Raw genomic sequence first — 127,111 nt, forward strand, 5'->3', positions numbered from 1 at the left:
CTGTTTCTTCTGGCTTATTTTGTTTTTCTAAGTGAAAATAAGATATCTTTTATAACTATTGATAATATAACCATTTTGTTTCTCTATATATAACCACTGCAAACTTTAACACGTGGAGCATGTGACAAAGTACTCCTATATCCATTATTACTTTATTTTGAATACACCTGAGACCCTTGACAATATATATTAACCTACTTAAAGTATTATTATTTTATTTATAAGTCATTTTAAAAATTATTATTACATCAAATTATGAAATGGAATGATCCAAGTATAAGAGTAAGAGGGAGGGGAAAAAAGCCATGTGTGGGAAAAAAATGTTTTTTTATCTAAATTACAGTCAAACCTGTTTTTATGCGGTCTTTTTTTTTTGTGCGATTTTTATGCGATTTTTTTTGTGCGGTATAGTTGGCGACTAGTCTCGTGCGATTTATCATGTCTCACGTTGACTTATTATAGCTAAATAAACTTATTACAGCATAAATGAACTTATTATAGTAATATTATTGCATGAATATGCAGAAAAATGAAATAATTTATTTTTTAAGTCAACAAAACACCACCTGGACAAAAATATGTAAAACAGACGATAGACGAGACGATGCAGTCAAGTGCTGACATCTGCTGTCAATAAATTTTATTTCGTACGGTTTTGAGTTATTTTCTATGCGAGACTTTTTTATGTGGTCCCTGTTGACCGCATAAAAAAAATATTTTTTTAATTGTGTTGCAAAAACTATTTTTTATAGCCACTCGTGAAGTTTCGTGCAATTTTTTATGCGTTTTTTTTATGCGGTCCCTATCCACCGCATAAAAACATGTTTGACTGTATAATAAAATTTTCTTATATTTACGTAAAATATCGACAATTTTCTTCTGGAGAAATTTTTCTTGATAAAATTAATTATCTACATGATTAAAACTTTCAATAATACATTAGTTACAATGACTGACTATCCTTTATTATCCTTTCTGCAGTATGTCTTATGTATTAAACGTAGTTTCCTAGATTATAGCATAATAATGTGTATAAAAACTAAAAATTCTGTTAATTTGTAAATGCAGATACTCTCGCATAAAACACATACTCTTCCCTCTGTATATTTAACTTCAGTTATTTGCGATTGAATTTTTCTAAATAAACCCGTTTAATTCATAATTTATTTGACAGAAAGAAATTGTTTATGGTCTGCATTTCATATGTCTAATGTTTTTCTCGTGTTATTATTTCAAATATCGAAAAAAATATACATTTCTAATATAGACATACATGAATATTTTTGATTCTGAATATTATATTTTGATACTTTTATCTTTCTTAATTAAGAACAATGTACTTTTATTTTAAAACATTAACTTTTTACCAAGATAAAACAGTCGAAGTAGGAACCAGGCTGAAAATGGTAATGAGTATATGAGTTATGTTTGAGGGATGTCAGCTTATTCGTCCCATCTTTGATATAATTCGTTTTTTCTGTATTTATTCTCAATTTACGCAAAAGTTATTGTATTGTGCTGTTTATATTTAATAGCTTATCTCTGTTTCTGTTTACTAAATTGAAGGGTGTACTACAGATTACCACCTATGGAATTTCTGGACTTTGAGTATATATTTGAACTAAAAGGACCGAGACAATTTCAACTGTACTCTACTTTTGGGCCAGAGGCAAAAAATAAGAAAGTTATCATACTTTTTTCGGCGATTGCATGATGATCGGGAGTCGCGTCGCTCTCTCCGCTAAGCCTATCGCGTGTTTAACAGGCTGTCTGGCAAGTCAGCCATATGTACAGTACCTTCAACAAAGGCAGATGTTGATCCACAAGCACACAGATCGTCTACAGTTCGAGTTAAGTCCTTTTTGCATACCTTCGCGGTCGTCGACCTCGGGGTCTACGACTCCTCAATTTCGCTATCGCTCACGGTCGGCTAGTACTACGAGCCGACCGCGCTATCGCAATCAGAAGTCGCGATGCTTGAACAAACGGGCAAAAAGAAACTGGCATTCGGCTGTTTGTGCTCCTGACAGACTCCCCCCAAGAGGGGAACCGCCAGCAGGCCGCCGAGTGTTTAATGTCACTAGTTATGGATTCACAGTAGTTCTTGTACAAAAGAAGAAAAAGGAAGTGGCATTCTTTTGTGCAATTTCTTGCCATTCAGAGTGCTATTTTTTAATTTGTTTGCAGACTTTACCGCGAGATGACAGCACTATCAATTACGGTGCCGTCTGCATGAAAGCATTAAAAAGTATGATAACTTATAAACTATAATAACTTTCTTATTTTTTGTCTCCAGTCCAAAAGTAGAGTATCATTGAACTCATCTCAGTCCCCTCAGTTCAGATACATACTGAAAGTGCCGAAATTCCATAGGTGGTAATCTATAGTATCCCTAAATTGAATTTTACAGTAAAATGCTCGGAAACTCTAAGTAATAAAAACCAAATACAGATTATATAGCTTAATTTTTACAATATCAACTTAAAATGGATAAAAGCATTATTAAATATTTATTGTTTAATAATTATTAGTAATTTGTACAGAAAAATTACATTCTAAACATATTTCTTCTATCTATTTGTGTCAGCTTTCTATCAAGTGATCTATACAGTCAAACCTGTTTTTATGCGCTCTTTTTATCTGCGATTTTTATTTGTGCGATTTTTTTAATGCGAATTTTTAATTTGTGCGGTATAGTTGGCGACTAGTCTCGTGCGATTCGTCATGTCTTACGTTGACTTATTATAGCTAAATAAACTTATTATAGCATAAATGCACTTATTATAGTAATATTATTGCATGAATATGCGAAAAATGAAATAATTTACTTTTTAAGTCAGCAAAACACCACCTGGACAAAAATATGTAAAACAGACGATAGACCAGACGATGCAGTCAAGTGCTGACATCTGTTGTCAATAAATTCTATTTCGTACGGTTTTGAGTTATTTTCTATGTGAGACTTTTTTTATGCGGTCCCTGTTGACCGCATAAAAAAAATATTTTTTAATTGTGTCGCGAAAACTATTATTTACAGCCATTCGTGAAGTTTCGTGAGATTTTTTTTAATGCGTTTTTTTTAATGCGGTCCCTATCCCCCGCATAAAAACAGGTTTGACTGTATTTATCAACTGTGATCTTTCTGTGACCTATTTATCAACTGTGATCTTTCTGTGACCTATTTATCAACTGTGAACTGTGTACCGCGATATTTCTCATATCTAATTTGCATATTTTCAATAATACATTACTAATCTTTATTAAACAGATCTAGACATTTTATATTATTTAAATTTGGCTGGAATAATTAAATAATTATATAAAATTTTTAGTGTTTAGCAGGAAAGCTTCAATGACAGGTGACGTTGTAAGTTTTCCCATGATGCATAGTTGGCGGGAAAATTTGCACAGTGATCATTTTTATATCTAATTTGCATAATCATAATAGTAAATTACTAATCCAAAAAAGCCAACATCAGCCAGAGTGCCTGCCAGAAGCCTTCTTTCTGCTTTATATTTTGGACACAAGAAAATTACGTGCTTTGCATCTTGGTTCTCATCCGTGGTGCAGAGGCATTTTGCATCCTTTTTATTTAGAAACCGTTTCAGATATGCACAAAAGTTTCTATGGCCCATTATGAATTGTGAGGTGGCAAAGTTTGGCTGGTAGAAGTTATTAGTTTGTCTGTCCTTAACACTCGGTAGAAACTCGAAGGCGTGTCAGCCCGTATTCCCTAATTCCCACTGGCGTTGCCACAATTGTATTATGATGTTATTTAACTTGGATTTAATAAGGCTTGTTGGAAGAGTGCTTAGTGAGATGGGCATGTCCAACCTCGCGGCCCTTTTTGCCAACAGGTCTGCTCGCTCATTTCCACTAACTCCTGAATGGCCTTTAACCCAGTTAAAGTAAATTGTCCCTTCTTTTCTTTGGAGTGTTTCCAGAAGGTTGATGATTTCTTGAACAATAGACAGTCTTGTTCGTAACCGTGAATTGAGCAAGTGCTGTTTTCCTGTCACTGAATATATTGATTGTCTTATTGTGAAGTTTTGGGTTGTCTTTTATGTAATAGAGAGCCCTGAGAATGGCCAGACTCTTTGCCTGGTTAATTGAACAGTGTTCTTTAGCTTGTAATTAATTGTAATTAGCTTGGAAGATAGACCTGTCATACTTGTTATACACCACCATAGCACAACCTACACCTACTGTTGACTTTGAGCCATCGGTGAAGATTTTGTATCCACTGTATCCACTGTTGCTATGTACCCAACTCTCCTTAATTTCTGGACATGGGTTTGCTGCATGTACGATGTTGCTCCTCTGTGCTGTGTCTTGGCCATATTGTTGAATGTCTCTGATAAGGTCTCTCATTAACGGATGGCAGATGGAAGTGTGCAAACCATCAGCTGGTTGTCCAAGAAGTTGATGTTTCCAGTAAATTTTTAAGACGTGTAAGTCAAGAGGCAGTATGTTTGTAATTATCTGTAAAGCATTTGTAGGGTTTGTCCGGTAAGCCTTCGCAATGGGGCTAACCCTCATGTGTTGTATTGATAAAAGTTTCCTTTTGATATTCTGCTTAGTAGCCACTTTTCCCCAGACCACTGCCCCGTAAGTGACTGCTGGCTCGATGGCACACCGGTAAATAGTCCTGCTAGTGTTAAAGTTGATCCCCCATTTATTCAAAGAAATGCACCTGAGGGAATGTGCAAAAGGTGATGGCCTTTCTGTGGACATGTTCGACATGTGGCTTTCAGGTTATCGTTTCATCAATGTTTATTCCCAGGTATTTAATGACTGGGCTGTATTTTAATACATTGGCCAGAAAGTTCGATGGCAAGCCTATTAACCAGAGGGTGAAGTCATGGAAATGTGATACAGGCACATTTTGCAGGATTTATAAGTAGTTTTTTTCTTTTCAGCCCATTGGTTTATCTTACTGAGAAGTTTATTCATTTGCAAAACTTCTTGATTTTTTATGTGCCATAAGAATTAGTGTGTCATCTGCAAATCCAAGGATATTTATCGTGGTATCTCTCAGAGGGATGTCTTGCAGTTTGAAAATATCGTTGTATAATGCCAGCCACAAAATGAGCACTGACCTTGACCTTTGTTAGCACCCTCTGTTTAAGTTTTTGGTGATGCTGCTGGTTTCAGTCGTAATGCTGGCTTTTCATTCTGATAGGAAACTTCTATAAAGCCCGTATATATTCCTGGGGCATTTCATTTCTTCCAGAGCTGTGAGGATAGCCGGCCCCCACACGTGGTCAAAGGCCCCCTGAAAGTCAATTGCCACGGACAGTGTGTTTGTTATTGGTGTTCACACTATCAATGATCCCCATTATCTGTTGTAGAGCAGTTATGGTGCTCCTGTCTTTGCGGAAACCATATTGGTTGTTATGTAGGAAACCTGATTTCGCCATTACAAATTCCAGCCTTTTCGAAATTAGAACACCTAGGATTTTGCCAAGTATTGGCAACAGGGAGATAGGATGGTAATCTTTTGATGCTGAAGAGTGCCCTCACTGTGTTTTAGGTATAAGTTTTATCTCTGCATGTTTCCATGTTTTGGGGGAATAATGCAATTCTAGACATTTATTGTAGATAACCATAGATGAAGGTATAGCCTTGATGAAGGTGCTTAGCCATGTTTCCTGTAATGCTGTCCGGGCCTGCAACCTTCCGCCAATTAATTTCCTGGAAAAGCTTAGCTATCTCGCTAGGACTAAAGTTAGTGTCCAATTCTGTCTTTAGAGCTAGCGGGCACTTCTCCCTCACAGTCTCGTGAAAGTGATTATCTGTTTCTGTTTGGTCTGTTGAAAAGAGCTCACACAGTACATAATCATTAGATTTAATCAATTACCAAAACTTTCTTATAAAAATATTAACAATGAATAAATTTAAGTATTTTCGTTCAAACGAGAGAAGTTTTTGAAAATCTCGTCACAGCTTTTATGGTTTTTCGATACATTTCTTAATTTCAACAATCCCGAAAACACAGAATGTAGAGTTGATGCCATCTATAATTGAATATATAAAAACTATTTTTATTAATTTAATCATTTTATAGATACTTTAAAATTATGTGATAATTGCAATCAAAGATTTTATCGAAAATTTTACGATTTAATTTAATGATGTATACTATAGTAGTGTTCTGTTTAAGTGACTTTAAAGTAACAATCGCACAACAGACAGTATAAAAAAGCGCTTTCCTAGTAACTATTTTCAACACACGATATTTTACAAGATGTTTGTATATTAATTCAGATTGTTCGTGACAAGAATCACTTAAACTAGTTTGGAAACTTAGTAATTATAAATGTATTGTCTCTGAATAGGAACCATGATAAGAATGTCGTCAGAATTTGTTATATAACAAAGATACTAATATCAAATTTTCCTGCAATTGTCGAAACTTTATTCCATTTTTGTTTTTAATAATGTAAAACAAAATTCGTGGTTTTTCTCTCTGTATATATCTATGTTAGTATTTGTGGGAAATTGTTCTATTTTTTTAACCTATTATAGAAGCTTGACAACGCCTGTGGCTTTTTTCGAAAATTCTTGTTTTTTGCAGGCGGATTTGTGTATTATAAGGTCAATACTATTAAGTAAACTTTGGTGGTTGAATATCGGGGGAGATAGACGAAGTCTAGATATCGATAGATGGGTGGAGTAAAGTCATATTTAAAAGCAGTGGCGTGCGATAACATTTGATGATAGGAAAGCTGTGCTCGCCCTGGATATGGAAGCGTTATACGATATTTGGATGTGTAGCATCAACGAGCTAAGCCGCGTGAGGTTTGTGCTGTGTAAAGCAAATGCGCGATTTCGAATAATCTGGCTCCTTTGCATGAATCAAGTATCTTCGCCACGGAAGCTATCACATATACGACTATACTAATTTCAGCCTTATATAGTGACTGTACAGCGCTTCCGTTGAAAATATGCATACACAAATTTATATCCGAATGTACAGTATAATGATTTTCTTCACATGTAGTATAGATATTTGTAATGAGATACACAATGCTGTTATAATAAATTTTTAATTTTAATTAATTGAAAGTACGTTAAAATATGAAAATAATCACACAATATGTATTTATATTTTTGAAAATTGCACGGAAGCGGCGCTTCCACAGCTTCCATGGATGACACACAACTGTTTAAAAGAGATTTTTTAAAACTCATGCTTTAGTTGCAACAAAATTTTCTATTATTTAACAAACTTATATTTAAAAACATATATTCACGCGTTATTCTTCATTCCAGAAAATTGGAAATTTCTTGTATCTCTAATGGCGTTGAACTTAAACATTGAGATTTTACTCGTAGTAGAATTTACAATTATTTTTCACAAACTAATCTGTACCCTCAAAATTAAGTTTCTGCCATTTTATAATAATCACGATATTTTATTTAAAAAGTATGTGATTGACAGATAGCGCGATACACAAGGTTAAAGTTTGGCCAGGAAAGCTATACAACTTGTTGCTGAATTTTTCTTCATAAGATAATTACTTAGTTTTGTTAAAATTTTATCATAGGTCTAGTTATGATCATTACCCATGTTAATTATCGAGTTATAATAAGAATAAATAATGGATATCTACATAAACCGGAGTATATAAGAATATAGGAGCATTCTGATATATATGCTGGTTTTAAAATATACTAGTATTAATGGAGGCGTGGCTACTTCTTACATTTATAGGTTTAAAATTTAAAAAAAAAAAAAAAAAAAAAAAAACACAGAATTTAAAATCCAAATGCAGCAACGCATATTAATTTAAATCTAAAATTCACAGTGAGCGTGAAATTCCTCCGAAAGTTCGTACGTACTGTACAAAAATAGCAAAAACTATTCGGTATGTGAAAGTAAAAGGAAAAGAAAATAAACAGGATGTAAGATTAAAACAATACTCATATAATAGTAAAAATGAAAATAATTTTGATATTTTAAAAATATCTATGATGTATAAACTCTTCTTGTTGCATTGGAAGGATTTTCACGCATGAGTTAATTTCTTATAACCTCAACGTTAAACAACGTAATTCGTGCGTATTAACGAGATATTTGCTTAGAGCAGCAGCTCATTTGCATATTTATACGTGTCGTCATATTTATCCATGACCACACGTATGTGTCATCATGAAAAAGCTTTCCAGTGAAAAGAAACTCTGTATTGTGAACCTGCTGAAGAAAAGTTTTTCTGTTGAAAAAACAGTATTAGAAGTTGGTGTTAAGCGATGGAATGTAGCTAAAATACAAAATAGTAAATGTTTTTTCTCTGATGGTGCGCACTTTTTCGATTTATTATCATAGTGACATTGTTCCATCAAAAACTTCAGGTACTTGTGGTCTGTGTTATGTGCTATGTGTGGGTTTCTGATTTTCCGGCATTTTGCTTGCCCCGGGATTCCGGGATAAAAGTGTACTGTTTCCCGGGATAGAATTAATTATTTTTAAGATATAAAATATATCTTTGAAAACTAATTATATCATTTGATTCTTTTCTTAAAGTAATTTAATACGTTCTGCAACCTCCAGAATCATATTAATAATGCTGTGTAAGATATTTATTAAAAATTACATTTGAATTACGTAGAAATTTTCACAAATAGAAAAGATTTATTAATGTTTGCTGGAAATTGCAAACAACAACAGAAAAAAAAACAAAAAAAAAATTGCTTTGAATTAAGTTAAACATTAAAAAAAATTAACTTAGATCAATCTTCTAAGTTAGAAGGTAATTTTCGTTTTTAAATAAAACATAATACAAATTATTATTATAAATTTTTATAATAGGATTTAAAAAGGAAAGATGGTCAATACTCTAATCACTCAATCCGGATCTTATTTTAATAGTGAAACGTCCCGCTACCGAGAATGCCCTTTCCGATTCAATTTATGTGGATGGAATCGTCTTTAATGCATTTAAGAGAAAACAGATGTTATGTGTTTTTTTACCTGTATCCTGGAGGATTTCTAGTTCGTTTTCGAGATTGTAGTACTTCTTTTGCCCTCTAGTATTCTTGATTTGTCTACCTCGACTGCTTTAATAGAAACATCATAGCTCAATAATTCGGCAGTTCGTTTGTCTTTAATAATCAGGTTTATGAAGAAAAACTTCGTACTCGCAGCAGTGGCGTAGCGTAGTGTAGGCGGCAGGGGCGGCCCGCCCCGGGCAGCACTTTTTAGGGGGCGGCAAATTTTTACAATAAATAATAATATCTTGTAAAAATACTTAAATAAGGGGGCGGCTGACACCCACGCTACGCCACTTACTCGCAGACGTCGTACTCGAATGTATCCTTGCCAGTTTGCATAACCTGGCGTTACATAGCGGCCGGATGGCCGAGCGGTAAAGGTGGCAGACTACCGCTCTGGGGACCCGGGATCGAGTCCGAACGGGTCGAGAAATCCCCAGGAATTTTTCGGGGGGTGGTCCGTTCGGATATGTCGGGCCCCGTCCCTCACCACCCGGTCGCCCCATTGTGGGCCTGGCCGAACCCATAATGGGCCTACTAAAAGAGGCCCTCTTAGTGCCCACAGGGCGGAAAGAGTTAAAAATAAAAAAAAAAAAAAAAAAAAAAACCTTGCGTTACGTAGTTATTGAAGCTACTGGGCACGGTTAAAAATTAAGACAGCGTAAGCACAATTATTCCAGGTATTACAGGTTCTGATAAGTAAAGAATTTTCACAGTCCTGTCACAAATAAGCTATGTATTGATTATTCCCCATTTGTGACATGCCATAACGAGCAAAAATTTAAAAAAACTAATAAGTAGGTTTAAAATGAATAAGTACAAACGTATTCTGACAGTTTATGAGTTAATTATACTTTATATTTGCAAGATTTCCTCAAACTTAATACAAAATAAGAAAAAAGTGAATTTTTAAGAAATTTGCAGGATTTCCCGGAATAAAAAAAATTTCCCGGGATATTTCCCAGAATAAAAAAAATTTCCCGGGATATTTCCCAGAATAAAAAAAATTTTCCAGGATATTTCCCGGGTTAAAAAAACAACCGGGATTCCGGAATCCCGTTTGAGAAAAACCTACTCTATAGCAAACACAGTAGAATATTAAAAAAAATACAGATCTATTAATTATATTTTTACAATGTGTTAGAACAATAATTTTGATTAACACATTTGTACAGATAAAATGCATACCATGACAAATGTATACTGCCTCGCTGTTTGTAGTGTGATGAACGTAAGCGATTCTAAAATACTGGGTGTTTCGCTTGGAAGTATCTAATTTTAATTCATCATTAAAATTAGAGGCTTAAAATATATGAAAGCAATAAATGGTATCTGATGGTACATCTCATCAGTTTTACATAGATATTTTATATTGCATGATGGCGCAGGAGTCGAATTGTGAGCATTATTGTGCTGTCATCGCTTTGCACAATAGAAAGCACACATTATAGTCTGGTATGCCCGACACGTTGCAGCCCAAGATCTACCGATCTGACACTCATAAATTTTTTCTGTGGAGTTACATTTAAAAAATATATAGTTTCTGCAGATTCAGATGGTACACTGAACTTCAGTATCATTCGGAGAAGTATCATCGTAGCCGTCACCACCGTGAGACAGCACATGGGCAGTACAGTACATAGTATTGATACCTCATTAATGTTGCCACTATGAATGCCGGAGCTAACCAAGCGAAGTGATTATTTTTATCCCGTAACATAGTGAAATATTCTTTCATACAGAATTTTTCCGGAATTTATAACTTTAGCTGTTAATATTTTTAAACCAGATCGAATTGGATACTTTCGAGCGGAACAATGAGTGTATTGTTATATACTAATGAAACAATTTAAGTTTTAACTTGCTTTTTCTGATCATACTTTTGGATTATTGTAATTTATCATAAGTAAGGAAAATGCATTTAATATAATCGGTTTTCATCATATGTCAGTGCAATAGATAAAGTTGAGTTAATAAATTGTTTCTGTTATTGATTAACTGAAATATTTTTAAAATGTTTATTTCTATAGTCACACAATTGGCTTTATGTATAATTAAATATATAGCTAAATTTTATATAACACTATAATAAGGAAATATAACGCGTTTTTAATGACTGTGGAATTTAATAAAAATATGTATTGCACTTTAAAATAGAAAATGAAATAAATACCCTTTATTCAATTTAATGTCGATAAATTGAACAATAAATTCTTTTGTTTACAGACTTTAAAAAATATGTATTGTTTTTACTATGTTCCATTATACCTTCATAATATGAAAGTAAAATGTTATAATTAAACAGTTCCTTACAAAAGTATCTTTCTTTCAATTTCGATTTTAGTTCCTCTGAGTGCCTGTAGATGACGGTGACCAAGAGCAAATCAATATTAATAGCTGTTTTGTTGCGCCCAAAATACACTTTGGAATTGTTTGTTTTTACTTTAATGTTTGTTTGGAATAGACAATGCTTGCCGTTTCATCAGAAATTATTTATTTAATTAATATACAGAAACGTTCTCAATCTAATTTACAGGCAATTACAATTATGTTTATCGTTACAAAATACAACATTCGAATGGAGGAATGTCGAAATTTTACATTTAAACTTATATTAAAAATACAAATTTGCAACGTAATATTATTTCATAATTAAATAAGAGTAACGTAGTAACACAACGAATAAGTAAATCAGTAAGAAACATAAAATAAGATCTAATTATTTAACTTTTAAAAAAATGCAAAATCGACTGTAAGGTTATTAGAAGTTTTCATATTTTAATTTCGTATTACGATGTACTGTACATCAGCGGGGAAAACTGAAGGAAATCCTTTTCTATATCTTGCATGAAGGAACCTTTCTAATACGTTGCTTTTAATACATACAAAAGTACAAGGATCATACTAATAATAAAACTGTGTAACCCTCGAAAAACAAACAAAAAACATAATTAGTAGGAGATAAGTAAAATAGAGAGAGACAGGACAAATGTGTTATAATTGTAGTTATAATCGTAGTAATATCAACTTATTGAATAAATGTATTTGTTCTTTACTCAACGTGATATCTTCCTTCATTCTCCTGCACCTTTTTACAGCAACATAAGACTAGAATGAAGTTCGTTTGACATGAATACAAAATATCAGTTTATATTAGACTTAGTGAAAGATACATGAATTATTAATGTTAAATTATTAATAACATTTTAATACATAACTACCTTTAATGTATATTATACATTGCTTGATAATTATTAGGAAGCAGCGATAGAAATACCACCTGCAACACAATTGTTAGAATTGATCCGAAGACGACACCATAAAGGATTTCATCAGAAATCGTTCTGAGTGAGTAAAATTCTCGTCTGTAGGTGGTCTAAAAAGGAAACTTCAAGTTCCAGTGCAATATTTCGGTTGATATTAAACACGTTGTTGTATCAGATATATTAGCGGCATTACTTGAGTGATCAGGAGCACTTGTACGACTGGAAGTATGACGCTTTATTCGTTCGTTTCGTGTTCTGTTGCCAGGCTTTTTTATAGCTGAAATTCCTGCCATGTTATTTCGACAAAAATATTATAGTGCCTTTACTTCTATATCGCATGAAATTATTTTTTTGTTCATCAATATCCACTAATAATTATGCAAAATATGTCGCTGTACCCTAATAATTATCTAGTCGTATGATCGCGCCTCGTCGACGGGATGGCCAAGTAAAGTTTTCCGGGTTTCCTTCACATTTGTAACAAACTAAATAGGGACCAGTTCACATGCGTGTCATAACCAGATACACCAACTCTAGCAATTGTCAAGCATTTTATTTTAATTAATTTAATAATTATAAAGTAAGCGAACACAGTTAAAATATTATTTATTTTTATTTATTTCACGAAAGATGATAACATTACAATTTGACAGATTTGTGGTCTAAGCACATCCATACAACTTTTTAATTCTGTAAACATCGCTAGTAGTTAAACCACTCTTCTCATATGGTTCTCGCAGCCTCGCTCCTGATTTAGCTACCATAGTTTTCGACACACCGTCCTTGGAAAATGCATAATTTCCATAAATCATGATAGATTCGGTATTAAATTTGTCGTAAATCGTATTTTGACTCGGCTGAAGCAGTGCAAATTGATCTTCCATTCCTAATAGTATCGAAATTTGTATAATCTTTAACAAACAGAATAAAAGTATTAAATCATGTTTACCTTTTTTAATGTTCTGCCAATGAATGATAAGGTGATCGTCTCTATCAGATCGATTCTGTTCGTGATAGAATCCGAGTGCGTGCAAAATTTCATGCACAATAGTACCTACGTATTCGCACCCTTTTCCCAGAGATAGAGGTTGTGATCCTCCAACTCGACCAATATTAGAATAACAACTAAATTAAATATATTATTATTATAAAATAAGTAAAATGTATTCTATTAATCACAAGGAAAATATTTACCCTTCTCCTTTGAAGAATCTAACGTAATCTGTTTCTTGTTGTCTTGAACTGAAAGAGATACATCCTCCTGTTTCTTGATTTATGTGGTTCATTGCTTGGCTAATTAAATTTTTTATACTTCCTATTATAAAAATTATTTAATTCAGTTAATTAAATCATTTTATTGATATTAAATTTGAAAAAAATCTTAAAGCTAACCCATAGTTGAATCGAGGATATAGGGCACTTTTCCATTAACCCAGCGACGGGAAGCAATCGGTATGGCATTTCTGACCTAAATTTCAATTTACATTAATTTAATTACATCCGAAACAGTTAAAATAAACAAACTTACATCATTGTCTTCAATTCCAATAATGTCTCCTTGGAAGAGATCGGGATTATGTAAAGCAATGTACGGAAGATCGACTAGAAATTGGTAAAGTATCACAATTGTTAGAGTGTAAAATATTTAATATAAATTTGATATTCATAAAAAACGAGAAAATTGTTACCGTGTCTGGCAAAAGTCACCGTGAACAATGCAAATAAGAACAACATTTTTAATGGAGTTATCAATAAAGCTTCACAGTTGACTCTTTTCTAAGTGAACGTCGCTATTTATACAATTTCCTATTGTATAATCTAATCGATGGTGATTAAACATAACTGTTTTTAAAACAATTATTATACTTTTCTTAATCTCTTATCTGTATAAAATATTTTATTATCATCAACGTAGTAAAATTATTTTATTGTGGGATTGCCACAATGCCGGGCTGCAATTTTTAACCATATTTTCTTTGTAGTGGTATTCGTTAAACCGAAAATTTCGTTTAAACTGACGTTCGTTATACCGACATTTCATTTGTCTCCGTATAAAGTCCCTGGATTACATTTTAAAAGGGGCTATTTGGTCGAATCTTGTTCCTAGATTATTTTATAATCAAACAAACAACCCATTATTTAAATTAACTTAATATCAGCTTTATATCTTGCAATTTCGTAATGATTATTGAGTATTAAATTTTTATTAGGTTAGAAATAAAAGATATGTAAAAATTCAATGTAAAATGGATCGGGTTAATGGGCTAAAACGTGTTTATTGATAAATTTTTTATTTAATAAATAAAACAACACGTTGAAATTAAGTATACAAGTGCATGTTTTAAGTCTTCGAATATATTAATTAAATATTCAACATTTATTTATCTCTATTAAGCTTATTTGTATATTATGTGAGCAGAAGTTTAGTTTCTCAAGTGATTTATATCTTTCGTTTTCAGACTTAGATAAAAACTGTATGCATAGACAAAATTGAATTGAGATAAGCAAATGCTTCAGAAATAAAATAAATAAAAAGTTAACAAGTTATGAATTGTCATTTAAAATAAGAACGTAAAACAGTTATTTCAAATATTTAATTTCTCAGGTTTTTCGGTGATTAATCTATTTTTATGGAAGATCTGGGTTCGAATTATTTGTAGCTAGGCTGCAATTTTCGAGTTACAGGTCTATAAATTTCCATTTTCTCTTAAAAGGAAGTTGGTTACGTGAAACTCCAGACCGTATACGGAGAGCTTAGGGACAGGAGGTCCCAAATAACTACATACGAACTTCCGGTCTGGACCGAAAATGTTATAATTTCGATTAAATAGAACAGAGTTAAATAGATGACCGTCATGAATCTCTTCTTAACAGGAAAAGTATGATGTACTTGGGAAAGACACTACTAAAATTAGCAGCATTGTGACAAAAATTTTATCACAATTCTATCGATTTTGATAGGTATTGTGACACATAGTACATTTCTTCGTTTATTATAGGTTTATTATAAGGGCTGTTGTTCTGTTTCATATTCATATGAAAACCCTAACGAAGCTGTCTTTGACGTTCTTATTGTAGGTTAATTTGTATGTTATAAACTTTCCCCAGTGCTTATAGTCTAAGAATTAATGTTATACTATTAAAACAAGTGGATCGCTGAGATCCTATAAGAAAAAGATGTTTTAATAGAAGGTACTGCTATTTAACAATAGAATTAAGTGGCGTGACAGAAATAATACGTATACTTGTCTACGCTACAGTTTAACACTGAAAAGTTGAAAGTAAGGAATAATTACAAAATTGTCATAATTTTAAACCAGAGAAAGATAATTTACCGAAATTCTGTCCGTTAAATCGAGGATAAACTGTAACAGCAGTTAATATAATTCGAGCGAATTTTATATCAATGCATTTTCAATGATTTATTTCAGACGGCCGGATGGCCGAGCGGTAAAGGTGGCAGCCTACCGCTCTGGGGGACCCGGGATCGAATCCGAACGGGTCGAATAATTCCCAGGAATTTTTCGGGAGGTGGTCCGTTCGGATATGTCGGGCCTCGTCCTTCACCACCCGGTCGCCCCATTGTGGGCCTGGCCGAACCCATGATGGGCCTACTAAAAGGGGCCCTCTTAGTGCCCACAGGGCGGAAAGAGTTTAAAAAAAAATGATTTATTTCATTGAACATCAAAAGATAAATATTCACAATTTAATCGAAATTAGTTTGATAACGTTTTTTACGGTTTAACCCTGAGCTAGTAAGGAAATTCTTGATACGCTCTTTAAACACAAACTTTCCACAGTGAAATAACAGCTGTTGCAATGAAGATATATGTGTTTATACGTATAATTTAAAAAAAAACTAATGATAGTTATTACTCTATCTAATACTAGTTACATAATGTTTTAATTAATTTTATAAAAATGGAAAGCATACTTATCAATCAGTATTCGTACGCAACATTAAATTTTTGGATACAAAGTAGAATATAATTGAGTAAAAAACTTTAATTAGAAAAATTCATAATATTCACGATTTAGCCACATTAAGAAAGGACAGAGATATTAAAGATAAATTTCCACTACATAGCGAAATTGATATATGTTCAAATTGCCTCTGAACATCATATTATTCCTTTAACAATAGAGTCGTGCCGTTCATCTATCTAACACCTTTCTGGAGAAAATATTTTATTGCAAGAACGTTGCTTCCGGTCGAGATCGGACGTTCGTGTATAGTTAATCGAGTATTCCTGTCTTTATTCCTTCCATATCTGGTCTTTCCTTTCATCTATCTAACTTTTTCTTTTTTGAGATTAAGGAAATACAACGGACAGACGACGATAGTGGGAATTTGTAAGTCTACAATTTTTTCAAATTGGATTCCAATGACACGTAGAAACAGCATTTTTCTCTGCTTTGTATCGATACTTGCTTAAAAAGGCAATGTTTTTAATTATGGCACAAGCGTTAATATAAAATTTGCAAACAACATACAATAAAATTAATATAAAGAAGACTTAAATAACGCTATCCTCATTTATTAATTGTTTTATTGACAGAGCGAATCGATGACTAACACTTGACTTCATCATTCCTTCTCAACATTATAACTCTAGAATGAATTGTCCGATCTAAATGAAATTTTCTAGAACGACTCAACATCACCCAATAATGAACTGGTTAAAATTTCAACTCTAACAAGTGATCCATTTCTGTAGAACTGGAGATAGAGGGTCAAAAGGAAGGTCGCGTTTTTCTTCAGTATGATTCAGTTTTGAGAGTTGAAATTTTAAGAATTCCATCCTTTAGTGATGATAACACGTCATAGAAAATTTAATCAAGATTGGACAAAGCATTCTAGAGTCATAATGTTGATAAGGAATGCATGAAGTCAAGTGTTAGTCGCTTCCTGCACGCACGTGTAAAAGCCACAAATCCATCCATCGAGAAGACTTTTCAGTGATGTTGCTGAGGATGATAGGCTTCTGAATCTTAGCCATCTGATCAACACATTTCAATTGCACACAGTATGTGGTAGACTGTGTCTCAGAGAGAAAGGTAGGAATAGACAATTCAAATGTAGGTATGATTTCCCCAAGCCTTTCCATGAAACGTGTGACATAGCTTCTCCCAATGGTTATCCTCAATTTATTCCGAAGCGGAACAATGCTTGGTGTGCCAGATATGATCCTCTTCTCACTCAGGTATGGCGAGCCAACATTGACTCCATCCCAATTATTAGTCGGCAAGCCGTTTTGAATTATGTTGTCAAATATGCATCCAAAGGTGAAACGCTTCCACATTCTATAAGAATGTAATGAATGCCATAGTGACTAACCAAACTGGTGATACCCCAGCAAAGTCTATAGTTCAGAAAATGATGATATCAACATAGGTGAGCGGAACTATTCAGCTCAAAAAGTCATGCATGCTACAATGGGCTGGCCTTTTTATCGTGCATCGACAGATTTTATAACCCTCAGTGAGGGATGATGATTGGAGTAATGTTTCGATCCAACATGCTGATGGAGAAGCTGCACAGAGATTCCAGAATGAGATGAAGTCGCTCAAATTCATCATCATCGATGAAATGTCAATGATTGGTGCAAGAATGCTTTACATGATCGAGAAAAGATTGAGGGAGATAAACCCCGAGAAAGATGAGCCTTTTGGTGGATTCTTTATCTATTTATTTGGTGATTTGGTGTTTGGTGTTCGTCAACTTTCTCCTGTTAAAGATACTCCTCTCTACTCGAGTGTTTTATACGGTGTAATGTCCCAACATAGTAGATTCGCATTTGATTCTTTTGAGAAGTTCATTGAACTTAGTAATTCTCATAGGCAAAATAACGCAGATAGTTTTTTCAAGGATGTCTTACAGCATCTAGCTTCGGGAGATTTCTCTGATACAGACTTAAACATTCTGACGAGAACAAATCGAGCCTATTTATCCACAAATGAACTTGATCAGTTTCAAACGGCAGTAGAGCTATATCCAACAAACGAGCAAGTTAAACAAAGCAACGAAGACTACTTGTAGTCAACTGGGTGCCCTGTTGCTTATATAGCATCTGAAAACACTCCAGATATTGCCCTGCCTCTGTCCAAAGATGACTCAGCTCTCGGTCTCTCCAAGTATTTGAATCTCTCAGTTAATGCCAGAATCATGCTGAGAGTCAACTTATGGGTGCAAGGAAGTCTCGTCAATGATTCAATAGGAACTACACGCTACATTATATATGCTTCTGATGCTCGCCTTCCAGTTCTTCCTCTGTTTATTTTAGTGGAATTCGATAGCTACCAGGGACCTTACATCTATGGTAATCTGTTTCCAATCATCCCCATAACACGCTCTTCGAACGATGGCAGTATGTTGCGATCTCGTAGACAGTTTCCCCTTACCTTAGCATACTCGATGACTATACATAAATCACAGGGATTACCTCTTCCAAAACTCAAAATAGATATAGGAAAAAGAGACAGCTATCGGTCTTACCTATGTTGCATTGAATCGAGTGAAAAAATAACTGACATGGTATTTTTAAATAGTTGCAATAAAGATCGCTACGAGTCAATCTGTAAGTCCAAAGCCCATAGGGATAGACAGAATGTCGTGAGACGTTGGCATAGCAATTAATTATAGACTTATACTGACCTTATATTTGTACCTTTAATGATCCAATAGAAATCAAATATATTGTTGAGAACGAATGATTTTTTGTCTCTTTTTTCCCTCATAATCTAGAAAATGAAGGTGCGAGCAGCCTCTCTCCGACTACACGCTGATACAGCGTTACTTAACTAGTTATTTACAAAAATATTTACATTAAAAATAATATTTTCAAGAAATTATGACAACTTTTTGTCAATTCTTTCCAAACGGATCCCGAAGAAGCCAATATTTTATATTTGATTGGATTCAAAAGGTATTTTTGTAGTTTATAATTTTGGAAAAATTACGTATACAGAAAACACACTTAGATTACACAAAACAAAAGTTTAAAATAAAATAAAAAGTAGAGTTTTCTATAAATGATTCAATAATAGTCAAGAGATAACAATAGAGTTTTATTGTTAAAATGTATTATTTTCGAAGAAAGATTTCGTCTTCAATGTTTTTCGTTTATATTTTAATATTTATTTTATCCTTTCTACAAGTTTTGTCAAGGGCTTCGCCCATTTCGTCTAGACATTTGGATCGAGTAGAACACAAAGCAGAAGACAAGAATTATGTCGGCATGTTTCGTGTGAAACGAGATCCACAAGATTTTCGAAAGTTTGCCAAAGATCGCAACTATTTAATGTATTTATATCGACTGTTGTCACGTTCTACAACCAAATTTGATATCAACATGTCTCCCGAAAAAGAATTTTCCGTGACAGAAATAACAACAACAGCGGGGACATTAGAGACACACACAGATTGGTTGAGACTCGTAATGCAAACGATGAGAGATAAAAAATTCCAAGAATTACAAGATCTGATCGAGTATCAAACCACGGACGAGTTCGTATCAAATAAACTCAACGTTGGAATAAATACCGATAAAACTGCATCATCAAACCTAACTAATATGATTCTATATTACGTTTTAATTACCTCTACTTTAATTGTTTGTGTAATATTCATCCAACTATGTAGAATGAATTCTCGCCAGAAACCTGATTCGTTTGCACGTCCAATCAGAAAATCGATTGCATAGAAAGATAAACCGATTGGACAATTTCATCAGAGTCAGAGAAAAGGAGTTTACTAGTATCGAAGTTTGGTTCATTTCAATCACAGAACGACACACGTTAGTCATTCATAAAAGTTCAAAGAATAATAGAAGATTTAGACGAAGAAGAAACCAAACTGTTGACATTCTTCCTTATTACAAAGCATAAAAAGAAACCACAAATGATTTTTCATAACCAATAAGAATTCATTTACGATTTGAATACTTATAAAAAGTCTCGAGAAAATGAGAACATTCTTTTCCTCAACTCGAAGTTAATGAAAACTAAACAATCTGCAATTGGTCGTGTGCCCTGTATTCTTTTCTACAATGGTGCCGTTAACGGATTGCTTCCTCATTTCAATGTTTTGAACTATGCGTTAGTTTTATATTGAATATTCTCTTCCTGAGAAGACATATTTTTGTGTCTAATATTTCATGTGACGTTACGCCGAATCCAAGTGATCGTTTCTTTCATTTTGTTCGCTAAACAAATTATTTTATTGTATTGAATGAATAAACATGATTTCAAACAATTATTTTATTTTGAGTATGTTATTTTGCATTTGCATTTCTTGCCACTATTTCATTTACAAATTATAGAAAGTCATACAGACTTTGGAAGAAGTAGTCCACACTTTAAAAAATGTTGAAAAACATTTTCTAAATAGCAGACCAATTGTGAATACATTAAGCTCCCATTTTGAAAAGTGTTTTACACAAAACAAAACATACATTTTTAAAAACAAGACACATATTTCGTCATTAAACAGAACAGTTCAGTTAACATCTATTGTTGAGAGTTAATGGTGCGTGCAGCAAACAGACGTTGGTTGTGGAAATAATTCAACAGACTTCAAAAGTTTTCAAACGTTATAGTTTTCTGTTACTCTTTGAAGTTGTTTCAAATAATAAAAGCACTTCTAAACTTAGCGTAGTACGAAGTGGCACGTAAGCGTATGGAGAAAGTAATCGTTTGTTTTTCTGTGTGGAACAGTCGCTTGCAAAATAGAAAACGAATTTAATTGTTATGTATGACATATTACACGCTTTCTTCAATGATGGAAACATTGCTTTGTACTGCGACATTCAGAAAACAATTTCGGGAATCAGATAGTGTATCTGCTTTAATTATAGCAAAATGTAAAAGAAACTCGTTATGGTTTGATGTAAGAAAATGGTATTAACGCATTCGAAATTGCATCGAATTTAAATACTGTATCAGCAAAAGTGATACAGTAAGTAGATATGTAAGAAAACATGAAGAAAGTATTCCTCTTCAAAAAATTTAAAAAAGGCAATGGGATCGCTTGAATTTCTTAATCCTTTAAAAACTCTAAATTAGAATCCAAGTAAAATAAACTACTCTTTAAATCCGATTTCGAGTGAGTTATTTAGACAAAAAGGAACGAAAAGATGCTATACTTTGATCAACTTCCTTATTTTATTTCCCAAATACATTTCGCAACGCCTCATCAGTGGGTAGTTGAGTCTTGGTAGCCTCCGTTCCTTTTATGCTGGGTGATGTTTTCCCAGCATGCATCTATCTGCATACCGTCATTCAGATTAATTAAATTTGCATATTCTTTTATACAAAAATGTTCTATTATTCTACGTTTTAAACAATTTTCTTCTTTATAAAGTATTTTCACATTATTTCTATCTATTTTTATAATGTAGGTACCACGGTGATTCTTCTCTTTTTAATCTTATTGCTGCCTCGTGCTCTTTTAAACGTATTTCCAACTTCCTTCCGGTTTCTCCAATGTAAGACTTCGTTTGTGGACAAGTACAAGACAATTTATAAATTACACCTGCAACATCAAGTTTGTTTAACATATTTGTATCATCTTTGTTTATGACATTAACTATATTTAACAATCTGTTTTTTTTGTTTTGCCACAATACATATAGAATACTGTTTAAAAATTAATTTATATCTCTCATAAAGTTTATGTACAGGTACATGAACTTTATGAGAGATATTGCAGGTGTAATTTATAAATTATCTTGTACTTGTCCACAAACGAAGTCTTACATTGGAGAAACCGGAAGGAAGTTGGAAATACGTTTAAAAGAGCACGAGGCAGCAATAAGATTAAAAAGAGAAGAATCACCGTGGTACCTACATTATAAAAATAGATAGAAATAATGTGAAAATACTTTATAAAGAAGAAAATTGTTTAAAACGTAGAATAATAGAACATTTTTGTATAAAAGAATATGCAAATTTAATTAATCTGAATGACGGTATGCAGATAGATGCATGCTGGGAAAACATCACCCAGCATAAAAGGAACGGAGGCTACCAAGACTCAACTACCCACTGATGAGGCGTTGCGAAATGCATTTGGGAAATAAAATAAGGAAGTTGATCAAAGTATAGCATCTTTTCGTTCCTTTTTGTCTAAATAACTCACTCGAAATCGGATTTAAAGAGTAGTTTATTTTACTTGGATTCTAATTTAGAGTTTTTAAAGGATTAAAAAAGTATTCCCCATTGACGTCTGGAAAGAGGAATATACAGAAACGAGGGATAAAAGGCACAGATTTGGAACATATATATGTATACAGCACTAAACGAAATCGGACACGGCACTAATTTACGATTTAAATGTACTGCTGTAGTGAGACAGTCAATCTTACTACATAGACGAAAACTGTACATATTATATTCTATGCATACAGTCTGTTGTATAAACGAATTAATTAACAATTGTAACTAATGTATTAAATCAATTAATTTTAATTTATCTGGAGGAGGAACTAAATAGAATTTTATGAAAAAAAAGTTGTATTGATGCAAACTTTCATATTTGTATAGTCTTTAACACAATTTAAATGAGGGTGGAAGTCAAAAGTTTTAGGTTCACAATCTTCTAATGTTGTATCAAGTCCACAAGAAATAGCCAGAACTTATTAAATACTATATTATTTCATTAATATTAAAAGAATAGCGTTTTCTGTATGAAATTAAGTTCTGAAGTGTAAGAATGTTTCGAACGAAAGTAAAGTAAAATTTATTCCAAACAATTAAAATATAATGAAATAACACACCATGTGGTTAAGAGTTTAAATTTTATTATTATACATAGAAAAGATACAAAAAACAAACTTATAAGAGATTAAATAGCGTATTACGTAGTTCATGCAAATATTTCACAGTATGTACTAGACAAATTATATCAGACGGAATAGGAGCCACATCACAGAGACGTTCTAGTCGAACATACGCCTTTACTCTGAGATACAAACGGTTTATAGTCGAGGCAGTTTAGGTGTCAGCCTAGCACAGTACGAAATTTATTTTTCAGCCTACATAGCCTATCTGGCGCCATCTTTCGGTGCATTTTATTAGTAATTCGAAATGGTAACAAAGAGCTTCAATTATTTAATAATATATATTGAAACTTTAATAACAGCAATCAAAATTTTAACCGTAGTAGAACTTTCAATAACCTCTAAATTTTAAAAGGAAATAAAATGAAATAATTCGGATCACTTCTGATCCAAATTAGTTCCAAAGGTTCCATTTAAATTTCGAACAAGTGTTATTTATTTGTGTGGGTTTTGTGCGATTTTTTGACAAACCAAGACAAACATATGATAAATTTATTAAACAAATTTATCGATGTTGCAACTTTAATTAAGTGGGACTCGCCTTATGGGTATCACTGTTACGTTGGCACCCCTAAAACTGTCCTGCAAAACTACTGTGAGAGTCCGAATCAATCGACAAAACAAAAAAAATAATTTTAAATTGTTACTATGGTATATTATTTTATTATTTTTCTTTGCTCTCTATACAAATTTCGGAATTTTTCCACCGGAGGATGAATATATTTCCTTTCCCACCGTTTGTTTCCTCTCCCCGCGGAACTCGAATCTGAGTCAGAGGGAACTAAAGATAAAAGACGCCAATTGGAGAGAAAAGTAACGTGACAAGATGAAATAAAAAGAGGCAGCGCGAGAACAGAGGGGTCGTTCGGTGTTCCAGCCTCCCGCAAAACTCGAAAGCCTCCGAGTCCTCACGAAGTCTCATTGCCGCCGGCTATCCTATCATCGACTCAAGTCCTCAACCCTTTCAGGGACCCATGGATCCCCTCCACGAGGTATGGCGACCCCTTATTCTGTAAACTCTCTCTCGGGTTAGGAAACCGCGTGTTAGCACATAGTGGTATCTATGTGAAAGGTTGTAAATGTTCCATCTGTTTGTTAAATTAATAACCTCCGATTGTTATTTACATAGTGTCCTTTTATTCGAATACCGTCTTGGTCTTATCGACGAACCCATTCTCCTCCTCCACTCGACCCAACAAACAATTAAGCCCGACATCTCGGGACAATTAAATTCCAGACCGGAAACTGCCATCCTTGACTGTGGGCAGGTCTCACCGACCTGTTAGTCGAGAAAAGGAGGTACGACTCCATCGACCTCCCAGTACCCACACTACATATTTAATATAAATCAAACTATATCTTAGTAACTTCCTCATTTAATTGGAGAAAGAAAAGAGTGCTCTGAAGTGATATTCATCCCGTTCGCTTGGTCATTAGAACAGTAAGACTTCGCATTCTTAAGTTCAATGTATTGTTCAATGCACTTTAAACAAAATTGAGCTTCGTTGTTATAGTTTTAAAACAGTTTACTAATAATCCCAACAGCAAATAATATCCAAGTAAAACAACTCCTGATATATATTTGACAAATTATATTCTTTCTAGAATTTAGTAAGAAGAAAGACAATTATATACTTGTTTAATAATATTACATAAAATTTGAATTTTATAAAGACAAAACCATGTAAATCAGCGATAATCGGTCTACGTTAGTGATACATAACTTACATAAATAATTGTATATGCTAATAACCCGTAACGTCTTTGTTAAGTATAACTCAACTTGAGGTAAGATATATGATCTTCTCTATCTCTCCATCTATTCGATATTTTACCACTAAAATTGAAAGGCATGAAGCCCCACACAAAAGACTTCTTCGTGCAAAATTCCAAAAATTTTCTACAAAAGACACAGGAGTTATTCAGTTCATAGTGAGCGAAAAAAATCGTGCCCCCACACACAAGCATCCATACATACAAAAAAAAAACACCGACTTGTTTTGCATTTCTTGACGTTTTAAGGGCTTCCAAGTACAAAATGTACAAATCTTGTGGATCATTTTTTGATCGATTGCCATACTTCCCTTCTGTTATATATAACAGCCAGGAAAAGAAAAATAAATATATATCAATAGGTTAATATTTACTGTTCTATATATTATGCTTATTTATTGAACTATTAAAATATTTTAGACAGTTTTAAGATAAACGTAAATATCTTAAATGATAATAAAACTTAATATTAACTATAATAATTTTCGATTAGATTAAAGAAGACAACCATATATATAGAGACATTCAATCCACTTAGATAAGAATCAAGTGTGCAGCATTACTGATAACTCCAGAAATGTTGCTCATATTTACTTTATTTACACTGACTTTTGCTAAACATGGTAACATATTTCTCTTTTTCCTTTGTAAATGTAAATTAAATATTTTACAGTTGCGAAATTTTACAATTTCTAGTCCACCTTCCATCTAAAGCATTACAAAATCCTGATCTCTTCCAAGGAGACATTATCGGAATTGAAGACAATGATGTAAGTTAATTTGTTTTAAATGCTTAATTAAAATTAATTTAATTCAATTAATTTTGCTGTAAATAAAAATTTAGGTGAGAAATGCCGTAACGAATCTTTCACTTCGCTGGAAGGGTTGGATAGTGCCTTATACTATAGACCGATCATTAGGTTATTTAACTTAAACTTAATATCAATAAAATTATCTTGTTAATTTAATTAAATATTTTTATAACAGGTAATATACGGCATTTAATTACAATAGCAATGAAACACATAAATAATGCAATAGGAGGATGCATCACTTTCAAACAAAGACAATATGAACCAGATTATATCTTATTCATTAAAGGAATCGGGTAAAATTTTGTCTTGTGATTAATACAACACTTCATCTATTTTATAATATTGTTAAACTTAATTTAAATGTTCCTCTTATGTTGGTCGAGTTAAATATGAATAACATATATTTCTGGGAAAAAATTGTGAATACGTACGGACTATTTTGCATGAAATTGTTCACGCGCTTGGTTTCTATCACGAACACAATCAACCTGATAGAGACGATCATCTCATTATCCATTGGGATAACATAGAAAAAGGTAACTTACAATTAAGTGATATTGTCGTTTAGTTTGTAAAAATAATATAAATTTCTGTATTGTTAGGATATGATCGTCAATTTCTACTTCTTAATCCGAGTGCAACTACGATTTATAACGATTTTGATCCCTATTCTATCATGATTTATGGAAATTATCTTGGGTCTAAGGATGGTAAGTCGATGAACATAGAAGCTAAATCTGGAGTAAAATTGATTGAACCACAGATGAAGATTGGTTTATCTCCTAGCGATGTCTACAGAATTAAAAAGTTGTACGAATGTGAATAAACCACAAATATAAGGAACTATAGAGTAATCATTTGTTAAAAAATAAATATAATTCTTCAAAATGTTTGTTAAATTTTCATAGTTATCGCATATGCAATGGTATGATGGCAACGTCTACTCGACACTCTTGCGTATACTGTAACTAAATGTTGAAACAAATAAATTATTGTAATGATCTTTATGTGAAAGCTTGATTATTTTGGTTTGAGTAGAATAAGTTTTACACTAATTGATAAAACAACACACATTCTGTTGACTTCATTGTAATTACAGAAAACAGGACAAACAAAATTAGACCTAAAATTTTCTGACTGATTACCAAGTGAAAAGACTAAAAAATCTTCTTTCACGACATAATTGACTCATGCTATATATTTCTAGACACAAAATGTAGACTTAAAATGTACTCTTAACTATAATCTTAACTATGTCTAGTTAATATTAACTAAATCTAGCTGTATTTATCGTCTTATTTGTTTTTTCTTACTGTTCTAATTTTCAATAACATACGTCTCTCGTAATATTAACTTATGTAAGTAAGCAATGTATGTATAAATCAAAATTAAAGCACTAAACTACGGTAGTTTTTGAATCAACACACAGCAATGAGAAATAAATTATAAATTTTACTTTTTTAACTATTTTTTTCTTTTTGAAATGTATTTAATTACGCAAACACACGCTTTTTAAACATAATTTAACAGATCATTAGGTATAGAACCCTGAATTTGAACGTTTTTCAGAAAAATAGAACATCTTAACAATGGAACCTTCGAAAACATGTAGGCATAATTAGAAACGTAATCTCTGTTCTCAAATAAAGATAAAGGGTAAAATAAAATAATTAAATGCTAAATAAATGAAAACGTTACGGTAATTTTTTAAATTTCTGGAACGCTTAGTGCCTTATTTTATAGGCTAACCTTCTCTATTTTCAATTCACAAGTAAACTTATTAGAAAATAATCGAAAAAATGTACACCTGGATCGCGTGTTACAAAGTGCTGGTAATGTCGAATCTGTTATTTTTCGAATTACAAGAAATTCAAACTTACGTAATGCTTTTTTTATTTATTTAAAACTCAGTTCAACAATTCGCGCTACGCTCTTTACGTCACCGTGTGCAGGCTCTGCAATTCTATGACTTCCCGAGATAAACGACATTCCTTTATTGGTCTTGTAATAAAACATCGACATTCTAAGTTTTCACCATATTATTTTCTTCTTTGAGAAGTAAAATTTACAAGGAAAAAGTTTTTCAACAGCCACAACAACTTGCACGTATGGGCTGTGCATGATTTGTGAGCAACGACAGTGCATAACTACCAAGAATGCTTCTCCATAAATGACTGAGTCAATATTGTCGACGATACAATGTTTGGTTCCATTTTCCTGCCAGCCCGTTATGGCAAAATCCACCCTCAAATTTCTCCAGCAAACAGCACGTAGTAGGAAAGTAAGCTTATGGTGGAGTGGCATTTCTTCACAATATAATCTCATATATAACTAAAAAACTGGAATTAAAATTCGACATGTGAGCAGCGATGAGTCAGGTGCTACAAAACCTATGGATGAAAGAAACAATAGTTCGTCAACTTTGTTTACATAAGATGATATTCTTACACAATCTTTACTGAACAGGAGGAAGTCAAAGCCTACAAGAATAACACAAGTCTCAAGATAGACAGAAGATATACATTAATATGATCGCCTGAAGGCTGGCAAGTGAATAAAATAAACAATGGGAATTGTTGACGTCCATGTTTTCTGCTGTATAATCTAAGTATTTAGATTATATTTTCTTTTTTAGATTATTTATTTAGATAATATTTTGTTTGAACTGTTTTCAAAATACGTCAATATCCCAGACGTCAATATTTCGTCAGATAAATTTAGTATGGTTGGTTTGATAAGATATGGCAACACAACACATGGACAATTTGCAAGGGAAGAATACCCCCGAGAGGACTGTGCTAAAAACTGGCCACTATTTAGGTATTAGACACGTGAAAAAACATAAAAAAATTTAGATGACCTACAGGTTGAGGTTTACACAAAACCCAGGTAGCTGGCCACCTGGAAAGAACTCGCTTAGCAGAACCTACATGTTGCATTGCCCATCACAAATTTGCTATTTTGTGTGATGCAATGTACAAGTATGCAAATCGTTTGTAATTTTTAATGGACCCAAATAGAACCGTGTTCAATGTAACAGATACAAAATGAGAAATCTAAAGTTAGCAGCATGTGCTTCTATACGCACAAAATAAATATCAATTGTTTAATATTTATTGTTCTATAATATTGATATTTTATGTTTGTGTATTGAATTATGAAATATTTTACATCTCTATCAAGTAAAATTAGACATCTTAAACAATTATTAAACTTATTTCCAAAGTAATTATTTATAATGACTTACGATTAGATTATAGAAGGCAACTGTATAAATAGGCACATTCAATTCACTTAGTGAAGACTCAAGTGTGTTGCGTTCGTTATAACTCCAATACAAATGTTTCTCTCATTTGCCTTGTTTACGGTGACTTTTGCCAGACACGGTAACATTTTATTTCTTTTTACTGATTTAAAATTTGTATTAAAAATGTGATACTTTACTATTTCTAGTCTACCTTCCATCCAAAGCTTTAGAAAATCCTAATCTTTTCCAAGGAGACATTATAGGAATTGAAGACAATAACGTAACATTACTTCTTTAAATACTTAATAACTAAATTTAAATTAAACTTAGATTAAAATTTAGGAAAGAAATGCCGTAAGGGATTTTTCTCTTCGCTGGAAAGGAGGGATCGTGTATTATACTATCGATCCAGATTTAAGTTCTGTGACTTTTACGAAGTTAATATGAGTAAAATTATCTTATTTATTCAATTTAATATTTTTATAATAGAAAATATAACGCATTTAATCACAGAAGCAATAAATCACATAAATAATGCAACAGGAGGATGCATCACATTCAAACAAAGACAATATGAACCAGATTATATCTTATTTATTAAAGGAGACGGGTAAATCTTTTACTACTGATTAAAATATGTTTTATTTATTTTATAATATTGTTACACTTAATCTAGTTGTTACTCTGATATTGGTCGAGTTAGAGGTGAACAACATCTATCTCTCGGAGAAGGATGTGAATACGTCGGGACTGTTGTGCATGAAATTGTTCACGCGCTCGGCTTCTATCACGAACAGAGTCGATCTGATAGAGACAATTATCTCATTATTCATTGGGAGAACATAGAAGAAGGTATGTTATCATTAACTGATATTGTCGTTTAGTTTGTAAAAATAATATAAATCTCTATATTGTTAGGAGAGGATGTGCAATTTGAACGTCTTACACCAGACATAATTACTAGCTATGACGGTTTTGATCTCGAATCTATCATGCTTTATGGAAATGACGACTTTTCTAAGGATGGAAAATCGTTGACTATGGAAGCTAAATCAGGAATAAAGTTGTCATCTGATAAGGAGAGTTTATTTCCTAGTGATGTTTTTAGAATTAAAATGTTGTACGAATGTGCATGAACAATAAATATATCGACTTATTACATAACAATTTATCATTAAATAAATGTAAATGTTCAAACTATTTGTTTGATTTTCTGGATGATTTAGTGAATATTTTCAATTTAAAATAGACAACTATTAAATCTGTTTTGGAAAGAATGCGGTTGAAGTCAAATTCGGGAGGTCTATTTAAGGGTAACTGGCCCTATTCAAGCGTTACAGACGTGAAGAAAACCCGGAAAACTGCACGGTTCCACCACGTCCTGGTTAGGCGCGAACCCACGAACGAACTTCCAGTGTTCAGGAAACGAAACAGCTTGGCACACGCTTTTCAACATAATTTACGCAAACACACCCTTTTTCAATATAATTCAATAGATCATCAGGTATAGAACCCTGAATCCGAACGTTTTTCAGAAAAATGGAACATCTGTACAATGGAACCTTCGAAAACATGTGGACATAATTAGAAACGTAATCTCTGTTCTCAAAGAAAGATAAAGGGTAAAATAAAATAATTAAATGCTAAATAAATAAAAACGTTATGGTAATTTTTTAAATTTCTGGAACGCTTAGTGCCTTAGCATAATGTGAAAGGCAGATGGCAATTTCATGACAAAATACCATTTTTATTATTTTAAATTACTTTTTACAAATTTATTTCCAACTTACTTGTGCACTATTTAAACATGGGCACATATAAAAATACAAATGTTGGACAAATTACCAACTTAATTCAGACATTGTAACTTTGACCACAATTGGAAATCATTCTCTTTCCATATCAAAGAACAAATACTTTATATATAGACTAACGTATTTATTAAGATACATATTTAAACGTAAGCAATATATACGTACATCAGAGTAAATAATACAAAGCTAATTAAAACGTTAATACAACATTGGAACTATTGGCTGAATTGTGGGGTACTATATCTGACTGAGAGAGCTTACAATAATCGAGCATAAAATCTTAAAAAATTAATCAAAATAATACTTTATATTTGTTAAAAGTATTCATTTCTTTTAAATTGAAACGTTCCCTACTCCAGGATCTCACACTTTTACTAGAATAGGTAAGGCTTGCGCGAGCATTCTAGTTCACTCGATTTACTTAGTCTTTAAGGATGCACTAAAGTTTTCCAAACTCCTCCGAAGCTCTGTTGATGATCTGTTGGTTATGACAAAATGTAACTTCAAATTTGTTAACATTCGTTCCAAGGGCGTATTTTCCGTGGAGGTGTATTTAAAAAGTTCGAATTGAGTAAACGAATGGAAAAAACGAATTACACTTGCCTGAGTATTCGACTCTTCCACGAAGAGATACAGTGTACAGTTCCTCGTCTATTTGTGAAATTCTGCATTTTTTCTGTAAGACAATTGAAGAAATTCTAATGCTGCTGTTCATTTCTATCGATTCTACTGATTTTCACGAATATTTCATTACCTATTAAGTAGAGCATGCCACGTTAGTGATAATGCCTTTGGTAATATATCCATTTTTTTTTTTTTTTTTTTTTTAAATATTAGAAATGTACCTCGCCGATCATGACATATTAGTGAGAGTATAAGAAAAGGAATTCATGGAATATTTCTACATATTTATGCACTGTCACACAGGTGCTTTGAAAACAGTACATAGTTGGACTATGAACCCAAAGTTGAGTTTTAATTAAACACTTGGCTTTATTTCCATCTTTATTTAGTTGATACGTGCCATTTGCACGTTTCGGGCATAGAGCCCCTTATCAGTCAACTAAACAATACAACAATTAAAATATTATACAAAGTATTTTACTAAACAAAAATTAAAATAGCACAAGGTATGGTTCTTACCATTATCATATTTGATCTGCTATGCATACAAGGTTTAAACCCAGACGACACATGTATCTTATTTTTTATAACCGGAGTAATCTCTTTTACACAGAATATTTATAACTGGTATAAAAACAATGTATAAGAGTACGAGCGATATATGATAAGATATTTTAAAAAATGTAAAAGTTCTTTAAAAACACTGATAGGAAGTAAATTATTTTGTTTTTCATTAATGACTTATGGCTGTTTCGGCCTCGTTTTTTGCGCTGCAGCGTAGTACAAATTTGCATATTTACAGAGTTATTATAGGTGGTTAGCAGCGATGTAATTTCTTGCAATAATCACAACTTATATTAATACATACAGTGTGTTTTACAATACTTTTAACCAGTTTTCATTTATTTTTGCCCTTAGATTTTTATTAATGCAATTTTTGGCGGTTAGGATTGAAACACTTTCTTTAAATTTTCTGTTATACATATTTTTTTCTTTGTATAGGATTTGAACGTTATTTTTGTCTATGTTGCAGTCGTTAAGTAAACAGTGATCGTGGAAAACGGAGTTTAGTCTATAGTATTTGAGGTCTGCAATGTGTTCTTTTAATCTTATGCCTAATTTTCGTTTGGTCTCTCCTATGTAGAAATTAGTTGTGTTGCAGGTGCACGGTATCTTATACACTACATTTCTTGTTTCTTTTTTTTTCTCTGGTTCTCTGTTGGGTTTTGCGGGTCTTAATCTATTTTGTAATTTTTTGTATTTTGGAGCCAGCTTTATGTTCATTTTTTGTAGATCTTTGTTGATGTCTTCATATAGTCCCTTTATATATGGAAAGCTGATATATTTTATATACGTATTTAGCTTCTTTGCTTTATTGTTATTCATGTTACTGTTTATCTTATTTTCCCAGTGATTAATTAAACTGTTTGGGTAACCGTTGAGAACGAATTTCTTTTTTAATTCTTTTATATGGGTATATATGTCTGTCAGGTTGCTGGTTCTAGTGATGATTTTTATATACTCCATTTTGAAGATGTTTTGTTTTATATATGAAGGGATATTAGAGTCGTATCTGATTGTTACATCTATGGAGCATGGTTTTTCATAAGGTTTAAATTCTAGGCTGTAATCGTTCCTTTTAATTGTAACATCTAAGTAATTTATACTCTTATTGGTTTTGTTCTGTTCTTCAACAGTAAACTGTATTTCTTCGTTTATGTTGTTTATGATGGTTTCTATGTTATTAATCATAGTTTCTTGGTCATCATATATTATTAAAATGTCGTCTACGTAACGTTTGTAAAATTTAATTCTCTGTATCTTGTTGATTTATTCGTCTATATCGATCATTACTAATTCTGCTAATTTAGGTCCAACTACTGAGCCCATGCTAATCCCATCGTTTTGAGTGTAATATTCGTTTTCCATTTCAAAATAGTTGCTTCTGTACGAAAAGTTTAATAAGTCTATCATTTCTTGTTCTACGTTAAGTTGTTTTAATTTCGTTTCCACAATGTCCCATGTCATTGAGGGGTACATATTGATAATGTCTAAGCTGGCTATTTTAAAAGTATTTTGTATTGTTACATTTTTTATATCTGTTAAAAGTTAACTAAATAAAGATGGAAATAAAGCCAAGTGTTTAATTAGAACTCAACTTTGGGTTCATAGTCCAACAATCAACAAAACACGATTTCAAAGAAGAAAGAAATAATTCGAATATTTACATATCTTTATTATTATACAATGATTTATATAAGATGGGCATTCTTTCAAAATTATTGTCAGAATAAGGAATGTTTTTAACGTAATGTAATTACTGTCATAATTCGGGTATAACACTTTCCTGTATCTATAAAAATTATAGAATCCAAGTATCAATAATAATAAGTATGAATAAGCTGCAAGTGTCAATAAATAGCGAGTAATTATTTACTGTAACATAGTGATGGTTTCGGGCTGCAATTTTTAATTATATTTTTAATTTAAAATACGTGCTCGCCACCACAAATTAGCATTGTAGTGTGTTGCCTCTGTACATCACACTTTTCATTTAACAATAGAGTCGTGACGGTCTTCTATTAACTGCTTTAAATGGAAAGATTTGAACTGAAATAAAGTAACCGTTACGTTGCACTGAAAGTTCGTATACAGTTCGTAAACCGCAGGTGCTGACCGTGAGATCTCCAGATCTAGTCTCGACTTTCATCATTTTAAACCGATCTCTGGAAATTAAGGAAAGATAGGCAAACACATTAATAACAGTGTAAATCTTGTAAATCTACAGGTCTAATATTTTCATAAATTGCAGCCGAATAATGCTCGAAAAACAATATAAACATATTTGATTTTTAAACCAATAAAGCAGAGAAAATTATTCTATTATTGTTTGTATTTTTCCAATTATAGAATAACTAAGAAATGCCATAATTAAGAAAATAAATTCTCATATAATTAATGCGAAATGTACGGTTTATTCTGGTAGATGAATTTTTCATCGCCGTTATAACTGATTTTTACATAGTAAAGGGCGATCTTTTTTGTTTTTACAATGCTCTATTACATAGCAAAATACGAAGTTGCGAACAACACGGAAATTTTCCCATTTTCCCATTCCCAATTTTTAAACATTTGAAATATTTCCCAGCAATAAATGTTATCTACATATGTCTAAAAATAGTAAAACTAACCCTTTTATTATTTCACGGATTACAATTGCATGCAATTTAATATCCTTCATTAAACAACAGAAATTGCATTCTGTATAACTACGTGAATCAAATACCATTCATACAAGAATTCAATATACACGTATATATCCATTACAATTTTATATTTGCAATACAGTCGATTGAAAATATTCCTATGTATGCAATGAAAATGTTTCACTCGAATAATGACAGTTATTACATTGCATTAGGAAATTCTCTATTTTCAGAAAAATATATGTAACATCGATTGACATTCCATTAAGTTTAACAGACAATAAGTAATTTATTGTTTACAGTATGTAATTGAATATTCAAACTTTCCAGAAAATGAAGATTTCAAGGAATTTCAATTCGAGTTGGTATTTTACTGAGAACTTCGTGAATTTAATCGAATACGTACGGAGATTCCATTACTTGACTATGCTAATAGCAACTTCATATTTCTCTGTAAGTAGATTCTGTCAGATTTAAAACTCATCATTATATGTATGCCAGTCTCCTCATGCTCAAAGTGTTTAACCGTTTCGCTCGCCGCTATCATTGTTGCTTTCTTCACCATTTCAGTATACGTTTAACCGAACTTTGACAAACTGTGCTTTATTCGCACAGAAATTTTCCAAAAGTGGTGCAACGACGCAGAATTACATAAAATGGTGGCTTAAAATGTTTGCAATTTATCTGTTACTTAGAAAGTTGTTTTTCAACATTTAGTAAATTGTGGACGGCTTTATTGCAACGTTTTTACAATTTCGATTATCCATCGTTTAAATTGTGATTAAGAAATTAAAACAAAGTTTATAAGCATCCAACTAGCGCTTTATTATTGCAGAGGTTTTCAAATCCAGTGTGCGCAATGCGTCCAAGACTCTGTTTGCTTATGCAAAAATCATTCTAAATGAAAGAAAAATAAAACATTTGAAGACGTTGTTTATAAATAAAGAACTAATACCAAATAAAATAAAGAAGTATATAATATATATTAAATATTGTATTACATAACATTTTATATATAAAAGAAAGAAAATTCATTCAATAAATTAGAAAAACACAAGTAAGTGAAAAATACATAAAATTCTCGTTTTCTAATAGTTTTCAGTTGACATGTTCGATATTTCAATAATTATTTGAAAGTTTTCCAAATCTCTTTAATTAGATTTAAATTTCAGATTGATGTGTCATGTTACTTACTGCTCCAACATTAGATTTATATAACCCAGTTAATTGGCCATTGATTTCTTTTCAATTCTCGTTTTTTCGTACATATTCGTTCTTCACAATTTAATTTCAAAAGATATTCTTTTCCTGCAGATGTTTTGAAAACAGAAGTTTTTCGATAATGATTCGTAATCCAGTAAATCATTTTCCTGACTGTTACTGCTTCTTCTGTCGATTAACAGGAAATATAAATATTCTTTTGATTTTTGGAGTTTATCTACCTCTAAAAGACGAAAAGGCTGACTTCATATATAAAGTATATCAATGTTTAGTGAAAACGTTATTCATTTATTCTAATATCAACATTTTTTTGTTTGCCTTGTTACAAGGAAAAGAACGATATACATTCACGGGTGGCATTGACCGTCTCTTTGGTGCTGATTTTGTTCTTTATTGCATCTTAATCTTCTGTTTTACGTCGTTCGTTTATATAGTGTTTGAAATTATGCAGAGTGAAAATACCAGAATGTATTTAAATTTGTTTCTAAATAAGTGCAAAATTTACTTGGATAATTGCGAAGAACATTCCGCTTTCATTCATTACAAATTAAGTAAATATACCATTTTGTTTCTGATAATTTGCTATTTGATTGTATTTACTGTTACCACGACAATGTTTCGATGTATTGTAAATGAAGAGAATGTATATCACCTTCTGTTTCATTTAATTTTAACGCAGTTCGAAATATATTACGGTGTTGGATTTTTAATTATATGTATGCTCGGCTTCTTAGACATGGGTGTCACACTACACGAGAATATGTCCTCGTTGTGTGAGAACATGGAAGATGCCACAGAGAATGGCGAACCAATAGATGTTCGGTACGTGATTCAGAAACATGCGCAGTATTGTGACATTCTTCTCGACTTGGACGAAATGATCAACTCAGTATTAGCAGTTTATTATTTCGGTCAGTCGATAGCCTCTGTAACATCTTTGTATATTGGCATATACGGCGAAGGTTTGAACATCGTAAGATATGCATTGATATATGCAGCAATTTTTGCCAACATCGTTTTTATTTTTCCAACGATTCTAACAACAAAAATACCAAAAATCGTAAGTTGTATTTATTAATTTTTTCTTAAAAAAGTTTTTTGTTTATAATTTTCAATCTGTTATCAATTAGAGTAATGTAAGTCAATATAATTTACTTCATTTTCACTGGATAGCTAATGCGGTTAACACAAATTTCTGACTTTACTGATTTTGTAGCAAAGGGTGTAATCCGGGCAGAGTTTTCAAGGAATTTCCATTAATGAGTATCGTGAATATGACTTTTTCCCCCGTTATTCTTCCGATTCATTTTGGTCAAATCTACTACTATAGACTCGAAAAAAGACTTATTGATTAAACATTAGAATGACTTTCTAATATATTGTTCGTATACCGAAAATAATTTCGATGTATAAATATCAGTCAAAATCAAATAGAAGATGCAAAAGAAAAAGAAAAATCTTAGTAAAAAACATTACACTAAAACAGAAAAAACCTCTAATTGCAAACACAACAGTGGCGTGCCGTCATTGGAGCCGGTGGAAGCGCCGCTTCCACCTTCCAATGACGTCCCCCTTGTAGTTTCTAAAATATAAAGTCTCATATTTTAACGTATGTACTTTAAATTAATTAAAATTAATAGTTTGTTATAACTGCATTATGTATCTTATTTCAAATTTCTATACTACATGTGAAAAAAGCGATAAGAATGCTATATCAGTAGCGGAATGGAAGCGTTACTGATACAGCATTCTTACGAGACAGCTTCCACGGCAAGCATAACTGAAGGGTGTAAAGCAACCAGAAAGTTTGGCGCATGCGTTTTACAGAGCACTAACCTCACTCGGTTTCGCTGGTGGAAGATACACACGTGTAACGCTTCCGACGATTCTATTACTTAGCCACTGGGTAGGGAGCTATCTGACTAAGTGAATCGTTTAAGATTTAAAAAGTAGTAAAGAGTTCAATGTTATTTTTATGTACGTTTTATTGCAAAGTTATATCAAATTATAATTTTCCTTAATTATACTGTAATTATTTTGACAGATTTTTAGACATTCTTTAGAATTTTTATCACTTTTAGATGTTAATAATTTTAATATTACGAAAAACAATTTTTGCAAGCGTGTTTTAATTCTTTAAATTAAGTAAATTTTATAGTGAATTTTTTGATTTATCTAAATTACTTAGTGAATCGCAATATTTGTATTCGTGTTCGGACTATATTGACAAGTAACTCTTAGACATGAAACATATTATAATTAATGTCGATCCGAACAAAGACGTACTAAAAAATTATATAATTTAATATCATTAATATTTATGGTACCATCTACCAGTGCGTCTGTTGAGCGCAGTTTTTCGACCACAAAGCAAATTCATACATTGGCCAGGAACACTCACTCGGAGGAAAATTGTGTCGCTAGCGTTGCTTTCGATAGAAAAAGAGCTTTTAAATAAGTTGATGGAGTCGACGACCAGCGACTTTTATGACAAAGTAATTAACGACTTTGCGGAAAAAATCGCCGAATACAGTTAGTTTATAAAAAATAAAAAAACAAGTTTTTCTACATTGTTTGTATCATATCAATTTGTATTATGTATGTATTACAGTAGAGAACCGAAAATCAGAATCAATTGGGGACTGGGGTTGTTCAGATTAGTAATTTGTTCCGATTACCGATTATGTTCGAATAACCTGTCTGATCTTCAAATATTTTTCCGTTGCGTGTCGCTTCGTGTTAAATTTTCATCGATTTTAAACCTAACGAAAATTTTTATAATAATCGAGGCTATCGTATCGTTAAAAATTATTTTTGCATTTTGTACAAACAAAATAAATATATTGAAGAATATAAAAACATGAAAATTATACTTTAGAAGTAAATTTAGTATCAAAAACGTTCGATTCAGCACGACACAGTCCGACTGAAAATCATTTCGATTACCGGCGATTCCGATTACCGGGGTTCCGATTAACGAGTCTCTACTGTATTTGTATTTTACAACTAAAATACATAAATTGTTTATTTTTGTCATTTCCAGTATTTGTTTAAAACTTTTATGAGAATGTCATGTACCGGAAAAGGTTATGACCCGTGAAGAAAGATGAAAAAAAACGGTTATTTAGAGAAAAATATATTAGTTTAAAAAAACATAGGTAAAAGTCGTTTGTAGTCGTACACCCATTGTTTATATCAAACTTCCAGGCAACAACCACAAATTGCGGAAGGAAGTCGTCCTGTAATCGGTAAAAAAATCGAATTTGTCTTCCATTTTTACTTTTCTCTCGCTCCAGGTAAGAGTCTCGTTACATTAAGTAACTAGGGACCAAAGGCTCGGAAAATGTGATTCAAGGAGAATGACCAATCAAATGGACGAAAGAACGAACGGAGATTGATGTAATCCCCGACAATCGAGGACACCTGACACTCGGTAAACGTTTCGAATAACGAAAACGCCGTGTGTCAACGCGCAAAAAAAAAAAACAAAAATAGAATTTCTCGTCTGTTGTACCAACTCGTGCCACTTCGGACATAGACCGTGTCCCCGACGCCAACAGAAAAAGTCTTTCCGTGCCCTACAGCCTTGTCAACGCAACTGTCCCGGGGCCACTTTCGATCGACCTACAAAGAACTACATTGACGCCCAGAATGTCCGAACGGCTGATTGTCTTAAAGCAAAGTATTTTGTACATAGTATATGTTTATTTTATGTTTCTTTTTTGTCGGTTTTTGTCAGGTACGTCTCTTCCGCCACCACGCACGTATGAATGGACACTAGGCCATCACTGACGCGGAATTAACTGATTGCATCTGGAAGTCTGCTTCTTACAGAAACAAAGCTTCCCTATTATCAAATGTCACGACACGCCTCTGAAACAGAATAAAGTTATTTGAAACACCGAGAGACCGCAATTAAATACGATATGTATAAAGATATTTAATAGTTTAATTGTAACCAAATCTGCTATGATTATTTTTCAGGACACACGAAATACAATTCCGTAGAATAGAGCTCACCATATTGGCAGTTTTGGCGGTGTAAGTAATGAAAATGCAATTTCCATAAATACAATTGTTACACCTAATTTTCATTCTCATTCTTATCCACTATGGAGGCATTTGGGTGTTAGAAAATTACTATGTAACTAGAAACATATACAAGATCAAACCCATCAAGATATGTTTAGGGGTGTTGTATCTTAAATATATGAACCCAAGAATTAACGAATTTGTTTTTAATATCAATGGTTATGATTCTGTTGCAGTTAGTCAAATTAGAAATTTAATAACAAAACGCTTTACAAAAACTGTCTCCTGTACATTAAATAGCATTCTTTGTTGAAACAATAATCGAATTAGAAAAACAATCCTAAAATGAAAACTATACATTTTTGTAATATAAGTACTAATGGCTTGTGATAAATATACTCTTATCCTGCAATTTAAATAAAAATTTTTACTTAAGATACACGCTTAACGTTATTTTTTTCAGAAACCCTTTGCTCTAGTTTTGCTTATTTTTAAAAGTTTTCATTTCTATTTTTAAACTTTTGTATAACCCCCAAAATCCTTACCTATGTAATAGGTCATTTTTATTTTAATTGGAGCAAATCAAAGTTCTCTAAGACACAAAAATTCCAACTATACAATATTTTCGAATATTATTACGCATTTGTGTCATGTTAATTTTATTAAATATATGTAAGTATTGACTTTATATAATGCTTGAATCTTGAAAAGAAAACTGTTGAAACCGATTTAATTTACTTCACAGAAAAAATCGTTTTCGCTATAATTTTACCTTTTTTTGTTTTTTTTTTTTTTGTTATTTTTGATTATTTTAAAATCAACGAAGACATTATTTCTATTTCTAGATGCATCGATTTCGCTTTCAACTCGAACTTCTTTTTCTCCAACAGAAAAATCTCCTTGATCAATTAAAAGTAATCATCAATTACTTTCAGTTATAATCATAGGAACACATTTAAATGGAAGTGATTCCATTTTTTCGTGTCTGCTAGAAACAATAATTTCATAACTGATTTTGTTTGTCAATTACAGATTATTTCCTATAGGAAAAGGCTAGGAAAATGTCCTCCTGGGATCACTGTAGGTGGGATATTTACAATAACTCGTAAAAGTATACCCAAGGTAAGAGTGAATACGTTAATTTTAATCTAATTAAATTATTCTAATATCACTGCCTGTTCAATTATTTATATTTTGTAATTTATAATTTATAAAACGAAATTAATAATTTGTCGTGATACTTTCAGATCTTGCAGACGATGCAGTCTTATTTTTCCAGCTTAATTAGTATTAAAAAAGGGGTAGATGCTTGCGACAAAATGTTTAAACAATTTTCACTATGAAGTTAACTGTTTTGTTTCTATTATTTTTTCACAATATTTATTGCAAACAATAAGTTATTGTCAAGAAATTCTTATTTTATTAATAATTTATTTTCCTGTACTTCTATTAATAAGACATAAATTCATTTATCGTAATTAATTTCTATTGATAAGTATTTTAGTAATATTTATTACTAATAAGTTTAACTTTATTAATTTATTTTAATTTAAAATTTCGTTCGTTAAAACTAACTTCATTTTAATTTAGTGTGCTTTCAACACGAAGTACTTTGAATTTTAATAATTTCACTTTTTTTTAACATAGTATCTGGGTTTTACTAATGAGTGAAAATTATGTTGAAATTTCATATAGTTTGAGAAGAAACTGTAAAGGAATTGTTATATTTTTATTTGAACATTTTATTCTTTTTCGTATTTGCCTTGATACAATTTCAAAATTATAAGTTTATAAATATTCTTGACTCCGTCAATAGTTGTGAATTTCAACAGCTATAAAGCAGGTTTTGTAATGTCAGATGCATTCTTAAAGCTTATATTCATTGTTATGATTATTGTTACATGATTGTTGTACGATGATTTCAGATGCTACAAAACAGTATCTGTACCTGTACCGCCTAATGTACTATAGTTTTTATGGAAAATATGTCAAGTGACGTAGTAACTTGATTTACGTTAAGGCTTAATTTATTTTCTTTTCACAACTTGTATAATTCTGGATTTATCGATATTACCGGTTTTTTTAGTTAGCAACTTTCAAATTTTATCAACTTGTTTATTCAACTTGTTTCATACACAGTACTCATATCTAAAAACATACAAATCTGTTAATTATAATTTCTTTTGGTTATGTGAAAAATATTATTTTGTTTAACCCATTTTTGTCGATCAATACAACCTTTCACTAACGTGTACTGCCTGTATTTTTAAAGTGTGAAAAATGAAAACATTTCAAAATACTGTTCCACTTGAAAATTCCTAATTTTAATTCGTCATAAAAATTAGCGGTTTGACAGTGTAAATGCTGATTTTTATTACAAATCATGAGATTTTCTCTCATAAAATCTTTCTTGAACTTATAACTTAAGCCGTTAATACTTTATATCCAAATCAAATTGCGTACTTACCAGTGAAACAACGAGCATATATTAAACAAATAATTTCAGTTTTATCATTATTTTTTTGATTATACTTTTGGATTATTGTAATTTGACGTAAGTGAGGACAATGCATTTAATATAATCAGTTTTCATTATTTGCTAGTGCATTAGATAAAGTTTAGTTGTTAAATTGTTTTTAAATCTGTATTTGTGTAGTCACCTAATTAGCGTTATATATAATTAAATGTATTATTAAAATTGACGTAACACTATAATAATTAGATATAATGCGTTTTAGCTACTGTAGAATATTATGAAAATATGTGTTGCACTTTAAAATAGAAAATAAATTAAATAAAGTATATTTATTTCAATGTGGATTCGTTGAAAAATAAATTCTTTTGTTTGTTGACTTTAAAAAGTATATATTGCTTTTGCTATGTTTCATTATATGTTGACAATATGAAATTGAGACGTTATAATTAGAGTTCCTGACAAAGGTGTTTTTCTTTTAACTTCGATTTTAGTTTCTCTGGAAGTTTCTAGACTCTAGAGACACTCAGAGGAACTAAAACAAAGTCCCAGAGGAACACTGACATCTGAAGTCTAGATGACGGTGACCAAAAGCAAATTAATATTAATAACTGTTTTTTTCCGCCAAAGATAGACTTTGGAATTGTTTTTTTTTTACTTTAATGGTTGTTTGGTATAGACAATACTTTCTTATTCGCTAAAAAAAATATTTATTTAAAACAAAGAAACGATATTAACCTATTTACAGGCTTTCATCAAACGTGGAACACAAAACATTCATTATTACAAAATAGAACATTCGAATGAAATAATGTTCGAAATTTTACACTTAAACTTATATTAAAAATACAAATTTGTAACGTAATATCATTTCTTAATTAGATAATAGTAACAAAGTAACCCAACGAATAAGTAAATAAGTAAGAAACGTAATGTAATTTGTTATAATTTAAGTTAAAAAATACCAAGTTGACTGTAAAATTATCAGATGTTTCCATATGATAATTGACAAGACTATGTCTTGTTTATAAAATCGTACTGCCTGCTGTCTTACCAGCTTGGCGGTATGAAAGAGTACATGTCAGGAGTTGAAATTTGACACAGAATTGTGAGAACCGAGCGGGAGAAAGCTTCTTGCTTGACCCCTACTTACTTACCGGCACGGATTGGAGAGGTCCGTCACTTTGTCAGGGGATGGCGATAAATCGAGTGAAAAAGATAGTGAAATTGTGATGAGGTGTCGGTCTTACTCGAGGATGACAAAAAGGGTTAATAAATTATTATAGTAATTTAATGTGATTTTTTGTATTATTGAATCTAAAACTTTGTATGATTTATTTTGGTTTTAATGCCTGAAACAGTTTATTAATGTGAATATTATTAATAGTTTTTCTTTTTATAAACTATAGAAAGTAGCATTCATTTATTTAAAGTTTTACACCAAAGTATGTCTGCAGTGCTGGACGAAGAAAAAAAAAAGAAATTCCATAAACGAATAATTAAAGAAACGTAACGTTTATCTTAAAGAAAACAACTAGTTTTCAATTTGTAGGTTATATATACGGTGATTTTTGGTTCAGATATTGTTTTTTGTTTTATTACATGTCAGTTAGCTTAATATTTGTTTTGTTATTTAAAAGTTTACCATTTCGATATAAACATTTTATTATTTACCCTAAAGAAAACTTTTTTTGCAGTTCTGGATGAATTGTTTTCTTGTGTCTAGTCAAATTTGATTTACTACTGAAGGTTTTCCTGCAAAAATTACATAAAAATGTCTGTTTTCCAGTGAGAAATCTCATACGAAGTTTTAAAGATGATGGATTTACAAAAGTTTCGTTATAAATACAGTAGAGAGTCGTAAATCGGCACCCTGGTAATCGGAATGGCCGGTAATCGGCACGATTTTCAGTCAGACTGTATCGTGCTGAATCGAACGTTTTTGATACTAAATTTACTTCTAAAGTATAATTTTCATGTTTTTATATTCTTCAATATATTTATTTTGTTTGTACAAAATGCAGAAATAATTTTTAACGATACGATAGCCTCGATTATTATAAAAATTTTCGTTAGGTTTAAAATCAACGAAAATTCAACACGAAGCGACACGCAACGGAGAAATATTTGAAGATCGGACAGTTTAATATATTTTTTCGTACATAAACCGTAATCGGAACAAATCTCTAATCTGAACAACCCCAGTCCCCAATTGATTCCGATTTTCGGTTTACTACTGTATTGCATTGATGATTTTTCATTTTCAACTCTTTTGACAGAATCCAAAATAATCGGGTAAATTCTGTTATTTATTAATTTATTATACATTATATATGTTACAGTAAAAACCTGTTTTTAGTGAAAACGCGTTTTAACTAGTTAAAACTAGTTTTTACTGGATGTCATTGTTATAAGTCGTTTTGTTTAGTTAAAACTAGAATTTAGTGCTGTACATGTTTTGATTTTAGATAAAACTAGTTTTAACTTTTAAAACTAATTTTAGCTACATAAATATGTTTGGGGGAAATAAATACAGTGATGATTAGGATTAATACATTTGTATTATTTAATACGATATTTATTGAAAATATTGGACACACGTTTGTGTTGTTAACATTAATTAACCCTTTGTCTACGAAGGCACCGATCGATTGGTACCCTGGCTTTTTAAGCGAAACTTCGAGGGTACCGATTCATCTTTACTTTGGTATATATCGACTATTGTAAAATTTGTTAACAACAGATATAATCTCGTTCGATATAAAGCGAATAAAGTATAATAATTCATTATATTAGTTGATAGCAATATAAAATTTTGATTTCAAACAAATGTTTGATATAATGTGCGATAATTTCACAACAAATAAACATACATGCGTAAGTGTTATATCGAATTGTACAAAACAATATTCTACGTCTTTGTGGCTCAGTGCCAGCAAACAACTATGTAACTAGCCGATGTTAATTTTCACTAAATGTTACAAATTATCAAGTTTATGTGTCAGTTCTGATATATATATTTTTTAAATAAATTTATCTAATAAAATGCATTGAAAAATATCGTATTTAAAACGAAAGATATTAATAAATGTAAGTAATTTTTTTCTCATACAGATATAATAATAATTTGATTTTTCATGAACTTTTAAAATAATATCGCCTGACTAACCTATATTGCCTTAGGAGAAATCGCGAAATAAACGTAAACAAGATGTCGGGAGAAAAGAGTTAAAGCGATACGAAATTTCTCATATACTATAGGAACGTGTTAGCTAAATGACCTTGGTCGAAACAGTTTTTACTAAGCCATTTTGTTAAAACCCGTTTTGTCTAGTAAAAACTAGTTTTAACTCAAATTCATTTTTGACTAGCAGTAAATTCTAGTTTTAACAATGACATCCAGTAAAAACTAGTTTCAACTAGTTAAAACGCGTTTTTACTGAAACATATATAATAGGCTCGATTCTAATGTTAAAGGAAAGACGTGATGTACAGGGGCAAGCCGCTGCCAATATGAGATAAACAACATATATTTTAAATTAAATTAATTAAAAATATAATTAAATATTGCATAACGTTTGTGAGACGCTTTATCATTTACTTCTGTCCTAAAATCTAGTCTTGTTAGCGATCATAACACACAACTCCTTAATGGTATTTTGGTTGAAAATCTTTTTCAAATGTTTTTAAAATGTCATTTATTTCACGAACTTTTTGTGTGTAGTCTTTTTAGTTTTCTGTCAATATCGTGTCATTATTTACCACAATTTGGCTGAGATAAATCTTGTTGCATTTCTCAACTAACCGAATACAATCAACGCAGTTGACATTTTGAAAGTAAATAAGAAAATTTTATTTAAATTATGAGAAATGGCTACAACTTCATACATTAATATTCATAAGTTAATTAAATCTTCTCGTGACCAATCATGTAATCTCGTTGTATGTTTTCGTTTAATAATTTTTGTCGTCTTACCTATTTAAGAATAAAAATAATATTAAAAATTGCAAAACTTACGCCAGAAGAGATTGTTTGTTGATGTATTCTACTCATGTGTTTAATCCCGCAGACTTTCCATTTACTAGTGAAAGTGCAACCATTGTAATTGCACTTGAATTTCTTTTCTTGCGAGTGCACTCTTCTGTGACTTATTAGAGTTCCATTCTGAGAAAATCTTTTTCTACAGACTTCGCGCACAAACGTGTTTTCACCAGTATGACTCCAAACGTGATCATTCAAGTCGCGTTGTGTAAAAAACTTTTTTCACATTCGGTGTATTGATAATTTCTTTTTTTTTATTCTTTTAAATAATGTTTGACAAATAAATATTATTATAGACAGTTTAAGTTTTTCAATAATTATTATCTATTTATATATTTTGGTTATACAGATTTTCACATCATATTTTCATAGCTATTTGACTTCACATTACAGTTAAAATGAAACTCTTTCATCAAGAAGAAAATAACATTTTGCAAAAGAAATTAACGACTTTACTTACCATTTTTATAGTTTAAATAAACGATTGATTTAAAATATAATTTGTACAAATTAATTTTAAAAATTTGGAAATGTAGGAAACAACAATGCACTACAACAGTGTCAAGTATTAATTGTTCCGTGACATTAATTATTGGATACTAGCAGATGAATTGGGAATCAATCCGGAAGCAACGCCGTACTACAAAATAAATATACTTCTTCAAAATTTTTGTTACATTTTCATAGTTATTACATATGCCATTGCATATGTGATAACTATGAAAATGTAACGAAAACGTCTACTTGACACTTGCGTTTACTGTAACTAAATGTTCAAATAAATGAATTATTGTAATGATCTATAATTGTAAGCTTGATTATTTTGGTTTGAGTAGAATGAGTTTAACACTAATTGATAAAACAACACACACATTTTTTTCACTTCATTGTATTTACAATAACCCGGACAAACAAAATTAGGTCTAAAGTTTCCTCGTTTCTGACTGATTACCAAGTGACAAGACTAACAAATCTTCCTTCACGACATGGTTGACTCGTGCTATATATTTCTAGACACAAAATGTAGACATAAACTGTGCAGATAGTTAAATACTGAGCTGATAGCAATAAAATCATCTAAACATATGTTTACCATTACTCTCGTTTTTCTGTTTTGTCACTAGCTTTTGCAGGTCCCAATGTTTTCATTTTTGTCACTTTGAACTCATTGTTTTTGTTTTTTGTTTTCTAATATACATTCATTAAGAAATTAGCTGACTGTACTGTAGATGCATGTGCAGTGTTATCAGTTAAATTGTCGCGATAACAGAGTACCTGTATTATAAAGTAAAAGTTGTATATTTTTGCAACAACTGATGGTAATGTGTCAAATTTTCTATACTCTTAACTATATCTAGCTGTATTTATCGTCTTATTTGATTTTTCTTACTGTTGTAATTTTTAATACCTACGTCTCTCGTAATATTAATTTATGTAAGTAAACAATGTATGTATAAATCAATATTAAAGCACTAAACTACGATATTTATTATCTGTGAGCAACGACAGTGCATAACTACCAAGAATGCTGAGCCAACATTGTCGAGGATACAATGTTTGGTTGAATTTTCTTGCCAGCCCGTTATGGCAAAAACCACCCTCTGATTTATCCAGGAAATCCTCTGCGTTTACTGCAGGACGATTTCTTGGAAAATGAGACGACGTATTTGCTTATAAAATGATCAGTGCCCAGCACATTACACTCACAATGTTCATGAAATATATCTTTTCTGGAAAATATCTTTCCAACAAACAGGGTTGATGCTTTGTTACCGAGATCACTTGATCTCACTAGCTTGGACTACTTTCGGGGGCACGTGAGTACGTTAGTGTGTGTCACACCGATGAACGATGAGGAGAACACAAAAAAAAGGATTTTGGACGAAGTGTACTGTACTGTACATGATGCATAGTATTGATGAGCTGTTTTAGAAAGTCCGATAATAAGATCGCTTTAAACTCTGTTTACTGGTCAACTTTGGGGGCCATTTTAAGATTCTCTTATAATAGAACAATAGATAGATTCGATCACGAGGATGAAACAGATATAAAGCATCCGGATCCAAACCTGTACATACATCTGTCATCAGAAACGGAAAAAAAATTAAAATTAAAATGCAACATGTGAGCAGCTATGTGTCAGGTGTTACAGACACTATGGATAAAAGAAACAATGGTTCGTCAACTTTGTTTACGTAAGATGATATTCTAACACAATCTGGGCTAGATAGGAGGAAGTCAAAGCCTACAGGAGCAACACGGGTCTCAATAGAGACAGAACGTATACTTTGATATGATCGCCTGAATGCTGGCACGTGAAGGAAATATGAAATGGGAATTGATGTCCATGTTTTCTGCTGTATAATCTAAGTATTTAGATTATATTTTTTTCTTTAGATTATTTATTTAAATAATATTTTGTTTGAACTGTTTTCAAAATACATCAATATCCCAGACGTCAATATTTGGTCAGATAAATTTAGTTTGGTTTGGTTTGATAAGATATGGCAACACAACACATGGACAATTTGCCAGGAAAAAATACTCCCCGAGAATACTCTATGCTAAATACTGGCCTCTATTTAGGTATTAGACACGTGAAAAAACACAGAAAACTCTAGATGGCCTGCAGGTTGAGGTTGGCACGAAACCCAAGTAGCTGGCCATCTGCATAGAACTCTCTTGGCAGAACCTACATATTGCATTGCCTTAGCTCATCAACTTATTCTTCATGTCCTTAAGTTAGGAACAGTTTTTAGGTTTAAGTCGTTCAATCAATGACTTTTTTATAAAATCAATAAATGGAATTTAAGAATAGATAATAATCTTTTCGTACAGAATCATAAGCGGCAAAATATTAAATTGCGACTTTCAGAAAACTGAATTTGACAATTGGACCAAAATACGATTGCCCACCACAAATTTCCTATTTTGTGTACGGCCATGTACAAGTATACAAATCGTTTGAAATTTTACATACCTGTTAGTGGACCCAAATAGAACCGTGTTCAATGTAACAGATACAAACTGCAATATCTGAAGTTAGCGGCATATGCTTCTATCCACACGAAATAAATATCAATAGTTTAATATTTATTGTTCTATAATATTGATATTTTATGCTTGTGTATTTAATTATAAAACATTTTATATATCTATCAAGTAAAATTAGACATCTTAAACAATTATTAAACTTATTTCTAAAGTAATTATTTATAATGAAATACGATTAGATTATAAAGGCAACTGTATAAATAGGCACATTCAATTCACTTAGTGAAGACTCAAGTGTGTTGCATTCGTTATAACTTCAATAGAAATGTTTCTCTCATTTGCCTTGTTTACGGTTACTTTTGCCAGACACGGTAACATTTTGTTTCTTTTTACTGATTTAAAATTTACATTAAAAATGTGATATTTTACTATTTCTAGTCCACCTTCCATCTAAAGCTTTAGAAAATCCTAATCTTTTCTAAAGAGACATTATAAAAATTGAAGACAATAACGTAACATTACTCGTTTAAATACTTAACAATTATATTTAAATTAAACTTAGATTAAAATTTAGGAAAGAAATGCCGTAAGAGATCTTTCATTTCGCTGGAAAGGAGGGATCGTGTATTATACTATCGATCCAGATTTAAGTTCTGTGACTTTTACGAAGTTAATATGAGTAAAATTATCTTATTAATTTAATCTAATAATTTTATAATAGAAAATATAACGTATTTAATCACAAAAGCAATGAATCACAAAATAATGCAACAACAGGATGCATCACTTTCAAACAAAGACAATATGAATCAGATTATATCTTATTTATTAAAGGAGACGGGTAACTTTTTCACTACTGATTAAAATATGTTTTATTTATTTTATAATATTGTTACACTTAATCTAGTTGTTACTCTGATATTGGTCGAGTTAGAGGTGAACAACATCTATCTCTCGGAGAAGGATGTGAATACGTCGGGACTGTTGTGCATGAAATTGTTCACGCGCTCGGCTTCTATCACGAACAGAGTCGATCTGATAGAGACAATTATCTCATTATTCATTGGGAGAACATAGAAGAAGGTATGTTATCATTAACTGATATTGTCGTTTAGTTTGTAAAAATAATATAAATCTCTATATTGTTAGGAGAGGATGTGCAATTTGAACGTCTTACACCAGACATAATTACTAGCTATGACGGTTTTGATCTCGAATCTATCATGCTTTATGGAAATGACGACTTTTCTAAGGATAAAAAATCGTTGACTATGGAAGCTAAATCAGGAATAAAGTTGTCATCTGATAATGTTAGTTTATTTCCTAATGATGTTTTTAAAATTAAAATGTTGTACGAGTGTGCATGAACAATAAATATATCAACTTATAACATATTAATTTATTATTAAATAAATGTAAATACTCAAACTATTCGTTTGATTTTCTGAATAATTTAGTGAATATTTTCAAATTAAAATAGACAACTATTGAATCTGTTTTGGAAAGAATGGGGTTGAACTTGAATTCGATAGGTCTATTTAAGGGTAACTGGCTTTATTCAGGCGTTACAAACGTGAAGAAAACCCGGAAAACTCTATGTAACCGGCCTCTCCTGGTTAGGCGCAAACTCACGACCGAACTTAGTGTTCAGGGAACGAAACCGCTTACTTACTGGTGGGTTATAATGTGATACGCAGGTGGCAATTTCATGACAAAATACCATTTTCCTTATTTTTAAATTTAATTTTTACAAATTTATTTGCAACTTACTTGTGCACTATTTAAACATGGGCGCATATAGAAATACAAATATTGGCCAAATTACCAACTTAATTCAGACATTGTAACTCTGACCACAATTGGAAATCATTTTCTCTCCATATCAAAGAACAAATACTTTATATATAAACTAAGTTATTAATTCAGATATTTATTTAAACGTATGCAATATATACGTAATGTACTGTACAACAGAGTAAATAATACAAAGCTAATTAAAACGTTAATACAACATTGGAACTATTGGCTGAATTGTGGGGTACTATATCTGACTGAGAGAGCTTACAATAATCGAGCATAAAATCTTAAAAAATTAATCGAAATAATACTTTATATTTGTTAAAAGTATTCATTTCTTTTAAATTGAAACGTTCCCTACTCCAGGATCTCACACTTTTACTAGAATAGGTAAGGCTTGCGCGATCATTCTAGTTCACTCGATTTACTTAGTCTTTAAGGATGCTCTAAAGTTTTCCAAACTCCTTCGAAGCTCTGTTGATGGTCTGTTGTTTATGACCAAATGTAACTTCAAATTTGTTAACATTCGTTCCAAAGGCGTATTTTCTGTGGAGGTGTATTTAAAAAGTTTGTATTGAGTAAACGAATGGAAAAAAACGATTTACACTTGCCTGAGTATTTGACTCTTCCAGGAAGAGATACAATGTACAGTTCCTCGTCTATTTGTAAAATTCTGCATTTTTTCTGTAAGACAATTCTACGAATTCTAATGCTGCTGTTCATTTCTATCGATTCTGCCGATTTTCACGAATATTTCATTACTAATTAAGTAGAGCATGCCACGTTAGTGATAATTCCTTTGGTAATGTATCAATTTTTTTTTTAAATATTGGAAATGTACTTCGCCGATCGTGACATATTTGTGAAAGTATAAGAGAAGAAATTCATGGAATATTTCTACATATTTGTGCACTGTCACACAGGTGCTGTAAACACAGTACATAGTGTCAAAGAATTTTTTTTAAATAGTGCTTATTTTCTGTTAGGCACACTATTTAGTATGTAGACAAATAAATTCAATTCAAGAAATCCTTTTTAGTTCAAAACTTAATCCTTGTCATCTATAAACTGTAAGCTTTCATAAACAAACGTTTTGAATTGATGAATAAATCTTTTCCTGCAAATAAATTTGCGTTAGTTAAAATTTGGAAACGATGCATGACTTTCCTGGTAAAAAAATTTAAAATTGCTTGTGGCGATATCTGTTTTTAATATTTTATTTAAAAACTTTATATTATTGCTAATTATATAATAGCAAAATGCTAATTTTGAAGGCAAAGAACAAATTACTATGCTCTCGATGTTAGCTCGAAATATTAAAGCCATCTTTTCATTCTTTAGCAAACGAATACACAATTATACACACATTTGAATTAAACGATGTCTTTGTTGTCAGAGTATGCACTGTACACACTTTACATGAATATACAGAAAATGTTTTTTTTTTAAATACAAGTCGGTAGGTAACATCTTAAATTGCATTTCACGTTGATATGTTATTAAACACCTGTCGATTTTATTGCTTTGTTACTCTGTTTATTGTACATTTATATTTTTAAAATATTTTTACAAGATATATTTTTAATAAACGAGGGATTCCATTTCTTTCCAATTTCTCCAATGTGTCCACACTGCCTGCACCCTAAAGTAGAAAATTTATTTCTCTGGATTGTCAAAAGACTGATATATTTTTATATGCACTTTTCCTATAGAACAAATTTATTTTAGTAGCATTCGCTTAACGTTATAGAGGAAATTCTATTAATTTGAAGGGAATTTAAGGTTTGTTTAAGAGTTTTCACGACAGAGAATTGAGTTGCCTGCTGATTAGATATAGTATTTATGTGGGTGCCGGGAGGCGGCCGATTTCTCGTTCCTCCTTTTTGTCGGCCCACGTCAAGATGGCGGTTCGGAAGAGTTACGCGTTTTTCTGCGAGTGGATGCGAGTGGAGGAAGTGAATGGGTTCGACGGTAGAGCGGCAGATGATGACATTCGAATAAAGGACATTACAACGGATAAATAACAACAACAATGATTTATTAAAGCTAACATGACAAGTACAAATGCGGCGAGCGTCAGTCGCCTGAGTTCGTATTCGCGGAGGGAGAGTTTACAAAAATTCGGGTCATACCTCGTGATCCGGGTCGATCTTCCCAGTTGACACCCTTTTGTGGATTTCAGGCGGTTCCCCTCGTCTTTTTGGTCGCACGCGCACAGGCTAAGAGATAAACGTAACCGACCCCCCTTTTCTCCGTCGTCGCCCTTTTATTCTCTCGGTCACGAGTTCCAGGTTCGCCAACCCGCGTTTTTCGACTCTTGTTCCTCCTGATTCATTTTTTCTATCTTTTGACTCATATCCCTTTTCCTTCTACTCGCGCGGAAAGGGATGTATCATTACCGGCTAAATTCCGGTGGGTCCGAATTCTCACACCACCTTGGGCTTTCTAAAATCGAAGCTGTCCCTGAAGGGCAGGTTCGATTTTTTTTTTTTCTTTCGGGGAGGATGGCTATTTTAAGCGCGCTGTCTCTCCCTGATTGGTGATTTATAGGCGACGTTAATTAGTCGCGACACTGATTTATATGGCGAATTTTTTTTTCACGATTTACCTGGTGACATTAACAATCTATTGATTTCGCGACAATCAAAGATTAATCGGGCGCGCGTTACAATAAGTTGTTATGTTAAACCGACCACGGTGGGTTGGTAAATAACAACGGTGTTCCCGGAAGTAGGGTTGTTTCCTAGCTGGCACGTGGTGCAGACGTAGTTTCCTTTCGTCACTTGGGCACGAGAGTAAAGTTCAAGGTCTTGAGTGTTCGTTGTTCTCGCACGTTATGTGAAAACTTTGGGTTCGCCTCGGGCTACAGCAACAAGTAGTGTATTTACTGGTAGTCCAGCAGTGTTGGTAATAGTTCTATGTTTGGCACAAATGTCGAAGTTAAACAGGAACTTGAGGGCTGGAGGATTCCGGTGAGTGGTGTCTTGATATCGTTTGTTGTAGTGTAGCGGTGTCGTCGGGTATGAAACTCGGAGTGGTGATTAATTTTGGTGGAGGGTCGTCATAGTCTTAGTCCGTTGCGGCGAGGATGTCGTCCTATTGGTACTCACAAAAGTTAATTATAAACAGTTATTTGAAATGAAAAGATGATTTGTTCTCGGATCGAGGTACACATTACAAAAAGTTATAAATGGGGTTACTCTCCCTCAGGTCGCTAGGATAATAAAATTCTAACTTAAATCTAGATAAGGAAGCTAATATGTTCTTATAATTCGAAACGTTAAAATTCGATTAACTTCGTTAAAATGGCTAACTAAAATTTGAATATATGGAATATTTAATATAATAGATGATATATATGGTTATATGATTATATTATAGTCAAAACCTTCGAACGAGAAAAGTTAAACAAAAAGGCCTTAAAATGGTAGCGTTAATACGTTCGAACAACGGCACGTGGAGGTTAGTTGTGTTATATCGCTCCGGGGAGTTTCCTGTAACGGTGTGTTACTTCCCGGAAGCGGGTTAGCTTCGCGTTCTTAGTCTAATTCTCGTCAGGGGATGACGGTCGACTTGTCGCGAGGGAAACGAACCGCGGGATGCGACTACGATTTTGGTTTGGCCGCGTCATTACCCATGGCTGTTCGGGGACAGGGCCGCGGCTACGTAGCGCGTATGGAGGCGTACTTTCTTGTTCCTCGGTTTCCGATTGTTCGCGTTCTGAGTCCCCGTGCTCGGTGTCCTCCTCACTTTCCCTCTCCACTATTTCTCCCGTAGGGGATTGAGTGGGGATAGAGGTTAAGATACATTCGTCCCACGGGTCGAGATACGCAGCTTGATCAAGCTCGGCGGTTGCGGTCAAGGTTGTGAGCTGATCATTATTTTGGGTTTGCCGCAGGTGGACTTCCTCGCGGGCGGTTGTTGGTTCCGTTTCATCGCTGGGATTAAATTGCTCTTCTGTTAGTGAAGGGAGCACGGTCGTTAATGCGTCTTCGACAGGTGATGCCTCCGATTGATCGACGGTCATGTCAGCGTCATTCCGCTGTATTTTCGGTCGCTTAATCTTCCTATGGGCCGTCTTTCTTCGGCGTTTCTTTTTCCGATGTGTCATAGCGTCCCTGGGGAAAGGCGCTCGGAGCGTTCGTATTTGACCTGGTTCGGGAGGACGTCTCTCTTGACTCTTGGATCCTTTTATCTTCCGTTTTACGGGTTTGGAAGGTGAACAAAAGTGAACGACCTTTCCATCCGGTAGAATCACCTGGCTATTATGGAAATCGAGATTCAATCGCAACGTTTCGAGAATGTCTCGCCCTATTATGCCGTCACACGGAGAGGTGATCTCTGCTCGAACGATTCTGCAAAACTGAGGGAACTTGTGTCCCCTTAATTTAAAGATGGGAACCGCCGTGCCTACGGTCGGAACGGAATTTCCCTGTGAACCTGCCATCTTCCCTTTGATACCAAATTTAACGGGCGCTTTACCCTTCAAGTTGTTTGCTAGATTAGTTGATATAAGCGTGCCTTCCGCTTCGAGATCAACGCGCATCTTCACAGGAATATTATTAATGTAAACTAAAATGATAGGTTTAGGTCTGGAAGAGGTTCTCGTTAATCCGATCCTGCCTTTCCACCTCGTCTCAGGGTCATCGGACAAATCTGTTTGGGGTGGAGAAAGGTTCCTACTCGATTCGGTAGAGTGTCGCTGTTGCTTGGGTACAGGATAAGGGGAGTAATTATATCGAGGTCGCTGACCTTGGATGCTTCGAATAATACCTGTCCATCCGTTCCGATTTTCTTCCATAGGTTGCGAGCTATTTTGATCGATTTCGCTTTCGCGCCTCCTGGGAAGTTCATTTCGTGTACGCGTAGGAGAAGCGTTACTATTAGTATCTCTGCGATCGCGGGGGTTCCGGTTCCTATAGTTTTGATCATTTGGTCAGTCAGGTCTACGACTAGGGTTACCGGCGCGGCAGCCTCCTCGCTGGAAAGGCGGATCATTCTGATTCCCTCGATTATTTCGCCTCCCTGGAGGGGTTCTAGCATTATTTGTCGATGAGGTTCGGGTTAGTCTTTCCACTCTGGCTGTAAGTTCCTGCATAGCCGACATTAGTTGAGCTATCTCGTCCTGTGAGGGGGAGTCTGTCACCCGCTCGCTATCTCTGACTGTTTGCACTATTCCCCGCGGATGAGAGGTGAGCTGTTCGATCGTCTCCTCACTGATCGCTGCGTTGAGCGCCTCATCAAAAGTTTCAGCCTGGCGACTCATTACTCTCTGGCGGATCCTTATATCTATTCCGTTAAGAAATTGCGCCTTTAACCGTTCGTCTAACTCCTTTCTTTGAATGCGCTGAATAATAGCGGCTTCCGCGGCGTCGGCTCCGGGCTCCGGCGTGATCTCGATTTCCATCGCGAGCGCTTGCAGTCGGGCGGCGTACGTTTGTACGTCCTCGTCCCGTTTTTGGACGCAGGTATAAAATTTACTAAGCCTAAACGAATAAGGTTCCCTTTCGAACCGCGCGATCATTAAGCGCTTGAATTCGTCAAATTCGTCGACCTCTTTAATTCTTCTATCCTTCCGTACGAATTCCCGAGCTATCCCGGTGAGTTTGAGCTTGGCTACTGCCAGCATTTGGGCCTTTGACCATGCCGCGACTTTCGTTACGTCCGCTAACGAGTCAAAAAAATCCGTAACTCGGAGACCTCCCGTTTCTCCGGAAAATGCGGGCAGGAGTGGAACGATTCCGCCCAACCCTCCTAGGGTGAGGGGATTCGGATTCGCTTGAGCTGGTCCTGCCGCAGGTTGCGGATTGCCCTCCATTTTTCGCAATAGGTCTAATTAGTCCTAATTTTTCTTCCTATAATCTAGGTCTCTACCTCGACTGGAATGGTCCCTTTTTATTCGAATATAATCCTTTCCGCTCTATCGATATTTCGAAGAAGTCGAACCCCACTCCTGAAAAACCAATTTGTGGGTGCCGGGAGGCGGCCGATTTCTCGTTCCTCCTTTTTGTCGGCTAACAGGTCCGTGAGACCTGCCCACGTCAAGATGGCGGTTCGGAAGAGTTACGCGTTTTTCTGCGAGTGGATGCGAGTGGAGGAAGTGAATGGGTTCGACGGTAGAGCGGCAGATGATGACATTCGAATAAAGGACATTACAACGGATAATAACAACAACAATGATTTATTAAAGCTAACATGACAAGTACAAATGCGGCGAGCGTCAGTCGCCTGAGTTCGTATTCGCGGAGGGAGAGTTTACAAAAATTCGGGTCATACCTCGTGATCCGGGTCGATCTTCCCAGTTGACACCCTTTTGTGGATTTCAGGCGGTTCCCCTCGTCTTTTTGGTCGCACGCGCACAGGCTAAGAGATAAACGTAACCGACCCCCCTTTTCTCCGTCGTCGCCCTTTTATTCTCTCGGTCACGAGTTCCAGGTTCGCCAACCCGCGTTTTTCGACTCTTGTTCCTCCTGATTCATTTTTTCTATCTTTTGACTCATATCCCTTTTCCTTCTACTCGCGCGGAAAGGGATGTATCATTACCGGCTAAATTCCGGTGGGTCCGAATTCTCACATTTATAACTAAAGACAAATTTAATTTATCAGATGTGGATATTTTGCTAGATGATTGATTGATTAGTCATCAATAATTTAATGTAAAAATTGATTTATCTGTTAGTCATGATTGATACACGTAACGGCTGTATAATTTCGTATCTGTAAATTTGTATTTAAGTAGCGAAACACTTCAGCTATTGTGTTTTACATCCTCTCGGGTAAAATAAGTATTTTCTTTATTTCGAAATTTGTATACCTTTTCGTGAAGAATTGCGGAAAAACGATAAATGTAAGTTTAGTTCTATTCCTATACGTCAACACGACTCATGAACAATAAGCCAAATAGGAAATGCATACTGGGTGGTGTTTCTATGAGTAACAGGCTCTTGTTTAGATAATACAATCGTGAAGTAAACCCGGAAAACTTTGCGTGGTCAGCCCATTGACAACGCGCGAATCCACTACAAGATTTTTAAAATTAACTCTACTTTTTACTTTATAGTAAAATTATAGTTGTGAAATATGTATAATTTAACACGTAAATAAATGCCAGTTCTCTATAAAAAGTTTTTCTCAAAGGCATTTTCTCGGCAGATCCTCTGCTTGTTGCGTTTTTTTAGCTCATGACTTCAATCGAACTCAATGACAATATCACGATGCTTCCTTTCACACTTTAACTAAGAGACTGGGAACAATTTAAGATGTTTAACGTATGATTTCTTCACGAAAAATATACTTTTTACAATAAATGAAATTACAATCTGCAAAACAATTCATTGGTACATAACCGTACACACAAGTATACCTTTATTAACACTATTATTTAATTCCTCGATGTTACAGTGCACATCACATTCGCGTTAAACGAATACGGTGATACCTCGGTACTAAACCGAACAATTAGTACCGTCTAGAACAAATTCTCGGTTAATAAATATATTCCTTAATTTTGAATATATTGTTTTACGCGATACGATAACACAATCACCATTCCAATATACTCAATTTGCTTTTTATACGAGTTTTCTACAATGAAATTTCTATTTCACTGTAATATTAAATAAAAATATTTGCTTTTTTATAGAGAATTTCTAGACTTTCTCGGCACATTCCAGAAATTTAGGTTTTTAGAATCAGGGGACCTTGAGACATCGAGAAATGCAAAATTATTCGGGTTTTTTTCTGTATGTTATTGTGCAAGTGTATGAGGTACAAGATGTTGTTCAGCCTTTTTGAAGCTTAATAACTCAATGTAATCAACACGAAGTAGTTTCATGTGGCATTTGTAGAAAAGTCTTGAGGTATTATGGTGTTTAATGAAAAAATTTAATAAACATTAAAATAAAATTAAAATTTATTCGAATAAAAGTCAATTAAATTTTCCTGATACCAAGTTTTCTTGTGGTTTTGTATTGTTTTTTCATTATTTAATATTAATCTGGTCGTTCAATGTTTCACGGCACGGGTAATAAGAGATTAATGTGTTATACTATGACGACAAACACAGACAATCTGTCACGTGTATGTTTAACTGGAGTACTTTCTACGTGAAACTGGCAACTACTTACGTTTCTCAACGAATTATTTCTTTATTAAAACAATAAATAAAATTGTAAACTAAAAAATAATTTGTTGGTATAGAACCAAGAAGCGGCTAAGTAAGTAACTGCAAAATTTCCAAACAAAAAATTTAAAAATATGCTAAACTCCGAATCGCTATCATAAATTTGCTGTTTTATGTGATGTTAAATGCGCATCTTTAGAGTGTTTGGATTGTTCAATATCTGTATGATCACAAATAGAACAAGTGATAAAACTGTGAAATCTAGAGTTAGCAGCATGCACTTCTATACACACGATAATAATTTACAGATCTTTAATATATATTTTTGTACAATGTTCATAATTTATGCTTATTTGTCGAATTATAACAAATTTTACATGTCTATGAAATAAAATGTTAAAGAATTATTAAACTTACTTTCATAGTAATTATATATACTGATTTTCGAATACATTATAGAAGACAATTGTGTAAGTAGACATTCAATTCACTTTGTGAAAACTCGGCTGTGCAGTATTACTGATAACTCCATTAGAAATGTATCTCTTTTTTGCTTTCTCTGCCGTGTCTTTTGCCAGACACGGTAACATTTTTCTTTTTATTTAACATTTATGTTCAAAATTTTACATTCTAAACATTACTATATTTTTAAAATTTTCTAGTCGACCTTCCATCCAAGGCTTTACAAAATCCTCGTCTCTTCCAAGGAGACATTATCGCAGTTTCAAACAAAAGAGTAAGTTAGTTTATTTTCAAAGCTTAAGTAAATAAATTAATTTAAATTTATATTAAGGCGAGAAATGTCATAACGGATCTTTCACTTCGCTGGGAGGGCTGGATAGTGCCTTATATTACAGGGTGACAATAATTAACCCGTACAAGTTTTTTGTATCGTAAATTTATTAAAGAAATGAAAATTAGCAAAACAACAGCATATAACAGTGACAATACTTTACGTATTAATCAGATATTCAGCCAGTTTCAAAGTGGCCTCCTTTTGCTTTGACGCAGAGCCCCAAACGCGTTTTGAAATTCTCAGCGATGGGCCGCACTCTTCTGGAGACAGTTTGTCTCACTCCCAGCGCAAGGATTGCTTCAGCGACTCCAAACTTTCATGGCACTTAGAACAGGCCCTGGCCTCCAAAATGGTCCACACACTGTAGTCCATTGGGTTCAGATTCGGCGAGTACGGTGGCCATTCCGCAGACGAGATGAAATCGGGAAAATGAGCCTTGCACACTCCTGAGTCTTCTTCGCCCTGTGTGTCGGCGCCGAGTCCTGCTGAAACATCCATTTCGCACTGCCAAAATGCTACTGAGCCCACAGAAGTACCACAGCCTCGAGAATGTCATGGGGGTACACATCTTGATTGATTTTGGCCCCTTGATCGACGAAAACAAGGGGTGTCTTGCCGCTCGCACAAATTCCGCCCCAAACCATGACTGACATTGGATTTTGTGATGTTCGATGACGGCTGAGCGTCCAGGAGCCCCCGCGGACCAGTTCCTGTCGTTTTGATGGTTGTACGGAGAAAAGCTTCTCGTCTGTGAAGAGAATGCACTCCCATTGTCGACCTGCGGCCCGACGCTTGAGTTAACGGGATCTTTGGAGTCTCACGCACTTGTTTTCATCGGTGAGGAGCTGAACCTTTTCGAACTTGTAGGGCTTGAGTACGAGTTCCTTTTTCGCCATTAACCGCACCGATTCGCGATTCATTCTGATCTCACGAGCAATTTTTCTCGTGGAGACCTTCGCATGTCAGTCAACTCGCTTTGTGATGATCTTGCGGTTCCTAGACGTGTTGACAGTGCGCTTTCTTCCACGTCCGGGACGGTCACCATTGTGGCCAAGCTCCTTGAATCGCCGAACTGCATCTGAGACTGTCATTTTTGGAACACCGAGCAGACGAACAATTTCACATTGATGCTTTCCTTGCCAGAATAGCTCCAAAATTGCACAACATTTGTTCGACACCATTAAAAAAATAAAGAACTAACCCTTATTACATCGAAAGTACATCTACACGGGCAGGAAATCATGGAGAATTAAACAATAGTATGTAAATTGGTGACAGTAAAAAAGTTCAGGTGCAGCATTGCTACAAACTTTGTACGGGTTAATTATTGTCACCCTGTATTTACCCATCTTCAGGTTATTTTACTTAAACATATTTGGAACTTGTCATCAATAAATAATTTTATTCATGCAATTTATTATTTTTATAATAGAAAAAATAACACATTTAATCACAAAAGCAATAAATCACATAAATAATCTAACAGGAGGATGCATCACTTTCAAACAAAGACAATATGATACAGATTATATCTTATTCATTAAAGGAGACGGGTAAATTTTTCACTACTGATTAAAATATGTTTTATTTATTTTATAATATTTTTACATTTAATTCAGTTGTTAGTCATCTGCTGGTCGAGTTAAAAATGAACAACATATATTTCTCGGAAAAAGATGTGAATACGTAGGGACTATTGTGCATGAAATTGTTCACGCCTTCGGCTTCTATCACGAACAGAATTGCTCTGATAAAAACAATTAAATCATTATTCGTTGAGAGAATATAAAAGAAGGTAAGTTACTGTTAACTGATATTGTTGTTTAGTTTGTAAAAATAATACAAATTTCTATATTGTTAAGAGCAAAAAAGCAATTTGAACGTCTTACACAAGACATAATTACTAGTTATAACGATTTTGATTACGATTCTCTTATGCTATATAGAAATTACGCATTTTCTAAGAATGGGAAGTCGATGACTATGGAAGCTAAATCGTGAGTAGATTTGTTAGAACCATATAAAAAAAGATGGTTTATCTACGAGTGATACTTGCAGAATTAAAAGATTGTACGAATGTAAATAAATCACAACTATATGAAATTATCGTGCCATAATTTGTTATAAAATAAGTATAATTCTTTCAAATGTTTATTAGATTTTCGTAATTATTATATATAATGGCGTACTGGTTTAGTTTACTCGTCATTTTCGTGCTTATTGTAACTAAAAGTTGAAGAAAGTAAATTATTGTAACGATTTTTATGTAAATTTTCATTGTTTTAGTATGAGTAGCATAAGTTTTAACACACGGCATATTCAAAACCTCTTCATCTCTAGCATCATTAACAAGTGAATATGATTAATTCTTTATTAATACTCGAAAAATATCGATTTAACTCGTAATAAGCGATACATGGTACCCATTCCATATACAGTCAAACCTGTTTTTATGCGCTCCTTTTATGTGCGATTTTTATTTGTGCGATTTTTTTAATGCGAATCTTTAATTCGTGCGGTATAGTTGGCGACTAGTCTCGCGCGATTCGTCATGTCTTACGTTGACTTATTATAGCTAAATAAACTTATTATAGCATAAATGCACTTATTATAGTAATATTATTGCATGAATATGCGAAAAATGAAATAATTTACTTTTTAAGTCAACAAAACACCACCTGGACAAAAATATGTAAAACAGACGATAGACCAGACGATGCAGTCAAGTGCTGACATCTGTTGTCAATAAATTCTATTTCGTACGGTTTTGAGTTATTTTCTATGTGAGACTTTTTTTATGCGGTCCCTGTTGACCGCATTAAAAAAAATATTTTTTAATTGTGTCGCGAAAACTATTATTTACACCCATTCGTGAAGTTTTGTGAGATTTTTTTTATGCGTTTTTTTTAATGCGGTCCCTATCCCCCGCATAAAAACAGGTTTGACTGTATATTCGTAGCTTTAACTACCGAAATTTGTGCACTATCATAAAACTAGTTTTATTACTATATGAAACTTTAAATTTTACTTTATTTTTGGCATTTTTAAATTTATTATATTTATTTAAAAATTATGTTTGAATATTCAAATTGGATTCATACATATATACGTTTCTTGATCATTATCTCATCCCGAGATTTGAAACGAAATGGATGCCGACACACACATGTACGGAATTTTATTGCCTGTTTTTATTTATTTTTGGGGGGTTTCAGGAGGGCTCAAAACGTGGACAGTTTAAAAAAAACCTAGAAAAATTTAAACTTACCTGATATCGGATCACTAGAAATGAATTGTGATTTTAACATGCTAAAACTATTTTAAAAAATTATGGTATTTGTGTATTAATCTATTATTTTGTCGCTAAGTTCAGGGTATCTCTCCTTTGCTACTTTAAAATTGATAAAGATCTGTTCGGCTGCAATCAGATCTTGATTTTGAAAGATGCTTGCACAATACGTAAAAGCATTTTTTAAACGGAAATAGTGTCAACACTGAGGCCAACGCGAAACACAGGCCTGGGCTCGGTGGAAACAATGTAAATCACGTGACCAACTTAATGCTACAAGTCTATCTAGCAGTATAATGTCTTATAGTAGTAAAATCTTGCAGTAAATATTCTAGAAAAATTACTTATACAAAAATATCTCGTATCATATTTTGCCTTTCGCTTAAACTTCACACGCTAATACAGAGTTCAATTTTACTTTTTTTCGAATTTATATAGCAACACAAGCAAAGTAAAGTACAGGTAGGCCTCCTACAACGCGGTAAATAGGTTTTTTGAAAATACCGCATTGTGGGAAATCGCGTTACAGGAGACACCAACTTAATACAAAAACTGGGATTCGGTTCTAAAAATAAAAAAACTGCCATTTATGGTGTAACATTTTCATCATTTTTTTAATTAATGTACATTAAAAAATTTCATAAAAACTTAAATAAAATTCAACATCATATAAAAACTAAAAACATTATGATTTCAAGTCCAAATCGAAAAGAAACGTAGTGTTATGCTCACAAATTTATTTTTCATCGTCGCTTATTATAATTGTTCGAGAACGTTTGACTGGCCTTATTTCGAGATCTGAGCTTGTTTCATAGACAAGTTCCATTGCACTTCTGGTAGGTTTAGGTTTTAAAAAATTTGCCATTAGAGATTGTTTGCTCTTCCTTTGCAAATCTTTGTAATTTCTTGATGGGCAGATAAGCAATTTTAAAAATTTCTTTTAAACATTTCCTGCTCAATTCGGCAGAGGATCGTTTTCTGAAAAGTAAGACTCCATGTTTCGCCATGTCCAAACATTTTTCTATTACTTTCAGAGTTAAGTTTTTGGTTTCTACATTGAAAAGATTTTTAGAATTACCTTCAATCAGTAATGTTTCAGATATAACTGTCATCAAATCTGCTTCGTTTATTTCATTTTTCGTAACTAATTCTAGAATCAACAGTTATTTCAGTGAATCAATCGCCTCCTATTGCGTGTGCAAGGCTTACTATATTATTATATTCACACTGAATTGGCTCAACATTTTCTTGACTGATCATTTCCGATAATAAAGCTTTCGAGAAGGCATTTAGAGCATTATCCAACTGTGGAGCCGCCAAACATTTCCTAAACCACTTTGTAAAAGTACCGCGTTGTAAGAGGTCTACCGGTATTTATATTTCTTCAATATACTAAACAATTTATTAGGAAAACAATTACCTGATATCTCAGTATCTACAATGAGTTATTACTATTACAAGATATCTACATAGGCTAAGATACATATTTCAAAATTATAAAACATTAGAACTCAATATAACATGAAAATAAACATGGTTTTTCTTAATGTTGCATTAATCAATATTTAAATACAGTAGAGAACCGAAAATCAGAATCAATTGGGGGCTGGGGTTGTTCAGATTAGGGATTTGTTCCGATTACGGTCTATGTACGAAAAAATATATTAACCTATCCGATGTTCAAACTTTTCTCCGTTGCGTGTCGCTTTGTGTTGAATTTTTCTCCGTTGCGTGTCGCTTCGTGTTGAATTTTCGTCGATTTTAAGCCTAACGAAAATTTTTATAATAATAATCGAGGCTATCGTATCGTTAAAAATTATTTCTGCATTTTGTACAAACAAAATAAATATATTGAAGAATATAAAAACATGAAAATTATACTTTAGAAGTAAATTTAGTATCAAAAACGTTCGATTCAGCACGACACAGTCCGACTGAAAATCGTGCCGATTACCGGCCATTCCGATTACCAGGGTGCCGATTTACGACTCTCTACTGTACATACATTGCATCAATATTAAATATTTGCACTGATAATTTAACATTTTATTTCAAGATATTAGATGGATACAGTACTTTAATTGAAAGTAAATGCTCATATTTCGCTAAAAATTATTTTTTTAATTCTTCTGTCTTTAAGAATAAAATTTTTTAAATTTTTAGCAGTTTTAAACTGTATATGTTGGCATTATACTAACAACATCTTTATATTTAGATACAATACATAATTCATAAATACTTGTGCTGTTTTTGCAAGTTTTATTGGTTCATTTTCACTACATCTAGATATAATATCATCTTTCAAATGTAATTGCTGCTTATTATATTTTTTCAAATAACAAATTTTCAATATATTCATGACTAAGAAAAACATTTTGTGAAATTAATGTATATACCAAAAGTATTTGAAAGAGTTAAAAAAAATATTAGCTAATAACATAAGTTTTTTACTAAAAAAGGTGGATTTAATCAAAAAGTACAGTCAAACCGGTTTTTATGCGCTCTTTTTATGTGCGATTTTTATTTGTGCGATCTTTATTTGTGCGATTTTTTTAATGCGAATTTTTAATTTGTGCAGTATAGTTGGCGACTAGTCTCGTGCGATTCGTCATGTCTTACGTTGACTTATTATAGCTAAATAAACTTATTATAGCATAAATGCACTTATTATAGTAATATTATTGCATGAATATGCGAAAAATGAAATAATTTACTTTTTAAGTCAACAAAACACCACCTGGACAAAAATATGTAAAACAGACGATAGACCAGACGATGCAGTCAAGTGCTGACATCTGTTGTCAATAAATTCTATTTCGTACGGTTTTGAGTTATTTTCTATGTGAGACTTTTTTTATGCGGTCCCTGTTGACCGCATAAAAAAAATATTTTTTAATTGTGTTGCGAAAACTATTATTTACAGCCATTCGTAAAGTTTCGTGAGATTTTTTTATGCGTTTTTTTAATGCGGTCCCTATCCTTCGCATAAAAACAGGTTTGACTGTATTTGTTATATATGTAATAAAAAACAGGAAAAACAGATAAAAAAGTAGTATATTCATATAATTGCAGTTGTAGACAAAGAAAAACATATATAGAAGAAACAAAAAAATTATAAATTCTTTTAAAAGAACACATTCGAGCTATTAAAAGAAACTACGCAAATTCGGCAGTAGCTGAACACAGCAATAAAAAAAAATGTGAAATAGATTTAAGTTTTCCTCAATGCGCAGAAACCAAACACTAGTACAATAAGTCTCAATAAGAAGAACAAACAGTCCTAGAAGACTTTTATATAATAAAAAACATTACATCTTAGCATCTAAAAAAATTTTTACACATTCTGTAAATCAAAATACATGTAATAATTATAAATTAATATTTCAGCGCGTGTAGCGAAAAACACAACACGACAAACTCTACACAGAACTAAGTTGTTCACATCACTAAAACGGCCCGAGTTGTCTTTCTGGTTGTCCTCGATCTACACGGTCTGAACCGATCAATTCTAGACCGTAAGTGATTGAAGACGTAGTCATTTGATATTGTGCCATGTCAGTTCGAAGTAAATAATTTAAAATATATCGTTTTAATATTGTAAACATCAAAAATATCAGCTATCCGCAATAGGATCAAATTGGAAACAAGTGCATGTATCGAAAATATTCTTGAAAACATTGTAGTTTAACTTGTTTTCCTGATATATTCTAACGAACTTTTTCGCCGCAGGACACGCGATTAAAACTATAAATATTCTCTTTAAATCAAAAATACGAAGCTGTTAATAGATAATAATACAATGCACTCAATCTCTACGAGCTGCATTAAAAATTGTAATGTCCAGGAAATAACAAAAAAAGTCTAATTTTTTTTATAATTCTGAATGTATTGAACGTCTTTGTAAATAGTAATCATCAGTATTTTATTTTAATAATGTTGTACTTACTGTTATATTTGTAATTCTAACGATTCGTCATAAAGTTCACCATAAACGTACCGAAACCGCTCGAATTAAGCAGCAAGTGAAATATCGTGTTTAAGAAGATTCACGTTTACGTCGTATGAGATAATATTGTAGAGAATTCAAATCAGTTTAACCTAATCGACGGAGTGTACGTGAAGATACGCTGCTTGAAGAAAAGTCATTTAAGCTGCAGTCGGAAAAACGTACGAGACCTCTCGATGCGCTTATTTATCACGTTAAAGAGAAACTAAAAGAAACTATCGGCGCGACAACATTCGGTTTGACAGTGTCGTGAAAGATGGACCGAGGCTGTTATTTATAAAATGCGCACCGGGCTATTCAATATTGCCAGGAAAATATGCAATTTAGATCGGGCTCTCTTTGGTAAAATTAGATAGGAAATGATTATCGGGGACATGATTTTTAATCCAGCGAATTGCTAAGAGATGACAGTCGGATCAAGATAAAAAAACCGAATCTAAACAGGTATGAACACGTGAAAGAGATATAGATTTAAAAAAAACCGCTACAATTCGATAAGTTCGAGCACCGATGTGATCGACGAATGTTTGAACAAGCAAGAATTTTCAGTAGCACAGAAATTTGCTAAATAGGCGATAGGCGAAATACTGAAATTTGTGCTTGAAAGATACGCAGCTTATAACGAGGCGAAATACAAGCCACATATACCGGATGGTATTAGCAAACTGTACTGAACGCCAGAAGGAAGATTTTTACATTTTGATAGATAATTTTTTTATTTTTTGTTATATTTACATTTTGAATCATTTATATTTTGAATCGTCCATCAGTTTTAAACGTTTTGAGCATGTGAAATTTTCTGAAATGTAAACAATTTTGAAATTGTTTAATTTTTAATGATTTTTCATGATTTTAAAGTTGTATCATTTTGAAATTTTTTGATTTTTTAAATTTTATGAAAAAATTCGTTAAAAATCATACAATTTCGAAATCGTTCACATTTTGAGGCGTTCGTATTCAGGCGGAATAGAATCGGCATAATTATACTACTTCCGCTGATATTGGCACCTTGTCATCAACTATTTCTGGGCAGTAACTAATATCTTCTATGAGACATCGCCTTTGTTCCAACTTGGTATGGGACGAACGCCCCGAACTTCATTGTCTCTATCTTTTATGCTCTTTGCCTGGAAAAATGATCACGTGATCGACTGTTGACGAAGACGAAGGTTAATTCCCAGGTGCGAGCGTAGGTCTCTACCGATGACATCTAACTGCAGCTTTCCCTCTTTCACAATCGGATGTTTTCCTTTACACACTTTGCTGTTAAAATTTCCATCAGGTTGTTTACAGAGAACATTAGATCCGTTTTGGTGCGATGTGTTTTTTCTAACAATCGCGAAAAGAAACTACTTTACAAGTTTGTAAATTAGCGCGAAATCAAAAAAGGGCTTTCGCTCAGGCCAACTTTTTTCAAATCTGTCATATTCAGACTTTTATCCAGCCAAACAGAAAGCTAAATCGCTTTGTCTCCTTTCAGATTCGTTGGGCTTACTTGACAAGCTACATCATCTCACTGTTTATGTAATACAAAAGGATTGTATAGTCGAGAACCTTTTTGATCTCAAAGAGGTTTTTACCAACACACTGCTTTCAAAGTCATCCACATTCATTTTTGTCTCTATTTGTGTACTATAATAAAAGCAGTGAAATGATGTTTAGTTGTTCTTTTCGCTCGACTCTACTATAACATTTTCTATTGTTACCTTGCATTATAGATGTACTAACAATAATGCATTTGCTTATTTTCGTCGTTTTTCTCCCTGCTTCAATGTGTGTTATGATGAAGACACGGCTTGTTAAACAAAAAAATGCTTTGACAATTATGACACTAATTTTAATGTTAACGTTTATTACGGCAAGTATTAAAAAACATCTCGAAATTTAATAATAATGTTTTTAAATTAGAACTATTTTATTAAACTCCTAAATAAGCGTCTACGAAGATTCTGATTAGAAAACACAAGTTGATTCGTGTTTCACAATGATTCGGATATTTCACATTCTAATGTCATATTATAAAACGTGGAATTTTCAAAAATATGTCTTAGTTAAATCGTAAACTGCAATTTCAAATAATCAGATCACAGTAGAAGTGCGTTTAAATTCATAAAGGTTTCAGTAAAATACCAATACGAACTGGAATGAATTGGAATCCGTATTTTCAGAAATAATTCGAATATTTACATATCTTTATTATTATACAATGATTTATATAAGATGGGCATTCTTTCAAAATTATTGTCAGAATAATAGGAAATTTTCTATTTTCAGAAAAATATATGGGACATCGATTGACAATATACTCGTCTGTATACATTACAATTTATAATTGCAATAGAGTCGGATATAAATATTCCTGTTTATGCAGGGAAAATGTTTCATTCCAATTATGACATTTATTACATTGCATTAGAAAATTCTCTTATTTCGGGAAAATATATGGGACATCGATTGATATTCTATTAAGTTTAAGAGACAATTCTAATCGATTGTTTACAGTATTTAATTGAATGTTCAAACTTTCCAGAAAATGAAGATTTCAAGGAATTTCAATTCGAGTTGGTATTTTACTGAGAACTTCGTCAATTTAATCGAATACGTACGGAGATTCCATTACTTGACTATGCTAATAGCAACTTCATGTTTCTCTGTAAGTAGATTCTGTCAGATTTAAAACTCATCATTATATGTATGCCAGTCTCCTCATGCTAAAAGTGTTTAACCGTTTCGCTCGCCGCTATCATCGTTGCTTTCTTCAACATTTCAGTATACTTTTAACCGAACGTTGACAAACTGTGCTTCAATTCTCGTTTTCTAATAGTTTTCAGTTGACATGTTCGATATTTCAATAATAATTTGAAATTTTTCGCAAATCCCTTTCATTAGATTTAAATTTCAGATTGATGTGTCATGTTACTTACTGCTTAAACTTTAGATTTATATAACCCAGTTAATTGGCCATCGATTTAAGCGCAATTCTCGTTTATCGTACATATTCGCTTTTCTCAATTTAATTTCTAACAATACGATATTATTTAAATGCAGATGTTTTGAAAACAGTAGTATTTCCATAATGATTCGTAACCCAGTGAATCATTTTCCTGACTGTTACTGCTTCTTATGTCGATTAACAGAGAATAGAAATATTCTTTTGATTTTTGGAGTTTATCAACCTCTGAATGACGAAAAGGCTGATTTCACATATAAAGTATATCAACGTTTCGTGAAAATTTTATTCATTTATTCTAATATCAATTTTCTTTTGTTTGCCTTGTTACAAGGTCAACAACGATATAGATTCACGGGAGGCATTGACCGTCTCTTTGGTGCAGATTTTGTACTTTACTGCATCTTAATCGTCTGTTCTACTCTGATCGTTTATATACAGTTTGAAATTATGCAGAGTGAAAATACCAGAATTTATTTAAATTTATTAATAAATAAGTGCAAAATTTACTTGGATAATTGCGAAGAACATTCCGTTTTCATTCATTACAAATTAAGTAAATATACCATTTTTTTTCTGATAATTTGCTATTTGATTGCGTTTGCTGTAAATACAACAATGTATGGATCTATTGTAAATGAAGAGAATGTATATCAACTTCTGTTTCATTTAACTTTAGCGCAGTTCGAAATATATTACGGTGTTGGAATTTTAATTATATATCTGCTCGGCGTCTTAGACATGGGTGTCACACTACACGAGAATATGTCCTCGTTGTGTGAGAACATGGAAGATGCCACAGAGAATGGCAAACCAATAGATGTTCGGTACGTGATTCAGAAACATGCACAGTATTGTGACATTCTTCTCGACTTGGACGAAATGATCAACCCGATATTAGCAGTTTATTATTTAGGTCAGACGACAGTTTCTGTTATATCTTTCTATATTGGCATATACGGCGAAAATTTGAATACAAAAATAGGATATGCACAGATACTTGCTGCAATTTTTGCCAACATCGTCTTAATTTTTTCAACTGTTCTAACAACAAAAATACCAAAAATCGTAAGTTGTATTTATTGATTTATTCTTAAAAAAGTTTTCTGTTCATAATTTCCAATCTGTTATCAATTAGAGTAATGTAAGTCAATATAATTTTCACTGGATAGCTAACGCGGTAAACACAAATTTTTGACTTTACTGATTTTGTAATAAAGGATGTAATCCGGGCAGAGTTTTGAAAAAATTCCCATTAATGGGTATTGTTGATATGACTTTTTCCCCCGTTATTCTGCCGATTCATTCTGGTCAAATCTACTACTATAGACTCGAAAAAGGACTTATTGATTAAACATTAGAACGACTTTCTAATATATTGTTCATACACCAAATAAATTTCGATGTATAAATATCAGTCAAAGTCAAATAGAAAATGCAAAAGAAAAAGAAAAATCTTAGTGAAAAACATTAAACAGGAAAAACCTCTAATCGCAAACAGAACAGTGGCGTGCCGTCATTGGAGCCGGTGAAAGCGCTGCTTCCACCTTTCAATGACGTTCCCCTTGTAGTTTCTAAAATATAAAGTCTCATATTTTAACGTACTTTGAATTAATTAAAATTAATATTTTGTTATAACTGCATTATGTATCTTATTTCAAATTTCTATACTACATGTGAAAAAAAACGATAAGATTGCTATATCAGTGGCGGAATGGAAGCGCTTACGAGACAGCTTCCACGGCAAGCATAACTGAAGGATGTAAAGCAACCAAAAAGTTTGGCGCATGCGTTTTACAGAGCACCAACCTCACCCGGTTTAGCTGGTGGAAGATACACACGTGTAACGCTTCCGACGATTCTATTACTTAGCCACTGGGTAGGGAGCTATCTGACTAAGTGAATCGTTTAAGATTTAAAAAGTAAAGAGTTTGATGTTATTTTTATGTACGTTTTATTGTAAAGTTATATTTAATTATAATTTTCCTTAATAATACTTTTTAAGACAGATTTTAAGACATTCTTTAGAATTTTTATCACTTTTAAATGTTAATAATAAACTTAATATTATGAAAAACAATTTTTCCAAGCGTGTTTTAATTCTATAAATTAAGTAAATTTTATAGCAATTCTTTCGATTTATCTAAATTACGTAGTGAATCGCAATTTTTATATTCATGTCCGGACTATATTGACAAGTAACTCTTAGACATAAAACATATTATAATTAATGTCGATCCGAACAAAGACGTACTAAATAATTATATAATTTAATATCATTAATATTTATGGTACCATCTACCAGTGCGTCTGTTGAGCGCAGTTTTTCGACCAAAAAGCAAATTCATACATTGGCCAGGAACACTCACTCGGTCGCTAGCGTTGCTTTAGATAGAAAAAGACCATTTAAATAAATTGATGGAGTCGACGACCACCGACGTTTATGATAAAGTAATTAACGACTTTGCGGAAAAAATCGCCGAATACAGTAAGTTTATAAAAGATAAAAAAACAAGTTTTTCTACATTGTTTGTATCGTATCAATTTGTATTATGTATGTATTATTTGTATTTTAGAACTAAAATACATAAATTGTTTATTTATTATTTGTCATTTCCAGTATTTGTTTAAAACTTTTATGGAAATCTCATGTACCGGAAAAGTTTTAACCCGTTACGAAAGATGCAAAAAACGGATATTTAGAGAAAAATTTATTAGTTTACAAAACACAGGTAAAAGTCGTTTGTAGTCGGACACGCATTGTTTATATCAAACAGCCAGGCTGAAATTATAAATCGCGGAAAGAAGTCGTCCTATAATTGGTGGAAGATCGAATTTGTCTTCGATTTTGACTTTTCTCCCGCTCCAGGTAAGTGTCTCGTTACGTTTAGTAACCAGAGACGAACCACTCGGAAAGTGTGATTGAGGGAAAATAACCAATCAAATGGACGAAAGAAAAAACGAAGATTGATTTACACCCCGACAATCGAGAACACCTGGCACTCGGTAAACGTTACGAATAACCAAAACGCTGTGTGTCAACGCGCGCAAAAAAAAAAAAAATAGAATTTCTCGTCTATTGTACCAACCCGTGACTCGTGCCACTTCGGACTTACAAGGGAACTGTCGGAGTGTCATCTAATAGATTTTAATAAAATTTAGTTAATAATTACGTTAAAAGTATACAAACTCTATGACAAATTTCTAGTATTCACTAAAAGTGTTAATCAGAGTTATTAGCAATCAAATGTCGTACTATTTTATAGTACTTAAACACAAATATGCAAATTTTTAGAAGTGAAAGGGTCGCGGAGGAAGACGGCGATATTACATTTAGAATAAATTCTGGAATTTTCGAAAATGGGAGAAGAATTAATAAAATTTAGTTTAATTACGTTAAAAATTACAAATTTAATATAGAGTTTGTATATGTTTACTAAAAGTGTTAATCAGGATTAATAGCAATCAAATGTCGTACTATTTTATAGTAGTTTAACACAAATATGAAAATTTTTAGTAGTGAAAGGGTCGCGGAGGAAGATACAGTAATACCTCGATTTTCGTTGACTTTGGTTTTCGTCGATTTTTTGCAAAAAATTTGCCTCGGATTTCGTCGGCGTGCCACATGATCTCGTTGCTAATTTTGCGAAAACAAAGAGCGACCCACGCATTTTTCTGCTCACAAGTCCTCGTGGCGGTGTTTTTTGCTGTACGAGCATTACTCCGCACGTCTAGCCAAACAATTTCATTGCTTCCATTCTTTTTAGTTCCATCGAGGGACCAAAGAAAGTTTCCAGAGCCAGTAGCCCTTCGAACAAGGCCAGGAACACGATCGAGTTGAAGGAAATCATTAAAAAATACGTGACTGGCATTAAAATTGCTGAAATCGGTCGCATGTACTGTACTTTTCGGGAAGTCATCATCCACAATAAGTTTCGTTGTGGCGAAAAAGGAAGCAAAAAGGAGGCTAATGTAGCGAAAGGCGTAAATGTGCTAATGAAACAGAGACCGCAAACAATTGAAGAGGCCGAACAGTTATTATTAATTTCGATCAATCAAAAACAGTTAGATGGTGATTCTGTTTCGGAGACCATTGTATTAGTTTTTTATACGCATTTTATGTTAATTCCTTAATTTTTTAGTATTAAACACTACGAAAACAGAGGTATCACTGTATTACATTTACAGAGTAGAAGAAGAAATAACTCAAATAAATATTATAAAAGATTAGATATATATACTACTTTAACAATGAAATTTAATATAAAAGTATTGATAGAATAAATATAAAGAAAACAATCGAAACGTAATAAATAAATACACTTTAATAGATATATTTAAAAGTTATTATATTCACAAATTATTAGATGGACAACTATTTACATGATATTTTTCAACAAAGCAAAATAAACAAAGAATCTGTTGGCATCGTGCACATTTAACAAATCGAAGATTTTCGCAATTACTCTCGACACAATTTAAACTGTCAGTGTTTAAAAAAGAAAAACAAACTTGTTTTACATTTAAGAATTGACACTTTTCATTTATGAGTCCAGAAGCGAACCATGCATGTTTAATCAAATTATTAAATATTGGCGCAGATAATTGATGATGAAGAATCGAATGTAATTTTATAATGCCATTTCTAGTTGTCCAAAACAATTTCATCGAAGAATCATTACAGAATAATTGTATAGCATTTAAAATTTCTTTAGCTAAAAGTTTTAATTGTCTATGAAATCCGACATCTAAAGGTTGGCATATAGACGTACACTTTGGTGGAATAATTAATATTTCGCATGAATTTTGATTTGTAGATGTTTGAAATACTGTATTATAAATATTAATATTTGTTTGTCCACTCCACGAGTCAATTATTAATAAAGAGTTTTCTGTTATATTTGGAGATAATACGTCTTTTACATAGTTTGTAATAATTGCTGTAGATAATTTGCCAGATGAGCTAGCTGTAACAGTTACGTTTGGGGCATTGAACAGCGATGCTTGAACTCTACGTCCAAAGGTTCCATGAGCCTCTTGTAAGCAAATAAATACATTACCTACAACTTGTCCGTTAGCATTAATTAAATATTGAACAGTGTAGGAATGCGTTACTTTATTACTTGGAGAATGTGCAAATCCAATAGTGTTTTTTTTCTCCTTTATATGAAAGTGTTCTTGGTGAAATCATTTCGTATGAAAAACCACACTGATCCGTATTGAATATGAAGTTACGTGAATAAGACGGCAATAAATTTTTTACTGTTGTTTGAAATTGCGCAGCTTTTACTAATATATCCTTTTCGTTCACTATTTCTGTTTTATTTACAAGTTTTGTAATCTTTCGAGATACTAATCTATATTCTTTTTTAAATTTTGCAACCCAAGAATCACTAGCGGTAAACTTAATTGAACTATTCAGTTGAAGAAATTTCTGTAATGCCCATATTTTTAATTGATTTCCTTTAACAATTTTATAGCTGCCTCGAGCTTCGTCAAACATTTGTTTAGTATGTTCTTTAATGATTTTTAACGTTTCAATTCTATGCTTTCGAGATTTAAATTGTTTTTCCCATTTATATAAATCACTAAAACGTTTTAATTCTTTAGCTCCTTTCCGCTGTAATGTGTGTAATTTCCATTTTGGGTGTTTCTTATGCAAGTTAAGAATTTCTTCTTTTCGTTTTGTTGAGATTATATTCTTATCGAATTTTTCATCATCTGAATATCCCGATTCACAGTCAGTGTCTGCGTTATCAGTTTCTTTCTCTAGAAGCAGACGTGTTATTTTATTATCTGAAATAGGCCTATCTATAATCAAATTATTATTTTCCATCTGACAAAACTCTTCGTCATCTCTACTTACATAACTACTTAAAATATCGCTAAATGCATTAAAAAGCAGTTTGGCTACCTGTTTATCAACGTCTGAAATATTAGGCCTACAAATATTTTCTGTAGGCCAAACATTATCACATAAACGTTTAAATTCTGCTATAATGTTTTGAATATTTACATTTAATTCTCCCATTTTCGAAAACTAGAATTCATTCATAAATGTAATAGCGCCGTCTTCCTCCGCGACCTCTTCACTACTAAAAATTTGCATATTTGTGTTAACACTTTTAGTAAACATTACAAATTTAATATAGAGTTTGTATATTTTTAACGTAATTAAACTAAATTTTATTAATTCTTCTCCCATTTTCGAAAATTCCAGAATTTATTCTAAATGTAATATCGCCGTCTTCCTCCGCGACCCTTTCACTTCTAAAAATTTGCATATTTGTGTTTAAGTACTATAAAATAGTACGACATTTGATTGCTAATAACTCTGATTAACACTTTTAGTGAATACTAGAAATTTGTCATAGAGTTTGTATACTTTTAACGTAATTATTAACTAAATTTTATTAAAATCTATTAGATGACACTCCGACAGTTCCCTTGTTAGACGGTGTCCCCGAGGCCAACAGAGGAAGTCTTTCCGTGCCCTACAGCCTTGTCAACGCCACTGTCCCGGGGCCACTTTCGATCGACCTACAAAGAACTACATTGACGCCCAGAATGTCCGAACGGCTGATTGTCTTAAAGCAAAGTATTTTGTACATAGTATATGTTTATTTTATGTTTCTTTTTTGTCAGTTTTTGTCAGGCACGTCTCTTCTGCCACCACGCACGTACAAATGGACCCTAGACCATCACTGACGCGTAATTAACTGATTGCTTCTGGAAGTCTGCTTATTACAGAAACACAGCTTTCCTATAATCAAATGTCACGACACGCCACTGAAACAGAATAAAGTTATTTGAAACACCGTGTCACCGCAATTAAATACCATACGTATAAAGATATTTAATAGTTTAATTGTAACCAAATCTGCTATGATTATTTTTCAGGACACACGAAATACAATTCCGTAGAACAGAGCTCACCATATTGGCAGTTTTGGCAGTGTAAGTAATGAAAATGCAATTTTCATGAATACAATTTTTACACCTAATTTTTATTGTCATTCTTATCCACTATGGAGGCATTAGGGTGTTAAACAATTACTATGTAACTAGAAACATATGCAAGATCAAACCCATCAAGACATTTTTAGGGGTGTTGTATTTTCAATATATGAACCCAAGAATTAACGAATTTGTTTTTTATATCAATGGTTATGATTCTGTTGCAGTTAGTCAAATTAGAAATTATAAGACAAAACGCTTTACAAAAACTGTCTCCTGTACATTAAATAGCATTCTTTGTTGAAACAATAATCGAATTAGAAAAACAATCCTAAAATGAAAACTATACATTTTTGTAATATAAGTACTAATGGCTTGTGATAAATATACTCTTATCCTGCAATTTAAATAAAAATTTTTACTTAAAATACACGCTTAACGTTATTTTTTTCAGAAACTCTTTGCTCTAGTTTTGTTTATTTTTAAGAGTTTGCATTTCTATTTTTAAACTTTTGTATAATCCCAAAATTCTAACCTATGTAATAGGTCATTTTTATTTCAATTGGAGAAAATCAAAGTTTTCTAAGACACGATAACTCTAACTATACAATATTTTCGAATATCATTACGCATTTGTGTCATGTTAATTTTATTAAATATATGTAAGTATTGACTTTATATAAAGCTTGAATCTTAAAAAGAAAACTGTTGAAACCGATTTAATTTACTTTACAAACAAAATCATATTCACTATAATTTTACCATTTATTCGTTGATGATCTCTACGAAGACATTATTTCTATTTTCAGATGCATCGATTTCGCTTTCAACTCGAACTTCTTTTTTTCCAGAAGAAAAATCTCCATGAGCAATTAAAGGTAATCATCAATTACTCTCAGTTATAATCATAGGAACACATTTAAATGGAAGTGATTCCATTTTTTTGTGACTGCGAGGAACAATAATTCCATAACAGATTTTGTTTGTAAATTACAGATTATTTCCTATAGAAAAAGGCTAGGAAAATGTCTTCCTGGAATCACTGTAGGTGGGATATTTACAATAACTCGTAAAAGTATACCCAAGGTAAGAGTGAATACGTTAATTTTAATCTAATTAAATTATTTTAATATCACTGCCTGTTCTATTATTCATATTTTGTAATTTATAATTTATAAAACTAAATTAATAATTTGTCGTGATACTTTCAGATCTTGCAGACGATGCAGTCCTTTTTTTCCAGCTTAATTAATATTAAAAAGGGGGTAGATGCTTGCGACAAAATGTTTAAACAATTTTCACTATAAAGTTAACTGTTTTGTTTCTATTATTTTTTCACAATGTTTATTGCAAACAATGAGTTATTGCAACAAAATTCTTATTTTATTAATAATTTAGTTTTCTGTATTTCTATCAATAAGACATAAATTCATTTATCGTAATTAATTTCTATTGATAAGTATTTTAATAATATTTATTACTAATAAGTTTAACTTTATTCATTTAATTTAATTTAAAATTTCATTTGTTCAAACTAATTTCATTTAAATTTTGTATGTTTTCAACACGAAGTACTTTGAATTTTAATAATTTCACCTTTTTTTAAGATAGTATCCGGGTTTTACTGATGAGTGAGAAATATGTTAAAATTTCATACAGTTTGATAAGAAACTGTAAAGGAATTGTTATATTTTTATTTGATCATTTTATTCTTTTTCGTATTTGCTTTGTTACAATTTCAAAATTATAAGTTTATAAATATTCCTGACTCCGTGAATAGTTGTGAATTCCAACAGCTATAAAGCAGGTTTTGTAATGTCAGATGCATTCTTAAAGCTTATATTCATTGTTATGATTATTGTTACATGATTGTTGTACGATGATTTCAGATGCTACAAAACGGTATCTGTACCTGTACCGCCTAATGTACTATAGTTTTTATGGAAAATATGTCAAGTGACGTAGTAACTTGATTTACGTTAAGGCTTAATTTATTTTCTTTTCACAACTTGTATAATTCTGGATTTGTCGGTATTACCGGTTTTCTAGTTAGCAACTTTTCAAATTTTGATGACATCCACAAGAATTAGGTAAAGTCGCTATGACTAAAATAAACATTTAGCAAAACAATGTTAAAGCTCACATCGAGGAGTTGTGCCACAAAGTGTAGCTAAGTATGTGGATACAAATATAATATACATAAAAATGCATGTCCGAATCGTTCTGCAACTGTATATATATCTTTTCGTATACGCTATGGTTTGTTGAATGTTAATACGAACTTCACTAAATGCATTGTTATTATTTCTTGGATATTTCGATTCTTTCAAACGACTAATAAATCAATAATACTCTCATGTTTTTAATGCGTTCGATATGTCTGAAGGTTATGAAACGTTGTTAATTGCTTCGAATACATTACGTGCATACTTTTTGCACTAAGTGAGAAATGTTATGATCAGTTACTCATTTAACGAGTCACAACATTTAACGACAATCGTGCTGTTGGGGAACAACAGACTTAAGTCAAGCGACAGACGTCACTGGCATTTACTAAATTAATTGGCAAATGCGAACGATAATGTTGAAGTGTCACGAGAGAAATCTAATTTGCTCTCTCGATTTCCTAACACTTCCATTTATGAATATAATTTGTGGGTGAAACCGAGACTTCATTACAACGTTTCTCTGCATATTCAAAGAAATCTTACTTATATACTTTTATAATTGCCGCAATTTGTCTGTATCATACACAGTACTCATATTTAAAAACATACAAATCTGTTAATTATAATTTCTTTTGGTTATGTTAAAACAATAATTTTGTTTGACCCATTTGTGTCGATCAATACAACTTACTACTAACGTGTACTGCCTGTCTTTTTGTGGTGTGAAAAATGAAAACATTTCGAAATACTGTTTCAGTTTAAAATTCCTCATTTTAAATTGTCATAAAAATTAGCGGTTTGATAGTGTAAATGCTGATTTTTAATACGAATCATGAGATTTTCTTTAATAAAACTTTTCTTGAACTTATAACTTAGGCTGTTAATACTTTATATCCAAATCAAATTGGGTACTTTCGAGTGAAACAACGCGCATACTGTTATATATTAAACAAACAATTTCAGTTTCATCATGATTTTTCTGATCATACTTTTAGATTATTGTAATTTGACGTAAGTGAAAACAATGCATTTAATATAATCAGTTTTCATTATTTGCTAGTGCATTAGATAAAGTTGAGTTGTTAAATTGTTTTTAAATCAGTATTTGTTTAGTCACATAATTAGCGTCTATTATAATTAAATGTATTATTAAAATTAACGTAACACTATAATAATTAGATATAACGCGTTTTAACTACTGTAGAATATTATGAAAATATGTGTTGCACTTTAAAATAAAAAATAAATTGAATAAAGTATATTTATTTCAATGTCGATTAGTTAAAAAATAAATTCTTTTGTTTGTTGTCTTTCTTTTAATTTCGATTTTAGTTTCTCTGGAAGTTTCTAGACTCTAGAGACACTCAGAGGAACTAAAACAAAGTCCCAGAGGAACACTGACATCTGAAGTCTAGATGACGGTGACCAAGGGCAAATTAATATTAATAGCTGTTTTTATGCGCCAAAGATAGACTTTGGAATTGTTTTTTTTTTTACTTTAATGGTTGTTTGGTATAGACAATACTTTCTTATTCGCTAAAAAAAATATTTATTTAAAACAAAGAAACGATATTAACCTATTTACAGGCTTTCATCAAACGTGGAACACAAAACATTCATTATTACAAAACAGAACATTCGAATGAAATAATGTTCGAAATTTTACACTTAAACTTATATTAAAAATACAAATTTGTAACGTAATATCATTTCTTAATTAGATAATAGTAACAAAGTAACCCAACGAATAAGTAAATAAGTAAGAAACGTAATGTAAGTTGTTATAATTTAAGTTAAAAAATACCAAGTTGACTGTAAAATTATCAGATGTTTCCATATGATAATTGACAAGACTATGTCTTGTTTATAAAATCGTACTGCCTGCTGTCTTACCAGCTTAGCGGTATGAAAGAGTACATGTCAGGAGTTGAAATTTGGCACAGAATTGTGAGAACCGAGCGGGAAAAGGCTTCTTGCTTGACCCCTACTTACTTACCGGCACGGACTGGAGAGGTCCGTCACTTTGTCAGGGGATGGCGATAAATCGAGTGGAGGGGATAGTGAGGTCGTGATGAGGTGTCGGTCTTACTCGAGGATGACAAAACGGATTAATAAATTATTATTGTAATTTTAGTGTGATTTTTGTGTATTATTGAGTCTGAAACTTTTGATGCTTTATTTTGGTTTTAATGCCTGAAACAGTTTATTAATGTGAATATTATTAATAGTTTATCTTTTTCATAGAGTATAGAAAGTAGCATTCATTCATTTAAAGTTTTACACCAAAGTATGTCTGCAGTGCTGGACGAAGAAAAAAAAAAGAAATTCCATAAACGAATAATTAAAGAAACGTAACGTTTATCTTAAAGAAAACAACTAGTTTTCAATTTGTAGGTTATATATACGGTGATTTTTGGTTCAGATATTTTCTTTTGTTTTATTACATGTCACTTAGCTTAATATTTGTTTTTGTTAGTTAAAAGTTTACCATTTCGATAAAAACATTTCATTATTTACCCTAAAGAAAAGCTCTTCTGCAGTTCTGAATGAATTTTTTTTCTGTGTCTAGTCAAATTTGATTTACTACTGAAGGTTTTCCTGCAAATTTTACATAAAAATGTCTGTTTTCCAGTGAGAAATCTCATACGAAGTTTTAAAGATGATGAATTTACAAACGTTTCTTTATAAATATTGCATCGATAATTTTTCATTTTTATCTCTTTTGTCAGAATCTAAAATAATCGGATGAATTCCGTTATTTATTAATTTATTATATATTATATATGTTACAGTAAAAACCCGTTTTTAGTGAAAACGCGTTTTAACTAGTTGAAACTAGTTTTTACTGGATGTCATTGTTATAAGTCATTTTGTCTAGTTAAAACTAGAATTCAGTGCTGTACATGTTTTAATTTTAGATAAAACTAGTTTTAACTTTTAACATGTGTCTAATTTTGCAGACTTTCCATTTACTAGTGAAAGTGCAACCATTGTAATTGCACTTGAATTTTTTTTATTGCGAGTGCACTCTTTTGTGACTTATTAAAGACCCATTCTGAAAAAATATTTTTTTACAGACTTCGCACACAAACGGCTTTTTTACCAGTGTGACTCCAAACGTGATCATTCAAGTCGCGTTGTGTAAAAAACTTTTTCTCACATTCGGTGTATTGATAATTCTTTTTTTTAATCCTTTTAAATAATGTTTGACAAATAAATATTATTATAAACGGTTTAAGTTTTCCAATAATTATTATCTATTTATATATTTTGGTTATGCAGATTTTCACATCATATTTTTATAGATATTTGACTTCACATTACAGTTTAAAGTGAAACTCTCTCACCAAGAAGAAATTAACCTTTCGAAAAAGAAATTAACGACTTTACTTACCACTTTTCTAGTTTAAATAAACGAATGATTTAAAATATAATTTGTACAAATTAATGTTAAAAATTTGGAAATGTAGGAAACAACAATACACTACAACACTGTCAGGTATTAATTGTTCCGTGACATTAATTATTGGATACTAGCAGATGAATTGGGAATCAATCCGGAAGCAACGCCGTACTACAAAATAAATATACTTCTTCAAAATTTTTGTTACATTTTCATAGTTATCACATATGCAATGGCATATGTGATAACTATGAAAATGTAACGAAAACGTCTACTTGACACTTGCGTTTACTGTAACTAAATGTTCAAATAAATGAATTATTGTAATGATCTATAAGTGTAAGTTTGATTATTTTGGTTTGAGTAGAATGAGTTTAACACTAATTGATAAAACAACACACACATTCTTTTGACTTCATTGTATTTACAAAAACCCGGACAAACAAATTAGGTCTAAAATTTCCTTGTTTCAGACTGATTACCAAGTGAAAAGACTAACAAATCTTCCTTCACGACATGGTTGACTCATGCTATATATTTCTAGACACAAAATGTAGACATAAACTGTGCAGATAGTTAAATATTGAGCTGATTGCAATAAAATCATCTAAACATATGTTTACCATTTGTTCTTATGTTTTGTCTCTAGTTTTTGCAAGTCCCGATGTTTTCATTTTTGTCACTTTAGAATCATTGTTTTTGTTTTTTCTTTTCTAATATACATTCGTTAAGAAATTAGCTGACTGTACTGTAGATGCATGTGCAGTGTTGTCAGTGAAATTGTCGCGATAACAGAGTACCTGTATTATAAAGTAAAAGTTGTATATTTTTGCAACAACTGATGGAAATGTATCTGACTTTCTATACTCTTAACTATATCTAGCTGTATTTATCGTCTTATTTGTTTTTTCTTACTGTTGTAATTTTCAATAACCTACGTCTCTCGTAATATTAATTTATGTAAGTAAACAATGTATGTATAAATCAATATTAAAGCACTAAACTACGGTATTTATTATGTGTGAGCAACGACAGTGCATAACTTCCAAGAATGCTGAGCCAACATTGTCGAAGATACAATGTTCGGTTGAATTTTTTTGCCAGCCCGTTGTGAGATCGAGGGAGGTAGGAGGAAGTCGTATCTCCCCTTTCCAGCAACAGGTCGTTGACCTTTCACTTGTCAAGATGGCTAAAGTTTCGATTTCGGTGCCCAGAGTCGGGACTCTACCCCTCGGGCGAGTGGATAGGAGGTGAGATGGGGTCGACGATAAGGAGGAAGCGATATTCGACTCAAAGAGGACACCATTTAACAATTAAAACAAGATTTATTGGAATTAACAAAGGACACAATTACAAACGTTGACTAATTTCCCTAAGTCGGGTAGGGTTCGAGAGAGAAAGTATACAGGTTTAGTTCATACCTCATAATACTTTTCTTATAGAGTTAGCACTTTGATATCCAAGAGGTGGAGATAAGTATCCGAAATGGCACAGTTTTATTAAGTCGCGACTGAGCGCGGAAACGTTGGGACTGTAGGTCCAGAGCGGTGATGACCTGCGATGGCGTTCGTCCGGCAGATGATAAGAGACTCCCCTGAGGGAGAAAAAGAAGTGCCTTTCATAGCTTTAGGCTGGGAAAAGTGGTCACGTGATTGATAATTGATGGCGATTTGGGTCATAGGTGTTCCCGGGACCAAAAATATATGACAAATTCGGACGTTAACTATAAACTTAGGTTGCAAGATGATCTGTATACAGCTTAAGAACAATGGATAGTTGATAGTTTTACGGCCAGGAACGCATATTTTCTCGTACAGGACCTTTTCTAGACAGGATTTTTATAATAGAAAAATTCTTAATTTAATATAGGGAACAATTATAAAAATTTTACGTTCAGGGGAATTTCCGGATCTCACACCCGTTATGGTAAAAACCACCCTACGATTTCTCCAGGAAATCCTCTGCGTTTACTGCAGGACGATTTCTTGGAAAATGAGACGACGTATTTGCTTTCAAGGTGATCAGTGCCTAGCACATTCCACCCACAATGTTCATGAAATATATCTTTCCTGGAAAATATCTTTCCAACAAACAGGGTTGATGCTTGGCTACCGAGATCACTAGATCTCACTAGCTTGGACTACTTTCGGAGGCACGTGGGTACGTTAGTGTGTGTCACACCGATGAACGATGAGGAGAACACGAGAAAAAGGATTTTGGACGCAGTGTACTGTTACTGTACATGATGCATAGTATTGATGAGATATTTTAGAAAGTCCGATGATCACATCGCTAGTTAGATGGTCTAAACTCTGTTTACTGGTCAACTTTGGGGGCCATTTTAAGATTCTCTTATAATAGGACAATAGATAGACTTGACCACGAGGATGAAACAGATATAAAGCATTTGGATCCTAAGCTGTACATACGTCTGTCATCAGAAACAGAGAAAAAAGTAAAATATATGCAACATGTGAGCAGCTATGTGTCAGGTGTTACAGACACTATGGATAAAGGAAACAATGGTTCGTCAACTTTGTTTACGTAGCATACAGGAGCAACACGGGTCTCAAGAGAGACAGAACGTATACTTTGATATGATTGCCTGAATGCTGGCACGTGAAGAAAATATGAAATGGGAATTGTTGACGTCCATGTTTTCTGCTGTATAACCTATGTATTTAGATTATATTTTTTCTTTAGATTATTTATTTAGATAATATTTTGTTTGAACTGTTTTCAAAATACATCAATATCCCAGACATCAATATTTGGTCAGATAAATTTAGTTTGGTTTGGTTTGATAAGATATGGCAACACAACACATGGACAATTTGCCAGGAAAAAATACCCTCCGAAAAAACTCTATGCTAAACACTGGCCTCTATTTAGGTATTAGACACGTGAAAAAACACAGAAATGGCCTGCAGGTTGAGGTTGGCACGAAACCCAAGTAGCTGGCCACCTGCATAGAACTCGCTTGGAAAAACCTACATGTTGCATTGCCTTAGCTTATCAACTTATTCTTCATGTCCTTAAGTTAGGAACAGTCTTTAGGTTTAAGTCGTTCAATCAATGACTTCTTTATAAAATCAATATATGGAATTTTAGAATGGAAAATAATTCCTTCGTACAGAATCATAAGCGGCAAAATATTAAATTGCGACTTTCAGAAAACTGAATTTGACAATTGGACCAAAATACGATTGCCCACCACAAATTTCCTATTTTGTGTAAGGCCATGTACAAGTATACAAATCGTTTGAAATTTTACATATCTGTTAGTGGACCCAAATAGAACCGTGTTCAATGTAACAGATACAAACTGCAATATCTGAAGTTAGCGGCATATGCTTCTATACACACGAAATAAATATCAATAGTTTAATATTTATTGTTCTATAATATTGATAATTTTTGCTTGTGTATTGAATTATGAAACATTTTATATATCTATCAATTAAAATTAGAAATCTTAAACAATTATTAAACTTATTTCCAAAGTAATTATTTATAATGACTTACGATTAGATTATAGAAGGCAACTGTATAAATAGGCAAATTCAATTCACTTAGTGAAGACTCAAGTGTGTTGCGTTCGTTATAACTCCAATACAAATGTTTCTCTCATTTGCCTTGTTTACGGTGACTTTTGCCAGACACGGTAACATTTTATTTCTTTTTACTGATTTAAAATTTGTATTAAAAATGTGATACTTTACTATTTCTAGTCTACCTTCCATCCAAAGCTTTAGAAAATCCTAATCTTTTCCAAGGAGATATTACAGGAATTAAAGACAATAACGGAACATTACTCGTTTAAATACTTAACAATTAAATTTAAATTAAACTTAGATTAAAATTTAGGAAAGAAATGCCGTAAGGGATCTTTCATTTCGCTGGAAAGGAGGGATCGTGTATTATACTATCGATCCAGATTTAAGTTCTGTGACTTTTACGAAGTTAATATGAGTAAAATTATCTTAATAATTTAATTTAATAATTTTATAATAGAAAATATAACGTATTTAATCACAGAAGCAATGAATCACATAAATAATGCAACAGGAGGATGCATCACTTTCAAACAAAGACAATATGAACCAGATTATATCTTAATCATTAAAGGAGACGGGTAACTTTTTCACTACTGATTAAAATATGTCTTATTTATTTTATAATATTGTTACACTTAATTCAGTTGTTACTCTGATATTGGTCGAGTTAGAAGTGAACAACATCTATTTCTCGGAGAAGGATGTGAATACGTGAGCACTGTTGTACATGAAATTGTTCACGCGCACGGCTTCTATCACGAACAGAATCGCTCTGATATAGACAATTATCTTATTATTGATTGGGAGAATAAAAAAGAAGGTAAGTTACCATTAACTGAAATTGTCCTTTAGTTAGTAAAAATAATACAAATTTCTATATTGTTAGGAGCGGAAGTGCAATTTGAACGTCTTACACCAGACATAATTACTAGTTATAACGATTTTGATTATGATTCTCTCATGATATATAAAAATTACGCAGTTTTTAAGGATGGGAAGTCAATGACTATGGAAGCTAAATCTAGAGTAGAGTTGTTAGAATTATATAAAAAGGGTGGTTTATCTCCAAGTGATATTTACAGAATTAAAAGATTGTACGAATGTAAATAAATCACAACTATATGAAATTGTCGTGTCATAATTTGTTATGAAATATATATAATTTTTCGAAATATTTATTAGATTTTCGTAGTTCTTATATATTCGATGGCGAACTGGTACTCGACGTTTAGTTTACTCGACGTTTCCGTGTTTAATATATCTAAAAGTTGAAGGAAATAAATTATTGTAATGATTTGTATGTAAATTATCATTGTTTTAATATGAGTAGCATAAGTTTTAACACACGGCATATTCAAAAGCTTTTCATCTCTAGCAACTAACAAGGGAATATGATTAATTTTTTATGAATTCTCGGAAAATATTGATTTAACTAGTGATAAGAGATATATGGTTCTTATTTTATCTATATACGTGTTATTCAATATGAATTTGGTTGAAAAATTTTGTATGAAATTTAATTAATCAGATATGATATATGATCTCCTCGATTTTTAACCACCGAAATTTTTGCAATACTACTATAATAAAACTACAGATTTTTTACAATATAAAACTTTAATTTTTACTCTATTCTTGTTATTTTCAAATTTTTTATATTTATTTAAAAATTATGTTTGAATATTCATATGGGATTCATACATATATACTGTGAAAATTCGAACCCGCCGGAACCAAACGCTAGCGATAAAACTTCTTTTTCTTGCTTGGTTCCCACGGAGAAAACATGAATCATGAGGAACAAAATTCGAATAGTGCTGGTTGGTGAAAGAGAGGAACGTGATCGAAATAATAGAAAGGCGACGCGCAAGGAAAAGGGGGGGGCGATTACGGAGTGTCGATTATACAGTGTGTGCGCGTCCCAACGGCGAACGAAAGGAATACCTTGCCGAGGATAGTTTGACCTAGAGGAAGGACAGATTCGGATCACGAGTTATGACTCCTAAAATATGTGAAAACTCTCCCTCCGCGTACGCTAACTCTAGGCGACGGTAGCTCGCCCCTTTGTAACTTTAGCTCTAGTTTTAATAAATTGTTGTTGTTTTTATACGTTGTTCATGTCCTTTATTCGAGTATCGGCGCCGCTCTATCGTCAGACCCATCCGCTTCCTCCACTCGCGAGGAACACGTAACGCGTAACCCATCCGAACCGCCATCTTGACGTGGGCAGGTCTCACCGACCTGTTAGCCGGAAAAAAGGGAGGTGCGACTCTGTCCACCTCCAGGCACACCCACAATACGTTTCTTAATCATTATCTCATCCCGAGATTTGAAACGAAATGGATGCCAACACACACATGTACGGAATTTTATTGCCTTTTTTTATTTATTTTTTGGGGGTTAAGGAGGGCTCAAAACGTGGAAAGTTTAAAAAAACCTGGAAAAATTTAAACTTACTTGGTATTGGATCAATAGAAATGAATGGTGATTTTAACATGTAAAAACCATAAAAAAATCATGGTATTTGTGTATTATTGATCTCTTATTTTGTCGCCAAGTTCAAGGTGTTTCTCCTTTGCAAATTTAAAATTGATAAAGACCTCTTCGGCTGCAAATAGATCTTGGTTTTAATTAATAGATGCTTGTGGAATACGTAAAAGCATTCTTTAAACGTAAGTAGTATCTACACTGAGGCCAACGAGTAAGAAGGGCCTGGGCTCGGTCGAAACGTGGTAAATCACGTGACCAACTTAGTGCTGCTAGTCTATCTAGCAGTATAATGTGGTGTTACACTAAATGTTCTAGAAAAATTACGGTTAATGTTACCCTAGGTTCCGAGATGGCGACGGGGGAAATTTTTCCCTACGTTGGAGACTGTGACGGGGAAAAAAATTTTCCCTCGATTCAAGATGGCCGCGTTTCCGGCCGCCATCTTGAATTTTTCTGCAGACTCCGCGGACGTTAACCGAAATACAAAAGAAAAAAAAAAAAAAAAAAAGAATTTTTTTACTCACTTTTCGATGGTGGTTGCCTACTTCTTCCTACTTTTTTTTCCGATCCATTCTTTCTTCGGTTTTGCCAGCTTGGATACCTTCCTTTTCTCTTGATACGGCTCTTTTCTTCCCTGTTCTTTTCGATTCGGCTGCTCTTTTATTGGTCGATTGGCGTTTCCCTCTGTTCGATTCATTACTACTTGGCCATATAAACGACAGAATGCAACCCCAAGAAATGTGGCCAAAATTACTTTTAAATGTTCCTTCAAAGGCAGAAGTCTTCATTCCGCACTTACTACTTCGCAAGAAACAGCTTTCTCTATTACTCCGATGATATAATTTGCATTTAGAATCGCACGGAATGCAAACGGACTCGGTCGGCTGTATGCCTAATTTCACAGCAAATTTCAATGCGTTATCGATACGGGGAGGCAAACCTAGCTCCAAGAAGTCGTCTTCCATTAACTTATAGAAATCACGTGTGGTGCAACTCGACCGAAATTCGTCGTTGAAACTCAAATCGGCAAAACTACTCATTATCGAATAATTGGCAATAAACTAAACGCGGGGAGATGGTGAGGAAAAAAAATGAAATATCGTACCCAGAAAAATAAACAGCAAATATTCCAATACGCAATTCGTCGCAACACTGCAGTAAACGATTCCAACTGGAAACTAGTCGATTTGCATAAAATTGCCCAGAAATGAACAGAAATCACGTCACAGATCGAGCATTTGCATATTCGTTCGTAACATAACTACGAATTTTTCGCCGATATTACTCTCGCACGACGTCACGAAAAGGCTCCCTCTACCGTCGCAAATTTACACACGACCGTCGCCGTTTCGAGGTTACAGGATACTCGGCAACGTCGATCTCGGGGTTGAAACCGAACGGGGAAAAATTCTCAACGGCGTCGACGTCACGACTCTAGGGAAAAAATTTTTCTCCGCCGCAGTCGCCAAGATAGGGAAAAATTCCCACCGCCGCCATCTCGGAACCTAAGGTAACATTAACCAAAATTACTTATACAAAAATATCTCGTATAATATTTTGCCTTTCGCTTAAAGTTTAAACACTAATATAGAGTCAAATTTTACTTTTTGTAACAGTATTATCGACAGAAAGAGTAACAGATAGAGGAATTTATAAAGGGAATGATTTTAATGAGAAGGTAATTATACAAGCAACGGCAAGCGAAGGATATGTTACTTTAGAAAAATGTTTAAACCACCTATTTTAAAACAATTTAAAATCTTTATATGTTCATGTTAATTGTATACAGATTTATTGTTTAAATATGGTACGAATTTTTCTGTTGATTTATATAAATCTCGATGTAATTAACCACAAAATCTAAGTCATTTTAATTTGTATTATTGTCGGGAAAAACTTTTAAAGTCATGTCGTAATTTTATAAAATCCTCCTGGGGAGAGACTTTAAGGTCCGAAACACAAACATTATGAGTACAGGTGAATTACCAGGCGAACAATAAAGATTGTTTTTTTCCTATTAAGTTTTCCACAATTCGCTGAAACCGGACATTAGTACAATAAGTCCTAATAATAAGAACAGTCCTCAGTAGACTTTTATATAATAAAAAAACACTACAACATCTTAGCATTTTTAAAAATTTTAAAGATTCTGTAAATCAGTATATATCCAATACTTATAAAGTAATAATTTGGCTGGTGTAGCGAAAAACACAAGACAACAGACTCTATACAGAAGTACGTTGGTCACGTGACTAAAACGGCCCGGGTTGTCTTCGATCCACACGGTCTGGACCGATCAAATCTAGACCGGAAGTGATTGAGGGCGTAGTCATTTGATATTGTGTCAGGTCAATTTGAAGAAAAATTATTTCAAAAATATTGTTTTAATTTTGTAAACATCGAAAATACCAGCTGTTTGCAATAGGATCAAATTGGATACAAGTGCATGTATCGTAAATATTTTTGAAAACATTGTAGTTTAACTTGTTTTCCTGATATATTCTAATAAATTTTTCGCCGCAGGACACGCGATTAAAACGAAGCTGTTAATAAACAATAATACAATACGCTCTATCTCTAGGAGCTGCATCAAAAATTTCTAAAGAGCAGAAAATAACAGTGAAAGGTCTGTTTTTTTTTCTTTTTTATAATTCTGTATGTATTGCACGTCTTTGTAAATAGTAATCATTAGCATTTATTTTATTAATGTTGTACTTACTGTTATATTTGTAATTCTAACAATTCGTCATAAAGTTGACCATAAAATTGCCGAAACCGCTTGAATTAAGCAGCGTGTTAAAGGAGATTCACGTTTACGTCGTATGAGATAATATTGTTAAGGATTCAAATCAGTTTAACCTAATCGATGTACTGTATGTGAAGATACTACACTGCTTGAAGAAAAGTCATTTAAGCTGCAGTCAGGAAAAACGTACGAGACTCTCGATGCGCTTTTTTATCACGTTAATGAGAAACTAGAAGAAACTATCAGCGGCGGCAACATTCGGCTTGACAGTGTCGTAAAAGATGGACCGACGCTTTTATTTATAAAATGCGCACCGGGCTATTCAATGGTAATTATGCAATCTGGATCGGACTCTCTTCGGTAAAATTAGATAGATAATGGTTGTCGGAGGACATGATTTTTAATCCAGCGAATTGCTAAGAGACGAAAGTCGGATTAAGATAAAAAGAACCGAATCTAAACACGTAAAAGAGATAAAGATTTAAAAAAAAAAATCCGCTGCAATTCGATAAGTTCGATCATCGATGCGATTGACGAATCCTTCAACGAAAAAGAATTTTCAGTAGGACGGGAATTTGCTAAGTGGGTAATAAGCGAAATGCTGGGATTTGAACTTGAAAGATACACAGCTTATAACAAGGCGAAATACAAGCCAGATATATCGAGTGTACACAATTTGAAGAAGAATTAAATCGGTGTACGCTGTACGTGTACACCAATTTAATTTTTCTTCAAATTGTGGGCAGATACGTACGGGCCACTACTTAAATCAACATATCGGAGAGTAGTACCAGCTCTCTCTTATTTCGGATCTATCATTACCCAAGACTATTATCCCATTCATAAAAGCGTAATAAGTAGTATCAAAATTGATATTCGTACCGACTTTGAAAAAAAAATTACGTTTAATTCGGGAAAGACTTTGGCAGAGCTTCGTTTATGTAAAAGAAGAAAATAATAATGTTACTTCAACATCCAATTTCCAACTAAATTGCGGGCCTCAATACTTCCGAAAAGAGCGTTGTCGCAAGAAAGATTATTGAAAACAATATGTATAGACTTAAAAAATACGAAAATTATTTACTGCTATAGTATCTGTAACGAACTGAAGAATGTATCGTTTGTAAAATGTCTACCCAAGATCTAGCCAAACCCGAGGGAATTAGAGATGCGCTTCTTATTTACAATTAAATATTTATAAGTTGTATTCAATTTTAAAATATTTATATTATTATCTATTAAAAATTTTTCATTAGATAAAATATCACATAAACTACAATGTTTTTAAAAATATTTATGATACATGTATTTGTTCCCAATTTGATCCTATCGTAGACAGCCCGTTTTTTTCGAAGTTTAAAAAATTAAAACGATTTTTTTAAAATAATTTTCATTTTAATTGATTACTTTTAAATAAAAGTAGTTTATTGTACGTACTAAAATAATTCGGTAAATTTATTATTTGATTACGATTTATCCACCTCTAGATATTTAAAATGTTTAACGAATGATTTCATCACGAAAACAATACCTTTAATAATTACAGACTGCAAAACAATTCATTGATACACAACCATACACAGAAGTATCCCTTGATTAACTCTATTATTTAATTCCTCGATGCTACCGTGTATATCATATTCGCGTTAATCGAATACGGTGATACCTCGGTACTCGACCGAACAATAAACAGACTCTAGAACAAATTTTCGGTTAGTAAATGTATTCTTTAACACAGAATATATTGTTTTATTCGATACGATAACACAAATCACCATTCTAATATACTCAATTTGCTTTTTGCATGCATTTTCTACAATGTAATCTCTATTTCATTGTAATAATAAATAAAAATATTTTTTTTTATAGAGAATTGCTGTACTTTCCCGGATGTTATATATAACAGTGGGAAAGTATGGCGATCGGTCAAAAATGACCACATCCTAGAATTTTACATTTTTGAAATTAGAGGACATTGAAACATCGAGAAATGCAAAATCATTCGGGTTTTCTTTTCTGTATGTTAGTATGCAAGTGTATGTGCGACACGATTTTGTTCACCCTATTTCAAGCTTAATAACTCCTGTTCTTTTTGTCGAAAAATTCTGAAACCTTGCAGGAAAGTTTTTATATCAGGGGCATTGATGCGACTAAATTTTGGTGATTGAAGGTCGAGTGTACGGGAAGATAATGAAAATTGGACTTAATAATAATTTTAGTGGCAATTACCTATTACAATTTTTTTTAAAAATAATAGTTAAAATTATAGTTAGTATTTTAAACAGTTAAAAATATGAAAAAATTGTTAATAAAATATCATAAGAAATGGTGCCACCTAATGTTGCCGAGAAAAGTAAGCAACTCGTTGCTGGAATTTTTTCAATAGGCAGGCCACTGTTATCAGATCGATTATATGCCATAACGTAATATTGGTGGTTGCTGACAGGTTCACGCTCGACAAACGAATTGGTGGCCTGCAATTTTCCGAGATTTCTTTACTTAACAATTAAATTGGGGCCAGTTTTCTATAAAAACTCTTCCCGTGCAATATGCAATGTGCTAAGAGGCATTTTCTTAGCACATTGCATATTGCGTTGCCTGAGCTCATCAATTCAGCCTAACTCAATGTAATCAAGACGAAGTAGTTTCATGTGGCATTTGTAAAAAAAATCTTGAGGTATTATGATGTTTAATAGAAAAATTTAATAAACAATAAAATACAATTAAAATTTATTCGAATATAAATCAATTAAATCTTCCTGATACCAAATTTTCTTGTAATTTTGTATTCTATTTTCATTATTTAATATTAATTTCTACGTTCAATGTTTCACGAAACGGATAATAATGGATTAATGTATTATAATATGACAACTAAACACATAGACAATCTGTCAGATGCATGTCTAACTGGCTAAGTAAGAAACTGCAAAATTTCCAAACAAAAAATTTCAAAATAGGCCAAACTTCGAATCGCTATCAAAAATATGCAGTTTTATGTAATGTTAAATACACATTATCAGACCGTTTGGAACGTTCAATACCTGTATGATCACAAATAGAACGTGTTGAATATAACAGGTGAAAAATTGCGAAATCTAGAGTTAGCCGCATATACTTCTATACGCACGAAAATAATTTACAATTCTTTAATATTTATTTTTATATGGTGTTAATAATTTATGCTTATTTGTCGAATTATAACAAATTTTATATCACTATGAGATGAAATCTTAAAGAATTATTAAACTTACTTTTATTGTAATTAATTCTATTCATTTTCGAGAAGAAGACAATTGTGTAAGTAGACATTCAATTCACTTTGTGAAGACTCGGCTGTGCAGCATTACTGATAACTTCATTAGAAATGTATCTCTTATTTGCCTTCGTTGTGGTGTCTTTTGCCAGACACGGTAACATTTTTTTTTTCTTATTTAACATTTATGTTCAAAATTTTACATTCTAAACATTGCGATATTTTTACAATTTTCTAGTCGACCTTCCATCCAAAGCATTACAAAATTCTCATCTCTTCCAAGGAGACATTATCGCAATTTCAAACAAAAGAGTAAGTTAGTTTATTTTCAAAGCTTAAGTAAATAAATTAATTTAAATTTATATTAAGGTGAGAAATGTCATAACGGATCTTTCGCATCGCTGGGACGGCGGGATAGTGCCTTATACTATCCACCCATCTTTAGGTTATTTTACTTAAACATATTTTGAACTTGACATCAATAAAAAATTTTATTCATGCAATTTATTATTTTTATAATAGAAAATATAACGTATTTAATCACAGTAGCAATGAATCACATAAACAATGCAACAGGAGGATGCATCACTTTCAAACAAAGACAATATGAACCAGATTATATTAAATTCATTAAAGGAAAAGGGTAAATTTTTCACTACTAATTAAAGTATGTTTTATTTCTTTTATAATATTGTTAAAATTAATTCAGATGTTCTTCTTCCGTTGGTCGAGTTAAAGGTGAACAACATATATCTCTCGGAAAAGGATGCGAATACGTAGGGACTATTGTGCATGAAATTGTTCACGCGCTCGGCTTCTATCACGAACAGAATCGATCTGATAGAGACAATTATCTTATTATTCATTGCGAGAACATAAAAGAAGGTAAGTTATCATTAACTGATATTGTCGTTTAGTTTGTAAAAATAATACAAATTTCTATATTGTTAGAAGCGAAAAAGCAATTTGAACGTCTTACACCAGACATAATTACTAGTTATAACGATTTTGATTATGATTCTCTCATGATATATGGAAATTACGCATTTTCTAAGGATGGGAAGTCGATGACTATGGAAGCTAAATCTGGAGTAGAGTTGTTAGATCCATATAGAAAGAGTGGTTTATCTCCAAGTGATGTTTACAGAATTAAAATATTGTACGGATGTAAATAAATCACAACTATATGAAATTGTCGTGTCATAATTTGTTATGAAGTAAATATAATTCTTCGAAATGTTTATTAGATTTTCGTAATTCTTATATGTACGATGGCAAACAGGTTTAGTTTACTTTACATTTCTGTGCGTAATGTAACTAAAAGTTGAAGGAAATAAATTATTGTAATGATTTTTATGTAAATTTTCATTGTTTTAGTATGAGTAGCATAAGTTTTAACACACGGCATATTTGAAAGCTCTTCATCTCTAGCATCATTAACAAATGAATATGATTAATTCTCTATTAATTCTCGGAAAATACCGATTTAATTATTGATAAGAGGTATATGGTACCCATTCCATCTTTGTCATTCGATCCTACTGATCTTTAGAACTAAGCAGACAAACACGAACAGTAACAAAAAACTTTATTAAAAACGTGAGAACTGTCATCGACATCCTCGGCCAACACCCAGGCAAAAACCCGCGAACTTTCCCGCCTCTTTTTTTACGTTGCCAGCCAACTCTCGTTGGCAAGTGTTGCCAGGCAGTGTTCGGGATCTCTGGCGCTGGCGGCCACACATCTATATTCATGTCTTTTAATATAGATTCAGCTAAAATACATAAATTTCTTATGAAATCGTATTAATCAAAAAATAGTTTATGAAAACAACTAAGAAACCAGAACGAGTTGCGTAACTTTCCCAGCTGTTTTGAAATTTCATTTTAAGAAATAACTTATATAGTATTATGCATGATGTATAAAATTGTGTGTGCTATCTGTTACCAGATTATGTTATTTAAAAACTTTTATAGTTTGAATAATTTTAATTACTATAATATAGCAAAAAAAATTAATTTTGAGGATAGGGATAAGTTATATTTTTAAAAAATTGTAAACTTTAATAAGGAGTAAAATCTTCATTAAATGCTACCCCACTCGATATATGATACCTTTCCACTCACTATTTTTTCACCTCTCTATCGTTAATTACCAAAATTTAATACCATCAATTCTCCTCATACACACGTTACCATGCCAAGTTTCTCTTCATAATCATTATTTTATTTTGAGACTCGAAACAAAATAGATGCCAACACACGCACACACACGGTCCGCAGTCCGGACCGATCAAATCTAAACTGGAAGTGATTGCAAGCGTGGTCACGTGATATTGCGCCACGTCACGTAGTTATCGATATCACTTGGTGTATGATGTCAACCTTTAATTATGTACATCAACATATCGGAGACTACAAGCAGCTCTCTCTTAGTTCAGATCTGTCATTAATAAATATATATATATATATATAAAGCGTGCAATGCCATAAAGCTTATATTTAAATTATTTTGATATTTAAGAGAATTTGTAACATAGTGAGCTTTTTAACATTTCATTGTAAAATTGAAATAAATTCATTCACCAGAAAAAGTTACTTTTTCTTGCATAGAGAAGTCATATTGTTTGTTGCCATATTGTTGTGATGATGACGTCATACACCACGTGATATAGAAAAGTCTTTCCAAGGAAGTATTGTAGAGTGGTAATACCAAAGAATCTAAAATAAATCTTCCCAAGTCTTTAAATTTCAAAATTTCCGTTCTATTGGTAAATTTTTAAAGTTTATAGCTTAATTTTTTAACCAGCTTTTCATTTTTATATAACTAGTAATTTACTGTGACTCTGTACATACTAACGCCTCTGTAAATTGGACATCAATAGTTTATAGTAATTCATATACTTCTTTAATCCAAAATTTTGTGCAGTTTACTCATTAAAGGAAGAAAAACTGAAAAAAAATTAGTATTTAAAAAAATTGCAACACTTTCGCCGAATTCCGAATAATACATGCTCATTTGTTTACGTTTCGACAGTGAAAAATTTTCCCTGTCGTTAATACGAACATTATGATTATGAAACTGGCACGACCCACCTAGTCACCACCCATTCTGTAATTAATAGATACTATAAAGAATTTAAGTAATTGTGCAATATTTTCGATTTTAAGTTTCTCTTTTAATTATTAGTGTTGCCACTAACTACTCCACACATACAGTCGTTGGGGATGTACCATACCCTCGCCGAGGTTGATCAAAATGTAACCAACCCCAAAGTCGTGGTATCCCTGGTCATTCAACGAAACGTTTAGTCAAACTTTGAGAGAATTTCTCCTATTTTAATAAGTGTTGTTCACATTTTTGTCATTTTGGTATTTCTATTATTTTTACACGATAGGTTTTTAATAAACAAGGGGTTTTATTTCATCCCATTTTCTTCATTACTTTGCTACCTATATGAACACCAAAGTCAAAGTTTGACTTCTTATTCCGATATGCGAGCTCCGATCTCTCGAGATATACGTTGTTTTTCGTATCTCTTCGATTATAAATTGTTATGTTTTAGAAAATAATTTTAAATTACGTTTAGTAAGGGTACCCGATCCTATTTATAGCCTCACATTTATTCAACGGCTGTGAAGAGTGCTTAAGACAGCAGCAGTGTTGAACATTTTTAGTCAATTATTGCCAATGATGCCAACTGAGTAATTCCCTCTGAATTTAGGGAAAAATAACAGAATTGAGGAAGTTTTGGAAAGGAAATAATTTAGGGAAAATGTAAAGTCTGCTCATATTGGTTAGTGGAGTTTCGGTGAGGAATAGGAACATCCAAAAATCACACGACTCGACAGTTTCGCGGTAAGATTCGAAGCAGATCGCTTCATCACATGATGCTTTTGCTCAATTCTGTCCACACCGTCTGCATCCTAACGTGAAAATTTATTTCTCTGGATTGTCAAAAGACTGATATGTTTTTTCGCTCCACATGCAAGGCACATAATCTGTTTAGTTAGAATTTCCTTAACTTTTTACAGGGAATTCTATTAGTTTCAAAGGAATTTCAGATTTCTTTACGAGTCTTTACGACAGAAGGTTGTAAACTCTGATCATCGTATATATTAATCATGATTAAAGACAAATTTAGTTTATCAGACTTGAATATTTCGATAGACAATTGATTAGTCATAATCCAGAATAACAATTGATTTATCCATTAGTCATTATCGATGTATGCAACAGCTAACCTTTTTTTATTTGACTAACATCAAACGCTCTATCAGGCATTGTTTGTACTAAGCTTTTTATTTTTTTCACTTCAATATGATCTCAAGCATAATTGCTATTTTGGTTAAAGTTTACCTAGGGAACCCCAATGACCGCGCTTTCGGTCGCCATTTTGTTTGCTGTACTACGCACGCGTACTACGTTCAGAAAATTATGCAAATTAGTTAGTATGTATAATTTTTTGAAAAAATAATAATTACATTAATAAAAAATAAATGTTTTAAGATTGTTTTATATTTCATAGCTAGCTGAACTTGCAAAATAAACTGTTACTCACGTGTCTGACGCTCTGTTATACATTTCCTTTCCGTTTCTTCTCGCTTTTCCTTGATTTGCGATCCCTATCGCTGATGTTTCTCTTTTTACTTGATATTTTTACACGTTTTTTAGTTTCGCCACACGAATGTGCCTTACTTTTTTTCCCCTTCTTACACTCGTCGCTTTGTGGAGCAGCTGGAACGGACTCCGGTTCTTTCCATTTCGGCTTGATTCCGGCACGTTGCATCACGAAAAGTAGACGGAATAAAAACTTACCTATTTACTATTAAAAATAGCAGAAAGTAGCATTTTTTCTTCAAAAATGTTTAACTGGTGGAAAAAAACCACTCGCAGCAGTCGAGCCGTCACGAAAAACAAAAAATTTGCATACGATAGCGTTATTTAAAAATTGCGCCACCTACACCGAATTTCTAACATCACCTGCCGTCGAGATTACTGGAAGCGCGGCCATTGGGGTTCCCTAGGTAAACTTTAACCGCTATTTTTAATCTCTTTTACATAAGAACAATGCTTGTCTTTAACCATAAACGATTTTTGTCATTATACTTGAAAAATTTTTTATTAGAGTAATATGTAGACTTCTACAAGGCAAGAATGTGTTCAATGTAACAAGTGAAAAACTGCAAAATCTAGAGTTAGGCGCATGTACTGTACTGTACTTCTATACACACGAAGTAAATATCAATGCTTTAATATTTATTCTTCTAGAATGTCGATATGCTATGCTTATTTATTGAATTATAAGACATTTCATATTTATATCAAACAAACGTATAGATCATAAAGAATTATTATGTTACTTTCATAGTGATTATCTACAATGATTTTTGGGTTAATGTTACTTTAGGATCCAAAATGGCGGCCAGGGAAATTTTCCCCTACTTCGGAGACTGCGACGGGGAAAACATTTTTCCCTAGAGTAGCGACGTCGACGACGTGGGGAATTTTTCCCCGTTCGGTTTCTACCCTGCGTTCGACGTTGCCGAGTATCCTGTAACCTCGAAACGGAGACGGTAGTGTGTAAATTTGCGACGGTAGAGGGAGCCTTTTCGTGACGTCGTGCAAGAGTAAAATCGGCGGGAAATTCGTAGGTGTGTTACGAACGAATATGCAAATGCATGATCTGTGACGTGTTTCCGTTCATTTCTGGGCAATTTTATGCAAATCGACTAGTTTCCAGTTGGAATCGTTTACTGCTGTGTTGCGACGAATTGCGTATTGGATTAATTGCTGTTTTTTTTTTTCGTAACGATATTTCATTTGCACACAAATTGCTATCGTTGAATATTCATTATCATTATTTCCTCCAGTATTAGTAAGTATTGTTATTTCTTTTATAACAATTTAATCCTAAAAGTTAGAGAACCAACTAATCAGAAATTAAGGAAAAAGCGTGTTTTTTCCCTATCCTTACCTCCCCTCGTTTAGTTTATTGCCAATTGTTCGATAATGACAAGTTTTGCCGATTTGAGTTGCAACGACGAATTTTGGTCGAGATGCACTTCCCGTGATTTCTACAAGTTGATGAAAGACGACTTTTCAGAGCTAGGTTTGCCTCCCCGTATCGATAACGCATCGAATTTTGCTGTAAAATTAGGCATACAGCCGACCGAGTCCGTTTGCATTCATTGCGATGAAGGTAAGAATTGCTTCATATGTCAGGTGAACGACAGATCAGAAAACACTGTGAATTGGATCGTTTATAAATACGTGAATTCTGGCAGTACGATAATAACGGACGAATGGAAAGGATATATGCATATGCATATTGACGACATAGAAGGAGTAGTGGTCGAACATAGAACTGTCAACGATTCGAAAAATTTCGTCGACCCCCAAACGGGAGATCATACTCAGAATATCGAACAATCGAAAAGTGAGTAAAAAAACTCCTCTGTTTGTTGTTTTTTATTGTTTATTTCGGTGAAAAAATCCGCGGAGTCTGCAGAGAAATTCAAGATGGCGGCCGGAACCGCGGCCATCTTGAATGGAAGGAAAAATTTTTTCCCTGTCTCAGTCTCCAACGTAGGGAAAAATTTCCCTAGCCGCCATTTTGGATCCTAAGGTAACATTAACCGATTTTTGTTTAGCTGTATTAACAGACACTGCGAAGAATCAAGTGTGCAACACTAGAAATGCTGCTCTTATTTGCATTGTTTACAGCGTCTTTTGTCAGACATGGTAACATTTTTTCTTTTCACTAATTTAACTAACTACTTACATACTAATATTCAAAGTTTTACATTCTTAACAATGTGATCCTTTTACTGTTTCTAGTCGATTTTCCATCCGAAGCATTACAAAACCCTAATCCTTTTCTAGGAGACATTATGGGAATGGAAGACAGTGGCGTAAGTTTCTTTGTTATCAACGCTACAGATGTAATTAAATTTATTTAATTTTCAATTTAGATGAGAAATGGGATAAAACCTTCACGTCGCTGGAAAAGTGGGATAGTGCCTTATACTATATCTCGGAGAAGGATGTGAATACGTAGGTACTATTGTGCATAAAATTTGTCACGCAATTGGCTTCTATCACGAACAGAATCCATTTGATAGAGACGATCATCTCATTATTTATTGAAAGAACATAGAAGAACATAGTCATGATTTGAGTCGTAATTTTCGTTCAGTTTGTTAAAAGTAATACAAATTTTTTATATTGTTAGAGTATGTACAGTACATCAATTTAATGTTCTTTGTCCGAATTTAATTACTATTTATAATAATTTTGATCCCGAATCTATCATGATTTATGGAAATTATGCGGCTTCTAAGGATGGTAAGTCGATGACTATGGAAGCGAAATCTGGAGTAAAGTTGCTAGAACCATATAAAAAGAGGGGTTTATCTCCCAGCGATGTTTACAGAATAAAAAGTTTGTACGAATGTGAATAACCCACGAACGTATGAAATTGTAGTGCCATATTTGTTATGAAATAACTATTATTCTTTGAAATGTATGTTAGATTTTTGTAATTATTATGTTTAGAATGGCGTAATGGCTTAGTGTACTTGGCACCCTTTTGCTTACTGTAACTAAAAGTTGAAAAAAATAAATTATTGTAATGATTTTTATGTAAGAGCTTGATTATTTTGGTGTGAGTAGAATACGTTTTAACACTGGGCGTATTGGAAGGTTTTTATGTTTTACATCGCTAGGATAATAGTTTGAGAAAATATCCATTGAACTAATGATTAGTGACATACAGTAGCCATTCTGCCTATATTCGTACACTTTGATATGTATTCGGTTGAAAAATTACGTAAAAAATTGGATTATTCAGAAATGAATTTATGTTAACAACTTAAAAAATCCAGCAACGAGTTACCTGACTTTCCTAATAAAAAAAAGTTGTGTGGTATCATGTCCTTTATCAGATTTTAATACAAGAAATTATTACATTGTTAATTATTATAAAATGAGCTTAATTTTAAGTCAAACATGAGTTTTATAATAAAAAATGTAAATGCTAATAACGAGTAAAATGTATTAATTGCCGTAAATATGGGTATTCTCCTGAAAACTGTCCCAAAAGTAACTATTCCTTTGCACGGACAGAGAATTCGTGGCCCGACATAATAGTCACCGAAGATACCTTATATGAATTCGAAAGTAGTGAAATAAGATTAGTAATAAGAAATGAATCGTCAAAATTAAATATCAAAGGTATAATATTTTGTTTTTAAGTAGAAATTACCACTAAAACTAATTGGGATTTAATTTGAAAAATTGTAACCTCTAAATTTCCACTGTTGTCTGTCCGATTGTCTGATTGTCTTTTCTTAATCTCAAGAACGGAGTTAAATGGATACAACACAAAACAAGATGTGGAAACTATAGGAAGAGAAGGACCCTATTAATTACAAACAAACTTCCAATATAAAAGGAAAGTTATGTTATTTCAATTCAAATCTTTTTCCATGAAAGGTGTTAGATAACTTTTTTCATAAAACTCCATTTAGTTTCTCCTTCAGCTTAATGCACTAAATCAATCAATTTAATTTAGCTACAATTGTTAATTAATTTATTTATGCAATAGATTGCATATATAGAATATAATATGTACAGTTTTGTCTGCTATGTAGTAAGATTGACCGTCTCAATACAGTAGTAAATTAAATCGTAAATTATTGCCGTGTCTGATTTCGTTTAGTGCTGTATACATATATATGTTCCAAATCTGTGCCTTTTCTCTCTCTTTTCTATGTGTATTCCTCTTTCTAGACGTCAATGAGGAATACTTTCTTCATGTTTTCTTACATATCTACTTACTATATCACTTTTGCTGATACAGTACTTAAATTAGATGCAGTTTCGAATGCGTTAATACCATTTTCTGACATAAAACCATAACGATTTTTTTTTACCTTTTCCTATAATTAAAGCAGATGCACTATCAGAAAACAAGAACATAATTGATTCCCGAAATCGTTTACTGAATGTCGCAGCACAAAGCAAAGTTTCCATCATTGAAGAAAGCGTGTAATATTGTCATACATAACAATTGAATTTGTTTTCTATTTCACAAGCGACTATTCTACACGGCAAAACGAACGATTACTTTCTGCATACGCTTACGTGCTACTTCGTAAAATACTACGCTAGTTTAGAAGTGCTTTTATTATTTGACACAACTTTAAAGAGTAACAGAAAACTATAACGTTTGAAAACTTTTCAATTTTGTTGAATTATTTCCACAACTAACGTCTGTTTGCTGCACGCTCCATTAACTCTCAACAATAGATGTTATCTGAACTGAAAAGTATGTTTTGTTTTATGAAAAACAGTTTTGAAAATGGGAAGTTAATATATTTACAATTGGTATGCTATTTAGAAAATCTTTTTGAACATTTTTTATAGTGTGGACTATTTCCTCCAAAGTCTGTGCGACTTTCTTTAAATTGTAAATTAAGTAGTGGCAAGAAATGCAAATGCAAAATAACATACACAAAATAAAATAATGTTTTGAAATCAAATTTATTTATTTCTTCAAAACAGTAAAATAATTTGTTAAGTAAACAAAATGAAAGAAAGTATCACTTGGAATCGGCATAACATCAGGCGGAATATGAGAGACAAAAACATGTCCTTTCAGGAAAAGAATATTTAAAAAAAGTATCGAAAAATTCAAAACAATCAAATAAAAAAGCAATCCATTAAGGGCGCCATTGTAGAAAATAAAAACAGGGCACATAACCAATTGCAAATCGTTTAGGTTTTATTAATTTCGAGTTGAGGGAAAAATCTTCTCATTTTCTCAAGATGTTTTATAAGTCTTCAAATCGTAAATTGATTTTTATTGGTTATAAAAAATTATTCGTGCTTTCGTTTTATGCTTTGTAATAAAAAAAAGAAGTTAACAGTTCGATTTCTACTTCGTTTAAATCTTCGATCATTTACTGAACTTTTGTGAATGACTAACGTGTGCCATTTTGTAATTAAAATGAGAAAAACTTTGATAAAATCGTCTCATCGGTTTATCTTTCTATGCAATTGATTTTCCGATTGGACGTGCAAACGAATCAGGTTTCTGGCGAGAATTCATTCTGCAAAGTTGGATGAATATTGCACAAACAATTAAGGTAGAGGTAATTAGAAAGTAATATAGAATCATATTAGTTAGGTTTGATGACGCAGTTTTATCCGTATCTGTTCCAACGTTGAGTTTATTTGATACGAACTCGTCCGTGGTTTGATACTCGATCAGATCTTGTAATTCTTGGAATTTTTTATCTCTCATCGTTTGCATTACGAGTCTCAACCAATCTGTGTGTGTCTCTAATGTCCCCGCTGTTGTTGTTATTTCTGTCACGGAAAATTCTTTTTCGGTAGACATGTTGATATCAAATTTGCTTGTCGAACGTGATAACAGTCCATACAAATACATTACATAGTTGCGATCTTTGGCAAACTTTCGAAAATCTTGTGGATCTCGTTTCACACGAAACATACCGACATAATTCTTGTCTTCTGCTTTGTGTTCTACTCGATCCAAATGTCTAGACGAAATGGGCGAAGCCCTTGACAAAACTTGTAGGAAGGATAAAATAAATATTGAAATATAAACGAAAAACATCGCAGACGAAATTTGTCTTCGAAAATAATACATTTTAACAATAAAACTCTATTGTTATCTCTTGCCTAATTGTTGAATCATTTATAGAAAACTGTACTTTTTATAATATTAAATTTTGTTTCTTCGGTGATCCGTCTGGAAATGAATTGATAAAAAGATGTCTTAATAGCATGAAAATACCATTTAGAATGTAAATATATTTGTAAATAATTAAACCGTAAATAAATAAAAATAGTGTTATTTAAGTTTTCTTTATATCAATTTGTTTTATGTTGTTTATAAATTTTATATTAGTCCATTTGTGATAATTAAGAAAATTGCTGTTTTACGCAAGTACAAAGTGGTGGAAAATGCTGTTTTTACGTGTCCCCGTGCAATTTAAAAAATTATAGACTTATATAAATTCCCGCTGTTGGCAGTCCGTCCGTCCCGTCAGTCATTCTTTACTCTTCACAACGAAGTTAAATTGATGAAAGACGAGACCAGATCAAGAAAGAATATAGACAGAAAGCCTAGATTAACTAAACAGTAACGTCTTCTCTAGACCGGAGTAATATTATTTCATTCAAATATTTTCTCCTGAAAGGTGTTAGATAGATGACTGGCACGACTCTGTTCTTAAAGGAAAAGTGTGAAGTACAGGGCAAACCAAATTTGAGGTGGAAAGCACATATTTTAACTTAAATAAATTAAAAATATGATTAAAAATTGTAGCCTGGCATTGTGACGTTCTCACAATAAATAACTTCTCGTTAAATATCAATTATCTATAATGACTTTCGATTAGATTAGAGAAGAAAACTGTATAAATAGATACCTTCGATTCACTGTGAAAAATCAAGTGTAAATATCATTAATCGCATTTAATATTACTCTCTATAAAGTCTTTTATATTAACGGGCTTAAAAATTCTTTGTCTTATATTCGTTTATACTAGACTCTCGCTACTTCGGCCATTCCTTCCATAGAGAGATGTCAAATTAGAGAGAATGCCAAATTACTTAGTAAATAAGCTTCTCTCTATTGTATCTGGCGCCACTCTGTTTAAGAAATGGCTGGATTAGTAAGAATCTACTGTACTATGAGAATAAAATCACCTAGAAATTAATATAACGCTCTTGTTTTTGTTCGATCTATCCCATGATAAAACTAATAACAACTGTATAAGTTTACAGTATACATATATGCGTACATGTGTATATGTTGCGGTCAGTAATATTAATTTAAAATAATACGTGGATCGACGGATAGATTAAATTTATGCAAGCGATATCTTCTGCAACTGTATTATTTTCATCTTGATTTAACATATTAATATTTTGACCTTAGTGGCAGTCATCTGGACCGTACCAGATATGTCGGGCCATGCCCTCACTACCTGGCCGCTCCATTGTAGGCCATTCTGAACAAACGATGCGCTTGAAAAATTGTCCTCTTAATACTCAAACAAGAAAGAGTATTCCAAAAATAATTATAAAAACGATGGAGTCAGACTTTCTATTCTTCTTACTTGTAAAATATACGAAAAAATTATATTTTTCTTCCAGTTCTGACTTATGGATATTGTATAACTTAAAAAAATTTTAAAACATTGTATAAACAATGAATTAAAAAAATTAAAGTTAAAAAGGTAGAATAAAATCAACTTGCAGAGAGAAAAACTTTTTTATTCATATTAACAAACTTCCTAAATGCATTCCGCCCTTCATGAAGGGCCTCTTCAGTAGGTTTGATCGTACACAGTTCATATTCCGACAATACTTCGTTAGGAGAAACCACTTATATAGTTTACTAAGAATTCCCAGCATTCCGCTGTTAACATTCCCGTATTCAAATTTACATTGTTGTTCTGCATAATGATTGTGAAATGTTCTCTTATATATGATCAAAATACCATCGATGTACCTCGCAAAACACTTTATGCCGTTTATCGTCGATAAGGCACTCTCCATATCCGGCATGTAGATCTCAGCTAATTTCGGTCCTATTACGGAATCGATAGAAATACCATCTGTTTCACGATAATACTAATAATTGTCAGATCAATACTAATAAATTAAAATTTATTTTAGAGAAAAAAAACAATGTAAAAAGGAAAATAAAAGAACATTTTGCAATCATTATGCAGAACAACAATGTAAATTTGAATACGGGAATGTTAACAGCGGAATGCTGAGAATTCTTTGTAAACTATATGAGTGGTTTCCCTTAACAAAGTATTGTCGGAATATAAACTGTGTACGATCAAACCTACTGAAGAGGCCCTCCATGAAGGGCGAAAATGCATTTAGGAAGTTTGTTAATGTAAATAAGTTTTTCTCTCTGCAAGTTGATTTTATTCTACCTTTTTAACTTTAATTTTTTATTCATTGTTTACACAATGTTTTAAAAAATTTTTAAGTTATACAATATCCATAAGTCAGAACTGGAAGAAAGATACAATTTTTTCGTATATTTTACAAGTAAAAAGAAAGAGTATTTTTTAACTCGCTTTTCTTTAAAACCCCAGTAGGAGTGATCAAACGGATTTGATATTAATACTCATCTATTGTGCTAGGACGGATTACGCACATGCTGAAGTGACAGACATGCGTTTCGTTTACAGTGTCTCTGACGGCAATACTCTTGCTGCGAGCAGGATGCTAAATGATATTGCGAGATGCTACAAAGTTTGAAAATATCCATTGCAGATTGTCTTTGTCTGCAGGAAACTGATAATTCTGATGTGTGTCATGAAACTGAATGTTTGCAGAATGGCCGCACTGTACAATGTGCAGAAGAGGTTCTGCAACACTTTCACCTTATCCAGCACCCCATGCCTTAGCGCATCGACTTGGTGAAAACTAGCTCTTTATATAGTGAGTCTTCAATGACGATTACGATACCCTTTCCACGTCATCGTATGCAGACTTCCCAAAATGAACAACACTCCTTGTTAGTGTTGCAATAGAACATCGACATCCCATGTTTACACCATGTTGTTTTGCCCTTTCATAAGGTAACATTTTCAAGAGAAGTGTTTTTTTTTCAGTCATAACAACTTACGTATATGGGCTGTGGGCAAAGACAATGCCACTACCAGGAATACTTCTTCATAAATTTTTATTCCTTTTTATGGTTTAAAAAAAAACCATAAAAAGAAATAAAAATCCGACTGAAGAGAGGTAAAACCCCAAAACGCGTATCAGTGAATAAATAAAAAATGTAATAAAACGCATTGTGTCTTATCAATTGCACTCCATTGTGCCGAATAAATAATATAAGTAACTATTTGTGCTAACTATAGATGATGTCAACAGCAACAACAAAATCAGCGAGGCCAACCCCAGACACTAGCAATGTAAGCGTACGCGTAGGATGACATTTCTCCAAAAGTAATCTTGAAAAATACAGAAAGTAAAATTAAAATTAGACATGTGAGCAGCCATGTGTCAGGTGCTGCAAAAGCTATGGGTGAAAGAAACAATAAATTGTCAGTTTGTTTACGTAAGATGATATCTTCACACAATTTGGGCTCGGCTGGAGTTGAGCCAAAGCTTAACGCAACAACATTATTCTGAAGACAGACGAAACCATCACTACTATACGATCGCCAGAATGATGGCAAGTGGAGGACATATGAAATGAGAATTGTCAACGTCCATGTTTTCCATTATATGATCGAAGTTTTAAGATTATATTTTCCTTTTATTTACATAATTTTTTGTTTGAATTGTTTTAAAAATACATCAATATTCCAGACGTTAATATTTTTTCAGATAAATTTAGTTTGATTTGATAAGATATGCCAATATAACACATGGAAAATTTGCCAGGGAAGAATGCCTCTCGAGAGGACTCTGCTAAAAAGTGGCCTCTACGTATTAGAATCGTGAAGTAAACACGAAAAACTCCAGATGGCAACTGTTTGGCAAGGCACGAACCCACGACCGACTACCAGGTTTGAGCGGTTTTATCGTTTCGGCCACTGCTGGACGTAAAGTACATTTATTAAACAAATTAAGATTGGAATAAAGGTTCTTTGTATGCTAATTCGATAATAACAGGAACCTTTTTGTAAAGCGGTGTAAGTCTAATTTTTGTTCTTTTGAGATAGTTTTTTTCGACTTTGCATTTCAACCGATTTAAACCTCAATTAATTAGACATTTAGAAAAATCTATTTTAGACAAAATGCCGTCTGGCCAGTACATTGTACACAGTATAATATCTCATCTTTTTAGGAGTTCATTCGCTTCTTTCTAAGAGTCCTGTGAAGTCCTGCATTGTCGTCCATTAAAAGAAAGTGAGGGTTAATAGTTCCCAGAAAACCCCTGGAATTTTACGGGAGGTGGTCCGAACGGATATGTCGACCCCCATCTTTCACCACATTGTGAACCTGGTCCAACTTATAATGGGTTTTCTAAAAGAGGACTTTTTAGTGCCCACAGCAGAAAAACCGTAAAATTAAGTTCTCCGAAAAAGTGTGAAATACATGATAATACAGCATGATCTCATTCCTTTATCTTAAAACTTTCAACAAATGATGGTAACTGCTTACCAGGATACTAGCCAATACTAGTAAACCACCGTTTCAAAAAGATTCCCAATCTGTGATATTTGACAGGGGTTAATGGGTTTTTTTCCTCCACTGCATAAACAAGAATAAGTCTTTAAATTGAATCTCGACGGTCCTCTTTGCTAGGTTTTATTATGATATTCCCCATCAGTAATCGACTGGATAAAAATACTGTACACTGCTAATTGGTGGTGGGTTCGCTCTTTGTTATCAATACAATAGTTTTAAACAAGAAATAGAATTGTAAACCTAAAAATAAACAATCGGGCGGACTTTCTACGGGAAACGGGACCTTATTTAGGCATTACAAACGTAAAGGAACCCGAAAAACTCCCCTAGCCTCCCAGTTAGCTTGGATAGAAGCCATGACCAAGCTACTAGTATTCAGCAGTTTATTTACTTTGTCATTGGTGGGCGCGAATAAGGTGAAATTAGTCATCTTCAAGAATTACGAAACATATCTTTAATCTAATTTTCTATAAATATCTTCGATTAGATTATAGACAACAACTGTATATATAGAAACATTAAATTCACTTAGAGAATAATCAAGTGTGCAGCATTACTGATAACTCCAGAAATGTTGCTCTTATTTACTTTATTTACAGTGACATTCGCCAGATACGGTAACATACTTTTCCTTTTTACTTTTTAAAATTAACATTAAAAATTTACAGTTCTTATACTTTTACAATTTCTAGTCGACCTTCCATCCAAAGCTTTACAAGATCCTGATCTCTTCCAAGGAGACATTATCGGAATTGAAGACAATGATGTAAGTTTATTTGTTTTGAATGCTTAATCAAAATTAATTCAATTCAATTAATTTTGCTTTGAATTAAAATTTAGGTGAGAAATGCCGTATCGAATCTTTCACTTCGCTGGAAGGGCGGGATAGTGTATTACACTATCGACCATCATCTAAGTTCGTTGACTTTTACAAAGTTAATATGAGTAAAATTATCTTATTAATTCAAACAAATTTTTTATAATAGAAAATATAAAGCCTTTAATCAAACAAGCAATGAATCACATAAATAATGCAACAGGAGGATGCATCACTTTCAAAGAAAGAAAAAAAGAGCGAGATTACGTTAGATTCATTAAAGGATTGGGGTATATTTTATGTAATTAATACGAAATTTTACCTGTTTTATAATATTATTACACTCAATTTAGCTGTTACTCAAATCTCGGTCGAAGTGGTGGTGAACAAACTCTATCTCTCGGATCCCGGTGTGAATTCATAGGCACTGTTGTGCATGAAATTTTGCACACACTCGGTTTCTATCACGAACAGAATCGACCTGATAGAGATGATTACCTTATTGTTCATTGGGATAATATAGATAAAGGTGAGTTACCATTATCGTATATTTCCATTTAGTTTTCATAAAAAATAATGCAAATTTTGATATTTTTAGGAGATCAGTTTCAATTTAAAATCTTTGATCCGCATGTGCTTACTATTTATAACGATTTTGATCTTCACTCTATCATGATGTATGGAAATTACGCATTTTCTAAGGATGGGAAGTCGAAGACTATGGAAGCGAAATCAGGAGTAAGGCTGCTAGATCCATTCAAGAAGAGTGGTTTAACTTCTAGCGATGTTTATAGAATTAAAAAGTTGTACGATTGTTCATGAAACGAATACTTGAAATTGTAACATTATAATCTGTCATGAAATAAATATAAACGTTCAAAATATTCATTTAAATTTGTAGCTTAGAAACCCTTGCCGTAACTAGTTTTAATCATGTAATGTGCATACGTTTTGTTAAATTGGATAGAGGTTCGGCTCCACTAGAGAAATTTTTACTGTTGTCACCAAGTGTCAAAAGTAAATGATTTTTCGGTCGTTAATTGATTAAAACAAAGATTCATACTGTAGCTTTGTTGTTTATAACTATAACCCAGTATCCTCGATTGTTTTTTAACGCCATCTTTGAAGGCTATCCTTAGCGTGGTGTGCTCAGTATTTTTATTACATACTCACCTAAGTTAAAGGCTGTCATATTGCTTGTTTAAACATCCTTCTTGTAATCAGGACTCGCAAGTGGCAGAGTGGATAAAACCACCGAACTCTAGTGGTAAGTGGGGGGTTCGGGTATGGCTAACAGCTGGAGTTTTCCTGGTTTTTTCACGTTAGTAACACCTAAATAGAGTTCAACTTCTCATAAAAGTCTTCCCGGGATGCATCCCCTCCGGGATATCGCTCACGTGTTGCGTTGCCCTAACCAAATAAACCAAACTAATTCTACCCAGCGATTATTTATTGTGACATCGTCACAATGCCAGGCTGCAACTTTCCTCACAATATTTTCTGTATTTCTTTAGTGGTGTCTTGTTCCTGTACTTCATAGTTTTCTTGTTAGAAATAGAATCGTGCTGGTTATCTTTCTGTTCTGGGAAAAATTATGAATTGATGTAACGTGACTTCTAGTCGAATCTGGATGTTCTTATATAGTTAATCTGGGCCTTTTATGCTCCTAAGCATAGCTGGTCTCGACTTTTGTCTATCTAACATCTTTCTCGAGTTATGGAAGGACAGGCAAACATACAGATAGTCAAAGGACATCAGTCGGAATTTATAGGTCTACAATTTTTTTCAAATTGCAATTCAATAATTTTTCGATAAACGTGATATTTACGAGAACATACTTCAAACATTGTTTGTAGAGTTTGATGCAAAAATGTCTGTTGCCTATATGTTACTGTGTAAGACCGATATATGGCGAATGTCGACATTCTCCGGTGAATGTCAACATTCACACAGTCGCTTCGTGTATGTACGAAATATTTGCTAAATATCATTATTTCTCACTTACACCCACAAATGTTGACATTCAGCATGCACTGATGTGAACGTTGAATAAAAATATTGTTCCTAGCATTTAGTCGTAGAACACTTCTTGCAATTACAGCGTGTATAGAACTACACAGATTATTTGATGTAAGGGCTCTTTATACGTCTACTGTACACAATTTGAAAAATCTTTTAAATATATTAGATTGGTTATTCGGTACGATAAACCTTTGTAAATATAAATTAAATAATATAATATAATATAAAAGGATTAGAAATGAAATAATCTAATAATCTCAATCTTTGGTGTTGTTATATTTTGCCCGGGTACGCCGAGCTCATCTGCTAGTATTCAATAATTAATGTCACGGAACAATTAATACCTGACATTGTCGTAGTGCATTGTTGTTTCCTACATTTCCAAATTTTTAAAATTCATTTATACATATTATATTTTAAATTTTTCGTTTATTTAAACTAGAAAAATGGTAAGTAAAGTCGTTAGTTTCTTTTGCGAGGGTTTAATTTCTTCTTGATGAAAGGGTTTCACTTTGAATTGTAATGTGAAATCAAATATCTATAAGAATATGATGTGAAAATCTTCATAAATAAAATATATAAATAAGAAATAATTATTGGAAAATTTAAAAGTTTATAATAATATCTATTTTCCAAACATTATTTAAAAGGATAAAGATAAGATTTATCAATGCACTAGATGTCCGAGAAAACTTCATACACAACGTGAGTTTGATGATCACATGCGGAATCACGCTGCTCATGTATTGTGGTTTGTGTGCCACATCTGCGGAAAGGGATTTACTCAGAATGCTGATCTAGTACGTCACAGACAAGAGCACTGCAGACAAAACAGAGAAAAAAAGTCATTATAGTACAATTACAAAGACTGCACTTACGCCAGTAAATGGAAAGTCACCTTGATTAGAAACGTGAGTAAAAAACATCAACAAACAATCTTTTCTGAAGTAAGTTTTGCACTTTAAATATTATTTTTATTTTTTAATAGGTAAGACGATCAAAATTATTAAACGAATACATACAACGTGATTACATGATTAGTTACAAGGAAAACTTAATTATCAATATTAACGTATGAAGTTGTAGTCATTTCTCAAATTTAAATAAAAATTTTTTATTTACTTCCAAAATGTCAACTACATTGATTGTATTCGGTTAGATGTGAAATGCAACAAGATTTTTCTGAGCCAAATCGTGGCAAATAAAGACACGACATCCACACAAAACCAAAAAGACTACACACAAAAATTTCGTGAAATAAATGACATTTTAAGAACATTTGAAGAAGATTTACAACCAAAATATTATTAAGGAGATGTGTTTTCTGTCCCTTAACAAGACTAGATTTTAGGACAGAAGTGAATGATACAAACGTTAAGCAATTATATGTTAACAGTTATAAATTACATAAATATGATTTAATTAAAAGCAAAACAAAACGTGCAATTATTTATTGTGACATAATCACAATGCCGGGCTGCAATTTTTAATCATATTTTTAATTAATTTAATATAAAATATATGCTGTTTACCTCAAATTAGTAGTGGCGTGCCCCTGTATATCATGCTTTTCCTTTAACATTAGAATCGAGCCTATTATATATAATAATATATAATAAATTAATAAATAACAGAATTCAACCCATTATTTTAGACTTTGTCAGAAAAGTCGAAAATGAAGAATTATCAATGCAATGTTTGCAAAGAAACTTTTGAAAGTCCATCATCTTTAAAACATCAATCTGTGAAAATCCTATTGTTTGTTTTTCGTTTCTTCTAAAAATTTATATACTTAAGCACTTTTTATTTTTCAAGCGTTTAATTTGGTCTAAAACTTTAAATAGATCAATGCTACTTTCTATACTTCATAAAAAAGAAAAAAATGTTTAAAATATTCACATTAATAAAGTGTTTCATTCATTAAAACCAGAATAAAGAATCAGAAGTTTATGACTCAATAATACACAATTAAAAGTCACATTACAATCCCAATAATAATTTATTCAAGAATTGTTAAGCAGACAGAAAAATAATATGTTGAAGCATCATCAAAAATGAATGATTGTAAGAATTTCAATTAGTGTGTGTTCAATTCTAAAACAATTTGAAGTAATTCCCGTTTACAGGAATCTCTCGTAATTGTATTTGTTGTGTTTAATGTAAGTTTAAAACAGTACCCGAAATATTGAAAATTGTCTAATTTGATAGTTTGCAAATTAATTCTGTGCAAGCGATTTCTAGTTGCCTGGGCGAGCAGTAAGCGAGTGCATGCTTCTGAAGTAACTTTTGCACCTTTCGTCCGATTTTTGAAAATACATTACTACGTTATATTTTCATAATTATGAAAGAATAATGCTTAGTAGAGTTCTGGTATGTGCATAAATTACAATTTTGGAAACATAATTAAATATGAGAAAAGATATATTCAAAAAACCAAAGTATCGACTTTATCCTACTTGACGCTTAATAACGAAACGACATTTTTGAGTTCTGTTTCCTGGAGTTTGAAGCTAGACATATGCGTCATATTTGTGCAGAGTTTGGTGAATTTCGGTTAAACTGCGGAAAAGTTATTCTCATTCAAAGAAAAGGAACCAGATTTACGTCCCTCATCCCCTCTAGATGACACCACGTTACCTAGCTCTTCAATTGCCTCTGTTGTAACTGCATGCTCGGCCTGTACCAATTTAAAAGAAATGTCATTTCCTTTTGTCGACATGTCTAGTATACCGTACATTATAATATTCATAACTAAATACTTTTGTTTGTAAAGTGAATTGATACGGTCTTGATCTGAACTGTACATTATTGTTGACGTGATTATAAACTCTTCGTTGCAAATAAATAATAAACTTATTCATTCATAGAATAAGTTTGAATTCGTAGAATGTTCAACTGTCATATTTGACCTTCCCAGTTTTCTCAAATCTCTACGTTTTGAAACGTCCTAAATTTAGAAAAGTAAAAAAGGCAAAAACAATGCTATTGGTGTGTATGGGTGTTTGAGGAAGTGTAAGCATCAATTTAGCTGAATATGTCAGGATGAAATATCGATTAAGTAAGGAAATTCAGCATGGTCGCTTGTATGTGAGAGGCATTCATGCTGTTAAATTTTGATGGTTAAAAATAAAGGAGATGGTGCGATAAAGGGGATCGTGTGTATCTTTGAAGGGTCAGAATTAATGACGATTTTACAAGTTATTTAGTTTTATGTTTTTATATAAAACTCATCTCATCTTTCAAAGTTAGCTTTTTCCCATTTTATAGTAATTAATAATATAAAAAATTTCATAACAAATGTAATAACAGATAGCGCCACACAGAAATTTAATAAGTTATATTGTAATAAAAATGATAAAAAGTTGTTTTTTAAATAAAATCTTATAACAGCCAGGAAAGTTATGCAACTCGTTGCTGGATTCTTTTTGCATGTAGGACAATTCTTTGCCTAAAGTATTCACTTCGCATGTCCATTCCACCATTATTTTTTTGACCAAGTATAAACAATTCATACGTTACATAATTCAAATACCGTTTCCAGACTCATTATGAACATTAGTTAGGTATAAAAAGTTGTCTTCATCCCTCTTCTTCATCGTCTTTTATCGTGTTGCTAGATCTATTCCTACGTGAGAGCAGATGAAAACAAATGCTCAGAGGGTAAAACAATAACTCAAAATCACACATTTTGAAACTTGTATTCTTTATTCAACCTCTTCAATTGTAAATACATTTGTTATAAGAAAAATGTATTTACAATTATATTTAATTATTGTTTTGTAATTGAAACAGTCTAGGCAGGAAAGACACGAGCTTACCACCCTGGGCAACTCAGGAACAAATCTCTTCTGGTTAAAATTCCCTACTGATTATCTTAAACTATTTGTCCTAAATATGTCAACTCACTTTTACAAATCCTCACTAAAACCCTAACGTACTTTAGAGCTGCTCTAATTTATAGAATCTAAAACAAAAATAGATTGTATTTCTTTTATCTTCATACATCTTTTCTATAAAATAGAGGTCGAATCCAAACAATGGTAAAACACTAAGAATGCAGTTGACGTTTGACAATAAGATGTAATTTCAATTAAAATACTAAAAATGTTCAAGTGTTTTCTGTAGTGTTTTTATATAATAGTTTAATTTATGCCTATTATGCCAGCTGCGATGTAAATTCGAGGAGGTGAAAAGATAAGCAGAGTCGTGTGTATCTCCTGTAGGGTGATACTTAATGACGATTTTACTTCTTATTATCATTTGCAATTTTTTATATAATGTCCCTACTCTCAAAATGAAGCTTTTTGCCATTTTATAATAGTTAAAAATATAAAAAATTTTAAAGTAAAATATCATAACAGATTTAGCCATCAAATGTTTCCGGTAAAGTTAGGCAAATCCAATATGGAAATTATTTGTAACACTTTACAAAGATAGGCTTTAAAAGAACTCATGCAAAATTATTATTATTTTTTTAATAGTTGATTACTAACTCAAATTATTGACATTAATAATAGAATTGATAAAATCTTTAAACCAGAAAACATTTAATCAGTTATAAGAGTACACACAATGACCAAATGTTCGGGTTTTTGCTTTAAATCTGAATTAAATTTAGACATTTAATTTATGGGTACAGTTTTGCTTTTCTTTGTAAAGCTAAATTCAAATGTTTTAAAAATTCGATTTCTGCTTATATTATAAACTAACTTTTTTTAGAATTGTAAAAGTTCTGGCCACGTGGAGTTTTCCGAGTTTTTTCCATGTCTGTAACGCCTAAATAGGGGGCGGGTTCCTCTTAAAAAGACCTCCCGGAAGGCATCCCTGCCTAAGGCAAATCTCCCAAGTATTGCGTTGCCATAACTGAACAAACAAACAAGGTAGTTTTTAATTAGCTTCAGCTTCGAAAAGCTTCTCTCACAAATTGAAACTCTAATTCCGATCGTTAAGAACATTCGGAGCCCATTTCTATATTCGGTACCGAATCGATCAATTTGTATCGATGAATAAAATTCAGAAGCTCCATTGGTCCATCTTGACAAATCAGGTTAAGTTCCGAAGATACAGTAACGTTAGATATTTTTTGTTTTGTTTACGTAAACGGACTAAAATACTTTTGTGTAGTGTTTTATATAGTGTATAACTAGATTAGAGTTGAGTTGCTTGTTTTCCTGTGTAATACGGACCCCAGCAGCTCGAGCAGCGAAATGCCAAATTTTGCTTTGTTCTAATTGCGGTGAAAAAATTTTCGGGTCTTTTTTTCCTGTGATTTTCGAGCCCCTATGGGCCTATCGCTTTCCAGGGGCCCGGTGCGAATCGCACCTACCGCACCCCCTAGCTACGCTACTAAAACGGGGTCATTTTAACCCAGAGCATAAAGAGGAACGTATGATAAAAAATAAACAGATTTTACTTCAATTTTAAGTTATTTTTATATGAATTTGCTTAATAATATATGTTAAATAACACATAAACATATGCACACAGAAATGTAAAGTTCATTTTTTGTTACGAAGGTCCTGCTTTTCTGAAATTCTTCTTTTTGCGATAGTCTTGTAGTTCATTCATCGCTTTTCTTTTCTTTAAGCAAATGTCGGTAGCAGAAGATAGCATTCAGAATACTCCACCACAGAATTGCTAGCGAACAGCAACAACTTTTGCATAATTATTAGTGGATATTGATGAAAGAAAAATAATTTTATGCCATATAGTAGTAAATGCACTATATTTTTGTCGAAATTACTTCCAGTTATGAAAATAGCCTAACAAGAAAACAATAAACGGTTAACGTCGACCTAGGTAACCCCATTGGCGGCACTTCCGGTAATCTCGACGACGGTTGTGTATGAAAAAGAAAATAGATGGCGCCACTAAAAGATTTTTGGTTTTAATTTATGTAAATTAATGGTATTTGCGTATGTGATATTATACAAATGTGAGTATACCTTTTATTGAAGAATTGGTTAGTGTCGCAGGTATTCTTTCTGTACACGTTTTCTGTTCTGTTACGTTTAAAGAAAAATTTAAAACTTGGGTTAGATTTGCCTTAGGTAGCCAAAATGGCGGCTCGTCTCTAATTCCAGCAAACAGAAGAAGGGAAACAGTGGGGACCACTGTTTCCCTTCTTCTGTTTGCTGGAATTAGAGACGAGCCGCCATTTTGGCTACCTAAGGTAAATCTAACCAAAACTTGTACTTGGTAATAATTCTTAATTTTGTTTCGATATTTCAAGGAAATTTAAATTATATAATTACTTTTAACAACATAATATCTGAAATTGAATATATTTCCGACGAATTTTGTACCCATTGTAATTCGAGAAAGTTTCTTCGCCTAATGGAATCAGATTTTGATGAATTAGGGTTGGACAAAAAGATTAGTTCAGATATTAATTATGGTGTATGGTTGGGTTTGCAACATATTGAAGACGTTTGTGTTAATTGTTCGAAACGTCGGAAATTAATCTGTAGAGCTGATAGAAATTCTATAATGCTGAGATGTAACAATTGTAAAAAAAAAAAAATCTATTCGGCACATGAGGGAACTTTTAAAGGGAAATGCGGACGCATTAGTTGGGTCGATATTTTATCATTAATTTGGCATCTTTGTTTAGAAAGTACGATAAGTACAGTTGCTTTGGTTGTGATGTAAAACGATGTAAGAATCTCTACATATACCGCCAACTACCCATTTCGTCCCTTCAGTTTGCGCACCTTTTCGTATTTTCTTTTCGCAATAAGTTTCATCAATTTCTACGGTTTTATTTGGACCAGCAATTTTGAATGATAGAAGTGAATTTACACTCAACTGGGTAAATTCTAACTTTGTCAAATCTGGAAGTATTGTAATGACTGACGAGTGGAGAGGATACAATAACACAAATGACCTAGAAGGCATTGAAATAGGACACAGGACTGTTAATCATTCAGAAAATTTCGTCAATCCTTCAACGGGTGCGCATACCCAAAAGCAGAAAAATTGTAGGAATTGTTAAAAAATAGAAAAAATCTACGTATACATTATACCGAGGAAATGTCAGATTCGTATTTATACTCCTTCATATGCAAAAACTTTGTGAAATGGCACCTAAAATCACCGGGTGAACGTTTTAAAATGTTTTACAACATTTGAGTTGGATTTATCCAGGTTCAGGAAAAATAGCAGTTAATGTTACCTATGGTTCCAAAATGGCGGCTCGTCTCTAATTCAAGAAAAAAAACAGCGGGGACACACCTTCTAACTTAACCTACCTATTCTAATTAATTACCATAATTATTACCAACCAAATTATTAGAATAAGTTAGGTTAGGTTAGAACGTGCATCCCCACTGTTTTCTATCTTCTGTTTCCTTCAATCAGAGACGAGCCGCCATTTTGGCACCATAGGTAACATTAACCTGTCAAACAAACTTCACTCTAGTGTAATGTTGCTGTAGAAGGATACAGGAGATACTTATCATGAGAATAAAGGAGGATATTACGTTCATTAAAGAACAAATACGTTTATTAATAAAGATAACATTACTACAATTATCACTAATATGTCCTGTTTCTCTCTATTTTACTTATTTCCAAGTGATGATGTTTTTTGTTTCTTATCCGAAGATTACACAGTTTTATTATTAATATAATCTTTGTACTTTTGTATGTTTTAAAAAGCAAAGTATTAGAAAGATTCCTTCATGCCAGATATAGAAAAGAATCTCCTTTAGTTTTTCCAGCTGATGTACAGTCATCGTGAAACGAAATTAACATATGGAAACATCTGATAATTTTACCGTCAACTTTGTATTTATTTTTTTAAAATTTAAATTATTAGATCTTACGTATAGACTATTTGCTTATTCGTTGTGTTACTTTGTTACCCTTATCTAATTAGAAAATGAAATATTAAAACTACAAATTTCCAACGTAATAAGTTTAATTGTAAAATTTCGACATTCCTTCATTCGAATGTTCTATTTTGTAACGATAAACATATTTTCTTCCACGCCTGATGAGAGCCTGTAAATTAAGGTGAGAACGTTTCTGTGTATTAAATAAATAATTTCTCAAGAAAACGGCAAGTATTGTCTATTCCAAACAATCATTAAAGTAAAAACAAACAATTCCAAAGTGTATCTTGGAAGCAAAAAAAAAGGCTATTAATATTAATTTGCTATTGGTCACTGTCATGTAGAGACACTCAGAGGAACTAAAATCGAAATTTAAAGAATAACACCATTGTCAGAACTCTTTAATTATAACATCTTACTTTCATATTATAGACATATAATGGAACATAGTAAGAACAATACATATTTTTTAAAGTCTGTAAACAAAAGAATTTATTGTATTAAGTTTCGTCGTTAGATAATTTTTTAGTCGATTCAAGAAGACGTAGTCTGTTCAAAAAATAATTTTTGGGTCCACCATGGTGGACCCAAAAATTATTTTTTGAACAGACTACGTCTTCTTGAATCAAAAGAATTTATTGTTCAATTTATCGACATTAAATTGAATAAAGGATATTTATTTCAATTATTATGCCTTTTTGTCCTTTCTAACTATTTAAAAATTTATTTTGTATACTAGTACATTCTATATATTAACAGGACTTATTATACTGGAAAATTATGGATGCAGACATTTAGTCTTACAGATCAAAAATAATGTTCTTTATTTAGTTCACCTAAATATATAGAATGCACTAGTATACAAAATAAATTTTTTAAATAGGTATTTATTTCATTTTCTATTTTAAAGTGCAATACATATTTTTATAAAATTCTACAGATAATAAACGCGTTATATTTCTTTATTATAATGTTACATAAAATTTAATAATATACTGTATTTAATTATACATAAAGCCAATTATGTGACTATACAAATAAAAATTTTAAAAATATTTCAGTTAATCAATAACAAAAAGAATTTAACAACTCAACTTTATCTATTGCGCAGACATATAATGAAAACCGATTATATTAAATGCTTTTTCTGATAATACTTTTGAATTATTGTAATTTTACATAAGTAAGAAAAATGCAAGTTAAAACTTAAATTGTTTTTTTAGTATATAACAATAAATTAATTGTTCCGCTCGAAAGTACCCAATTCGATCTGGTTTAAAATTATTAACAGCTAAAGTTATACGTTCCGGAAAAATTCTGTATGAAAGAATATTTCACTATGTTACGGGATAAAAATAATCACTTCGCTTGGTTAGCTCCGGCATTCATAGTGGCAACATTAATGAGGTATCAATACTATGTACTGTACTGCCCATGTGCTGTCTCACAGTGGTGATGGCTGCGATGATACTCTCCGAATGATCCTGAAGTTCAATGTACTAACTGAATCTGACGAAACTATATATATATTTAATGTATGCTTTCCTGTGGAAAGCTATGATGAAACAATAATGCTCACAATTCGACTCCGGCGCCATCGTGCAATATAAAATACCTATGTAAGACGTGATGAGATATACCATCAGATGCTACTTATTGCTTTCAAATAAATTAAACCGCTAAATTTGGTGACAAATTAAAAGTAGATACTTTCGAGCGAAACACCCAGCAATTTAGAATCGCTTACGTTCATCACGCTACAAACAGCGAGGCAGTATACATTTGTCATGGTATGCATTTTATCTGTACAAATGTGTTAATCAAAATTATTGTTCTAACACATTGTAAAAATATAATTAATAGATCTGTATGTTTTTTAATATTCTACTGTGTATGCTATAGAGTAGGGTTTCTCAAACGGGATTCCGGGATCCTGGTTGTTTTTTTAACCCGGGAAATATCCCGGAAAATCCCGCAAATTTCGTAAAAATTCACTTTTTTCTTATTTTACGTTAAGGTTGAGAAAATTTTGCAAATAGAAAGTATAATTAACTCATAAACTGTCAGAATACATTTGTATTTATTAATTTTAACCCTACTTATTAGTTGCTTTTTTTTATATTTCTGCTCGTTATGGCACGTCACAAATGGTCAATAATTAATACGTAGCTTATTTGTGGCAGGACTCTCAAAATTCTTTACCAGTAATATCTGGAATAATTGTGCTTATACTGTTTTAGTTTTTAACCATGCCCAGTAGCTTCAATAAATGCGTAACGCCAAGTTGTGCAAATTGGGCAAGGATACAAACGAGTACGAAGTCTGCGAGTATGAAGTTTTTCTTTATAATCTGATTATTAAAGACAAACGAACTGCCAAATTATTGGGCTATGATGTTTCTATTAAAGTAGTCGAGGTAGACAAATCAAGAATGCTAAAGAGCAAAAGAGGAACTACAATCTCGAAAACGAACTAGAAATCTTTCAGGATACAGGTGAAAAACACATAATATTTGTCTTCTCTTAAATGCATTAAACACGATTCCGATCACATCAATTGAATCAGAAAAGGCATTCTCGGTAGCGAGACTTTTCATTACTAAAATAAGAATTAGATTGTGATAAGAATTGTGAGTACAATCAGAAGATTACATCAAAAGTGTAATGCGCTTTTGTTCATTAATTTAGTAAATGCCAACGACGTCTACCGCTTGAACAAACATTGTTCCTCCACGATAACACGATTATCATTAAATATTGTGGCTGATTAGATGCCTGACTGTTCATAATATTTCTCACTTAATGCAAAACAAACAATTGATGTAATCGAATTAGTTAACATTGTTTCGTAAGCTTCGAACACATAGAACGCATCGAAGAAATGCGAGTTTTATCGATTTATTAGTCTTTTGAAAGAATAGAAATATCCAAAAAGTAATAACAATTCCTTCAGTAACGTTCGTAGTAAAATTGAACGAACCATTTCGTATACAAAAGGATACTTGAAATATTTTCCATAAAAAGTATAGTACATTAGGCGGTACAAATACACATACTGTTTTCCAGCATCTGAATTCATCGTACAACAATTATGTAACGACAATCATAACAATGAATATAAACTTTGTGAACATCTGACATCACAAAACCTTCTTTATAGGTGTTGAAATTCACAACTATTCACGGAGTCAGGAATATTTATAAACTTATAATTTTGAAATTGTAACAAAGACAAAAGCAAATACGAAAAGAATAAAATGTTCAAATAAAATATGAAACATTCCATATTAATTTCTTCTCAAACTGTATTAAATTTTAACATATTACTCACTTAGTAAAACCCGAATCCAATGTTAAAAAGGTGTAATTATTAAAATTAAAAGTACTTCCTGTTCAAAGCAAACTAAATTAAAATGAAATTAGCTCAAACAAACGAAACTTTTAAATGAAGATATATTAATATAAATAAACACCTAGGTAATAATTTTAATAAAATTCATATCCACACAAATTAATTACGGAAAAATTAATTTATGTGGTTAATAGAAATTCTTGAAACTAATTATTAATAAAATAAGAATTTCTTGACAATAACTTATTGTTTGCAATAAACATTGTGAAAAATGATATAAACAATACGGTTAACTCTATATAGAAAATTGCTTTAACACTTTGTCGCAAGCATTTACTCCCCTTTTAATACTTATTAAACTGGAAAAATAAGACTGCATCGTCTGTAAGATCTGAAAATATCACAACTCATTAATTTTGTTTTATAAATTTAAATGCCTGAATATGAATAATTCAACTGGCAGTTATATTAGAACAATTTAATTAGATTCAAATTAACATATTCAGTCTTACCTTGGGTATACTTTTACGAGTTATTGTAAATATCCCACCTACAGTGATCCCAGGAGGACATTTTCCTAGTCTTTTCCTATAGGAAATAATCTGTAATTGACAAACAAAATCAGTTATGGAATTATTATTTCTCATATACACGAGAAAATGTAATAACTACCATGTTAAAAAGTTCCTATGATTATAACTGAGAGTAATTGATGATTACCTTTAATTGATCATGGAGATTTTTCTGCTGGAAAAAAAGAAGTTCGAGTTGAAAGCAAAATCGATGCATCTGAAAATAGAAATAATCTCTTTGTTTATTTTGTAATAATCAAAACCAACAACAACATCAAAAATAATAAAATTATAGCGAATACGATTTTGTTTGTGAAGTAAGTTAAATCGGTTTCAATAGTTTTCTTCTCAAGATTCAAGCTTTATATAAAGTCAATACTTACATATATTTAATACAACTAACATGACACAAATGCGTAATTATATTTTAAAAATATCGTAAAACAGCAGTTTTCGTGTTGCAGAGAACTTTCATTTGCTCCAGTTTAAATGAAAATGACCTATTACTTAGGTTAGGATCTTAGGGTGCGACTATGCAGACGCGAACGAGCGAATTTTCCGAGCGAGCGACAATATGTGGCGAGAAGAGGCGAGAAGCGATAAATATATTAGTATTGCAACGAATAGTATATTTGGCTCCAGGCCGAATACCGAATAGTAACCGAATATTCGTTGCATCACTAATAAAAATGTATAGTTTTCTTTTGCAGGATGTTTCCTTTCTAATTCGATTATTGCAACAACAGCGCATGTGGTTTAATGTACAGCAGACACTTCCTCCTAAAGCTATTTGTCCTTAAATTTTTAATTTGACTAACTGCAACAAAATTATTACCATTGATATAAAAAACAAATTCTTTAATTTTTGGGCCTATATATTAAAGATACAACACCCCTAAACATCTCTCGATGGGTTTGATCTTAGACTATTAAATATCTTTATACGTATCGTATTTAATTGCGGTCACTCGGTGTTTCAAATAACTTTATTCAATAATTATAATTGCCTTACAGTCCTTATTTTTAACGTTATTTATAATTGTATACATGGATATTTCTCACTATTAGGACTTTACACTTATAGTAATACTGCTGATGAGGGGCATGAAGACCCGACACACATGTGATATGTGTACAGAAAAAATTACAACAGGTAATATGATAAAGAAAATTTGTTTTTTCTGAACTAATTCTCATTCTTGTGTCAAATCTAAATAACCAATGTAAAGTCCTAATAATGAGTAATATCAATGTACAGTGGTACCTTGGTACTCGAACATAATCCGTTCCAGAAAGAGGTTCGAGTACCAATATGTTCGGACTCCAAATCATTTTTTCCCATTACAAATAATGTAAAATGGATTAATGCGTTCCAATCCACAGTTGATTCGCTAGTATTTTTTATTGTTTCTTTATTCTTTAAAATAGTCGATATCGTCGACTTAGCCATAGAATATTGGACAGCAAGATCCGAAACACGCACTCCATTTTCGTGTTTAGCAATGATTTCTTTTTTCAGTTCGATTGTTGTTCTCACAGTTTTCCTTTTCACTTGACCACTTTCACTTTTATTCTTCTTGGGACCCATGTTTAAGGGCTAATAAATCAAAAGAAAAGGATGCTAATCCAAAAAATATAGCACTGCGTATGTTAATGTGCATACGAAACAATGACTGTCTCGTAAAGACCAACAACTGCCGTATTATCGGGCTAGCAAATGGCTATAGTAATATTAATAATTTAAGATAATTTGGTACTAGAGTTAGGCGTTAGGCGTCATCTCTTGCTAAATTTAATAATTAGAATTTTAATTAAATAATTTAAATAAATTTAGGCCTAACTGGACTGTCTCGTAACTGACGCCGCCACCGTAGCGTCGGCGTCGGCGTCGACTTGGCGGGCTTTCCCGTTCGAGTACCAAAATTTTGTTCGGAAACAGGGGCATTTTTTTTTCGAAACTTTTAGTCGAGTACCGATTTGTTCGGGCTCCGAAACGTTCGAGTACCGAGGTATGACTGTATACACATACCAGTATGTTGAATATTTGTATGAATGGTATTCGATTCACGTAGTTATATAAAACGCAATTTCCGTGGTTTAATGAAGAACACCAAATTGCATGCAATTGTTATCCGTAAAATAATAAAAATGTTAGTTTTACTAATTTTAGAAAAATGTAGATAACACTTATCTATTGGTAAAAAATATTTCAAATTTTTAAAAATTATTGTTACAATGGGAAAATTTCTGTCTTGTTTGCAAATCCGTATTTTGCTATGTAATAGAGCATCGTAAAAACAAGAAAGATCACTCTTCACTGTGTAGCAATCATTTATAACAGCATAAAAAAATTCATCTACCAGAATAAACCTTATATTTTGCATTTTTTATATACAAATTTTTAAAATTAGTTATGGCATTTCTTCG

The 127,111-nt window shown here is 32.4% G+C and overlaps 4 protein-coding genes across 4 annotated transcripts; 3 read left to right on the top strand and 1 right to left on the bottom strand.

The window, feature by feature from the left end:
* Positions 1–12,875: 12,875 nt before the first annotated feature.
* Positions 12,876–14,067, bottom strand: LOC136990388 (astacin-like metalloprotease toxin 5). The gene is made up of 6 exons (XM_067288779.1): positions 13,950–14,067; positions 13,790–13,863; positions 13,654–13,729; positions 13,456–13,576; positions 13,211–13,386; positions 12,876–13,147 (listed from the first exon to the last, which is right to left on the bottom strand). The coding sequence occupies exons 1-6, from the start codon at positions 13,993–13,995 to the stop codon at positions 12,924–12,926; spliced, it is 717 nt and encodes a 238-aa protein (XP_067144880.1). The 5' UTR covers positions 13,996–14,067; the 3' UTR covers positions 12,876–12,923.
* An 11,361-nt stretch (positions 14,068–25,428) lies between these two features.
* Positions 25,429–30,070, top strand: LOC136990367 (zinc metalloproteinase nas-6-like). The gene is made up of 6 exons (XM_067288759.1): positions 25,429–25,495; positions 25,569–25,642; positions 25,717–25,792; positions 25,860–25,980; positions 29,611–29,817; positions 29,899–30,070. The coding sequence occupies exons 1-6, from the start codon at positions 25,450–25,452 to the stop codon at positions 30,068–30,070; spliced, it is 696 nt and encodes a 231-aa protein (XP_067144860.1). The 5' UTR covers positions 25,429–25,449.
* Positions 30,071–50,104: 20,034 nt separating this feature from the next.
* On the top strand, positions 50,105–50,707 carry LOC136990368 (astacin-like metalloprotease toxin 4; the record flags this gene model as incomplete). Its single annotated transcript, XM_067288760.1, has 3 exons — positions 50,105–50,181; positions 50,248–50,423; positions 50,490–50,707. Coding segments are annotated over 3 exons (471 nt in total), but the record flags the coding sequence as incomplete, so codon positions are not given.
* Positions 50,708–59,774: 9,067 nt separating this feature from the next.
* Positions 59,775–111,775, top strand: LOC136990340 (astacin-like metalloprotease toxin 5). The gene is made up of 7 exons (XM_067288730.1): positions 59,775–59,792; positions 110,655–110,704; positions 110,780–110,853; positions 110,928–111,003; positions 111,074–111,194; positions 111,258–111,433; positions 111,503–111,775. The coding sequence occupies exons 2-7, from the start codon at positions 110,659–110,661 to the stop codon at positions 111,724–111,726; spliced, it is 717 nt and encodes a 238-aa protein (XP_067144831.1). The 5' UTR covers positions 59,775–59,792; positions 110,655–110,658; the 3' UTR covers positions 111,727–111,775.
* Positions 111,776–127,111: the final 15,336 nt, after the last annotated feature.

Source organism: Centruroides vittatus, unplaced genomic scaffold (assembly GCF_030686945.1).
Source record: "Centruroides vittatus isolate TY-2023 unplaced genomic scaffold, ASM3068694v2 scaffold_907, whole genome shotgun sequence".
In the NCBI taxonomy this organism is placed as follows: domain Eukaryota; kingdom Metazoa; phylum Arthropoda; class Arachnida; order Scorpiones; family Buthidae; genus Centruroides; species Centruroides vittatus.

Bases quoted from the DNA above. Each gene is read 5' to 3' on its own strand.
- LOC136990340 (XM_067288730.1), top strand. From the start codon at position 110,659: ATGTTGCTCTTATTTACTTTATTTACAGTGACATTCGCCAGATACG. The intron at 110,854-110,927 runs GTAAGTTTATTT...ATTAAAATTTAG, and splicing joins TCGGAATTGAAGACAATGAT to GTGAGAAATGCCGTATCGAA. The intron at 111,004-111,073 runs GTTCGTTGACTT...TTTTTATAATAG, and splicing joins CACTATCGACCATCATCTAA to AAAATATAAAGCCTTTAATC.
- LOC136990388 (XM_067288779.1), bottom strand. From the start codon at position 13,995: ATGTTGTTCTTATTTGCATTGTTCACGGTGACTTTTGCCAGACACG. The intron at 13,864-13,949 runs GTAACAATTTTC...ACCAATTTCTAG, and splicing joins GGTGACTTTTGCCAGACACG to TCGATCTTCCGTACATTGCT. The intron at 13,730-13,789 runs GTAAGTTTGTTT...ATTGAAATTTAG, and splicing joins TTGGAATTGAAGACAATGAT to GTCAGAAATGCCATACCGAT.
- LOC136990367 (XM_067288759.1), top strand. From the start codon at position 25,450: ATGTTGCTCATATTTACTTTATTTACACTGACTTTTGCTAAACATG. The intron at 25,496-25,568 runs GTAACATATTTC...TACAATTTCTAG, and splicing joins ACTGACTTTTGCTAAACATG to TCCACCTTCCATCTAAAGCA. The intron at 25,981-29,610 runs GTAAAATTTTGT...CACTTAATCTAG, and splicing joins TTATTCATTAAAGGAATCGG to TTGTTACTCTGATATTGGTC.